Source organism: Barbatula barbatula (assembly GCF_947034865.1).
Source record: "Barbatula barbatula genome assembly, chromosome: 22".
NCBI lineage: Eukaryota > Metazoa > Chordata > Actinopteri > Cypriniformes > Nemacheilidae > Barbatula > Barbatula barbatula.
Window position 1 is genome coordinate 20,462,320 of NC_136785.1, and position 107,874 is coordinate 20,570,193.

The 107,874-nt window shown below is 42.3% G+C and overlaps 1 protein-coding gene across 1 annotated transcript; it reads left to right on the forward strand.

The window, feature by feature from the left end:
* The first annotated feature begins 3,812 nt into the window (after positions 1–3,812).
* On the forward strand, positions 3,813–63,847 carry stk32a (serine/threonine kinase 32A). Its single transcript, XM_079487502.1, has 13 exons — positions 3,813–4,111; positions 5,218–5,348; positions 7,607–7,662; positions 8,729–8,880; positions 15,464–15,637; positions 32,735–32,772; positions 33,871–33,960; positions 38,087–38,190; positions 52,247–52,363; positions 52,466–52,591; positions 52,891–53,019; positions 62,152–62,216; positions 62,802–63,847. The coding sequence occupies exons 2-13, from the start codon at positions 5,297–5,299 to the stop codon at positions 62,917–62,919; spliced, it is 1,221 nt and encodes a 406-aa protein (XP_079343628.1). The 5' UTR covers positions 3,813–4,111; positions 5,218–5,296; the 3' UTR covers positions 62,920–63,847.
* The last annotated feature ends 44,027 nt before the right edge of the window (positions 63,848–107,874 follow it).

The window sequence follows — 107,874 nt, forward strand, 5'->3', positions numbered from 1 at the left end:
AGTTTGATTATGAGTGTGATTATGAGTGTTATTGTGAGTGTGATTATGAGTGTGATTATGAGTGTGATTATGAGTGTGAGTGTTATTGTGAGTGTGATTATGAGGGTGAGTGTTATTGTGAGTGTGATTATGAGTGTGAGTGTTATTGTGAGTGTGATTATGAGTGTGAGTCTGATTATGAGTGTGATTATGAGTGTGATTATGAGTGTGAGTGTTATTGTGAGTGTGATTATGAGTGTGAGTGTGATTGTGAGTGTGATTGTGAGTTTGATTATGAGTGTGAGTGTGATTATGAGTGTGAGTGTGATTATGAGTGTGATTATGAGTGTGATTTTGAGTGTGATTGTGAGTGTGATTGTGAGTGTGATTGTGAGTTTGATTATGAGTGTGATTGTGAGTGTGATTGTGAGTTTGATTATGAGTGTGATTGTGAGTGTGATTATGAGTGTGATTATGAGTGTGAGTGTGATTGTGAGTTTGATTATGAGTGTGATTGTGAGTTTGATTATGAGTGTGATTGTGAGTGTGATTATGAGTGTGATTATGAGTGTGAGTGTGATTGTGAGTTTGATTATGAGTGTGATTGTGAGTTTGATTATGAGTGTGATTGTGAGTTTGATTATGAGTGTGAGTGTGATTATGAGTGTGAGTGTGATTATGAGTGTGATTGTGAGTGTGAGTGTGATTATGAGTGTGATTATGAGTGTGATTGTGAGTGTGATTATGAGTGTGATTGTGAGTGTGAGTGTGATTATGAGTGTGATTATGAGTGTGATTGTGAGTGTGATTATGAGTGTGATTATGAGTGTGAGTGTGATTGTGAGTGTGATTGTGAGTTTGATTATGAGTGTGAGTGTGAGTTTGATTATGAGTGTGAGTGTGATTATGAGTGTGAGTGTGATTATGAGTGTGATTGTGAGTGTGATTGTGAGTGTGATTATGAGTGTGATTATGAGTGTGAGTGTGATTGTGAGTGTGATTATGAGTGTGAGTGTGATTATGAGTGTGATTGTGAGTGTGATTATGACTGTCATTATGAGTGTGAGTGTGATTGTGAGTTTGATTATGAGTGTGATTGTGAGTTTGATTATGAGTGTGAGTGTGATTGTGAGTGTGATTGTGAGTGTGATTGTGAGTTTGATTATGAGTGTGATTGTGAGTTTGATTATGAGTGTGATTGTGAGTTTGATTATGAGTGTGATTGTGAGTTTGATTATGAGTGTGATTGTGAGTTTGATTATGAGTGTGAGTGTGATTGTGAGTGTGATTGTGAGTTTGATTATGAGTGTGATTGTGAGTTTGATTATGAGTGTGATTATGAGTGTTATTGTGAGTGTGATTATGAGTGTGATTATGAGTGTGATTGTGAGTTTGATTATGAGTGTGATTATGAGTGTGAGTTTGATTATGAGTGTGATTATGAGTTTGATTGTGAGTTTGATTATGAGTGTGATTATGAGTGTTATTGTGAGTGTGATTATGAGTGTGATTATGAGTGTGATTATGAGTGTGATTGTGAGTTTGATTATGAGTGTGATTGTGAGTTTGATTATGAGTGTGATTATGAGTGTTATTGTGAGTGTGATTATGAGTGTGATTATGAGTTTGATTATGAGTGTGATTGTGAGTTTGATTATGAGTGTGATTGTGAGTGTGTTTATGAGTGTGATTATGAGTGTGATTATGAGTGTGATTATGAGTGTGAGTGTGATTATGAGTGTGATTGTGAGTGTGATTATGAGTGTGAGTGTGATTATGAGTGTGATTGTGAGTGTGATTGTGAGTTTGATTATGAGTGTGAGTGTGATTGTGAGTGTGATTGTGAGTGTGATTGTGAGTTTGATTATGAGTGTGATTGTGAGTTTGATTATGAGTGTTATTGTGAGTGTGATTATGAGTGTGATTATGAGTGTGATTGTGAGTTTGATTATGAGTGTGATTGTGAGTTTGATTATGAGTGTGATTATGAGTGTGATTATGAGTTTGATTATGAGTGTGATTGTGAGTTTGATTATGAGTGTGATTGTGAGTGTGTTTATGAGTGTGATTATGAGTGTGATTTATGAGTGTGAGTGTGATTATGAGTGTGATTGTGAGTGTGATTATGAGTGTGAGTGTGATTTTGAGTGTGATTGTGAGTGTGATTATGAGTGTGATTATGAGTGTGAGTGTGATTATGAGTGTGAGTGTGAGTGTGTTTATGAGTGTGATTATGAGTGTGATTGTGAGTGTGTTTATGAGTGTGATTGTGAGTGTGTTTATGAGTGTGATTATGAGTGTGATTATGAGTGTGATTATGAGTTTGATTATGAGTGTGATTGTGAGTTTGATTATGAGTGTGATTGTGAGTGTGTTTATGAGTGTGATTATGAGTGTGATTATGAGTGTGAGTGTGATTATGAGTGTGATTGTGAGTGTGATTATGAGTGTGAGTGTGATTATGAGTGTGATTGTGAGTGTGATTGTGAGTTTGATTATGAGTGTGAGTGTGATTGTGAGTGTGATTGTGAGTGTGATTGTGAGTTTGATTATGAGTGTGATTGTGAGTTTGATTATGAGTGTGATTATGAGTGTTATTGTGAGTGTGATTATGAGTGTGATTATGAGTGTGATTGTGAGTTTGATTATGAGTGTGATTGTGAGTTTGATTATGAGTGTGATTATGAGTGTGATTATGAGTTTGATTATGAGTGTGATTGTGAGTTTGATTATGAGTGTGATTATGAGTGTGAGTGTGATTATGAGTGTGATTTATGAGTGTGAGTGTGATTATGAGTGTGATTGTGAGTGTGATTATGAGTGTGATTGTGAGTGTGATTGTGAGTGTGATTATGAGTGTGATTATGAGTGTGAGTGTGATTATGAGTGTGAGTGTGATTATGAGTGTGATTGTGAGTGTGTTTATGAGTGTGATTATGAGTGTGATTTATGAGTGTGAGTGTGATTATGAGTGTGATTGTGAGTGTGATTATGAGTGTGAGTGTGATTATGAGTGTGATTGTGAGTGTGATTATGAGTGTGATTATGAGTGTGAGTGTGATTATGAGTGTGAGTGTGATTATGAGTGTGATTGTGAGTGTGTTTATGAGTGTGATTATGAGTGTGATTATGAGTGTGATTATGAGTGTGATTATGAGTGTGATTATGAGTGTGAGTGTGATTATGAGTGTGATTATGAGTGTGATTGTGAGTGTGTGTTCACGTGACACGAGAAGATTTGTTGTGTTGTTATTGGTGTCTGGTGCGCGTGTAAACGCTAGTTAAGCTATAAAAGAGCTGTGTGTGCATCTAATCTTGTAAAGTACTGCACGTACACTGCCAATAGTGTAATGGGGATTTGGCTTGAATCTGAGAGATCCCGTTGCTCTCTTACTGACTAAACAGACCTACATCAATTTCATTACAGCCAAATGTGTGTCTAGAAAGACACGTGAGAACCCCATGACCTTGATGTCCTCTTGACTTTTATTAAACGACGAGTGTACTGTGCAGACAGATGACTGTCATGTGTTCTGCACTGCATTCAAATACATCAGTCATTTACTGAATGTGTTAGGACACGCATGTGGTTTTCTTTTCTTTTTAAAGTGAATGAACGCATCTGGACAAACGACAGTACGTCATAACAAGACGTGTAGTTCTCCCACACCGGTATATTCAAGTGTTATCTGGTCCTAAAAGCAATGCGGACTCTCCAACAGAATCACAAAAGTTCAGATCAGCACACAACGAAAACCAGCGAGTACACAACATCTGACGAACAACATCATCATCATCATTCTGCTCAAGCTCTCGCGCACGCACACTGAGGTGAGATCAGACAGGTGATCGGATGACGCGCGTTTGTCTTTATTCAGTATATTTGTGTATATATATGTGTGTGTGTGCGCGGCGCGCTCCCGCCCCGCGCGCGTGTCATTGAGTTGATCTCTGCAAGGTGTCTCGCGCAGCATTGCGGTGCAGAAGTTGTGTGGTAACGTCTGTGATCGGACATCACTGTGTGTGTGTGTGTGTGTGTGTGCGTGTGTGTGTGTGAGTGAGTGTGAGTGAGTGAGATCGCTTCATTCATCGTGACAGGACACCAGACCGAATCCCACGGACATGTAATGCGGTAAGTGTTTCTGCTTCATCATCAGCCACAGGTCTACGGTATACCGAACGCTTCTGTTTATAATGTGCGTTCAGACGGTTATTGTGCGGGCTGTTGTCGTGGCGTCGCCTACATATGATTGTGAATCGCTTCGATGATTTGTCGATGACTCATTCAGAATAAGTTTTACAGACATCTGACACTGAATAACCTCAAATGCTCGTCATGTTAACTCTTGATAAAATATCATGATAGGAGTCAAATCTCTGAAAGATTATTGTACTTTACTGAATGAGATAGAAAACATATAAAAGGTATACAGTGACTGTGTATATATATATATATATATATATATATATATATATATAGTTGGTAGACATGCAAACACGACTTCTGGATTACAAATCAAAAACTTTTGACTGAAATATTTGATATCACTTATATCGAAGCAGGATCATTTTTGACAGATTTACAATATATTTCATTCTGTATTACCAACAAGAGCCTTAATATATTTTACAGTGAATAGTGTAGAAATGAAGTGATGTCTATTACGGGTGTGATAAGAACTCACAAGTTTTCTGGTTGAGCTGTCTGGTGATATCAGCACGATGAGGTTTATGGTGAAACGGCCACTTTAACGTCATATTATTATTTATAAAATAACATCCATTAAAGCTATTTTGCATTTTGTGATGTTCAGTTGAATGAAAGACTATTTTGATCATATATTTCATCACTGATCTCATCTCACGGCGGTGTCTATACGTCCAGCCATCAAATGCTCTGTGTGCCTTTTTCCTCTCTGCTGAAAAAACATAAGGAATTATAAACATACTGTATATACAGTAAGCGGTAGGTCGGAGAAACTAACTAAACAACTCACTTCCAGTCTGTGAATAATACAGTAACCGTTGTCTGATTACAATTCTCTTTGACTCTAATTACAAGTACTTGATTTTTGGAATGTCATGACGTCATCCAGATGACATTAAATCCATTGCTAGCCAGCTCTGAATACATGAATGTAACATGTAATGTCATGTAAAATGCAATCAGATAAAGTAGAGGTAAAGCTGCCTTTACAAGATCAGTTCACTTCATCTCTCTCATGTGTTCTGTCACAGGTGGATGTACTGAAGAGGTTTATACCCTCATTGACCAGCACAGGGATGTTTCTTCTTTAAAATCACCTCTTACGACGAGATGGGACTGGGACAATCCAGCAGAACGTCAGTCGATGATGACACGGCAGAGGGTAAGAATTATTGACACACATGCAAACACATTTGATTTGACTTACAGCATCTTAATAACTGTCTCTTCAACAAGGACATAAGAGATGAAATCAGTCAGTCGACAGTGAAAATCATCGAAGGGATAGGCCTGCTCCGCCATAAAATGAAAATCGGGTTGAAAAAAGTGGTACGATAACTCTAGGACCTCCGTTAGTCTTCGAAACACAAATTAGGCTGTGTTCACATTTGACTTCGGATGTTTGTAATGGTGTTTCTTTTGTAAAAAAAGTACACATGGCTGGTAATGACTTCGGAGGCATCGTTTGTGCACGAAGGCAGCTTAGAGAAACAGGTTCAGACCGGCTTCATTTATAAACAGAAAGCGACTTTGCAATTACCAATCACATATGTAAAAACTACAATACTCATTTCATGCTAGAAATGCAATCATAAGTGAATATAACTATGCTCCAACCGGCATTCCGGACGCCGTTTTATTTTTTCCTGAAAAAAGGTGCTTGACATAGGGCCAAAAGTTGAACTTTATTCAACCTCAAAATACCCTCTGAGCTGCAGAAAAAGGCGCTGGCGCTGGCGTTTAATAAAGCGCTCAGGACTTTTTTGTTTACTCCAATAATAATATAAAAACACATGCTAGCAGCTTCAAAAAAGAAGCTGTGTTCATATGTTCATATCTGACCACAGCCTTAAATAGTTTTGATGAGGTCTGGGAGTTTACTGACTCCCCCCATAGACAGCAATGTAATGTCACTTACAGTGGCTGTCTGCAGAATGAAGATAGAGGACTTGTGATGATGAACTGCAAGCGTAACATCTTCAGGCAGCAGTTCTGATGTTGTGGTAGAATACCTTTTAAAGATGGGAGGTTTATTTAGGACACGCCTTTGACTCTTCTGGAGGTGAGCTTAAAAAGAGTGTCAGTCTTTGCCCTAGAGATCACTTCAGACACACGGGCTGCAGGGTTTTTACACTCTGACTTTGGGAAAATGCGCACACTGTATATTTTCCATGTCACAACATAACTATGACATGACAATCACACAAAAAATAAAGACATTGTTTGGGATTTTTACATTTTTTAATTGATCTCATTTTCAGTAAGGTATGGTATTGTTAATATGAATGTTGTATTAATACATACTTGATATGCTGTTCAGATCCATATGAATATTAAAAGTGAAAAGTCATGTAGTGATGCTGAGAATGACAGTTAGTGTGTGACTGTAGGGAATATTCTGTAAGAGCTCAAGTGTTAAACCTATGTCTATATCCAAGTATAATTCCACATTTATTATGCTTAAGATATAAACACCATTTGGATCCAAAGCAAAGATTGAATTTAAGAATGCAAAGTGCCATTACAATATGTACACAATATTTATGCAATTAGTGTTATAACTGAAGGAGACAAACATATTTAACAACATCATTCAACGTCATTGTTCAATGTTATGCCACGACACTGACTTCATTTGACTTATATTGCATATTTGCAACTAAATGATGCCCTACAAAGAGCACAAATGACTAGTTTATTTATAAATAAGTCAATAGGTAAAGCAGATGTGGTGTGGTGTTTTTTAGATTAGAAGCTGTGTTAGATATGCAGTGTTAATATAGACGGAGGGAGGATGAATCAACTGTTTATCTGTAATGCTGAACAAACTGAAGCTGCTGTCAGCAAACAGCACACAGACTGAGAGATGAGACAGGTCACAGCGCTCTACACAATACAACCTCATCATGTGTTAATGTTACAATAGAGGACTGGTTTCAGTCTTATCCTATCAAAATGGACTAGTTTGATGCACTTATGTATTTTGTTGCCTATGTTGTTATAATTGCTTCCAATGTTTCCTCATCTGTAAGTCGCTTTGGATAAAAGCGTCTGCTAAAGGACTAAATGTAAATGTAAATCATCCTTCTCTCTACTAACTCCCTAGTTTCCACCAACAACAGCCAAGCAAATACTCAGATAGCTATAAGAAGCATCTAGCACTGAGTCTCAACACATGATGTTTGAATTCTATAGTCTTATTTAATGAACACTGCATATAGGAATTTATTGTGTGTCTGATATTTGACCTGTGTTTTGACTTCCATAACCTTTTATGTTTTGCTTATAGTCAATGTTTTCTTGTACAGCTGCGTTTATAACAATGAAACTTGTAAAAAAAATTGACTTGACTTGAATGTTAAACATGTTCTCGAATGATGATGATGATGATGATGAAGTGTGTTTTCTCTTCATGCACAGTCAACTTCGACCACTTTCAGATCCTGAGGGCCATTGGAAAAGGCAGTTTTGGGAAGGTAAGTTGTTGCTCGTATATTCACTACAAACACATTCTTTTCATTTAAATCTCAAGGAAATCCGCTGTGACTCTCTTCATCGATCAAGACTTCATTTAGAAGATTCAGTGAACAGACCCAGATTAAATTTGCCACGTCGACCTAAACACAAGTTAAATCACACTATACTGTATTCAGACTAACAGTGTTTACAAGCCCACGATGTTATTAAAGGCGTGTTTCATGCATTCTGACTTCTTTACAATGTTAAACGTGCTGGCTTCTCATGCTTGACGTTCCTGAGCTCGATACACTCCCCCAGTGTTCGTGCAGGTTTCTTTCGAACATGAAATCCGTTTCGTAACAACTTTTCTTAGTGCCATATTGGGCAGTTCACATGGAAAAGCACGAGCACAGCAAGGTGAAAGAAATAAACCAGCCCATACATCAACCGACGAGCGATAGGAAGACCCGCGTCCCGTCAAGATTGGCTGCGCTGTGGGCCTGCAGCTGCAGCTTGTTACTCTTGCGATAGTGAGAGAAGTTGAGCTGTTTGTTTGTGCACTTCATTTCAGTGATGATGTTATATACACGGTGGATATTAACTCTGCATTTAGAGATGGTTTGAAATTGAGAGTGTTTTTTAATAGATTTCCAACTTCATTGTGAGAGTCAAACATTTCTCTCATCAGCGCTTAACTTTTTGCTCCCAAAGGGTACTGAATGTCTTGCTGTCTTCACATGCTCCAATCGGCTGTAGCATAAACCAAAGAAAATGTAACAAAAATAGTCTTCCTGTGGACTATTTCGTACATCCATAAAGTGCCCGGACAGCTATCCCTTTTCAAAAAAGACATGAGAATGTTCAGATATGCATACATGTTGCATATAATGATAAAATGCTCAAATGAGACACGTCGAATGGAAATGACTATGATATTCGACAGTTAGGGTTCGTGAGAGGTTTATTAACAAAGCAGCACAACATGTTTTCGGGTAAACATTACTGTAATGAGATATTTATGTTCTATTTGAATTGATCTGGGAATGTAAATAGTGAGAATGTTTTTGATTTCTTCTTCTATAGGTATGCATTGTTCAGAAGAAGGACACCAAGAAGATGTATGCCATGAAGTACATGAACAAACTCAAGTGTGTCGAGCGCAACGAAGTGCGGAATGTTTTCAAAGAGCTTCAGATTATGCAGAAGCTTGAACATCCTTTCCTGGTGAACATCTGGTGAGTGACTACTGTAAACAATCTTCTGTTCTTCTGTCCCCTCACTGTGCTGGATTTAACACAATGACCTGGGAGTGTTTTAACAAGCCAGAAGCAGAAAGAAACTAAAGCCCTGCACCGATGACTCAAAACTGACACTCACATGCACTTCTCATAACACTTCATGATGCTGTTTTATTGGGAATGACAGGAGGGATGAGGAGCTGAACTCGGGTCACCGACCGTCACAGTCGTTCTGATGTCTAGTGATTATGAGCACATTGAGAGGAAGCAGACAGAATGCTGTTCTTCTTCTCAATGTGTTCTCTTCCTTTATGGTTTTGTGTTGAAAGATGGAAGCTAGCAGATGACGAGAGGAGCAAACATGGTTATTGGCTGATGGCCTTCTAAAAGTGGTCAAATATTAGTCCATCAAACGGTCTGGCTGATATATATATATATATATATATATATATATATATATATATATTGGTTCACCAGTATGTTCTCTCAGAGCGCATGAATGAGTAAATGACACGTGAATAAATCAATATGTAATGATGTCCAAGAGTGGTAAGAGAAACACACACGGCGTCTTATAATAATAGTGTGGCTGTATGGCACGATGAATGTGAGCGAGTCAGGTGAATGTTAATGCTGTTGGCAGGGGTTTGAAGTGAATGTTCACCCGCAGTGCTGCAGATGAGAGGAGGAGGAGGAGGAGGACATTTCTGCTGCTCCGACACACACTCAAGGTCAAACGACATACACACTACTGTTCTCCCTAAAAACACACACACACACACACACCGTAAACAAAGAATGACAAAAAACAATAGAATGAAGTGAAGTGAGTAAATGACTCTTTAAATGTAGAAAACATCAGGTCAGGGCAGATGGAGCTTCACAATCCCATAAAGAACCTTTAACATTTGAAGGACCTTTCTGTTTCACAAGAGGTTCTTTTTGGCTTCACACATTTTAAGCACTTTGTTTTTAAGAGTGTTGCTGATTCTTACTTTATTAAACAGGAACCTTTATCAAATGAAATATTCCTGTCAAGAATGACCCTCTAATCCTTCAAAGGTTCACAATAAGAGCATTAGAAACTATGACTGCCGTTTTCTGTTCTGATGGTTCCGATAGGTGTTTTTGAGGTGTTGTAATGATAATCTGCTGCACCATAAGCACTTTCACGTTGGTTTTGATGATCTGCTGTGAACGGTGGTCTTGTAATTCAGATTCTTGACTCAGCTTCACTGGAGAGATGTACTGAAGGTGAATCAATCTCTCACAGAATTCTGCTTGGATAGGAAAGTGGATTCACACCTTACGCTTTCTCAGCATCATGCTGTAATTTGGTCCTTCAGTGACAGCTTCAGCTGAGCAGACATTACACACACAGACACATCTGTCAATCAATGTCACATAGATCATCTACATCACCTCTCCTACCTTCTCAACACTCATCTACATGATGTGTTCCAGATCAGGAAAACAATCCTAAAAACACTTAACCTTAAAACTGGTGTTACATGCATTTGGTGGCGGCTGAGGAGATTCCCCTTTGCTTTGAGTGCCAAGAAAAGTGCTATATAAACGTAATGATTATTATTATTATTTATATTATGGGAAAGTTAACCCAAGAATGACAATTGAAGTCATTCCACAACTGTAAGACACAAAACCGTAGACAACCAAAAGAAAAGTAATCACAATGAGATAAAGACTTCATTATTTCTCATTATAAGCAGATTGACCAAAGGCCAACATAGCAAACTAAAAGCTCCTTCAACTACAGGTGTCATATTAACCCTGTTTTCCCGATAGGGATGTGCACGCATGTTCGAATATTCGATCCGCAATAACTTTTCCAATGTTAAAAATGGAAGATATGCACGTACAGTATTCCTTGAACACGTTGTGGACATCATGACCCTGAAAGTGTTCTGTCAAGTTGAAACTAAAGAAACTGCATAATGTGCCATTGTTTTTTTTTGCATCGCTTCTTTTGCTTTTAAGTGTATCTAGTTTTGTAAGACTATATATTAAAGCTTATCCAGTAATGGAAATAAGTAGATTGTAAATTTAAAATAAAAACTCAAATAATTTCCATAAGATAAATATAATTTATTTAAATTGAAGGGAAATGTTCCGTTTAGGATCCATGTTGCCTCTCCAAAACGTGTTTTCTGTCACATCCATAACTATGTTTTTCAATGGAAAGCTCGTCCATAGACTGATGTCTGGACTCTATCATCAGGGGTTTAGTCAAATATAAACAGATGATTCAATATATTGATAATATTGACATTCTCTAAGAATTAACGTCAGTAAAATGTCACATCCATACACTGGAATTGCCCACCTGGTGATAGACTTTGCTGTTATACAGTATACTGTATATTACAACAGTCCTTATTTAAATGCTAAAAATAATATTACACTATATATTTCTTGTGATAGTTGTAGAGTGATAATTCCTCGTTTGGAAAGTCATTTCCGTTTTATTTGTGTCAATTGCAAATCGTTGCAGTGTGTCGACTGCAAGTGGCGTCAGTTGCACAGGAAGCGGAGGGATGCACTTCTGCAGCCAGATGCTATTATTTTGTTTTGTTCTGTCTGTTTCTTTTTGTATTATCCCGCTCCGCTCAGGTTGAAATGCAGTTTTTATGTCTTTTTCTATTTTTTCAACATTAAAGTACCTGTAAACAGGATATAATATTAAATGCCATATGAACATTTAATGTTAATTATAAGCTTGATTTGAAATTGTAACTAAATTAATTAATTAACTCAATTTAAATAAACAAGCTCAAATATTTGAATATGAAACCGCCACGATAATGTGTTAATCATTCACATATTGTAATATTGCAAAGATTTCAGAATCTGTTTCAAAGTTTGCCTTAAGAGTCACAATGGTTACAAAAATGTTCTGCCTCTGTGTTTCCCTGATGAAATAAAAGAAAAAATAAACTACATTAAAGATGAAATTACATCATTTATTTCTTAAAACGATATTGCTATAGATATATGTATATATGAATTATTTCGGCCACAATAACCATGTAGGGAAATGTGATATAAGACCTACGCATAATAAAGAATCCAGCCTTTCCCTTATCTAACAATCTGCATAATACTGTATGTTTGAAAAATACCCTTTACTCTTACTGTTCTTACCAAATGTACAGTAATGTACCACGTATTTAAAGAAAGGTCGAATTCATGAATAAATTAAGATGTTAATCATTTTACAGCAGAATAAAGTTACCGTGACATTTACAATGGCAGAATCCACAGAAATCTCATTCATGCGGCTCAAGTTCAAAGTTAACTCGACTCAACAGTGGATCTACCACCCCCATCCATCACTTACTGTATAGCAACCAAAACACCCCTCCTCACATTACAAGATAGAGAGAGAACAAGACAGACACACAGAATGTCAAGCCAACAATTTAAGACATGAAACAGAACTGTATGATTATGAGGACAATGAGGCTTTTGTGGTTTTTGTTTGGTTTCGGTGGATTCGTTTTGTGTTTCTGTGGACTGAAGCAAAGAATAAGAGGAACAGCAGCACATTTTTGACCGTCACGCAAAATGAACTTTGAGACTTGATATCCATCCAAATGAAAGCCTCTTAAACCTCAACACACCGTATATTTTTTATTAAACTAAGGTTGTTTTTTTTTGCCAAGTAGAAGGTTTTCAAAACTCATTTATTTTATTAATAGAAAAATAAATGCTTTTTAGCAATTGGGTAGTTTCCATCACTGTGTTATTTGTCTTACCTCGTGTTTTTCTACAGACTTTTTTAAATTGCTAGTGGTACTAAGCTCTACTGTTCTTCACTGTACAGCACAGCACTATTCTGTACTGTACTAAACTATGCCACACTATACAATAATACACTGTCTTATACTGTACTATGATATGCTATGGAACGCTACACTACGCATCACTGCACTCAAATATAGAAAAGTGAAAGTGACCTATTTGTCAGTTATGGTGAACCATACCTGAAATGTGACCTCTGCATTTAACCCATCCAGAGAGTAGTGAACACAGGCACAGCGAGTTGTGAACACGCGTACACCCGGAGCAGTGGGCAGCTATCACTGCAGCGCCCGGGGAGCGAGTAGGGGTAAGGTGCCTAGCTCAAGGGCACCTCGGTTGTTACCCACCGGCCCTGAGGATCCAACCGGTTACCTTCTGGTCACAACTAAGCTACGCTACACAACACTGCACTATACTATACTGTACTGCACTGTACTATGCTATGAGATGCTATGCTATGCTATGGTTGAAGTTCCCAAGTGAGCATGTAGTACTTTTTTAAACCGTTGTGACACACTTAGCAAGTGCAAATATGTAACGTTAATTCGTGTGATGTTTCTAATTATGTGATAAAAGGGGTTTTAAAAAATACATAATTCTGAAGTTTTCAGCAATAAAATTTGCTACACTACACTACAAAATTATTTGTAAATATCTAATTATATAGTCAAGTAAGATTTATTTTCATACTGCTTTATTTGTCTGGTATCAAAGCAGCTGTACCCAAAAAGGCAAAAACCAAAGAAAAACACATGTTAGCCAAACATTGAATTAATAAAGTTAAAACCTTAAAAAGTAGTTTTATAATTTATACTGGAAAGGTTTCCGCAACATCTTGCGAGACCCGAGCAAAAGCAAAAAGTGTCCTGATTCATATCCAGAGCATGATGCATTTTGGGATACACTGAGCCCTGAATGCAGCTCGGCAGCGCTTTTGCAGATAGTTAAGGGCACTGCGCTTTACGGATTTAAGACATTGGACAGACTTGCGCTCTTACTTCCTGTCGCGTACACGCGCTCTCAAGTGGCCAAGACCGCACGTAGGGCTATTTGGACGCAGCCTTAGTCTCCCTATGTAAAATACCTCATTTTAACCCACTCTGAATGTTGGTTAGTGTGTTAATTAATCTCCCTAGTTAACGCACTAAACAGCTGAGGATTTGAATCAGGTGTTCTACATATATAGGGAGACATCTAAAACCTTCTGGAAGGCGGTGCCCGAGGACTAGGGTTGGGGATCACTGCTACACTATACAGTAATGTGCAACACTGTACTGATTCTGTCATAATTTACTGATTTTCTATATTTTTATTCTGTGAAACAGAAATGTTTATTTTAAATAATATTCATTTATATTCACAATGATAACATGGTCAGAAAAGCACCATAAACTCGATCTGTTCAACTTCCTAAGCCACAATACATAGGCCTATACATGGTTTCATCGGACACATGCACTGGCCCGAAGTTAAGTTCTGGTCTGTGTTTGGTTCGAATGTAACAATTTATTTTGCATTTAATTTGTATAAATATGAATTTATATGAATTGTATTCAATTAAATGAACACAATAGTCAACAGTTATAGATTCTTTGCAGAGGTCTATCAGATGTTTAGTTTAGGCCACATAATGTTTGTTTACGTTTTGGTCTATACAAACAGACTATTTACAATAATACAGCAAGGTTTATTCAGAACACCAAAAAATGTGTAAAACAGAATCTCATGTCATTTTGTCACGTTATGAAATGAAAGAGTCATTTTAATAGATGTCAACAGAGAGTGAGTGTCAGGAACAACTTGACATTGAACCCAATTGCAAGCAGCGGTAGGTGGTGATACAGTATAGTGTAATGACGGAGCATCATAAACAGGGCACAAAGCAAAACCAATCAACGCAGGACAGCAAACATAAGGGCATTAAATAGGGTTGTTAAATCATTAACAATCAATAATGAGGAGACAGGAGGGCGGGGAAAAAGACGAGACCAGTGAGAGCGAGCATGGCATGTCAAATACAAACAAGGCCATGTCTGTCTCACACAAAACACGTGGGTCTGTCATGATTCTGCCACAATACCAGAAGAGGCAGAATCATGACTAAATGTCTTTTTAAAATGTGTGTCTGCTGATGTAGACCTCTTGAGAACATCTTCAGTCATTGATGGACGAGCAACTGCAGACCACTGCATACATACATACACCAGGAAACATCTCCAATACTTTCATTCGGCTCATGTGCTTTTGCAGATTTAAGATTACGTTCACGTTATCATATTTAGTAGGTTAAATAATAATCTGAAAGTCTTTTCAGAATATGCCTCTGTTCATCAAATATTATACAAGTGTAATAATTCACAAAACATATGAAAGCTTAAAGTAGCTCCTAACTTGTGTCAGTGGGTAGGCCTGTTAGTGAGCTTGCTGACGTCATTCATCGCAGCAAAGTCACCTTGGCCTTTTCTCTTAGTTTAAGATTCGCTCTTGTCTTGAGTAAAGTTTGCTCTCAGAGCTGTGAATGGGGTTTAAGAGGAAAACTTTCACTGATCCACATGGTCCGCTGCTCACTGGATGACACGTCATTTCTCTCTCTAAATTACGGCACATGGAAATCAGGCTTATCAACAAAACCACTGTGACGTTAAAGGTCAAAGCTCTTGACTGTGTCTGCGTGTCTTTAGTCAGTGTTATTGTCAGACTGGATATTTGCATTGGAAGAGACACAGAAGTGATGGAATCTTTGGTGTGTTTATGGCAGGTACTCGTTTCAGGATGAAGAAGACATGTTCATGGTGGTTGATCTTCTTTTGGGTGGAGATCTGCGGTATCACCTGCAACAGAATGTGCACTTCACAGAGAACACAGTCAGACACTACGTGTGTGAAATCTCCCTCGCTCTGCACTACTTACGCAACAAACGCATCATCCACAGGTAAATCATTCTCTCATCATCAGAGAATTGAGTTGTATTTCATTCCATCTACACACATTAGTCCTATATGTTGTCTTTTGTAGTGGGGGCTGGTGTGTGTGTTTTTGCCACAGAGAACAGTCAATATCACCCCATTACAACATAGTATTTATGAATATTAGTGTCACAGCTGCCACAACAGACTTCCAACACAAATAACTTTCATTAAAAATACAAGTAAACAGGAGAATGAATAACAACAGAATACTGCACAAGAACAGAGACTAGACCCAGATCAAGGACAAGCAGGAGTGAATATCTACAGTTCTGATGATGAGGGTGATTGCAGGTGAGGGAGTGTGGAGGTTCATGGGACATGTAGTCCTTGGGTCAAGGAGTCAAGTCAAGTCAAGTCAGCTTTATTTATATAGCGCTTTTTACAATTTTCATTGTTACAAAGCAGCTGTACAAGAAAAAATGACTAAGTAAAACATAAAAGGTTATGGAATTCAAAACACAGGTCAAATATCAGACACACAATAAATTCCTATATGCAGTGTTAATTAAATAAGACAACCAAATTCTAGCAGCCCCCCCGGCCAGGCAAAACAGTGCAAAACAGTATGCAAACGGTGGCGAGGAACCCAAAACTCCATTGGAGGAGAAAAAAAACCTCGGAGGAAAACCAGGCCTAACCAGGGGATTCCAGTTCCCCTCTGGCAAAAACTGCTGCCTCTGCACAAGCTCAACAGTGCTTGCACAACAAGGCAAAATAAAAAAAATAGATTTCAAATTATCATTAATAATCTAATAGTGGCTGAAGTTTTGTAGAGTCGCCACGTCCTTCGTCCAGCTTTTGTCAGGTCTAGGAATGGATTGCGCCCTGCCCGCTCCGCTCTTGTAACCTTGGAACAATGAGACAAGACTGGCTGAGAGTAGAGCACTGTTCTGCACTCTTTGATGCAACAAATGCATCAGTTGTTATTGGAAGTGTCCCTGGTTCCGGTTGATCTAGCTAGTGCAGCCTAGATCTTTGAAATACATATATTATGATAATGTAGTGTATGCAAGATTAAAAAGATGCGTCTTTAGTCTAGATTTAAACTGACAGAGTGTGTCCGCCTCCCGGACATTGCAGGGAAGACTGTTCCAAAGTTTAGGCGCTAGATAAGAAAAGGATCTGCCGCCTGCACTTGATTACCAACTGACCTGACGCCTGAGAGCGTAGTGCACGTGATGGACTATAATACGTAAGAAGTTCACTCAAGTAGTGAGGAGCTAAACCATGCAAGGCTTTATAGGTAATAAGCAAGATTTTAAAATGTATGCGATGCTTTATAGGTAACCAGTGCAAGGTTGACAGAACCGGGCTAATATGCTCATACTTTTTTGTACGTGTAAGAACTCGAGCTGCCGCATTTTGGACCAGTTGGAGTTTTTGTAATAGGCCTGCAGGGCAACCACCTAATAGTGCATTACAGTAATCTAGTCTTGATGTCATAAAGGCATGAATAAGCTTCTCTGCATCTGATGGTGACAGCATATGATGTAGGTTAGATATATTTTTAAGATGGAAAAACGCAATCTTACAGGTGTTGGCGACCTGGTTCTCAAATGACAGAGTACTATCGAATATAAAGCCAAGATTCTTAGCTGAAGATGAGGGTTTTATGGAACATCCATCAATAGTTAAGCAGTATTCTCGGTTGTTACGTAGGGCGGTTTTCGGTCCGATAAGTAGCACTTCAGTTTTGTCCGAGTTCAGTAATAAAAAATTGCTACTCATCCACTTTTTTATATCGACTATGCATTCCACTATTCGATGGAATTGCTGTGTTTCGTGAGGCTTCGAGGAAATATAAAGTTGCGTATCATCAGCATAGCAGTGAAAGCTTATTCCGTGTCGCTTTATTATATCTCCTAGGGGTAGCATATATAATGCGAAGAGCATAGGCCCTAATACTGAGCCCTGTGGTACACCGTACTGGACTTGCGATTTGCGTGATACCTCATTGTTTATTTTTACATATTGGAAACGGTCGCATAAATAAGATCTAAGCCATTTCAAAGCTATTTCCTTAATACCGACATCATTTTCAAGTCTATGTAGGAGCGTGCTGTGGTCAATAGTGTCGAATGCAGCACTAAGATCTAGCAGCACCAATAAGGAGATACAACCTCGGTCAGACGCCATAAGCAGATCATTTGTAACTCTAATCAGAGCAGTCTCTGTACTGTGATGTGCTCTAAATCCAGACTGGAAATCTTCATTAATCTCATTCCTTTGGAGGAAGGAACATATTTGAGTTGAGACTACTTTCTCCAGAACTTTAGAAAAGAAAGGTAGATTCGAAATAGGTCTATAGTTAACTAGTTCTCCAGGGTCCAGATGGGGTTTTTTGACAAGGGGCCTTATAACAGCCACCTTATATGCTTTAGGCATATGTCCTAATGTCAGAGATGAGTTAATAATGCTAAGTAGAGGATCTATAATTTCTGGGAGCATCTCTTTCAGAAGATTTGTAGGGATAGGGTCTAGCATGCATGTAGTCGATTTAGATGATCTAATGATTTTCGATAGTTCATCGTGATCTATAGTAGAAAATAAACATAATTTCTCCTTAGGGGTGCTGTAGTTAGTCATATGTTCAGCGGGTTTCGCATCTGGTTGCATAGTTATAATTTTCTCTCGAATATCTTGGATTTTATTTGTGAAATAGTTCATAAAATCATCACTGCTATGCTGGTATACAGCATCAGAAGTCGCTGACGATTTATTTTTGGTTAATTTAGCCACTGTATCAAATAAAAACCTAGGGTTATTTTGGTTTTCTTCTATTAATGATGAAATGTAGGCGGATCGAGACGTTTTTAGGGCTTTCCTGTATTTTCTTGTACTATCCTTCCAGGCAGTACGAAATACCTCTAATTTAGTCTTCTTAAAGTTGCGCTCCATTTTTCGAGCCTGAGTGTGTTCATTTTTCCACGGTGTCGGTCTGTCATTTTTAATCTTCTTTAAGCGCAGGGGAGCAACTATGTCTAGCGTTTCCGAGAAGGTGGCATTAATATTTTCAATGGTAAAGTCAAGATCTTCAACGTTATTACTCATGCTAGAGATTTGAGACAATTCAGGCAAATTATCAAGAAACGCACCTTTTGTAGTCGAAGTTATTGTTCTACAATATTTGTAACTTGGAGTTTGATTTGCCACCATTGGGTATTGAAGCAAGCATGATACCAGATAATGATCTGAGATGTCTTCGCTCTGCTGAAGGATTTTAACATCAACCACGTTTATACCGTAAGACAAAATTAAATCTAAAGTATGATTACGAAGGTGAGTAGGTCCTGACACATGTTGACTAACGCCCATGGAGTTAAGAGTGTCTTTAAAAGCCATTCCTAAAGCATCTGTATTATTATCTACATGAATGTTAAAGTCCCCAGCAACAAGGACTCTGTCTGCAGACAGTACTAGTTCTGATAAGAACCCACCAAATTCTTTAATAAAATCTGTGTGGTGACCTGGAGGCCTATATACAATAGCCAGAGTAAATTTTAAAGATGTTTTGTCCTTATTATTAGGTGTTGATGCATCAAGTACCATGACTTCAAAAGAATTGTATTTAGGATTAGACTTCTGGGAAATGCTAAAAGAGTTACGGTAAAGTGCAGCAACACCTCCCCCTCTGCCTTTTAGGCGAGGCTCGTGTGTATAATAGTAATCTTGGGGGACAGACTCATTTAAAGCAATATAATCATCTGGCTTTAGCCATGTTTCTGTGAGACAGAGCATGTCTATTTTATGATCTGTTATCATATCATTAACAAAAAGTGCTTTTTTAGAGATCTAATATTTAGCAATCCGAGTCGTAACAGTTGATTATCTGTATTATGTTCATGTTTAGCTAGTTTAACGTTAATTAAATTACCTTTGAGAGGTTTACGCTTTATTTTATGTTTGCTAATCCGGGGGACAGACACAGTCTCTATTTTATGATGTTTGGGAGAAAGTATTATCGCATGTTGTGTATTATGTGTGTTCTGCAACGTGAGACGGCAAGCAGACCGTTGGTTAAGCCATTCAGTCTGCTCCCTGACCTGGGCCCCAGTGAGTCAAGTTTTAGCATTAAGACTATGTGCCATATTTCTAGAGAGTAGAGAAGCTCCAGCCCAGGAGGGGTGGAGACCATCTCTTTTCAACAGGTCAGGTCTGCCCTCAAAACTCTTCCAGTTATTTATAAAAACTATATCATTCTGCAGGCACCACTCAAACAACCAGCCATTTAGATATGATAATCTGCTATGTATCTCATCACCACGATAAGCGGGAGGGGGCCAGAGAATATTACAGTGTCTGACATCGTGCTTGCGAGCTCACACACCTCTTTAATATTATCTCTAGTGATCTCCGATTGACGGAGTCGAACATCATTTGTGCCGACGTGAATAACAATCTTACTGAATTTACGATTAGCCTTAGCCAGCACATTTAAATTTGACTTGATGTCAGGCGCTCTGGCTCCCGGTAAACATTTGACTATGGTGGCTGGTGCCTCTATGTTAACGTTCCGAACAATAGAATCACCTATAACTAGGGCACTTTCAGCAGGTTTCTCAGTCGGTGCGTCACTGAGCGGGGCAAACCTGATCAAGACTGTAGTCGGAACGGTTGAGTGGTGTTTTGACCTGCGACTACACCGTCTCACAGTCACAAAGCTTCCCAGCTGCGGGGGTAGTTCAACCGGAACCGAACTGTGCGCGCTAATATTGCTCGCATCCAAAGTGTTTTCTAAGCTCCTTACATTCTTACTATCCTCAGATAAAGATTGGATACGAGACTCTAATACTATGATCTTCTCTGTCAGCCTAGCTATTTCCCTGCATTTATCGCATGTAAAACCCTCGCTGCTGACAGAGAAGGCTAAGCTAAACATATGACATGAGGTGCAAGTGACAATAATAAGAGAAGAAGCCATAACTCACCGGGTTTGAAGAGTTATTCCAACTTACCAAGGTTGCTCGATGAATCTTAGTATATACGCTTTAGAGAGAAACCGTTAGCACACAAGACAGCTAGAAGGCGAGATGATATTTAGCAGTGTAAACAGAAAGCCCGCTAGCACGCTTGTGCTATGCTAACGGCGCTGAGTGTTTTGGTTTAAGATTTTCAAGTAAATAACCAGGAGACGGTTATTGAGATATCAGGATAAGTTAGCAACGACAGTGATAATTAACAATGTATGCTATGAATAAAATACACTAATATGAAAGAAGTGCAAGTTAAGTGATACAACAACCTGATTCCGTGTTGTATTAGAGGGGAGAGGTGAAGCACGTTTTGTGGGAGGGAGAGAAACCTGGAGAAAGTGTGAGTTAAACAAATGATATAAAACACTACAGTGCAATATTAACACACTTGCCAAGAAAATTAAGTTTAAATCAGAATCCAGACAAAGTGTGAATGTTTTGATAGCCTCTGACAGTATGAATGTAATGCATTCAATCAGTTCTTCAAGCACAGTTAAGCCTCTCTGTGTCTCTGTATAAGTTCTTATAGACCTGGGGCCCATTTCAATAAGGAGGATCAACCAACACTGAGTTAAAAGGTGAACTCTGAGGTGATTTACACCGAGATGAGAAACTTTGAGTGTTTGGTTTCAGAACAGCTGGTTTGAGTTAGTTCTATCAACTCTGGGCAGACTTACCTTGAGCTGAGCACTTGTGCCACCACTAAGACCAGCCATGATCAATGGGATGATTCACCATGGCAACAGAACCAAAAAATGCAACATGGCAGCAGAAAGTGCTTGAGAACGAGGCAGACCACCTCTGCCAAAGGGAGATAAAACTTGGAATACCTACACACGTCTCACCGGTGGGGAGAACTCATTGGAGTAGTAGTGCGGGGCCCCAACGAGGGGTGCACGGAAGCGGTGGAGTCCACCGAGGGGAGGTCACAGGTTCACCGACAGGTGAACCAAGAGTGAGAAAGCATCAGACAGGACTACCCAAGGAGGGGAGTCACTACGCCTACCTGCTGTCCCCTAACACAGACAAAGAGCACGGGAGCTCTGTGTTAAGTCCGAGAAGAGGCGCAGGGCTCATACTGGAGATGACAGGGAGAGGGATGGGACTTCCTCCCAGGGGGAGTACCTGAAGGGGGACAGCACGCCACAGACCAGAGCACACTGTGTTGCGGTATGCGCAGCAGGGCGAGAAGAGACACCACTTATAGTGACAGTCGTCTTGTGGTTGGTGCTCTTGCCCAAGTGACCATGCTCACAACATTAGACAGATGAGAGCTGTGGGGAGTGAGACGCTGAGTTGTTAAAAAAATCAATTGTTTTTTGCTGAGGGGGGGCTTTAGGGGCTTGAGCCCAGGCCCTTTTTCTTCCTTGAGAGAAAATCGCCTTTCAAACAATTGGGTGAGTGTGAGGGATTTAAAGTGGTGGTCTTAATATATTTCACATTTTGTTTGGAAGAAATTTAAATAAATAAGAGAAGTGCCCTTGCTGACCCTGTGTCTCGCTGTCTTGTGGTGTTCGTGGTGGATTTAAGCTGTTATTTAATTTTATTCGTTTAAAATAAACGGGAGCAGTTTGAATGTGCTCTTGTTGGATTGGTGTTGGCGGGTGAAGCCGTTGAAGATCTACTGGCTTCTACGGTGCCGAGCCGGATTTATTCAAGAGACTTCTTGCTATTTTTACGATATGATAATCACGCCTTCGATTTAAAGATTCCAATAAGTGGATGCTTGCGCAACCGAAGGAGATCAAGAATGAAGAAGCGAGGGTCAAGAGGAGGAATTTGCAACAGATTGCAGAGGCGAGGAAGCCGTCACCCCCTTCCAGTGATCACACTGTCTAACGTGAGATCTCTCAACAACAAAATGGATGAGGTTGTGCTTCGGGTCAAACAAGAGGAGGAATTTCGGAGCAGTAATCTCATCTGTTTCACGGAAACATGGTTAAAGGAAGACCACAGTGTGGACATCGAGGGATTTACCACTATACACGCCAACAGAGATGGTAAAATCGCGGAAATCTGTTGGTGGGGGACTCTGCATGTATGTTGATAAGAAATGGTCATCACAGTATACTATAATTGAACAGACTTGTACCCCGGACTATGAGACTTGGCTGTATCTTTTCGACCCTCCTATCTGCCGCGGGAATTTGGTCAAATAACCATATTCCTAGTATATGTACCAGGTCCTAATAATAAAGAGGTGGTGGAACATATTGCAGTGTGCTTTAATAGGATCCTGACAAAGTCGGCAGACCAACCAGTCTTCATACTAGGGGATTTTAATACACTTTCATTAATAGAGACTCTTCCGCACTTGCAACAATACATTGATTGTCCATCCGTTTCTCACGCTCACTGGATTTGTGTTATGGCAACATTGATGATGCATACAAGGCAGAATGTCGATCACCGATTGGTAGATCGGTTCACAATGTTATCCATCTCCTGCCAAAATACAGACAACTTGTAAGAAGGGATAAACCAGTGGAAAAGAGAATTCAGGTCTGGAGTAAGGACAAAGAAGACATGTTAAAGGACTGCTTTTGCACTACAAACTGGGATGTCTTTTTGATACATGTAGAGACCCTCACAAACTTAATCACTGTATTACCTCTTATATTAAATTTTGTAAAGAAACAGTTATTGACACTTAAATGAAAGCTAAAATAGATTTTAAACAAGGTAGAGGATCAGTTAGCGAATCAAGATGCAAGGTGTGCTTGGCAAGGTTTGAATAAGATGATGGGGCGTGACTCAAGAAATGTTAATAATTATATTAATATAGGGATGGATATTTTTAAATGGGTCAATGATCTGAATTTGTTTTATGGAAGGTATGATGCAGCCGACAATTGGGAAAGGATTGAAGAAATAAGTGATAAGATCCCAGTGGGGCGACACATTTGGTTGACAGGGGACCAAATTAGAAGGTCCCTTAAATGCATTAAGCCCTATAAAGCGCCGGGTCCAGATGGTCTTAAGGGCAGAGTTTTAAAGATATGCGTAAATTAACTTACTGACCCCCTAACAAAATTATTTCAGGTTTTATTAGACTTACAGATTGTACCAAATACATGGAAGTTATCTTTTATACGACCTATTCCGAAAAAAGGGAGAGCAAAAAATGTAGAGGACTTTCGTCCTGTGGCGTTAACCTCAATACTAGCTAAATGCATGGCAAGAGTAGTTAGTCATCATCTAAAATCATACATATCAGAACAATTAGATGTACTGCAATTTGCATATAAATCACAAAGAGGAACAGAGGACGCAACGCTCACTATGGTCGATACAATTGCTAGTCATTTACAACAAGCACAGGCTTATGTGCGTGTTCTTTTTATTGATTATACCTCTGCCTTTAATACCATGCAGATACATTTACTTTTGGAACGTCTCCTGGTTCTAGGTGTGAATGGGGGAATAGTTAATTGGATAAAGAATTTTCTAACAAATCGACCACAGCGAGTTTGTGCTCAGGGGTTCAAATCAGATATAATTTCTCTAAACACGGGGGCACCCCAAGGATGAGTCCTGTCACCTCTTTTATTTTCTGTTTATACAAATAGTTTAAGAGTGCAGAATGAGAATTACAAACTATATAAATATGCAGATGATATGGCACTTGTAGCACTTCTATGGAAAGGCCGTGTACATTTTGAGTACGAGGAGCAGGTTTTAAAACTAGAAAAATGGTGTAAAGAAAGTTCCTTATTGATAAATGTAAGTAAAACAAAAGAGTTGATTTTAAATCACTCAGAGCCTCTGACAAAAATAATGTTATGTGATCAAATTGTTGAAGTTGTGAAAACTTTTAAGTATTTAGGAATCATGATTGACTGTAAATTGAACTTCTCTGATAATGTGGCTCTTATTTGTAAGAAAGCAAATCAAAGGCTATTTTTGCTAAGGAAATTAAATGAATTTTATGTGAGCAAAGCTGTGCTACAAAGAGTTTATACAGGTCTAATTGAGAGTGTTTTAGGATATAATATAACTGTGTGGTTCGGACGAGTTACTTCCGCGAATAAAGTCAAATTATATCGAGTTATAAGAGTAGCAGGAAAAATTATAGGATAATAGCAAAAGTCAGTCGCTCAGTTATAGCAAATTGCTGTACAGAAAAAAGCTTTGATCATAACAGGAGACACAACACACCCCTTGAATCATGTTTTTGAATTAATACCATCACGTCGTCGTTACGGAACACCAAAAGCAATTAAAGCCATATATAAACAAACGTTCGTACCAAATGCAATTAGTCTCTTGAATAAGAGGTAGGAAATGTGAATATTTAATATTGTTATTATGGATGTTGTGTATTGTCAATTGTTCTGTGTTGTATGGCGAGACCAAAGATCAATTTTCAGCTTGGGCTGAACAATAAAGTACTACAAACAAAATAATATAGTGCATCACACTCTGGAATGCTTGATTCTGATTGGTCAGTCGTGATTTGATTGGAAACAGGGCTTCCTCACCAAATGTCTTTATTTGATACAAATGAGATTTTGAATCAATATTTTGTGTCCAATCATTTACTGATGGCGTTAAAGTAGTTGTGTAATAAAAGAGACAGTGCTGATGGGAATATGCTGGTTGTTAGCTGTATAGTATCCTCTACATAATAGAAGAAGTCCTGCCATACATTTTGTTCAATTCTTTAAGTTCAAATAATGTTCCTGATGGGTCCAGAGGCATCAGTTCCTTCATGTGTTCACTGAAACTGAAAAGAATATCCACACAGACTTCATCTGCTGGAATGGACTGGATCTGATGATCTGATGTTTTTCCTTTATAATCCAGCAGAAGTCTATACCACGAAGAACTCACTGCTTGTGCTTTGTTTTCCTTTATTCCTTTGAAATACGTATATCACATTTTAATTATGTAACATGTTATACCGTATATATATCACATTAAATATTTAATTATATCACACTTCTACTGTGTATGTGTACATACAATCTGCTATTATGTATATTCTACTATATACTACCCTGTACAATGTCTCTTATAGGTTATTATCCCCCATTTTCTGTACAATATACTTTTATTTTATATATGCATATTTAGAATCTTGACTCTAGACTATAAATTGAATTATATTTGTATTGTCATTGTGTTGAATTTTTCCAACACCAAAGAAATTTTCACTTGCCAATAAAGCTCTTCTGATTCTGATGTTCTGTTTGTTGGTTTGAATATGAACCATTAATTAACCCAGTGGTTGGGTTTGTCCATTTTTGACCCAATTCTGCAATGAAGTAAGCCAACATTTTTTGTTGTTGTTAGAGCTTTCTGGAAAAAAGCTTTTGATTTCATTTGGTGCAGCTAGTGGCACATTTCAACTTTAAAGATGTCATGAAACAGCAGGAGGGACACAGCTTTCACCCCCAGAGTTGGATGCTGGTGACATTGTGATGAGGGACACTCTTAATCCAGAGAACATGTCATTTGAAATAGACTCCCATGTAAAGGAAGAGTCATCTACTTGTTCTTCAAGAAAACTAAAACGTTGACGCAAAGTTCCAAGGAAATGTGGGTAAGTGTTGTCAAAATGAAGAGATGTCAAGATCCCTGAGAAAGTTGCAGGATCAGCGGTTGGCTTTATTGTGTGTCAGGCTCCAGATGTCCTTCTGTTTCTCAGCAGAGATCAGATGACCGGGACAGGAGCTCACTTACACCTCTCATCATGATGGCTGATGTAATGAGGTCATTAGATCCTGCTAATAGCTTGTTGGAGTAGTCAAGCGAAAGAAAAGGCCGGTGAGATCGGTTTGCTCTCAGGGAGGTCACTTTTCATACACCTGCATGAACAGGTAATGCTGCTGAATCAGATTCAACATACAGAAGTAATAATTCATAAAGCCGACTGTTGACTTAACTCCTGACACTTTCATATTTGACGATGGAGGTCAGAACCATCGACTGAAGCCTCACAAATCACAATTTGATAGTCTCGTTCTAAACCTCTAAGGGGTCGATTAAAACATCAGTTCATGTTTTGGTCTGTCCTGCACTAAAAGCAGTCATGAATGAGGACGACTGTTGAACTTGTGTAGACACGGTGTAATGGCTTATAATCATTTCAGACACACTGTAGGACACAGTTAACATCAAATACTGAGCCAGACTTTCTTTCACATCTGAATTGTTTTCAGTGTTGGGTCAAATATAAACATTTTCTTTTTGACTCAACCTGTAGTTGAAAGTAACCCAGCTTTCAAAAGATTACATGCTGAGGAGAACAAGAACATGAAACAACATTAACATGATTCACGACAACACTCAGGATTGTATTGTTCCAGCAGCCCTGAGGTTTCTCACACACACATTTAATCAGACATCACATTCAAAGAGAAATGAATACAATACCTTCAGAAGATGATTCATTACTGTAAACTACAGTAAACAAGCATAACAAGAGAATGAATTACAGACAGGAAAGACTGATGTCACAGAATGATGATCACAGGTTTAGATTTAGAAAATGTTCTCAGTCTGCCACATTAAATCAGAATTGTCTGTGATAAATGACAGAATCATTACACTCCTAGTCTATTGGATGAAAGACACTGTTGGAGGCAGGTTGCCGTGACACTTGTTGCTAAGGTAAGTGGTCTGTATCATGTCATTCATGAGCAGAATTAGGCCCCAGTTGCATAAAACAGTTTTAGACTAGACTTACAAGTTATTCAGACATTTCTCTGTTAAGACTGGTGTTTACTTTCTTAATCAGTTGCGTAAAATCTTAGATGGGTCTAGTTTAAGACAAAAATAAAGACTGAGCGACCCCTGGCTAATGTGGTGAACGATGTTGTCATGGAAACTGTCAACTGCTCAAGATTAAAATATGGCCTGACTTTGTATTGTGCTATAGGTACAGTAGCAAATATTTAAATAAATGGATAAAAAGAAAAGGTAGAGCTTTCAAAGACTAATAAAACTGACTGGAAGTCTTTAATGCAAATGCTGGAGATTTTGATGGTCTTTGATGGTCTGTGAAACTGATCGATTTACACTATTAATGTCAGTTACTGTAGTCCAAGCCTTGTTTTTATGATTATTTGCACTGTAATCACAAAAATGTTTAATTTAAGATGATTTGGCAGCGTTGTAGTTCCTCTAATTTGCACACAAATTATTATATTTTGTTTTAAGTTGTTCAGTGTCTTACTTTTTCTTCAGTTTAGACTGTCGTACTAAAGACAACCATGAGCTTATTTTATGCAACAATCTTTCTTTCTCTGTCTTTAGTAAGTCAGACTTATTCTTAGACACAAGAAGCGGAATGTTTTTTTCTATAGACAGAAATGCAAAATAATATACAAAAGGCTTTGACCCGCCAGCCTGACAAGCGGGTCTGTATACGGCGCCACCATGGCGGCAGGATCAGATGGCTGCTTGTCGGAACTGGATTACTTATCCCTCTTGCAAGTCTTGTCTATGGTGTATTGTGTACATGTTTTTCTCCTCACCTTCCCCATGTTATGCTTTATCTTCTTCTAAAAATACATTTCGTTGCACTGTACTTGTATGTGTGTAATGACAATAAATTGAATCAAATCAAATCAAATCAAATTTCTTCAGAGGTGTATAGAGACCTTATGTAATGAACTGTTATGTTTGTATACCCTTAGCATAAGCTTTTAACATCTACATACAGAGCGGGCCTACATACATGTTGCGCCGCCATGTTTTTTTACAGTAGATCTAAACGGACAAACAACTCTACAAAGCGTGTCTTCTCTGGCTACCCTGCGGTACGTAGTCCTGACTTTTCAAAGGGGGTAAAAACGTCTACCAACTTACTCCTAACTGCTATCTTGCTGTCAGATCAGACGCCTTTAACAGCGATGTTTTTAACTGTTAGCAAGCACTACCCTCGAACAGTCTGTGCAATACATATTATCATGGCTCTCACCATGTCTACACCGGACCTGACCAGCGCGATCAAACGACAAAATATTTTTCACAATCAACACTAGAGGAGCACACCCAGTAACCAATTATGTATAAATCCACGTCACTTTCCTCTGTCCTTCGACAGCATTCTAGCATCCCTCCACCACCCCCTCCTCCGCATATCTCACTTCTTACTCTTGAAACCGGAGGGTGCTCTGGGTTCGGGCCAATAACCCTTCCTAGTCATTATACACTCAGGAACCCCTATTGAACTATTATGTTTGACCCCCTTTCGCCTTCAGAACTGCCTTTATTCTACGTGGCATTGATTCAACAAGGTGCTGAAAGCATTCTTTAGAAATGTTTGCCCATATTGATAGGATAGCCTCTTGCAGTTGATGGAGATTTGCACGAAGCTCCCGTTCCACCACATCCCAAAGATGCTCTATTGGGTTGAGATCTGGTGACTGTGGGGGCCATTTTAGTACAGTGAACTCATTGTCATGTTCAAGAAACCAATTTGAAATTATTCGAGCTTTGTGACATGGTGCATTATCCTGCTGGAAGTAACCATCTGAGGATGGGAACATGGTGGTCATAAAGCGATGGACATGGTCAGAAACAATGCTCAGGTAGGCCGTGGCATTTAAACGATGCCCAATTGGCACTAAGGGACCTAAAGTGTGCCAAGAAAACATCCCTCACACCATTACACCACCACCAGCCTGCACAGTGGTAACAAGGCATGATGGATCCATGTTCTCATTCTGTTTACGCCAAATTCTGACTCTACCATCTGAATGTCTCAACAGAAATCGAGACTCATCAGATCAGGCAACATTTTTCCAGTATTCAACTGTCATATTTTGGTGAGCTTGTGCAAATTGTAGCCTCTTTTTCCTATTTGTAGTGGAGATGAGTGGTACCCGGTGGGGTCTTCTGCTGTTGTAGCCCATCCGCCTCAAGGTTGTGCGAAATACTCAGACCGGCCTGTTTGGCACCAACAACCATGCCACGCTCAAAACTGCTTAAACACCTTTCTTTCCCATTCTGACATTCAGTTTGGAGTTCAGGAGATTGTCTTGACCAGGACCACACCCCTAAATGCATTGAAGCAACTGCTATGTGATCGGTTGATTAGATAATTGCATTAATGAGAAATTGAACAGGTGTTCCTAATAATCCTTTAGGTGAGTGTATGTAAGTGTGAACTTGTGAAATTAGAAACACATTAGAACCCATTATAATTTAAAATTTTGTCCTCACTTGTTGCAGCACGATGTGACAAACCCATTAAGAACGAGCTGATTTTCATATCACGTCGTGCCAGTCGCGTCCGCTGTAGACACAGTGTTAGACCAAGTAAATAATAATACAAATGAATAAAATAAGCAAAGACGACACAACTATACACAAGAAGCAATGACGCTCAAAACTGCTCCGTCACACAGCTTTAGTAGAACAACAACATGGAATCTTGGTTCTAACAAAAATAAAAATCAATGTTACTCATACTGATCCGAATCAAGGTAACCTCCTCGGGGGTGATTCTTAAACGATCTTACTCTCCAACGTCTCTCAGCTGGAAAGAATCTCCATAGATATCTATGAGTATCTCCACTTAAAGGCTCAGTACCGCTGGTCCTAAAGTCTCTCTGCTGGAAAGTATCTCCATAGACATCTATGAGTATCTCCACTTAAAGGCTCAGTACCGCGGGTCCTAACGTCTCTCTGCTGGAAAGTATCTCCATAGAAATCTATGAGTATCTCCGCTTAAAGGCTCAGTACCGCGGGTCCTAACGTCTCTCTGCTGGAAAGTATCTCCATAGACATCTATGAGTATCTCCACTTAAAGGCTCAGTACCGCTGGTCCTAACGTCTCTCTGCTGGAAAGTATCTCCATAGACATCTATGAGTATCTCCGCTTAAAGGCTCAGTACCGCGGGTCCTAACGTCTCTCTGCTGGAAAGTATCTCCATAGACATCTATGAGTATCTCCGCTTAAAGGCTCAGTACCGCGGGTCCTAACGTCTCTCTGCTGGAAAGTATCTCCATAGACATCTATGAGTATCTCCGCTTAAAGGCTCAGTACCGCTGGTCCTAACGTCTCTCTGCTGGAAAGTATCTCCATAGACATCTATGAGTATCTCCGCTTAAAGGCTCAGTACCGCGGGTCCTAACGTCTCTCTGCTGGAAAGTATCTCCATAGACATCTATGAGTATCTCCGCTTAAAGGCTCAGTACCGCTGGTCCTAACGTCTCTCTGCTGGAAAGTATCTCCATAGACATCTATGAGTATCTCCGCTTAAAGGCTCAGTACCGCGGGTCCTAACGTCTCTCTGCTGGAAAGTATCTCCATAGACATCTATGAGTATCTCCGCTTAAAGGCTCAGTACCGCTGGTCCTAACGTCTCTCTGCTGGAAAGTATCTCCATAGACATCTATGAGTATCTCCGCTTAAAGGCTCAGTACCGCTGGTCCTAACGTCTCTCTGCTGGAAAGTATCTCCTTAGACATCTATGAGTATCTCCGCTTAAAGGCTCAGTACCGCTGGTCCTAACGTCTCTCTGCTGGAAAGTATCTCCATAGACATCTATGAGTATCTCCGCTTAAAGGCTCAGTACCGCTGGTCCTAACGTCTCTCTGCTGGAAAGAATCTCCATAGACATCTATGAGTATCTCCACTTAAAGGCTCAGTACCGCTGGTCCTAACGTCTCTCTGCTGGAAAGAATCTCCATAGACATCTATGAGTATCTCCGCTTAAAGGCTCAGTACTGCTGGTCCTAACGTCTCTCTGCTGGAAAGAATCTCCATAGACATCTATGAGTATCTCCGCTTAAAGGCTCAGTACTGCTGGTCCTAACGTCTCTCTGCTGGAAAGTATCTCCATAGACATCTATGAGTATCTCCGCTTAAAGGCTCAGTACTGCTGGTCCTAACGTCTCTCTGCTGGAAAGTATCTCCATAGACATCTATGAGTATCTCCGCTTAAAGGCTCAGTACCGCTGGTCCTAACGTCTCTCTGCTGGAAAGAATCTCCATAGACATCTATGAGTATCTCCACTTAAAGGCTCAGTACCGCTGGTCCTAACGTCTCTCTGCTGGAAAGAATCTCCATAGACATCTATGAGTATCTCTGCTTAAAGGCTCAGTACCGCTGGTCCTAACGTCTCTCTGCTGGAAAGAATCTCCATAGACATCTATGAGTATCTCCGCTTAAAGGCTCAGTGCCGCGGGTCCTAACGTCTCTCTGCTGGAAAGTATCTCCATAGACATCTATGAGTATCTCCACTTAAAGGCTCAGTACCGCTGGTCCTAACGTCTCTCTGCTGGAAAGTATCTCCATAGACATCTATGAGTATCTCCGCTTAAAGGCTCAGTACCGCGGGTCCTAACGTCTCTCTGCTGGAAAGTATCTCCATAGACATCTATGAGTATCTCCGCTTAAAGGCTCAGTACCGCGGGTCCTAACGTCTCTCTGCTGGAAAGTATCTCCATAGACATCTATGAGTATCTCCGCTTAAAGGCTCAGTACTGCTGGTCCTAACGTCTCTCTGCTGGAAAGAATCTCCATAGACATCTATGAGTATCTCCGCTTAAAGGCTCAGTACCGCTGGTCCTAACAGCTCTTTATAATACTAACGCAGGTCCTACCCTAGCTCTTGCCTGACTTTTATCCTTCTTTTTATCCTTAAAATCCACAGATCTTTTATTTTATGTAAGAAATAAGACATCACTCTTTCTACAGTCTTTCTAATGCCTGCATGATCTCTTCTTCCCTGCATCAACTGGATGTCTCAGCCGATGACTTTTTTTGTACTGTGGTGGCCACCGTCGTGTTTGGATTGAGATAGAACATCTAATAAACTCCCTGTACACTGCTTGTTTTTCTATTCTGAGCTGTAAAACTATGTCTTTGTATGGCCACTCAGATTAAACCTCTCCTGTCCATCTGTCATGTGACATATTTTACCTGAATCCATCTGGCAGACACTGTTATACCAAGTGACCTTCAATATACACTATTTCATCAGTGCTGTATGTGTTTTCCCTGAGAAATGTATCCATGAGCTACATGAACATCACAGGCTTTTATTACAGACTTGTATGACTGTACTGTATATGCTTGTGTTCACACTCTATAGAGAAAGTCATTGTGTGTGTTTATGTGTTCACAGAGATATTAAACCAGACAACATTTTACTGGATGAACACGGTAAGTCACATTCATCTCTTGCGTTATCAGTCACATATGAGCTGCAGGAATAATGTCTGCTGATCAGAACTAAAATAAAATGCAAGTGTTCGTAATATAGGCTTCATTCAGTTAAATTCTGACAGATTTATACAGTCATCCTAATGTCATGCCATAATTGAGGTGAATTCATCATACTTTTGTGCATCTTAGTTCACCGTACACAAAACAATCATTTCTTGTGAAGAAATGAAATGTTATTTGTGTGAGGAAAAACTCAAACTATGTCAGTATCTGTTTTGCCCTTAATTTCATGGAATGGTTGAGTGTTGTTATAAATAACAGAATCACACAAATTCCTAATGCTTCTAGACACACATCAATTTGACATCAGCAAATTACAAACTGTATTACTAATATTTATTACAGTTTTCTAGTCCGTAGTTTGATTGTAAAATCAGTGTTGCTGTACTAATGTCTGATCAGATTCAGCTTCACATTAAGAGGTCTTACATCAGCATGATTTATATAAACTACAGCAATATTTATTATATTAATACTAAGCACACTTGTGCTCTGTCACTCACATGGATTTTGCTAACAGCTGCTGTGAAGGTGAAATAGCAAACTAACAAACCGCATCGTTTCTCATTAATATGATGATAGGCGAATGAATATGAATGTGCAGATAGTTTTGATCCCAAAGAGTCAAAACACTAACACCTTCGCACGCACGCACATACACACAAACACACATGAATCTCAGATATACACTTTTTTGGGTGAACTATCACTTTAACATCACTGCAATATGTACACTGGTGCTTTATAACTCGATATCACCAGCTAATATTTCCCACAATGCATAGTGCACAATGCAAGAGGAAGACATGTGACAAATATTTGTTTTTGGTGTTTAGTAAATGTCTCTATACACAGCACTCTAATCTTACTAAACACTTTCTCATCAGTATCAGTATTAGTGAACTGTAGTGTGAGATGCTTCATGTCAGGAGAGTGTCCATTAGAGCACAATTTCACATCTCATTCAAACATTTATTTCAGAAAACGTAATTTCACTGAATCTCATAAGCTCTGTTATATTTATTTTTTGTGCAGGTCATGCTCACCTGACAGATTTTAATATAGCTGCTATCGTGAAGGATGACTTAAAAGCCACATCTATTGCAGGGACAAAACCGTACATGGGTGAGAGGCTTTGTTCTTCTGGAAAGAGAAAATTTCACACCTCATAAAACCTTCAGCAGTCGTGATAAACAAATTACTGTACTCTCTTCATAAAACATTTACCACAAAGGTACAGAGTATATCAAATTCAGACTTAAATCAACATCATATTTTTGCAACCTGGTTCTCAGAAATACAGTATGTATTTCAATGCATAGGCCAGCGTTCAAGTACAGTTACATAAGTGATAGACATGTAAGCTCCAGCGCAAATTCTGCCGGGAAGACTCAATCTCACTTCACTTACAACATATAGACCTAACCAATCATCATTGAACCAATCACCAGCTAATACTTGGAGTATATAAGATTGCCACTCGCCCTTTATTTGCGTTCGCTGATATTTCAGAAGCTGCTGATTTTCAACTGCGAGCGAACAGCAGCAAACCAAAATTTCACAGAAGGATTACGCCATCTGCGACTACACAGACTCCAAAGACACTTTCATCCCTCCGTCTCCTCTTACCAAAAGGCGTAGTATTCGGATCCAGTACTGCGTCCCTCCAGGGGCTCAGCGGTCTCCGGAGAACATCGCCACTACTCTCGAGGCCGCTGGAATCCCCTTAAACCCAGAACTCTCCAGAGAAAATCTGGTCCTACTGGCTCACAATACTCTGGGTAGCTCTCCCGGTAATGTGGATGTAACCCAGCGAAGCCAATGGCAAAGACATGCAAGATTCTCTCCCAAGTGATAAACTTCTAATAATCTGATAATTCATGGAATGTTTAATCTTGCTACAAGCACTTCTACTAGACGAAGGATTCCTGTCTGATCTCAGATTCTGGTCATACCTGTTTAACAGGCGGCTATGCCCATCGGCCAACTTGGATCCAACACCCTGCCCCACCATAGCGGAGAAAATGCTAAATTAGACGACCTGCTTAATTCAGCCAGAAAATACATATCAAGAGGAGTGGCGTCCTCCACATTTGTTCACCACGTTGTTTTTTATTTTCAAATTCCCCTATTTCCCATAATGATAACAATCGTCTGTGCATTTCTAGTCTACCAGAGGACTCTGCCACACCCGCTGCCCTCTCCCATAACCCCACTTTCTCACACAGCCCTCGCATCACAGGAAGGGGTGGAGGCACCGGTCTACTCATCCCCAAAGACTGGAAATTCAATCAGCTATCACCCATGTGTGACAACGGCTCCTTCGAGTTTCATGCTGTTACTATCACCCACCCTGTTAAAAGTCATTTTGTAGTTATATATCGTCCCCCAGGTCAGCTTGGACATTTCTTGGAGGAGCTGGATGTGCTTCTTTCATCCTTCCCTGAGGATTGTACTCCCCTGGTGGTACTAGGTGACTTCAACATCCACATTGGAAAGCCACAGGCTGCTGACTTTGTCAACCTTACCGCATCATTCCTCCTCCAAGAAAGGGTTTCCACATCAGCAACCCACAAGTCTGGAAACCATCTAGATCTGATCTTCACAAGGTACTGCTCCACTCATCACTCTCAGGTCACCCCGCTGCACACGTCTGATCACTTCTTCATCAACCTCGATCTCACTGCTCCGGATATTGCAGATGTCTTACCGATGGTCACCTTTCGGCGCAACCTGCGGTCTCCCCCTCCCTCCTGTTTTTCCTCTGCTGTCTTCTCTGCACTCCCCCCCTCTGATGAGCTCTCTCTTTTGAATACAGACAATGCCACAGACACTCTGTGTTCCACGCTTTCATCCTGCTTGGACAACCTATGCCCTCTTGCATCTGGACCAGCCCGTACATCCCCGTCGGCTCCCTGGTTAATGGATTGTGGTGAGGAAGGCGGGACGAGAGCCGTGACGCGGGGCCGGTGGCGTGAGTGATCAGTGCAAGCAGCTGTGCGCGCACCGGTCCCGCATCTTATCACGGAGGAGATTGGGAGCTTAAAAGGACGATCGGCAGGACTGTTGACAAGAGAGGACCGGGCCCGGACATATGTTTAGTTTATGTATGTTTTATGGCCGGCAGTCTACAGTGAGGTGGCTGCCGGTTACTTCAGTGTTTATTGTTTATTTAATTAAAGTTTTATTGTTGTAATGTTCGCCGGTTCCCGCCTCTTTCCTTCCCTTATAACGAACTTTATTACACGGATGTACTGCGTGAGCATCGCGCCAGCCTCCGGTCAGCTGAGAGAAAATGGCGCAAGTCAAAAGACCCTGCCGACCTCTCTACCAATCTCTTCTCTCTTCTTTCTCTGTAGATGTCACCTCCGCAAAAACAGATTACTACCACTCGAGGATCAGCAACTCTCCGGACTCTCGAATGCTCTTCAAAACCTTCTCTGCTCTCCTCTGTCCGCCTGCTCCCGCACCTTCATCGGAGTTAACAGCTGCTGATTTTGCATCGTTCTGGAATGGCGTTGCAATGGTTTGAGTCCTACCTCTCGGGTAGGTCATTTAGAGTACCCTGGAGAGATGAGGTCTCCGCGTCCCAACAGCTCAACACAGGGGTGCCACAGGGCTCAGTGCTTGGACCGCTACTCTTCTCCATTTACATGACATCACTCGTCTCGATCATTCAGAAGCATGGCTTCTCCTATCACTTCTATGCGGACGACACACAACTCTACTTGTCATTTCAACCGGACATTCCGACGGTCTCTGCTCGCATCGCGGCATGCCTGAGTGACATCTCGCTTTGAATGAAGGATCATCACCTGCTGTTAAACCTTGCAAAAACGGAACTGCTTGTGATCCCAGCCAACCCAAAGATTCACCACAACCTTGCCATTCAAGGTCTTCCGTCAACACGTCGCTGATTGATTTTTCCTAATTCTCTTCCCTTTCCTTCTTTATAATAAAAAAAATCTTACTAACCTCACTATTCTTAGCTTTTTATACTGTGCTAGGCTTTAATGGACTATTATGTGGCCTATGTTGTTATAATTGCTTCCAATGTTTCCTCATCTGTAAGTCGCTTTGGATAAAAGCATGTGCTTAATGACTAAATGTAAATGTAAATGTAATTATCAGCATCGCAATTTATAAATCACTTCAATTCGCAGATTTCTGGCAGGCATTAAATTTTACGCCAGGTACTTCAATCCTCATTATTTGTCTTTTCACTGCCCCAACCGTGCACCTGCTACTCAAAGGCCTAGCTAAATCTTCTAGCAAACAACCAGATAAATGCCTGCCAATCACCTTAGCCATATTACACAAATTAATCATATCTGTACGCAATGGCCATCAACACCCTGCTAGAAGCCTTATTCTAAACAGCTTTCTATGGTTTCATGCGCCCAGGGGAATTCACTTAAGAATCAAAACAAATCGATCCTACACAAGGTCTTACTTCTCCAACATTCATTTCTTACCTAATTATTCAGTCTCCATTTCATGGCCTATCAAAGCCTCTGTCTCGATGGCAAGGCCTCTGTCTCAATGTCACAGCCTATCGAGGCCTCTGTCTCAATGTCACAGCCTATCGAGGCCTCTGTCTCAATGTCACGGCCTATCGAGAACTCCGTCTCAACGTTGCGGCCTATCGAGGCCACACAATGAAGGTCCACTAGAGTATGACGATATGACAAGCTTCACTCAAGGCTCGGTGGACTTTATGAGCGATGTTCTTACTAACAATCTTTCTAAAACTTGTTATTCAGGAACTGCAAGAAACTTCAACCGGTGGGTAGAAATGTCTTGAAAATTTTGGTGGTAGGCCCCGATCCAACGGCAAAGCCCTTTCTACTATTTTTGGTGGTCGCCTACGCCCCTGCCTTCATCATCAGGCAGGAAATGCAGGATTTTGCAACACTTCAGATGCGTGTTATGGACTGGGCCTACACCAAAGAACTATATATTACCATAGCTGTACCCTAAGTCAATCCGTGTCTAATAAATGTTTATGTCACGCATTCTAGCTTCTAGAGTCTTTCTGGCAGAAATGTAAATACACAGACAGAGAAGTACTATGGTATATCATAGTTTCATAGAAATGTATCATGGTAGTTTAAATCAACTACATTGTTGTTATGTGAAAAATGCTTTTTGTGTATTATTAGCAGTGCGACAAGTGATAAACCAATAACAACAATACTTCATATGCGCATGCACAATGTGAATAACTATATTTTGTTTACAACCATTTCAGCCCCAGAACTGTTTCAGTCGATTGAGGGAACACATCCAGGTTACTCATTCGCAGTGGACTGGTGGTCCTTAGGAATAACGGCATATGAGCTGCTCCGAGGACAGGTGAGGGGTTCTGTGGGTAGGTTAGATTAGATTCAACTTTATTGTCATTACACATATACAAGTACAGTGTAACGAAATGTAGTTTAGGTCTAACCAGAAGTGCAATTAGCAAGTGCAGGATATACAGTTAGAATAAATACAGGATACAATATTGACAAAATATAATACAGTGAGTATGTACTATGAACAATATATACAGATGGCTATATACTATGAACAATAATGTACATGTGGATATGAACAGATAATAATTTAGACTAAAATAGTGCAAGTGACTTAAGTGTGCATAAATTATTGACATACGGCTATTAAAGTTGCAATGCAATAGGTGAGTTAATGCAGTTGTTGAAGTTACAGTGCAGTATACGAGTTAATGCAGTTATTAGGTTGCAGTCCAGAAGATGAGTTAATGCAGTTATAGAAGTTACAGTGCAATGGATGAGTAGATGCAGTTAATAGAGTTACAGTGCAGTAGATTAGTTAATGCAGTTATTGAAGTTACAGTGCAGTAGATGAGTAGATGCAGTTATGGAAGTGGTCCATTAGTGCAAATGAGCATTCAGTTAAATATTCCTGGTGTGCAAGTGAGCAGTACAGAGTGCAAATGATGCTGTGCGTGTGTAAACAGTCCGGTAGAGCAGATACATGAAGTACTGGTGTGTACAGTTCAGTCATGCATGCAGCCCTGTAGTGCAATGTAAACGATGTTATAGCAGCATTGGAGTTAAAGGTAAGAGAGGTAGTGGAATCAGTGGGGGGCAGAGTTCAATAATGAAACAGCTCTGGGAAAAAAGCTGTTTCTTAGTCTGCTGGTTCTTGTCCGGAGGCACCGGAAGCGCCTACCGGAAGGCAGGAGAGTAAACAGTCTATGAGCGGGGTGAGAGGAGTCCTTGAGAATGCTGCGAGCTCGACGCAGATAGCGTTTCTTCTGGATGTCCTCAATGGCAGAAAGTGTAGTCCCTGTGATGCGCTGGGCTGTTTTCACCACCCGCTGCAATGCCTTGCGCTCAGCAACAGAACAGTTCCCGTACCAGACTGTGATACAGTTGGTCAGGATGCTCTCTATCATACAGTTGGTTTTTCTTCAGTGTCCTCAGAAAGAAGAGATGCTGGTGAGCCGTCTTGACCAGGCATGAGGTGTTGGTGGTCCAAGACAGATCCTCCGAAATATGAGTCCCCAGGAACTTAAAACTGGAAACACGTTCAACAGCCATCCCATTAATGTGGACGGGGTCGTGTGTGCCTCCTTTCGCCTTCCTGAAGTCCACGATGATCACCTTTGTCTTGGAGGTGTTAAGGAGCAGGTTGTTGTCTGAGCACCATGTGGCCAGGTGCCGGACCTCCTCCCTGTATGCAGTCTCATCGTTGTTGCTGATGAGACCAATCACCGTTGTATCGTCTGCAAACTTGATGAAGGAGTTAGATCCGTTCACAGGCCTGCAGTCGAGTGTGAAAAGGGAGTAGAGAAAGGGGCTCAGTACGCAGCCCTGTGGTACACTAGTGTTGAAGGTGGTGGTGGTGGAGCAGATGGGGCCTAACAAGCTGAGGCCTGTTCGTCAGGAAGTCCATAATCCAGTTGCAGGTAGGGTTGTTGATGCCTAGGTTTCCAAGTTTGATGATTAGCTTGGAAGGGATGACGGTATTGAAAGCTGAACTGAAGTCTACGAACAGCATACGGGCATAAGTGTCCTTATTGTCCAGATGTGTGAGCACGGAGTGCAGCGCCATGGACACTGCATCATCTGTGCTCCTATTGTTGCGATAGGCAAATTGGTATGGGTCCAGTGTGGGTGGTAGATTAGATTAGATTAGATTAGATTCAACTTTATTGTCATTACACATATACAAGTACAGTGTAACGAAATGTAGTTTAGGTCTAACCAGAAGTGCAGTTAGCAAGTGCAGGATATACAGTTAGAATAAATACAGAATACAATATTTAGAATATAATACAGTGGGCATGGATTATAAAAATATTTAGCAGTAGGTGTGTTCTATGAAAATATGACAGAAGGTATATACTATGAACAATATATACAGATGACTATGTACTATGAACATTAATGTACAGGTGGATATGAACAGATAGTAATTTAGACTAAAATAGTGCAAGTGACTTAGGTATGCATAGATTATTGACATTGGTTATTAAAGTTATTGCAGTGCAATAGGTGTGTTAATGCAATTGATGAGTAGATGCAGTTAATAGAGTTACCGTACAGTTGGTTAGTTAATGCAGTTATTGAAGTTACAGTGCAATTGATGAGTAGATGCAGTTAATAAGGTTACAGTGCAGTTGATTAGTTAATGCAGTTATTGAAGTTACAGTGCAGTAGATGACTAGATGCAGTTAATAGAATTACAGTGCAGTAGATAGGTTAGTGCAGTTATGGAAGTGGTCCATTAGTGCAAATGAGCATTCAGTTAAATATTCCTGGTGTGCAAGTGAGCAGTATAGAGTGCAAATGATGCTGTGCGTGTGTAAACAGTCCAGTAGAGCAGATAACATGAAGTACTGGTGTGTACAGTTCAGTCATGCATGCAGCCCTGTAGTGCAATGTAAACAATGTTGTAGCAGCATTGGAGTTAAGGGTATGAGAGGTACTGGAATCAGTGAGGGGCAGAGTTCAATAATGAAACAGCTCTGGGAAAAAAGCTGTTTTTTAGTCTGCTGGTTCTTGTCCGGAGGCACCGGAAGCGCCTACCAGAAGGCAGGAGAGTAAACAGTCTATGGAGCGGGGTGAGAGGAGTCCTTGAGAATGCTGCGAGCTCGACGCAGACAGCGTTTCTTCTGGATGTCCTCAATTGCAGAAAGTGTAGTCCCTGTGATGCGCTGGGCTGTTTTCACCACCCGCTGCAGTGCCTTGCGCTCAGCAACAGAACAGTTCCCATACCAGACTGTGACACAGTTGGTCAGGATGCTCTCTATCGTGCAGCGATAGAAGTTCACCAGGATAGTTGAAGACAGTTGGTTCTTCTTCAGTGTCCTCAGAAAGAATAGACGCTGGTGAGCCTTCTTGACCAGGCATGAGGTGTTGGTGGTCCAGGACAGGTCCTCCGAAATGTGAGTCCCCAGGAACTTAAAACTGGAAACACGTTCAACAGCCATTCCATTAATGTGGATGGGGTCGTGTGTGTCTCCTTTCGCCTTCCTGAAGTCCACGATGATCTCCTTTGTCTAGGAGGTGTTAAGGAGCAGGTTGTTGTCTGAGCACCATATGGCCAGGTGCCGGACCTCCTCCCTGTATGCAGTCTCATCGTTGTTGCTGATGAGACCAATCACTGTTGTATCGTCTGCAAACTTGATGAAGGAGTTAGATCCGTTCACAGGCCTGCAGTCGAGTGTGAAAAGGGAGTAGAGAAAGGGGCTCAGTACGCAGCCCTGTGGTACACCAGTGTTGAGGGTGGTGGTGGTGGTGGAGCAGATGGGGCCTAACCTAACAAGCTGGGGCCTGTTCGTCAGGAAGTCCATAATCCAATTGCAGGTAGGGTTGTTGATGCCTGGGTTTCCAAGTTTGACGATTAGCTTGGAAGGGATGACGGTATTGAAAGCTGAACTGAAGTCTACGAACAGCATACGGGCATAAGTGTCCTTATTGTCCAGATGTGTGAGCACGGAGTGCAGCGCCATGGACACTGCATCATCTGTGCTCCTATTGTTTCGATAGGCAAATTGGTATGGGTCCAGTGTGGGTGGTAGAGAGTCCTTTAGGTGTGCCAGGACCAGCCGCTCAAAGCACTTCATAACAATTGGTGTGAGTGCTACCGGGCGGTAGTCGTTCAGGCACGTCGGGTTTGAATTTTTGGGGATGGGCACAATGGAGGTGGATTTAAAACATGCTGGAACCACTGCTTGGGCGAGGGACAGGTTGAAGATGTCCGTGAAGACCCCAGCGAGCTGCTCTGAACATGCCCGGAGTACGCGACCAGGGATGCCATCTGGGCCAGCAGCCTTGCGCGCGTTGATCCGACTTAGTGCATTGTGAACATCAGTGGAGTTAAGTTTGATGATTGGGTGGTCAGCAGAGGGTGTGAGCTTGGTAGCTGTTTCCTTGTTGTCTCTCTCAAAGCGAGCATAAAAGTCATCAAGCTCGTTCAGGAAGACGGCATCTGTGGCTATGGGGGTGGAGTGGTTAGGTTTGTAATCACTGATGGCCTGGATGCCCTGCCACATGCGTCGAGGGTCAGAATTGGAAAAATGCTCCTCTAGCTTCAACTTGTAGCAGTGCTTGGCCTTTTTGATGCCCCTCTTCAGATTTGCCCTCGAAGTACTATAGGCCTGTGCATCTTCCGATCGGAAGGCAGTGTTACGTGCTTTTAACAGGAGGTGCACTTCCTTGTTCATCCATGGCTTCTGATTAGGGTACGTGGTGATCTGCTTCTGGGTTGTGACACTATCAATGGTGGAATTTATGTAGTCCAATACAGAAAAGGTGTAGCTGTTGATGTCCGTGTGAGAGCCACTGGTGGCCTGAGAAGCAAACAGACTCCAGTCTGTGTGTTGAAACCTTTCCTGGAGTGTAAAGTCTGCCCCCGCAGGCCACACCTTGATGATCTTCACTGATGGCTTCACACGATTAATGAGGTTAATGTACTTGGGGGTGAGGAACAAAGAAAGGTGATCAGATTGACCCAGGTGGGGGAGGGGGGTCGCGGTGTAAGCTTTAGCCATGTTTGTGTAGACATGGTCCAAAGTTTTGTTTCCTCTTGTGTGGCAGGAAACATGCTGATGAAATTTAGGGAGCACTGTCTTTAAGTTTGAGTGATTAAAATCTCCCGCAACAATAAATGCAGCCTCCGGGTGAGCAGTCTGTTGTTTACTGATGGCTGCATGAAGTTCTTTCATAGCAAGCTTGGCATCAGCATCCGGTGGAATATAAGCTGCCGTTATAATGGTGGAAGTGAATTCCCGTGGCAGATAAAACGGTCTACATTTAACCATGAGAAACTCAAGGTTAGCCGAGCAGTGTCTCCCGACAATAACAGAGTTCGTGCACCAAGTTTTGTTGATGTAGATGCACAATCCACCTCCTCTTGTCTTACCGGATTCCTCTGCCGTTCTATCCGCCTGGTTTGTGTTGTAGCCCGCTAACTCAATAGCGTTGTCCGGTATACCGCTGTGTAGCCATGTTTCCGTGAAGATTATGACATTGCAGTTCAAAAGTCTTTTACTGTTGATGATGCGGAGTCTAATCTCGTCCATTTTGTTCACTAATGATCGAACATTAGCAAGGAAAATGCTGGGTAAAGAGAGCCGGTGTGGTGTTAGCTTTAGCCTAGCTCTTAGCCCTCCGCGCTTCCCCCGCCTTTGTTTACGATCTCGACGCCGCCGACGAGCACTTCCGCCCGGCCGTGTGAGGTGCGTATTATCGGATGTTCTGACGATCTCAGGGACGAGTTGAATGTTGCTGATGCAACTTCCGGACATGCGTAAACTGATATCCAAAAGCTCCTGCCGGGTGTACGATGTAAATGCACAACTGTTCTGGACGAACAGACCCGAGATGAGCAAGAAATACACTATATAAAAGCTAAAACTGGAGAGACGCTGAGCCTCGCGATGTACACGCGCCGCCATCTTGGTCACAATGGAGGTAGAGAGTCCTTTAGGTGTGCCAGGACCAGCCGCTCAAAGCACTTCATGACAATGGGTGTGAGTGCTACAGGGCGGTAGTCGTTCAGGCACGTCGGGTTAGAATGTTTTGGGATGGGCACAATGGAGGTGGATTTAAAACATGCTGGAACCACTGCTTGGGCGAGGGACAGGTTGAAGATGTCCGTGAAGACTCCAGCGAGCTGCTCTGAACATGCCCGGAGTACGCGACCAGGGATGCCATCTGGGCCAGCAGCCTTGCGCGCGTTGATCCGACTTAGTGCATTGTGAACATCAGTGGAGTTAAGTGTGATGATTGGGTGGTCAGCAGAGGGTGTGAGCTTGGTAGCTGTTTCCTTATTGTCTCTCTCAAAGCGAGCATAAAATTCATTAAGCTCGTTCAGGAAGACGGCATCTGTGGCTATGGGGGTGGAGTCAAGTCAAGTAAAGTCAGCTTTATTTGTATAGCGCTTTTTACAATTTTCATTGTTACAAAGCAGCTGTACAAGAAGACATTGACTATAAGTAAAACATAAAAGGTTATGGAAGTCAAAACACAGGTCAAATATCAGACACACAATAAATTCCTATGTGCAGTGTTAATTAAAAAAGACTAACAAATTCTAGCAGCCCCCCCGGCCAGGCAAACAGTGCAAAACAGTATGCAAACGGTGGCGAGGAACCCAAGATACCCAACGCAATTGGAGGAGAAAAAAACCTCAGAGGGAAACCAGGCCTAACCAGGGGATTCCAGTTCCCCTCTGGCAAAAACTGCTGCCTCTGCACAAGCTCGACAGTGCTTCCACAACAAGGCAAAATAAAAAAAGTTAGATTTAAAATTATCATTAATAATCTAATAGCGACTGAAGTTTTGTAGAGTCGCCACGTCCTTCGTCCAGCTTTTGTCAGGTCTGGGAATGGATTGCGCCCTGCCCGCTCCGGTAACCTTGGACTGCGTCCTGCCCGCTCCGGTAACATTGGACTGCATCCTGCCCGCTCAGGTAACCTTGGACTGCATCCTGCCCGCTCAGGTAACCTTGGACTGCGTCCTGCCCGCTCTGGTAAGCGTGGAACAATGAGACAAGACTGGCTGAGAGTAGAGTACTGTTCTGCACTCTTTGATGCAACAAATGCATCAGTTGTTATTGGAAGTGTCCCTGGTTCCGGTTGATCTAACTAGTGCAGCCTAGATCTTTGAAATATATATATTATGATAGTCTAGTGTATGCAAGATTTAAACAATGCGTCTTTAGTCTAGATTTAAACTGACAGAGTGTGTCTGCCTCCCGGACAGTGCAGGGAAGACTGTTCCAAAGTTCAGGCGCTAGATAGGAAAAGGATCTGCCGCCTGCACTTGATTTTGAAATTCTAGGTATTACCAACTGACCTGACACCTGAGAGCGTAGTGCACGTGATGGACTATAATACGTTAGAAGTTCTCTCAAGTAGTGAGGAGCTAAACCATGCAAGGCTTTATAGGTAATAAGCAAGATTTTTAAGTTTATGCGATGCTTTATAGGTAACCAGTGCAAGGTTGACAGAACCGGGCTAATATGCTCATACTTTTTTGTACGTGTAAGAACTCGAGCTGCCGCATTTGCAACCACCTAATAGTGCATTACAGTAATCTAGTCTTGATGTCATAAAGGCATGTATAAGCTTCTCTGCATCTGATGGTGACAGCACACAATTTTAAAAACACAATTTTACAGGTGTTGGCGACCTGGTTCTCAAATGACAGAGTACTATCGAATATAAAGCCAAGATTCTTAGCTGAAGATGAGAGTTTTATGGAAGATCCATCAATAGTTAAGCAGAATTCGGTTGGAGTGTTTGGGTTTGTAATCACTGATGGCCTGGATGCCCTGCCACATGCGTCGAGGGTCAGAATTGGAAAAATGCTCCTCTAGCTTCAGCTTATAGCAGTGCTTGGCCTTTTTGATGCCCCTCTTCAGATTTGCCCTAGAAGTACTATAGGCCTGTGCATCATCCGATTGGAAGGCAGTGTTACGTGCTTTCAACTGGAGTCGCACTTCCTTGTTCATCCATGGCTTCTGATTAGGGTACGTGGTGATCTGCTTCTGGGTTGTGACACTATCAATGGTAGAATTTATGTAGTCCAATACAGAGGAGGTGTAACTGTTGATGTCCGTGTGTGAGCCACTGGTGGCCTGAGAAGCAAACAGACTCCAGTCTGTGTGTAGAAACCTTTCCTGGAGTGTAAAGTCTGCCCCCGCAGGCCACACCTTGATTGTCTTCACTGATGGCTTCACACGATTAATGAGATTAATGTACTTGGGGGTGAGGAACAAAGAAAGGTGATCAGATTGACCCAGGTGGGGGGGGGGGGGGGGGGGGGGGGGTGGGGGGTCGCGGCGTAGGCTTCAGCCATGTTTGTGTAGACATGATCCAAAGTGTTGTTTCCTCTTGTGTGGCAGGAAACATGCTGATGAAATTTAGGGAGCACTGTCTTTAAGTTTGAGTGATTAAAATCTCCCGTAACAATAAAGGCAGCCTCCGGGTGAGCAGTCTGTTGTTTACTGATGGCTGCATGAAGTTCTTTCATAGCAAGCTTGGCATCAGCATCCGGTGGAATATAAGCTGCCGTTATAATGGTGGAAGTGAATTCCTGTGGCAGATAAAACGGTCTACATTTAACCATGAGAAACTCAAGGTTAGCCGAGCAGTGTCTCCCGACAATAACAGAGTTCGTGCACCAAGTTTTGTTGACGTAAATGCACAATCCACCTCTCAGGGACGAGTTGAATGTTGCTGATGCAACTTCCGGACATGCGTAAACTGATATCCAAAAGCTCCTGTCGGGTGTACAATGTAAATGCACAACTGTTCTGGACGAACAGACCCGAGATGAGCAAGAAGAAAATTCCCACCCAGACTAAAATTGCCAGAGCATTTGCTAATTGTGTATCATATGATAAGCAAAGTAAAAGTAAACGCTGGAACCATTGACGCAGTGGCGTCTTAAGGTGTGAGCCCTGTTCTCTTTATGAATCACACTAGTATTATTTGTGTTATATATATTGCAATACCAGACATGTTCATGTCAGCCTCATTTCTACATTTTGCTAACAAATTAAGAGTATATCAGTGTTTACAGTTGAGGTGTACAGTTGAGGTGTATTGTGGACAGATGAGGGGTTATGTGGGCAGGTGAAGGGTTCTGTGTACAGTTGAGGTGTACTGTGGACAGGTGAGGTGTCCTGTGGACAGATGAAGGGTTATGTGGGCAGGTGAAGGGTTCTGTGTTTAGGTGAAGGGTTCTGTGGACAGGTTAAGTGTTCTGAAGGGTTCTGTGGACAAGTGACGGGTTATGAGGGCAGGTAAGGGTTATGTGGACAGTTTAGGGATTCTATGTGTAGGTAAAGGGTTCTGTGGGCAGGTGAGATGTTCTGAAGGGACAGTTATGTGGACAGGTGAGGTGTTCTGAAGGGTAATGTGGACAGGTGAGATGTTCTGAAGTGTTCTGTGGACAGGTGAGGTGTTCTGAAATGTTCTGTGTACAGTTGAGGTGTACTGTGAACAGATGATGGGTTATGTGGGCAGGTGAAGGGTTCTGTGAAAAGGTGAAGGGTTCTGTGGACAGGTGAGGTGTTTGAACGGTTCTGTGGACAGGTGAGGGGTTATGTGGGCAGGTAAGGGTTCAGTGGACAGTTTAGGGGTTCTGTGAAAAGGTGAAGGGTTCTGTGGACAGGTGAGGTGTTCTGAAGGTTTCTGTGGGCAGGTGGGGTGCCTGATGAAGAGCGGAGTTTCATGCACTCTCTTCGGTTCATTGAAGACCACTCTTGCCGCCGCATTCTGGATCATCTGGAGAGGTTTGATTGTGCAAGCAGGAAGTCCAGCCAGAAGCGCATTACAATAATCCAGTTTGGACAAGACAAGAGCCTGGACTAGGACTTGCGTAGAGTGCTCCGATAGGAAAGGTCTAATTTTCCTAATGTTGTAGAGGATGAAGCTACAGGACCGGGTGGTGCTGGCAACATGACTTGTGAGGCTAAGCCGATCATCTATTACTACCCCCAGGTTTCTGGCTGTGCTGGGCGGTGTAATCGTTGATGAGCCTAGTTGAATGGTAAGGTTGTGGTGAATCTTTGGGTTGGCCGGGATCACAAGCAGTTCCGTTTTTGCAAGGTTTATCTGCAGGTGATGACCCTTCATCCAAAGCGAGATGTCACTCAGGCATGCCGAGATGCGAGCAGAGACCGTCGGATCGTCCGGTTGAAATGACAAGTAGAGTTGTGTGTCGTCAGCATAGCAGTGATAGGAGAAGCCATGCTTCTGAATGACCGAGCCGAGGGATGTCATATAAATGGAGAAGCGGTCCAAGCACTGAGTCCTGTGGCACCCCCGTGTTGAGCTATTGGGACGCGGAGACCTCATCTCTCCAGGATACTCTGAATGACCTACCCGAGAGGTAGGACTCAAACCATTTCAACGCCATTCCAGAGACACCCATAGCACTGAGAGAAGCCAGGAGGATGTGATGATTCACAGTGTCAAAAGCAGCAGACAGATCCAGTAGGATGAGCACAGATGACATGGATGATGCTTTTGCCAGTCTCAGGGCTTCGGTGACTGAGAGCAGTGCAGTCTCTGCGGAATGACCGGTCTTGAAACCAGACTGATTGCTATCCAGGAGGTTGTTTCGCATGAGAAAGGAGGAGAGCTGGTTGAACACAACTCGCTCCAGGGCTTTGGCAATAAAGGGAAGAAGGGAAACAGGGCTGTAGTTTTCTAGCAGTGTAGGGTCGAGGGTGGGTTTCTTCAGAAGCGGAGTGATGCGGGCCTCTTTGAACGCTTTGGGAAATGTCCCAGAGTTGATGATGTGGGTCAGAGCAGGCACAACTGTTGGAGAGATGGCCTGGAGGAAATGGGTGAGGATGGGATCCACTGGGCAGGTGGTAGGGTGGTTGGAACCTATGACCTTGGAAACATCAGCTTCAGACAGAGGAGAAAATGCGAGGAGCACACACGTCTGACACGTGGGCGGGTTCGACAGGTGGTGGCGTAGAAAACTGGCTGCTTACTCTGATGAAGGTGTGGGAGCAGGCGGACAGAAGAGAGCAGAGAAGGTTTTGAAGAGCGTGCGAGAGTCCGGAGAGTTGCAGATCCTTCGAGTGGTAGTAATCTGTTTTTGCGGAGGTGACATCTACAGAGAGAGTAGAGAGAAGAGATTGGGGATGCACGGGCTGGTCCAGATGCAAGAGGGCATAGGTTGTCCAAGCAGGATGAAAGCGTGGAACACAGAGTGTCTGTGGCAGTGTCTGTATTCAAAAGAGAGAGCTCATCAGAGGGGGGGAGTGCAGAGAAGACAGCAGAGGAAAAATAGGAGGGAGGGAGGGAGTGCAGGTTGCGCCAGAAAGTGACCATTGGTAAGACATCTGCGAGGTCCGGAGCAGTGAGGTTGAGGTCGAGGGTGACGAAAAAGTGATCAGACATGTGCAGCGGGGTGACCTGAGAGTGATGAGTGGAGCAGTACCTTGTCAAGATCAACTTGTGGGTTGCTGATGTGGAAACCTGCTCGAGGAGAAATTATGCGGTCAGGTTGATGAAGTCAGCAGCCTGTGGCTTTCCAATGTGGATGTTGAAGTCACCTAGTACCACCAGAGGAGTACCATCCTCAGGGAAGGATGAAAGAAGCACATCCAGCTCCTCCAAGAAATGTCCAAGCTGACCTGGGGGACAATATATAACTACAAAATGACTTTTAACAGGGTGAGTGATAGTAACAGCATGAAACTCGAAGGAGCTGTTGTCACACAAGGGTGTTAGCTGATTGAATTTCCAGTCTTTGGGGATAAGTAGACCGGTGCCTCCACCTCTTCCTGTGATGCGAGGGCTGTGACAAAGCAAACCAATTAAACTAGCCCGAGAACGAATGAAGGAACGATACTACATGCGGTTTCACAACGTGACAGAGCTGAAGTAAATACAAAGCGATCTCTCAGTTTAACACAGTACTAAAAACTCAAGAAGACACGATTTAATTACACTTACACAATTCTGTACGCTTCTGCTGCTAAGTTGCTTCTCCAGGTAAGGGGTTCTGTGGACAGATGAGGGGTTATGTGTGCAGGTAAGGGTTCTGTGGACAGTTGAGGGGTTCTGTGAAAAGGTGAAGGGTTCTGTGGACAAGTGAGTTGTTCTGAAGGATTCTGTGCACAGTTGAGAGGTTCTGTGTGTAGGTGAAGCGTTCTGTGGGCAGGTGAGGTGTACTGAAGGGTTCTGTGGAGAGGTGAGGTGTTCTGACTGTGTGTTCACATAGAGCGCGAATGAGGCGTCAAAAACGCGCTATTCGCGAGTAGTTTGAAGCTTGAACATTTTGTGTTTACTCGCTTCATTCGCGTCATTCGCGCTATTCGCGCGTGAAAAACGCGTCATTCGCGCTATTCGCGTCATTCGCGAGTGAAATTCGCTTCACGAAAATGTTTTTACAATTTACCGGATTCTCCGACCTCCTCACTCACTTTCTTCCAAGCAAGATCCTTGTTATTCCTATTTTTATGAACACGTATCATATAGCTCCGGGTGTCCACACACTGAGATGAGCTTGTCCTCCATTTTGTATTTCTGCCTCTGCTCGCTACGTCGTCTACGTCACTACTCAAGCAGGCGCCTGATTGGTTAACGCGGCGCGAATTTTCGCCAAAGTTCAGATTTTTCAACTCGCGCCATTCGCGTCATTCGCGCCATTCGCGTCATTCGCGCCGCCTCATCCGCGTCTTTGCATTGACTTAACATGTAAATCACTCGCGCTTGACGCCTCATTCGCGCTCGGTGTGAACACACAGTGAAAGGTTCTGTGGACAGGTGAGGTGTTCTGAAGGGTTCTGTAGATAGGTGAGGTGTTCTGTGGACAGATGAGGGGTTATGTGGGCTGGTAACAGTTCTGTGGACAGTTGAGGGGTTCTGTGGATAGGTGAGGTGTTCTGAAGGGTTCTGTGCACAGATGAGGGGTTTTGAGGACAGGTGAGGTGTTCTGTGGACAGTTGAGGGGTTCTGTGTGTAGGTGAAGGGTTCTGTGGGCAGGTGAGGTGTACTGAAGGGTTCTGTGGACAGGTAAGGTGTTCTGAAGGGTTCTGTGGACAGGTGAGGTGTTCTGAAGGGTTCTGTGGACAGGTGAGGTGTTCTGAAGGGTTCTGTGGACAGGTGAGGTGTTCTGAAGGGTTCTGTGGACAGGTGAGGTGTTCTGAAGGGTTCTGTGGACAGGTGAGGTGTTCTGAAGTGTTCTGTGGACAGGTGAGGTGTTCTGAAGTGTTCTGTGGACAGGTGAGGTGTTCTGAAGTGTTCTTTGGACAGGTGAGGTGTTCTGCAAGGTTCTGTCGACAAGTGAGGTGTTCTGAAGGGTTCTGTAGACAGGTGAGGTGTTCTGTGGACAGATGAGGGGTTATGTGGGCCGGTAACAGTTTTGTGGACAGGTGAGGGGTTCTGTGGACAGGTGAGGTGTTCTGAAGGGTTCTGTGCACAGATGAGGGGTTTTGTGGACAGGTGAGGTGTTCTGTGGACAGTTGAGGGGTTCTGTGTGTAGGTGAAGGGTTCTGTGGGCAGGTGAGGTGTACTGAAGGGTTCTGTGGACAGGTGAGGTGTTTTGAAGTGTTCTGTGGACAGGTAAGGTGTTCTGAAGGGGTCTGTGGACAGGTGAGGTGTTCTGAAAGGTTCTGTGGACAAGTGAGGTGTTCTGTGGACAGATGAGGGGTTATGTGGGCCGGTAACAGTTCTGTGGACAGGTGAGGTGTTCTGAAGTGTTCTTTGGACAGATGAGGTGTTCTGAAGGGTTCTGTGGACAGGTGAGGTGTTCTGAAGGGTTCTGTGGACAGATGAGGTGTTCTGAAGGGTTCTGTGGACAGATGAGTGGTTATGTGGGCAGGTAACGGTTCTGTGGACAGTTGAGATGTTCTGAAGTGTTCTTTGGACAGGTGAGGTGTTCTGAAGGGTTTTGTGGCCAGGTGAGGTGTTCTGTGGACAGATGAAGGGTTCTGAAGGGTTCTGTGGACAGGTGATGTGTTCTGTGGACAGTTGAGGTGTTCTGAATGGTTCTGTGGACAGGTGATGTGTTCTGTGGACAGGTGAGGGGTTCTGTGGGAAGGGTGCTGTGGACAGGTGAGGGGTTCTGTGGGAAGGGTGCTGTGGACAGGTAAAGGGTTCCGTGGAAAGGTTAGGTGTCACTGGAAACAGCCACTTCCTGTCACCCACACTTACATTTACATTGAGGTATTTAGCAGACGCTTTTATCCAAAGCCACTTACATTGCATTATCCTATACATTTAGCATAGGTATCTGCAATCCCTTGGTATCAAACCCACAACCTTGCGTTGTTAGCGCAATGCTCTTACAATGCTCATTTACTTTTAAACTGAAACGGTTAGAATTCGAGACATGATATCCCTCTCAGCATATTTCACAACAGCAGTTTGGCTGTTTTCATCCTTGTATTTTCTCTCTAGAGACCGTACATCATGCGTGCTAATACGCCAGCCAATGAAATCCTGCAAACCTTCCAAAAGAGTCAGCCATGTTACCCTGTGGCCTGGTCTCCGGGGATGAAATCTCTCTTAAGAAAGGTAACAATAACCCCACCATTGCACTGTAGTTATATTTCATTCATTGATGCATGAATATGTGTAGTAATGATTTAGAGATGAAAGGGTTTCTGTTGGTGTTAGCTGTTGTGTGTAGATGCTCAGCAGAGGATTTCCAGCCTGTCAGAGCTTCAGGATATGGAAAATTTGTCTGAAGTCAACTGGGACGCTGTGCTTAACAAACAAATCCCACCCGGCTTCCTCCCTGATGTATGTTAATAAAGCACACAAACACACGTGTTCCACATGTGGATTACTTGGATATAGATATTCTATCATAGATAAGTCGAGCAACAAAAGCTTCATAAGTGAATTTGGACACAAAGCAAGTGACCTGTAGAGTGGAGGATAATGCAGCAACATTTGTGTTGTTACACTTTATGGTTGACAAAATAAATGTTTGAAGTTGATGTGTGGATCTCCAATTAAGGACATGGTGTGAACACCACTAAATACTGATATGTGGACATACAGACTGTATATGTAAATGTGTGTTTGTGTGATTTCAGAGACGGAGACTGAACTGTGACCCCACGTTTGAGCTGGAGGAGATGATCCTGGAATCCAAACCATTACATAAGAAAAAGAAGAGATTGGCGAGAAAGACGAGAGAGAACGGCTCTGATGGATCTCCTCAGGTAACATGTCTGATCATCATTGAAACAGTGCTTGGACACTTACTGTAAGTCAAATATCAAAGCAGAACATCAGTCAGTTTCCTTACTTTGACAGATTTACATGTCAGCAAAGCATTTCTGTAAATATATAATGGATGTGATTATGAATCATATATAGATGAAGGAAATAATCCATGTGGGTGTGTAAATGTGCTGTAAAGACATAAATGAATGAATCGTTCTGTGTAAATGTGTGGTGTTGAATGGCTATAAACTCAAAGAGATTTAGTGTTAGTGTTGTACATGCACATTTTCTGACGAAGTGGAGATCAGTCTTATATGCCTGAGGCTCAGCTGCTACAGCCTCTGAACGTGAAGAAAACTTAAGATAACTTAAAGAGTCTTAAATGTGTCCTGAATCCTCCTCAGCATTCCTATCCCTCTGAAGTTTATTTTAGCTGTATCCTATTGGTTAGAGCGTTGGGCTTGTGATCAGAAGGTTGCCGGTTTGAATCTCAGTGCCAGTATGTCATGACTGAAGTGCCCTTGAGCAAGGCACCTTACCCATGATTGCTCTGCAGTAATGTTACACTGTCCTAAGCATATAACAACAATTTACGATTAACTAAGCGTAAATGCTGTTTGAGTTACATGTTCTACATTCTGCCACCAGCTTTACTGCAGTAGAATATACATTTACATTTGGTCATTTTGCAGACGCTTTTATATAAAGCGACTTACAAAGAGTTCGGGGAGCAATAAGCGATATGTCATACTAAGAGCAATAGTACAATAGGTGCTAATACAAAGATACTAGTTTAAAAAAAAGCTAGACCACTTCCTGTTGAGAGAAGAGGGTTAGTGTACGTTTTTTTTCTCATTTGTCTGTCATGTATTCGCCGAAGAGGTGTGTTTTAAGTAGTTTTTTGAAGGTAACAAACATATCAAAGCGGAAATATTTAAACAGGATGTCAGCGGGATACAATAGTAGATGCTAGAGGCCGTGGTCTTTAGCTTGCTTGTTAGACCACCCGACTCCAATGCCGGACCGACCCGGTTCGAGGGCATAGAATTGGCTACATTGGTGCCGTGCCAGATGGGAGTGAGGTTTAGGGGGGTGAGTGTAATGCAGGCCAGCTAGTGAAGAGCTGTGCAGTGTAGAGGCACGCTTGGAGCGGGGCAAGGAGAACCGGTTACATAAGCACTATACTCCCCACACCTGCTGACATCTAAAAAGACTCAAAGTATTGAGCACACACACCTCGTGTATGTGTTATTAAAGGATTTTGACAGCCTGATGTTTGACTGGCAGTGGCTTTTCACTGTTCACAATGCTCTTCAGAATTCACACAACAACAACCTGAAAATCCTCCTTAACTGAGTTGAAGTGATCCACATCCCCTCTGCTGAACCTCTCCCAGATGAACTCCTGTGTCAGAAAGTTTTGAAATGGACTGGAATACCCCGTCCAAGCCTTAAGCGGCCAACTCAAGTGTGCAGAACATAATTTTGGAGAAATGTATAATCTATATAACCTGAAGTGAGAACTTGATGTTGAATGTCTCTAACTGAGTTTAGATAAGTTAGTTGTCTTGGTAACTCTGTACTTCTGGGGCCTGTACCATGAAGCTGTTTTAGGTGGCTAGCCAGCTATGTTTCCGTTAAGTTTGAGCCACCATGAAAGTAGCTCGGCTTTAATCAGTGTTCGTCGCCTGGTATCTAACGCTGCATGGATAACCTGTTTTTTTGCAAGTGGTACATACTTGTATGTGGTCGGTGATGCAGAGAATCTAGGGAAAAACACGGTCTGTCCAACCATTTGTAAGGTGATCCTCGCTCTGCAGGGGTACATAAATAGCTTCATTGTGTTCCCTGGACATTTATCCACCATGTCCATAAAAGAGGGCTTTTATAAAATTGCCGGTAAGATATATTGATAGGGTGACATCACATGAACAAATTTAACCTTTCACGCTCTTTTTTATTTCTCTGACTTTCTTAAAATAAAAAGCATATTTCACACTTTTTTCTGTTTGCTGCAAACAAGTGTTTGTGATTAAATGTTCGCAAAAATAATAAAAGGTTGTGGTAAATACTCACCACTTTGAATTATATTTTTATATTTTGTCTTGATCTGCTGCCAAATCAATGAATATCAATCTTTCTTAGGATGTAATAGCTTAGCCTATACATTCACATTTTACATATATACGTATGTATGTAGACTATGTATTTATGTATGCATCATGCATGTATGTATGCATGTATCGACACGAATACACATATTTTGACTTTAGCATGTAATAAATGTTTAATATGGCCTATATAATTTTACATTAATTGTTTAACTTACGCATTAACGCAATCAGCAATCTTACTCCAAGATTGTTCTCTTGCTTTGGCAGTAGATACAGTTTTACTGTGTGCTTGAAAAACACTTCTATATTCTCTTGCTCCTGCGTGGAAAAATATATCGCTCTCGCTCTATCCATATTGAACGCGATTGTTCATTCAGTGCCGATGTCACTCATTTATGTGCACACGTGCGTGGAGTAATCATAACTTAAGGATCAAAGCCTGAGTTGACAGAGAAAGTTCATGAGCTGCGTTTTGGTACCAATAAAGCCTGATTGCATCGATTTGGTTTTGTCGACTCAAAACCAATCCTGTAACCCAGAGTTTGTTCAACTACCATCATGGTACAGACCCCTGGAGTCACAATGGAATAGGGACCCGCAGAGATGATGTATTATTGAAGGCTAACCCGGAAGTTAGCGCTGCAGTGGTTCCCTCGACCGAAAGTCAGAGTTCCCTTTCTGTCGGTCTCTCGACGTTGTGTCGAAGCCGACAGATGGGGTTCGCCCTTGAGAACCAATCATCTCTGACTATTTTGAAAAGGCCAATGAAATTGGCGAATGAAATTTGCATGCCGGGCTCCGCCCCCGGATATCCGGGTATAAAAGGGGAGCCGGCGTGCTCATTCATTCACCTTTTGTTCTTCGGAGCCTTCGCATCTGATGACATTCTTCGAATTGCTGAATTCTACGACGCGGTGCAGCGGAGATTCCCCTGGGCGTCCTGGCAGTTCCTGAGGTATTTTTCTAAAAGAGCAATTTCCTCAGCGTGGCATTTCCCGCTGATCTCTTGGGTGCAGTACACTCATCGAGGACGGGGACGGACACGGTGGTTGCCGCAAGTGTTCGGGGGTCCGACCACTGTGGCAGCCTCGTGGATTCGTCCTGCCCGCACTGCGCGCGGATGGCTATTCAGACGTTGCGTCACTGCGTGCGGATGGCTAGTCAGACGGTGCGTCACTGCGCGCGGATGGCTATTCAGACGTTGCGTCACTGCGTGCGGATGGCTATTCAGACGTTGCGTCACGGTGGCTATGTTCTGTCAAGAGCAAGCCACCACCTCGTTTGCTTTGGACTCGTTTGCTCAGTCGCGGGTATCCGCAGACGACGGCCACCTGGGGAGCTTGGCCTAGACTCACCGTCCAGGGCATGTAAGGTCTCGACATCTCTGGTGTTGAGGCTGGCAGTGCCGTGGACCAAGCTGCCTCCACTCTTTTGCCATGGCCATCCTGCAGGCCAGGGCGCTAAAGAGAGCCCCACGGGGTAAGACCGACCCAAGTAGTGCCGCCGCCGACTGGCCCGCTGGGGACCGCGGTGGCAGCGCAGGCTGGGTCGGACGATGTCCACATCAGTGGCCCGGAAAGACCCCTCTGACTCAATCTTGCGCAGGTGGGCGATGTCGAGAAAGGCCACTTTCCCGACTCCCCTCTCGCAAGGTCGGCTGATTGGTGGCGCTGTCAAGGACTGCTCCAGCAGCCTTTTGACAGTGTAGAAACAGACCGGCCTGCTGTGACCCGGCCGTCGAGGTCTCGCACGTGGTCTGCCCCCAGCAGCCCTGGCCTTCTCCAGCGTCGACTCCGGTTCTGGTGCCCCCGCAGGTGGCCCCCCGGAGGAAGACGTCGAGAGAAGGACCACCTAGAGAGATTGAACCATCGGGCCCGACCCAGCCTTGGTTGCTGGATGGTCGAACTGGGGCGGTCCCTGCCGCGTCCCAAACACCTTCTGGGCCCCTTCGGGGGCCTAGTGCCCGCCTTCTCACAAGGAGAGGTCTCTCTCTGGGTCCCACTTGCAGCCGCTCTCACCCTCTGAAAGATGGTGTTCGGCAACTCGACGTTGCGTCGTGGCGGCACGCAATGGCTAGTATAAAGCAGCCCTCAGCACTCTCGCTTTGACGGTGCGTCGAGCTGCGCCATCGCCTGGCAGGTGATTTAGCGGAGCCGTTCCCCCCGGGGGGACCAGCACTGCTAGTCATTGAACCAACCCCCGCGGGTTGATGAAGCAGATCGCAGCCCCCCCCTGTGAGGTCCCTGGGTGCTTGGTTAGCATTTCAAACCGTCACGGTGGCTGGGAGTGTGGTCCGTCTCGGCATTCGATCCAGTTCGCCAGACCTCCGCAGGACTTCGGGCATCCTCTTACCTCAGCAGAGGCAGGGATGTTCCCGTGCTCCAGGCCGGGGCTGCCACCCCTCTGGCGAAGGCAATCGAACTGTCCCCTCGGCCGAGATGTCCAGTGGCTTCTACAGCCGCACTTCATCATCCCCAAAACCAGGGGTCGCTGCATACCTTGAGCAGCACCTTGCAAGGATGCCGTTCAGGGGCGCAGAAGCGCGTCCTGGTGTCTGTCAGACGCCAGGAGTGGTTCATGACAACTGACCGCATACTCTCATGTACAGTTTCACGCACAGTCAGTGCTGAGCTGCTTGAACTTTCAGGCAGCAGCCAGCGGTCCCCTGAAATCAGTTTCAGAGGCTCCTGGGCATGGTGTCCTCGGGGGTGGCCTGTCCCCCTCGGGTTGACGCACATGGGACCGCGACAGCACTGACTACAGAGATGAGTTCCCTGGAGAGCGTGGCGCACTGGCAGTAGGCGTATCGTCATTACGCCTGCTGCCGTCGCATCCTAACCCCGTGCAGGTCTTGAGGCCGGTCGTGGTAACGACAGACGCCTCCCTACGGGGTGCAGGAGCGGTGTGCAACGGGCGCGCAGTGTCGGGTCGCTGGACGGGCCCCGCCTGCGTTGGCAGATCACTGCCTTCAAGTTGCTAGCTGTCCTGCTTGCACTGATGAGGCTCCGGCCTCTCGTGCAGAGCCAGCATACTGGCCCTGACAGCACGACCGGCGTAGCGTACTAAACCTCAGGGTGGCATTCTCTCGCTGCAGTCATCGCAACTCGCCCAAACGCCTCCTCCCGAGGAGACAGCAGGTGGCAAAGCCCCTGCAGGTCACATGCCCACCGGGTGTCCTGAACCAGACAGCCAAGCGCTCTCTTGTCAGTTGACGCCTCGTGGGAAGTGACGACTCCGCCCCTCGTGGAGACAGCAGGTGGCAAAGCCCCTGCAGGTCACACGCCCACCGGGTGTCCTGAACCAGACAGCCAAGCGCTCTCTCGTCAGTTGACACCTCATGGGAAGTGACGACTCCACCACTGCGGCCGGCGTGGGTGTGGTTTGGGCGGGCACAGGTGGACCTGTTGCCTCCCTGAACACCACCCAGTGTCGCTGGGCACTCCCTGGTCGAGGCTCCCCCCTCGACACGGAGGCCCTAGCGTGCAGCTGGTCGCGGGACAAGCGGAACTACGCTTCCCCCCAGTGAGCTTCATTGCGCAGGTCCTGTGCAAGGTCTGGGAAGAGAGTATCAAGTGCTGCTAGTTGCGCCTTACGGGCCCAACTACACTTGGTTCTCGGAGCTAATACTCCTGACTACAACTCCCCCTGGCCAAATCCCCTGGCGAAGGGCCTACTCGCAGAGGATGGACACGTTGTGGCATTCGAGCCGGACCTCTGGGTCTGGCTCCTGGATGGGACGAGGAGTTCCTGGATGATCTACCCCCCACAGTGGTGGAGACTGTCACTCAGGCAAGGGCCATGCCCACAAGGCTGGATGCCTTTTAAGTGGCGCCCCTTCTCGTCCTGGTGCTCTTCTCGAGGAGAAGACCCGCGGAATTGCTCGCTCAGGAACGTGCTGTCCTATTGCAGGAGAGGCTGGGGAGTAATCTCCCCTTCCACATTGGAGCGTGGGTACCCGCTGTCGCGGTTATCACGTACCAGTTGCTGGTGAGCCTCTGGGGCGGCATGACCTGATTATTAGGTTCCTCTAGGGCGCGAGGGGCTAAGGCCTCGTCCGCGCCCCGTACCCTCTGGGGACCCCTTTTTTCGGGCCCTGCGGAGAGCCCCCTTCCTCGTTCTGCGAGGGGGGTTGGCTCTCCTGCTGGGGCTCGAGTCCATCCAGAGGGTGAGGCACCTGCAAGCATTCCGTGTCCACTGATTGCCAAAATTCAGGCCCGGTGACTCTCACGTGATCCTGAGACCCCGGCCGACTTACGTGCCCAAAGTTCCGCCGCCCCCTTTGGGAACTAGGTGGTGAACTTGCAGGCGCTCCCACACCGGGAGAAAGACCCAACCTGTACGTGGGGTGTCCGGTAAGCGCATTGCGCCTCTACTTGAACCACACGGAGGGCTTCAAGGCCCTGAGCAGCTCTTGTCTGTTATGGAGGTCAGCAACGGGAGTGCTGTCTCCGAGGAGAGTTGTCGCGCTGGATCGCACACGCCGTCACTACGGCGTGCCGATCCTAGCCCGTGCCCATTTGAGTGACGGTACACTCCGCTCGGGGTGTGGCCTCCTCGTGGGCATCGGCTCAGTGCGCCTCTCTGGCAGACATCTGTAGAGTTGCGGGTTGGGCTACGCAATACCTCGCAGAGGCTTGCAAACCTCCGTGGGGAGTCGGCAGCTCGAGTCTTGCCAACAGGTGAGACCAGCAGTCGTGGGGCGTACGCCTGCGCATAGCGCCATTCCCCTTCTTAGGTGGATCAGTGCGCTATGGGCTGCCTCCCTTCTTTCCCCAAGGGTGAAGAATAGGCAGTCCGTCCATCCATCAATAAGCACTCAGGGCGGCGGGCTCGGCGGAGCAGCCCTGCCGCCTATGGCCGGGTATCAAGCTGAGTTATTACATATAGCTCTAACCGGACCTAGTGCCCCACACGTAGTAACCCCCCACTAGGGTGGTTCCGTCTGAGATGTCGTCATGAGATGGTTCCCCGTGTGGCAACCAATGACCTCCCCCAGGTGGACATCCACCTTGCGGCATTCCGCACATACCTCCCATGAGTTCTCCCCTATTTGGTGAGACCATGTTGGTGTCTCCACTGTATTCCCCCCTAGGGTGGGAAGTGGTCTCCGTAAGCGCACGTCCACATTGAGGGAACAACGCTTACCCAGTAGCCTACAGTACCGGATGGCTTCTCGTTAAGAGAACAAGGCCTCCGTCTGTGGTGGCCGAGGGCAGGGGCTACTCATCTTTGCCAAAAGCTCTGGGAGCCCCTGCCTGCCCACTGAAAGGTTACAATTTTGCGAGAGCGCTTACGTCTGACTCGCCTAGGCCGGTCAACGTCGCTTCGCTGGAGATTGTGACGCGGCTAGTGCCGTGGCGTTTTCAATAGGAACCCCATCTGTCGGCTTCGACACAACGTCGAGAGACCGACAGAAAGGGAACGTCTCGGTTACGTATGTAACCTCTGTTCCCTGATGGAGGGAACAAGACGTTGTGTCCTTCATGCCACGACAATAGCCGTCCGCTGCAGCAGTCACGAGATGCTCTCAGGCTGCTCAGCACAAAAGGTGAATGAATGAGCACGCCGGCTTTTATACCCGGATATCCGGGGGCGGAGCCCGGCATGCAAATTTCATTCGCCAATTTCATTGGCCTTTTCAAAATAGTCAGAGATGATTGGTTCTCAAGGGCGAACCCCATCTGTCGGCTTCGACACAACGTCTTGTTCCCTCCATCAGGGAACAGAGGTTACATACGTAACCGAGACGTTTTCCCATTGACTTTTGGAAGATCACAAACAATAAGCTCGGTTATTTAAAAGGGTTTATGATGTTTACAGGTATTGTCTATCAAGATATTTACAAATTAACAACATTTGTTCGTTTTGAAGCCGAAATACAATCACCAGACTTAAAAAGCTAACATGATGCTATAAACAGACTACACTTAAGGTCGCTCGATATCAATGTCACCACCAAGCCTCCGACAACTCTTTCAAACTTTATTTAAAACGTGTTTCCTGGTAAGTAATTACTCATTGTCTATGTTTTTACAGGTCTGTTCACATGTTGCCTTATTTGTGAGCTTTATATGTGCGATGACGCTTTTAGCAACTTGATAGCAACCACAGTTTTAAAGACACAATAAAGGCTAAAAAAAATCACAAGCTGGTTATAACTGTCACGGTTTAGGACACAACCCCAGCGCAGACAGACGCGAGATAAATGACAAGACTTTATTTAAACAAAAAACCCTCAACTGGGAAAACATGAACAAAAACAAGACAAAGATGTAACTGAAAACTTCCCACAATTGGGACAAAACAAACAAGGTCCTTAGAATAATAACCAACTACAACCCACAAATTTGGCTACAGGACCGGGGTAATCCAACACGGTGAGTAGTAACGAACAATGAACCGACAAGGGACAGAGGGAAACTGGGGCTAGATAAAGGGAAACACTAACGAGGACTGATGACACAGGGAGAGTGGCAGCAGGTGACAGGAATGATATACTAAGGGAAAGATGGACCAGGGACGGTGACAAGACTAAACACTAATGCGCCACTAACAGGGAAATAAGGGGACGGGGCTAAAGGACGCGACACCGGAGAGAGAGCATGGCGTGACAAACCAAAACAATGCCCTTTCACCTCACATAACACATTGGTATGACATGATCCTACCACAAGACAAGGAGAGGCAGAATCATGACAATAACTGGTGTGTTTTACGTCATAGAATACATTTGAAAATATTTAGAGGTTTTGTTAACCACACACCTTATTTCGGGCGATTGACCAAAACGCATTCAATAAACCCATAGACTTTGGAGCGTCCGAACCTGAAGTCCTAAGATGCTATCTCGCTTCAGGGGTTTGCATACAAAAATACGCCATCTCTGAGTTTCCCTATTGAGCATAAACTTAAGAAGGTCTTGCAGTATGTGGTCTACATCTAGGTCCAAAAGACAGTTACTTTACTCTGAAGTATTTGAAATGTGTACAAATCATTGTTTTTAATTTTTTTCCAGAATGGGCACATCCAACAGCGCCTAGAGACTGTCCAGAGAGACTTTATTGTCTTCAATAGAGAAAAGTAAGAACACCCAAATAGTTTCTAAAGGATAAGTTATATAGAGAAGAAAACCTTTACAATATTAAAATAATTATGTAGAATTAGTGTCATATTGTGGTGGCACTATTTTGTGTAAAAAGTATAATTGTATGTGCTTAAGTATCGAAGTATGGAATCACAATGTTTATCTGTATGTTTACAGCAAAATTGTAAATTTCTGTGAGAAAGATTTAATACCTCTCATGCACTAATAGCTTGCAAATCAGTATGTGCAAAGAAACAATTAGAAGTCTTATATTTTGTGTTTACGTTATTAAGATCTCTTGAAATCTGTTGAATTTAGTCAACATTATTCACCCGATTTGATAAATTGGAACCAGCCTGTGAAAATCTAGCTAGATTTACTGTTTTCTACATAAAGAAATGCTACATAATGTAAAGAACGTTCTGTGAAAATATAATTAAGCCTGGTTTTACACAGACTGGGTCACAAATATTCTATAAATGAAGAACTCCACTGCATGAGTCTCCTGGTACTGTTTGCTAATGTCATCTTCTGATAAGTCTAAAATGTTTAAATGTTTTTATTTGTCTCGTCTGTTTAAGGTCGAGGAAAACCAAAGCAGGCACAGAGACGATCAACAATATTGTCAGAGTGTCACACAAAGCCATTGTAGATGGACAGAACAACAATGATACAAAATCACTGTGTTTATCAGGATAACATTTGTCTGCAAGAACACACCATCACAGTTTTATAAAGTTTTCATGAACACTGGAACATGCATGACTAAATCCATTCTGAAGAGAGAATGTTCATGCGAGGAGAAACTCAGGAGCCTGAAGACCAGTGCATGTCTCAGTGTGACAAACAAAGCAAACTGACACTGATACAGATCAAACAAACATCAGAATTTACAGTCACTGACATCAAGAAAACATCCAAAACATCAACAAAATACAACAAATAAGCATCATCAATATTCTCATCATCATCATCATGATCATGCTCACCTTCATCATCATTATCATCATCATCATTCTCATCATGATCATGCTCACCTTCATCATCATTCTCATCATCATCATTCTCATCATCATCATCATCATTCTCATCATCATCATTCTCATCATGATCATGGAGCTGCTGGTTTAAATGTGTGCCTTGATCTGAGTTCTTGAATGCGTTGAAGGCATGCTGTATGTCTGATTCAGTGTGTTATCAGACTCACAGTCTCTCTCTATATGATAAAAACATACAGAAGAAGAGAACGCACATCTCATCATGTCATGTATGTGCATTATAACAAGCCTGGAGTGCTGCAGAATCCTATCGTTTATTTCTCTGAGAGCATCAGTCAGCTCATTCTGGATCTGTGAGGTGTGATTAAAGTTTGTACAGATAATAAATCTTTACACTGTTAAACGTGTTCATCTATAATAGAACTGTTTTGATGTACTTGTTTTTTTGACCATCCACAGTGACGGTGCATTCTGAGTGAGATCCATCGCCGCCGAAGGGCAATATCTCCTCCTAGTGGTCACATTATAATAATACACTAAAACAGTAACATGTACTGTAGGTCTGTGTGTGTGTGTGTAAATAACACGTGTTTAATAAATCATAGTGTACGTATTACGTACAGACAGACAAAAAGCTTTTTACTATAGACACAAGAAGAATCTTCTTCAGACAAACATTTCAACTTCTGTCAAATTTCTTTCACTTCTTATACATGAACGTGTTCTGTTTCAATGAAGAAAAAGGTTGACATCCACATAAACTCAATAATGTGCCTCCGAAATATATGTCATTTAACTCTAATCATTAAGTTATATACTTTGGCTTCTCGGCTAGCTGTCTACACTGCAAATAAATGGTTTACTTTAAAAAGCCCAAAACGGCCATAACATTAGACGTGTCCTAGTATACATTTATATAAATAGTGTATAGTTAGTAGATTTAAGTCGTTTATATATTTTCACTTGACTTACCTCCAATGGGACAGTCGATAGGTTGCATTTACATTTAGTCATTTGGCAGACGCTTTTATCCACAGCGACTTACAGATGAGGAAACATTGGAAGCCATTATAACAACATAGGCAACAAAATACATAAGTGCATCAAAACTAGTCCATTAAAGCCTAGCACAGTATACAAAGCTAAGAATAGTGAGGTTAGTAATGTTTTTTAAAGAAGGAAAGGGAAGACAATTAGGTTAAATCAATCAGCGACGTGTTGACGGAAGAGATGCGTTTTTAGGCGTTTTTTAAAGATGGCAACCGAGTCTGCTGATCTTGTAGCAGCTGGTAGATCATTCCACCAATGTGGAACAGATCCAGAGAAGGTACGGGAGAGTGACTTTTTTCCTTTTTGGGATGATACCACTAGTCGTTGTTCCTTTGCAGACCGCAGTGATCTGGCAGGAACATAGATCTGCATTAGCGAGTGGAGATACGATGGTGCAGATCCGGTCTTGGTCTTGTAGGCCAGGAGCAAAGCTTTGAACTTATTGCAGGCGGCAACAGGGAGCCAATGATGATTCACAGTGTCAAAAGCAGCAGACAGATCCAGTAGGATGAGCCAGTCTTAGGGCTTCGATGACTGAGAGCAGTGCAGTCTCTGTGGAATGACCGGTCTTGAAACCAGACTGATTGCTATCCAGGAGGTTGTTTCGCATGAGAAAGGAGGAGAGCTGGTTGAACACAACTCGCTCCAGGGCTTTGGCAATAAAGGGAAGAAGGGAAACAGGCCTGTAGTTTTCTAGTAGTGTAGGGTCGAGGGTGGGTTTCTTCAGAAGCGGAGTGATGCAGGCGTCTTTGAATGCTGTGGGAAATGTCCCAGTGGTGAGCGAAGAGTTGATGATGTGGGTCAGAGCAGGCACAACCGTTGGAGAGATGGCCTGGAGGAGATGGGTGAGGATGGGATCCACTGGGCAGGTGGTAGGGTGGTTGGAACCTATGACCTTGGAAACATCAGCTTCAGACAGAGGAGAAAAGGCGGGGAGCACACACGTCTGACACGTGGACGGGTTCGACAGGTGGTGGCGTAGAAAACTGGCTGCTGATGGCGGTAGTTTTCTTTACGAAGAACGATGCAAAATCAGCAGCTGTTAACTCCGATGAAGGTGCGGGAGCAGGCGGACAGAGGAGAGCAGAGAAGGTTTTGAAGAGCGTTCGAGAGTCCGGAGAGTTGCAGATCCTCGAGTGGTAGTAATCTGTTTTTGCGGAGGTGACGTCTACAGAGAAAGTAGAGAGAAGAGATTGGTAGAAAGAGAGGTCTGCAGGGTCTTTTGACTTGCGCCATTTTTTCTCAGCTGACCGGAGGTAGGCGTGATGCTCACGCAGTACATCCGATAACCAGGGAGCCGACGGGGATGCACATGCTGGTCCAGATGCAAAAGGGCATAGGTTGTCCAAGCAGGATGAAAGCGTGGAACACAGAGTGTCTGTGGCACTGTCTGTATTCATAAGAGAGAGCTCCTCAGAGGGGTGGAGTGCAGAGAAAAGCAGAGGAAAAACAGGAGGGAGGGAGGGAGCGCAGGTTGCGCCGGAAAGTGACCATCGGTAAGACATCTGCGATGTCCGGAGCAGTGAGGTTGAGGTCGAGGGTGACTAAGAAGTGATCAGACATGTGCAGCGAGGTGACCTGAGAGTGATGAGTGGAGCAGTACCTTGTGAACCTTGTTGCGATCCGTTATTTTGAATTCCCGCCTGTGGCGCGAGCTGACAGATGTTTGATTGCAGACGGATCGGCGGATGACGGTTTGTGAGCGGATTGCTCTGTATTCTTTAGAAATGCTTTTCTGATGCCGTCTGCTTTTTGTCATAAGGTGATTGGTCTGCGCAGAGCTGGAATAAGTTAAACACACAATCACATTTCCAACGAATGCACAAGCTTGACGCTGCAACAATAGGTCAACAGCGCCACGGTACTGTGAAGGGAAAAATGTTTAGTCTGCAATTACTATAATATCAATAGAAAGAAATATAAATTAATTTAAAGCTAGCTGACTTTTTCTAAATAACATTTAGCCTTTTCTAATCCATGTGCATGATTTTAAAATGTGTGTTCTCATAGCAGGGGTCAAAAAGCAAACTTTAGGCTATTCTTATTCTCATAAAACATAACAATTATCAGAAACTAAAAATCCCTATTTCATGCAGAACTTTTCTAGGGTTCCTCTAGATAGTGTCTTGTACAGGGGATGTTCTCCAGGAACCACTTACAACTTCACAGATCTTACAAGAGTTCCTTCAGTAACCCGCAGAGCACTTTGAGGTCCCTGTGTAGTAGTGACTCCAGAACTGAATATGGGGTTATTCAACAATCTTATAAGTTCCTGAAAGACCACAAAGACTACAGAAGGTTCCACCAATAACCTTATTATGAGAAAATGAGCTTTTAAGCACTAAACATACAGTTTAAGGTTCTTTAAGTACAAACCAGGATCTTTGAGGCACCTTTTATTTTTACTGTGTATAATATCAGGATAACTCTTCTGGGGTCAAACATCACATGCAATTTAAATACTAATAGAACAAATAATAGATTCAAGAGGCAGCATTTAATATCCCTCACCTAATGCAGAGTAAATCAAAACATAAATACTCCTTGTGAGGTCAAAAGGAGAAACATCTACGTAAATGAAGTCATAGGGTGCGATCACACAGAACGGGCCTTTCATGTTCGAAAATTCAAGGCACGCCGAATTTTTTATGTTGCTAGGTATCCACCAAAACAGCTGTCCTGTCAGTCAAGGACTGTAGCGTTCCGTTGCCACAATGGAAGCTCCGCCTCTCCACTCATTCGATTGGACAACAGTTTAAAGTGATAAGATGTTATTAATCGGGGAAAGAGCCAAGATGGCGGTGTGAACGGTTTGCATTTTCAAGCTCTCAGCACCAAATTTTAAGTAAAGAAGGATAGACTCGATTTTGGAAAGTTATTTCAAGTTGAGAAAAAGCGAACATCTTTTTTGACAGCTTTTCTTTGCTTTATATTGTTAATGCAAAATGCCCAAATCTGCACAGAAACGTCCAAATGCTGTTAGCAATGCAGCAAACATTGATGGCATGGAGGATATCACCGATCACGATTACGAAGATGGAGGAATAATTCACGATCTGAACAACAAAGAAGAATTACCTCCACTTCCCATAACACCCAGTAAACCTCCATTAGCCAAAAAATTTCGGATAACTTGAAGTCTGACGAGATCGTTGCTTAACTGGCTAATCTCATTAACTCCAGAAGCGATGCTCTAGAAGAGATGGTCAAAGCTACACGCACAGAAATCAAGGATAAAAAAAAAAGATGTGTTGTATCGAAAGACGTGTGGAGAAGAGTGAACAATCTACCCTGACTTACATGAGTTGTGTGACCGATCTGGAGCGTTACGGCAGGAAATGGAACATATAATTACACGGCTTCCCAGAAGTGATTCGCATCTGTCAAGAAGTGTTACCACAAGATAGAGATCAGCTGCCAGCGGTGATAGATATCGCGCATCGCGTGGGTTCCAAGCATCCGAACGAGCCGAGACCGTGAGCCGTCATCATTCGCTTCGTTGTGAGGAGATACAGGGAAGCAGTGTGGAAAGCTGCCAAAAACAACCCATTCCTTCAGAATCATGGTTTGTGCTTCACTGAAGACTTAACGAAGGAGGGTAGGGAATCAAGGCTGAAACTGTGGCCAATGATTAAAAAGGCAAGAGAGGAGGGCAAATCGGCATACTTCGTTGGAGGTCGAGGTTTTGTTGATGGCGTGGAAATAACATAAGCAATAGACAAACGTTCTACTACAATCCATCTAAGACGCAAGGTTTGTTGTTCTGAGATTCAGAAAAGTGGCAAACAAAAAACATTCCTGTGTTGTTGATTAGGTTTTCTGTAATGCTTTCACTTTGAAATTGAATTAAAGGTCAAGTACAGTATCCTATACAGTAAAAAACGATGGGTTATTTTTCTAACCCAACCACAGGGTTGAGCTGAGTGGGTCATTTTATTGGGTTATATTCCAAATGTTGGGTGGTTTTTGAGTAACCCAGTTCGCTGGGTTACAGGTTGGGTCATTTTATTGGGTTATATTTTCCTCAGTACGTTTGCTAACCCAACTCGCTGGGTCACATGTTGTGTCATTTTCACTGTCATCTGATGCCGGAGTTTACAATCGTCTCGGGAAGGAGTGGTTTACATCGACGGCAAATTTGTTGGATTTATAAAAAGCTTTATATTTATAACGTTTTATTACTCCAACCAATGGAGATTTCATTGCTGTGTTATCTTACAATTTTTGAGGGTCATTTTTGTGTAATTAGGATATTCATAAGTATAACCCAGCAGTTGGGTTAAATTCGTTTCCCACTCACAACTGTTCAAATCTTAACGACAACAGCAGCAGCCTGATTACGAAAGGTAAGCACTATCGTTTTATAATGTCTATAACTGTTTTAAAATTCCTGTGTATGTCAAATATGTCCTACACTTTATTTGCCTTATTTATAAAATGAAGCTGTGAGCTTTAGTCAGTCTTCTCTTCCTCCGACTTCCGAGTAATAATAGTTAAGTTCACGTTACTCAAGTTTGCCCCAGTGGTGATGGCTGACATTAATTAAACATTACCAGAAAGACTATGGTAACGGTTTAGATAAGTTTTGCTTAATGTTCATAAAAATGCCTGGTGAAATCTGTACCGATAAAGATTGTACGTCACAAAAATCTCTCAACTAGAAACGTTTACATCGGACACTCGGACCAGTAAACTACATGCTGCAGTAGTCAGACACCATAATCAGTCCCCGAAGGATTTTGCGGAGATTTTTGTGACTTAGGGTTCTTCTTTAAAGCAATTACCTATATGAAAACATTATTTATGCATTTCCTATGATTAAAAGGCATGCTGCAGATCAATGCCAATTCTAGTTTATTTTTTCTTTTAAGGTTGGAACTAATATGGTGCAGTACCTGAACAGTGTGACAAGCCAGGATACATATATCTTGGTGCTTGGAAACAAAGAGAACTACTCTCAAGTTTTCACCATTTTCAACGGAGAGGCAGTTGAACAGGAGACCTTACTTAAAGCAGTGGATTTATGCTTCAAAATGTTCTACATGTATGACATAAACTATCTATAATATTCCTGGAGGAGTTCCTCCAACACATTGCCGCCTCCTTAAAAACTTTGAGCAGTTCCACTAACTAGCAGACATAAAAGATTTGGTGTCTGACACAATGCATTTTGTAAAATGTTTATTATTGTATGCTTTTTTAATTTACTGTATTAGTTAAGTTAAGTCATCTGTGTAGACAGATTTTGCCTTCTGAGTTTGTGTAAGGTATGTGCACATTTTGTAATTTGTGTTCAGTATATGCACATATTCTGAATTCAGAATGTAATGTATGGTTTTTTTTTGAGTAGGTTTTTCTTTTTCTTTGTGTAATTTCAACCTTTTAGACATGTGCACTGTTCATTGCAAATATGAAATACCAACCTCGCCAAAAGTTGACTACATTGTATTGTTAAGCAAATTGTACAAATAAACAATTTGAAAATCTGAATTTGAAATGTATGCTGTATCTATTAAAATGTAAATTTACAGTAAACCCAACTGCTGGGTTACTTTTAACCCAATGACTTTAACCCAATTCATTGGGTTAAAATAACCCATAGTTGGGAAGGTGCTATACCAACCCATAGTTGGGTTACTTGTTATTTTTAACCCAACATTTTTTAGTGTGTAGTTTAATTGCTTTAATGGGTGCTGATCTTGATTTTAATTTCCTTATATTTTTCTAAAGATTACCTTTATTATATTTTGTATGTTCAGCTTGTTCTGTTAAACCTGTTGGATTTATCTCTTGTATCTTTTAACGCTAGGGGGTTGCGTAATAATATTAAAAGAAAAGCATTATTTCTATTTGCTAGAAAATACAGAGCTGATTTCTGTTATATACAAGACGCTCATTTGGTTAATGATGATGTTAGATTTTGGAATAGTCAATTGGGGTTTTTCCCATGGTTCTGAACATTCAGCAGGGTTAATAACATTTAAGAATAGATTTAATGGTGAACATTGCAATCGTTCTGTGATTCAGAAGGTCACTTTTTTGGTTTGCCACTTAATTGTAATGATGTGTATATTATTACAGCTAATATTTATGGATACAACAGGAAGAACATTTTTGAGTCAGAAAATGACAATCCTTTAAGGATCATAGAGAATACATTTAAAAGCTGGTTAGACAAATATCCAAATGCTTATATTATAATGGGAGGGGATTTTATTACTGTGCAGGATGATACTGTGGATAAATGGCCATCAGGACGTCCAAAATCTACAAATACTTATCTCAAAAACTTCATGGATACATTTAATCTCATAGATGTTTGGAGATCTAAATGCCCTAATAATATAGTCTTTACATGGGAGTAACAAATCAGGTTCAAATCGGTCCAGAATAGACTATTGGTTAGTTTCTAAAAGTCTTGACAAAGATGGGATTGATGTAGATATTTTACCTACTCCTTTAACAGATCACAGAGCTATTTATATAAATGTGAAGCTGTTTCATAAAACACATAAAGTCTTCATATTGGAAACTCAATAGTTCTCTTCTGCTGCATAAGGAGGTCCAAAAGAAAGTTAAAGATTTGATTTCTAGTCATTGGATTAAAGCCAAGATGGAAAATGCCTTCAGTACGAACTTTTAAAATGTGAAATGGCCAAAAGTAAAAGATCTGAAGAAACTAAAATAATAACGAGAATAACAAATTTGTCTCAGAAACACCCAGATTCTCTTCTAGAGGACGAAAAATTAGAAATGCTCGACTTAACAAGTAAATTAGATGACATGCATAAGAAAAAAGTAGAGGGTGCCTTTATTCGTTCTAAAAGAAAGTGGCTTGAGGAAGGGGAACAAAAGGGAACTTTAGAAAGGCGGAATTTTGTTAATAACACCATTAATAAATTAAACATTAATGGGGTTACAACGGATGATCCTACAGTAATATCTCAGTACTGTAGTGAATTTTATAAGAATTTGTATACCTCTAATTACTGTCAGGTGACTGCTGATGCTTTTGGAATTAGTTGCAAATTAAACCCATTGATAAATCTAAAAAGCACTCGTGATAAACCTATTTCTGTCGGGAACGGTGGGTGAAAGCACCCAATTGCAGGCAGTGACGATGAAGGGGTTAACAAGACTTTAATAATAATAATAATAAAACACGGCAGGTTATCAGGATTAACAACACAAACACGGTAACTGGGAACACAAACACGGTAACTGGGAACACAAACACGGTAACTGGGAACACAAACACGGTAACTGTCTAAAGCTAGTCAGTCACTAAAAATCCTTAGTACATCTCTCAAAAGTAAATATTAATGCCAATGATCATGTCAGTGTCATCAGAATGACGAGTCATTGAGTCATTGTTCACGAACAAGGTCGTCAAAATGTTTAGGCATGGTGTCAATGTAACTGTGTACTTTGATAGTATCACCTGATGTAAACTTAGTCTACAGTTTGGATGACAGTTACTATATTGAAACTGCACAAGGCTGAACTTCTATGGCATATATCAATTTCAACAGTACTATTTACATATTACTGTATGTGGGTTATTGATTCAAAGAGACTGGACAGAATTTAGTTTTTCACAGCTTTTACTAGTGTTACTTTATGAAAGAAAAATAATAATAATGTACAGTAAGAAAAAGACAAGGGGCACAATGGAAAACAAACAAAATTAGAAAGGAACACAGGAAACACCCCTTTGCCCGCATCACTGTTCTAGTGCTGTCTCTACACATCCAGACGTTCTGTCTGTCAGCCCACATATTCTCATCCACATCACACCGGATATTTTCCCTTCCAATGCAACGTGGAAAGAATCTTTTTGAATGCCTTATCCATCCTCTGCAGGCATCTACTGTGGCATCCTCACATGCTGCATCCATTGCAGCCAGCAGGGTCATCTGTGTGTGTGGCTGACGACCGTACACCTTCCACCTCCATGCTGAAAATAACTTCTCAATTGGGTTAAGGAATGGTGAATAAGGTGGGAGGAATTCTATGAGCATCCTCGGGTGGGTCACAAACCATTGCCTTATGATGTTTGATCGATGGAAACTCACATTATCACAAATGACCACATACTTTAGCAAATCCTCTCTAAACAGACCCCTCTCATCATCAGGGATGAGAGCCCTGTAGAGAGTCTCTAAAAAGTTGAGGAGATGCTGGGTGTTGTATGGCCCTATAAGGGGGATATTAGTTAGGACACCATGGTCCGAAATAGCAGCACACATGGTGATATTTCCTCCCCTTTGGCCTGGCAAATCCACAGTAACTCTGTGACCGATGATATTCCGACCCCGCCTTCTGCATTTGGTCAGGTTGAAGCCCGCCTCATCCACATATACAAAGTTGTGAGAGGGTTCACTTGATTCCAACTCCATTATACGCTATATCCCAGAACACACAGTTGAATTTGTTTTGGTAAAGACATACACTGTACATATATTGCATGTTCCTTTCACAGCAATGGAAATGTGTGCAGTTTATGCTTACTGTACTATGTATCACTATAAAATGTTGCTGTAAAGGAGTTACATAGATGTTTTACCTGTACATACTGGTATCGTAGCTCCTTAACTCTGTCCTCATTCCTTAGGAATGGTACACGGTACTCATCTGGTTTCTATGCAGCACCCTGTCGATGGTTGAAATGCTAACCGTATGGATGTTTTCAAAGACATCGTTGTTGTTATGAACTGTGTAGGAGGACCCAAGTGCAGGCAGCAAAAACGGAGATGAAGGGGTTTACAAGACTTTAATATATAAAACAGAAAACAAAAGCCCACAATGGGGTAAAAGAACAAACAAGAACCGAAGAAGGACTTAACCGAAACAGACTAGAACTTACACTCACAAAGACTAACTAATACAAAACACTAAGACTAGACTTGACTTACTAAACTCTAGCAGGTTAGAGGTACAAGAACGGCATACAAAAACATCCAAGGTAACACGTACGACGAACCAGCACAAGACAATAGACAAGAGGGCATTAAATAGGGAGACTAACAAAGGAGATAACAATGGGCAGGTGTGGGTAATGAGACACAGGAGGAAAGCAATACTAGGAACGAGAGGGGCGGGGCCAATGACGAGACTGGAGAGAACACATATTATGTCCTGATTGACAATAATATGTTTCTCTCCACATAAAACACGTGGGTCTGTCATGATTCTGCCCCTAGACCAGAAAACCAAGACAAGATTAGGCAGAATCATGACAGAACCCCCCCCTTAATGAACGCCCCTGGCGTTCACCAAGGGAGAACACTAACAAGACAAGACCGACTGGGAAACAGACAACAACCAACAAAACATGGTAAACAAAACTAACGGCAGACAAGCAAGAACAATAAATGGGTTGGTATGGGACAATAAAAATAACAAACAAGGGAGGGGGGGTGGGGTAAAACAAGAGTTCATGGGAGGAAGTCAAAAAGGGGGTGGGACATGGGGGAACAGTTTTTGTCCCTGACGCTCGGAAGCGCGGAGTCCCAGGGGACTTAGCGGACACCCTGGGGGGCGGCGCTCGAGAGCGCGAAGTCGCCGGCAGGGCAGGACTTGACGCCGGCTGGAAGGCCGGCAGGGCAGGACTTGACACTGGACTGGGTGCAGGTGGGACCACCGGACTTGGGACCACCGGACTTGGGACCACCGGACTTGGGACCACCGGACTTGGGACCACCGGACTTGGGACCACCGGACTTGGGACCACCGGACTTGGGACCACCGGACTTGGGACCACCGGACTTGGGACCACCGGACTTGGGACCACCGGACTTGGGACCACCGGACTTGGGACCACCGGACTTGGGACCACCGGACTTGGGACCACCGGACTTGGGACCACCGGACTTGGGACCACCGGACTTGGGACCACCGGACTTGACGGACCACCGGACTTGACGGGACCACCGGACTCCGAGCCGCCCTCCGTTGTCTCTTCTTCTTCAGCCGAGCCACCCGCCTGGTGGTCGGCTGCAGGAACGATGTGAATGGGACGGGCGGCTCGGGATTGGAGGCCTCGGACGAGGACCCCCAGGATTCCCGTCTCCCCCGCTTGCCAGTGAGACTGGGCGGTTGTGGAGAGGCTGCAGAGGCTGGAGAGTGGTGCGTGGCAATGCCCACAACACCAATCTGCAGAGGACCACTCTCGGGTATCGCAACCAGCGGAGATGAGTAAACTGGGTTCGATGAGGTCGCGGACTCCGAACGGGCTGCGGCAGTTACCCACACGGCGTCGAAATCCAACGGCCTCATCGCCCTCATCTTCGAGCGAGAGAGTGGCTCTCTGAGACCGGTGTTGAACAGCACCGCCAGCTCCCTCTCCCCGAAGACGCCCTGTTCCGCAATGTCCAGGAACCTCTCCACATACTCATCCACAGTCTCACTTCCCTGGCGAAGACTGCAGAGGCGACGGGCCAAGCTGGACCGGTCAGTGTCCATGCTGCTGCTGGGTTCTGTGATGGCTGGTTCGTTCTGTTATGAACTGTGTAGGAGAACCCAAGTATAGGCAGCTAAAACGGAGATGAAGGGGTTTACAAGACTTTAATATATAAAACAGAAAACAAAAGCCCACAATGGGGTAAAAGAACAAACAAAAACCGAAGAAGGACTTAACCGAAACAGACTAGAACTAACACTCACAAAGACTAACTAATACAAAACACTAAGACTAGACTTGACTTGACTTGACTTGACTTACTAAACTCTAGCAGGTTAGAGGTACAAGAACGGCATACCAAAACATCCAAGGTAACACGTACGACGAACCAGCACAAGACAATAGACAAGAGGGCATTAAATAGGGAGACTAACAAAGGAGATAACAATGGGCAGGTGTGGGTAATGAGACACAGGAGGAAAGCAATACTAGGAACGAGAGGGGCGGGGCCAATGACGAGACTGGAGAGAACACATATTATGTCCTGATTGACAATAAAATGTTTCTCTCCACATAAAACACGTGGGTCTGTCATGATTCTGCCCTAGACCAGAAAACCAAGACAAGATTAGGCAGAATCATGACAGTTGTCTTCTATAATGGTCCTTTGTATTTCCCGGAGTCTCATGGCATCATTTGCTCGGACCATGTTGCAAATAGCCTCCTCCTGTTGAGGTGTGAAAAGGCGTCCTCTGCCACCGGTTTGAGGTAATCTTGCAGTCCTATGTGTGGGGAAAAATGCAATTATGCATCGCACACTTTCACATAGACAAAAACTATGCAAACACACATTTTACTGTAAAACATACAGGTGGGTGCATGTAAGGTGCAATATGTATCTGTATAGAGTATATTTCTGTATGCTGTGACATATAAGTGGACTATAATATGAAGCATTGTAGGAAGTATACAGTATACTGCTTATATACAGTAACAGTGCACTGTACATTGGTGGACATACCTGTTCTCTCTTCGAAACGTTTGAACTATTGAGGACACGGTTGATCTCCCAATATTCGGCTGCACCCTTCATCCCGCCTCAGCCATTGTAAGGCCATGATTGACAACATGGTCTACAATAGTGTCCCTTATGTCATCAGATATGCGCCCTATGTCCTCTTCTGCCTCTTTCTCTGTTTTGCCTTCCACCACGCATCCTTGCTCCTCTTCTTCCTCCTTCTCCTCTTGGCTGTTGACCCTGTTCGTTTCCTGGTCCATCCATTATTGGAAAATTGCAACTCTGTGTTGTGGTCTGTCTATATATGCTTGCCAATTTCTTGTTCATGAGATGCACCTTTGAGCAATTTAGACAACTGGTTGATTGTTGGTTGAACTAACACTTTACATTCCTTCATGAATGAGGGTTAATTTCATCAAATCACGTTTATGTACAAAAGGTCTAATCGAAATTAGTAAAACTATGCTTGACAGTTTATGACAAATAGTTCAACAATTTTGTATGTAATGGCTTATGCAAGGAACTAATGCCTAGATGTTTTGAGGGGTAAGGCTATTCAACAGAGAACCATCTACTATATTTTGATCAACATGACATGAGCAATTGAAAATGTGGAAAAAAGCTGACACTTGTACATTATCAATTGCAATATGTACAAAAGCAATTGCAATTTGTTCAAAGGAATAAGAAATTGCTATAATGATGTGCACAAGTGACTAGATGATTTGGAATTTGTACAAGTAGTATCAAGAATTGCACCTTTGATCTAAGAGATGCACCAAAGCGACTGAGAAAAACTGTTTGGCATGACTGACAATAATTTGTTTCTCTCCACACAAAACACGTGGCCCTGCCACTAGACTAGGAAATCAAGACATGAGAAGGCAGAATCATGACAATTACAATATCTGAATTGTCGGAAAGCAATTAGTCATCTGAAAAATTCCAAATCACCAGATACTGATAGTTTGATATCTGAATTATATAAATTATTTTCCAAAGAATTGGCTCATTTTCTTGTAGAAGTATTTGCTGAAATACTCCTGGTTGTCCTTATTTACATAATGTTACTATGTGGCAGATTTTCTTCTTTAACCATCTTATTTACTTTGCCTTCCTAGTTGTCTGCAAAGGAGCTGTATAAGGTCCATCTATTAAGGCAAATTAAAAAACCGGACATGGACATGGACCTTATACAGCTTCAGCTAGAGGAGAAAAGGCTGGCCATTAAAAAGGCCAACCTTGAAATAGAACTACTGGAGCATCGCCTTAAGGTGAGAATCATATGTGAACATGAATCTGTTATTTTTTTTGTGTGTATAAAGTAATAAATACAAATCTGTCATGTCTCTTTTTTTTCAGGATATGAAGAAATAGAACACATAAAATAAAGTGATTTTGACAAATCATGTCTAAGCATTCTGCCATCTCTGTGGTCTGCTAGATTCAATGGGTGTTGTTCTAGGTCATCTTCATCAGGACAGGGGGGATGCCTCTCTCCTCTTATTGTGGCAATGTTGTGAAGTACCACACAAGCAACTGTGATGTCACATGCCCTATTTGGAGTGACCCTGAGCCCACACAGACACTGAAACCTTGCCTTCAGAATGCCTATTGTCATCTCCACCTTGGCCCGTGTTCTGCTGTGAGACCGGTTGAAGCGTGTCTGTGGTCCGGGCTCAGGATCAGGGTAGGGTGTCATCATATAGGGGAGGCAAGGGTATCCTCTGTCTCCCAGCAAGTAACCATAGAAGTGTCCTGTAATGTTTGAGGTGTTCTGTAAATGTAATAAAGACTACAAGCATCTGTCTAACAAAACGTACCCTGTCGAAATTTGTTGCACAGTGTTGACTCTCTAAATATTCAGGCATCATGTACAGACCCAGGCCATTTTGCCTCAACATTAGTGATGAGGTGGGTTGCATCACATATTACCTGTGAAGAACAATACGTTTATTATTTGTAACACCAATATTAAGGAGCCAAAATATAGCTATTACCTGCACATTGATGCCATGCACAGACTTCCTATTAACATAGTCTCCCTCATTGACTGATGGAGCTTTAATTGGAATGTGGGTGCCATCAATGCACCCAATCACGTTTGGGAACCCTGAAATTAAGATTAATAACAAGTTTAAAAATTCTGTGTAGCCTTTACGTGTATGTGTGTGTGCAGTCAAAATAAACCTATTAAGAAATGTCATTTAATTGAAGTAGATGACAGAATTTCTGAGAGCAAACCTGCCACCCTGTGGAATTCTAATTTAATAAAGCGCACAGGTTTATGGCCAGGGAACTGTACAAAAGTGTGTAGCCGTTTCAGTGCCATGCATACTGTACGAACTGCTCTACACAGTGTTGCCTTTCCCACATGCTCTGCATCGCCCACATTGTAGAGAAAACTCCCCGTAGCAAAAAAGCGCAGAGCAATACAAAGAATTTGTTCGGCGCCAAGCGCTGACCCGCGGTTTGTCACGTTTGAGATGTGTGGTTTTAGTAGGTTTGTTAAATAAATTAACGACTCCCTAGAAAAACGATAGCGCTCCTGCAAATATTCGTTAATATAAGAAAATACATCGATACGTGGTCTTATCACCCTCTCACTGCGAAAAAAACCTGTATAATCTGTGCCTTTACGTCCACATGATCCTCATCGAAAGGGCACGCCATGCTCGGAAACCTCTCTGAAACAAACTAACCCTGCAACATAACCTGCTCCGGAGCAGGTTATCCTCAGAGAGTCAGTTGCTATAGTTACTTACATAACCCGAAAGTTATCCGCTTACTTACTCCTAAACTTACCCGGGTAAATCACATAACATGCTTTCTGGAATACACCCCAGGACTATTTAGAATTGATTAATGACAATGGGTTTATATTATTCTTAGATTTTTATAAAGAATTCTACTCAGTAGAGCATCAGTTTATCTTTGACACGCTTAAGAAATTTGATTTTGGTGTTTTTTTCCTGCAGCAATTAAAACCCTTTGTAAAAAAGGCAACTGTTCTATTAAATTATTAAATAGTACTTCCACGAGATTCGATATTACTAGAGGAATTAGTCAAGAATGTACTGTCTCTCCATACCTCTTTCTATTAGTGAGTCAGCTTCTCTCATCTCAAATTAAATCAAGTCCAATGAAAGGCATCACAATCTTTGATAGAGAGATCAAAATAACCCAATTAGCTGATGACAATACGCTCTTCATTCATAACGAAGATCAGATCTTAGTGGCTACTGAATTAATCTGCAAATTTTCAGGGGCATCTGGTGTATACTTAAATTTGGCTAAATGTGAGCTTATGGCCATCAAGGAATGTTCTGAAGCATTGTATAATGGTATTCTAGAGCAGTGTTTCCCAACTGGGGGTACGTGTACCCCTAGGGGTACGTGAGAAGTCCCCAGGGGGTACGTGGGATGATTCTCAAAATATTATAATCATGTTATAAAACAAATAACAAAAAGTCACCCGGTCCGTTCCGCCCACTGATTCTCAGCTCGCTTGTCTGTGCCTGCGCACATGCGACTGCGCGGTAGTGTCACCATAGCAACAGGCAGAGACTCTAGCTTTTTGAGTAACGTTAGAACACTAGCTAGCTATGGATCAATGGATAAAAAAACGTGCGGTTCCAAGTAGCAGCAATTCTAGCGGCAGCTCAAGTGAACCCATGGAAAAAAGAAAAAAAGAAAGAAAGCTGATAAATCAAAGTACCGGCAATTTCATGAACATGTCATTTTCAGTTTCAGGTCCACACCTACTGAACCGCCTCAGCCGCTGTGTTTCCTCTGCTGGGATGTGCTCTCTAATAATAGCATGAAACCAGCACATTTACAATGACTCCTGAATACCAAGCATCTTTCCTGTGTCGGCAGAGTTTTTTCAAAGAAAACTATCGGAATTTAAGGGTAAGTCAAGAGAAATTAAAACGTGATCTTTGTTTTTGTATAATTGTTCTGGACATGTGAAGATGTGAAAAAGTTATAAATATTAAACAAAGTTATTATAGGAATTAAATATATCATTATTTACAGTTAAATGATATAGACTCACCTAAAGGATTATTAGAAACACATGTTCAATTTCTCATTAATGCAATTATCTAATCGACCAATATTGAGATTATGATGTTTTATGTATTATAAATTCATGTTTACTGTCAAATATATGTCCATGCTGTGCTGGGTTTTTTGTCTTGAAAACTAGTTGGCAGAAGTGTGTAACACAGCCCTGAGGTATGCAGAAGCAGGGTCTCAGATTACAAGTGTGTGTGCGTTTCGGCAGGACCGGCTATTTTCAAAATGTTTTGCAGGGGCCAATAGTTGGGGGAGAATGGAGTCAGATTAACATGTCCCGAGGTGATTGGTTCCGGAGGATTGAACGCCCGTCCAATGAAGGGGAGGAGCCGAAGAGAAATCGACGTCACATATTTTATAAATACTTGTAACCCGAAAGTGTGTATTCAGTTGTTCGTCTCATATGTATGTTGAGAAAACAACCCCAGCTGGAAGAAGCTTTTACATCTGATAATAAATTCTACTTAAACTTATTGGGAAAAACGATCTCTTTGACTTTTCTTCAAATTTTTGAACACGCAGGACTCGAGTTTCAAAAGTCCAATAGTTGGTGACGCCGACGTGATTTGAAGACAAAGGAAAGTTTTCGCGCCACATTTCGGCGGACCCCGTGGGGGAGGGAAAAAAGATCGAGACGATTCAGATTTAACACAAAAGCCGGCTAAAATAGAAAGGTAAGCGCAGAAACCTGTTATTCCGAATTCTGCTATTGGATATACTAAATTTCTGTGTTAAATTTGATGAACATCTCGATGAATAGACGAGTAAAATTGAAATAGTAAAGTAAGGAAAATCAGATTTAAACGATTCTTACGGGTTAGAGTCCCTTGGCAGAGAAAGCCATAAATAAATACAGATTAAAGTTCTGTTTAATAAGGGTTAGAGTCCCTGGAATTAAAACAGTTAAATTCTGTTGGGAAAGAAGTCCAGTGATCGGCGTATCACAAATTCTTTTAGGTTAAAGTCCTTCGGAGAAGAGATCCGTAAATTATTTACTAGTTTGATTTTTTTTTGTATGAATGGTATTGGGGATGAAAGTATTTAGACGTGGTGTTTAGTTGAATGCATAAGTAAACGGAAAATTTGCACGTGGTGTGTGTAGGCTTTGTGTATGTGTATAATTTAAGTTGGGGTAAGGAGACGATCGTAAAGAAACTAGTAGGAAAGTTATATTGAATACATCAAATACAAGTAAATAAATAGAATAGAATGGCAGAGTTTCAAAAGGAGTGTGATGAATACGAATGTCCGACCGTATTAGCGCAATGGCAGAGTATCGCTGATATGATGATAGCACAGGCTGAACCAAGAGAGAAAAAAGGGAGACTAAGAGAAGCTCAGGAATGTTGGGTATAATTGTGTGATAATTATGCATGGACGAAAGAGGCAGAGAAATTTAAAGTGCCCCTGGCAATATGGGAAAGGCATTTAGTCCACCACACAGATAGGGCTGTTGAGAAAACAGGAAAAGAGGAAGAACAGTTTGAAAAGATAAAAATAGAGTTGCTAAAACTACAGTTGGAACAAGCAAAAAATGAGGGAGGGACTATCAGCCACCCCCTTACCAATATAACGGCCCACCCTATGATACAGAAGCCCATGCAGCAGGTGGGAGGGGAAATAAACCAAGGAGCAATTGGAGGGGTAGTAATAGAGGGAGGGGGTCTTATGGAGGGAGGCAGCAGGGCGGGGGAAATTGTTACGTGTGTGGTGAGGCAGGCCACTGGATGAGAGAGTGTCCACAGCTTTCAGGTCAGTTTAACGGACCACCTGCGGAGGGATGGGGTCCTCGAAGAGGTGGTGCCGGTGGTCGCGGCAGGGAACCACAAACCCCATACAACCCAGGGCAATACCCTCCACCACCCTCCAACCTACAGGTGCCGATGTTCCGGCCATCGGGCCCCGAGGGTGGCGCGAGCGTTTATTGAAGGGACCCCCAGAGAACCGAAATGAGGGCTAGGGCCGAACCTCTCATTTCGTTAATGGTAAACAACAAACCATTAAAAGCTCTGGTGGACACCGGAGCCACCTATTCGACTGTCACGGTCGTCGGATTCTCTGGGGGAAGAGAAAGCTGGCAAATGACACAACCCTTTAAAGTTGAAGTGGCAAATCAATGCTTATCACACTCGTTCCTTTTCTCCAGCAATGCTCCCATTCCTCTGTTGGGTAGAGATTTATTAGTAAAATTAGGGGCTAGCATTCTGTGCTCAGCAGAAGGGGTTATAGTTACATTTCCAGATGGTACAACCATTAACTGTTCCCTATCAGGTAATACGACAGACAGCCAGTGGATGCTGACCTCGTGTGGGGAGGAGGAGGCAGCTGATCTATACTGGGTAAAATTAGATGATGACACACAGTGGAGCACAGCAATGGAACTGTATAACAAATACCGTTCATGGATTTCAAATTTAGATATCTACTTACCCCCCATAGACCCATTGCATTGTACATTGTTTTATGACAGAAATGACATAACCATTTATGAAGACATGTTTCAGGAAGTGGAGGGAGACAGATGGGTGTTGGAGGGAGCTGGAATTTTTGTGAGTAAAGAAGGAGTGATGGCTCCAGTGAAGCTGACAGAAGAGCAGTTGAAGTGGTATGAGATGGCAGACACAGCAGCACCTCACATATCGTTAGCCTTACACCCAAGCCATGAAGCCAGGGAGCTAGGTAAGATTACAAAAACACTGTTGGCCGCCCAGGATTGGGAGCCCACGGAGAAGACAGATGTTAAATATTCACCTAAACACAAAGCCTATTGGATAGAAGGTGCCACACGAGACACTGGAGCTTTAGAGCATGTGCAGGTTTCTTGATTCCATGGCAGGGAGCTGTCAGATAGTGTGGGAGCACCAGACATCATAAAAAATTTACCTGAGGATCTTTGGTCTCAGGGCCCAACAGATGTAGGTTTTTGTAACATGTCTCCAGTTTACTTTCAGTTAAGCACACCTGACCCCATCTGGATTCCACAATACCGCAACAAACCTGAGGCGGACGAGGGTGTGGCCGCAACAGTAAAAGGTCTCCTAGAGAGGGGTGTTATTACACCATACAAATCTAGGTGGAACACACCTATTTTTCCGGTGCCGAAACCAGGCACGAATAAGTACAGGTTGGTACATGATTTGAGAGCAATCAATGCTGTTGTGGCTACACCATCGTTAACAGTGCCTAATCCGTATACTGCACTCTCTGTGATAACACCTGAGCACAATTGGTTTACATGTATTGATTTGGCTAACTCATTTTTCTGTATCCCTTTAGCAGAGGAATGCAAGGCGTGTGTGGCTTTTACATACAAAGGTTGTCAATATTCTTACAACAGATTACCCCAGGGGTTTGTTTTATCACCAGGAATTTTTACCATGCATTAAAACAACAATTACAGGACTGTAGTTTGCCTGGAGACTGTGTGTTGATCATGTATGTTGATGACCTCCTTTTGGCAGCCAAAACAGAGCAAGGATGCCTGGAGGGGAGCGAAGCTGTGTTAAGACAATTACACAAAAGTGGCTTCAAGGTAAGCAAGGAAAAGCTGCAATTTTGCAGACCTTGTGTTACATTTCTAGGTCGCGTGATCACCCCAGAGGGCTCCACGCTAACTGTAGCCCATAGACGAGGAATTCTGAGTCATCCAAAACCAACCACGGTTAAAGGGATGTTGTCATTTCTAGGCCTAACAGGGTATAGTAGACATTATATTCCAATGTATGTTTCATTAACAGCCCCTTTGAGAGATCTTGTAAAACAACAGGGTATGAAGAATTTGAGAGCAGACATTAAGTGGACACAGGAAGCTGAACGGACGTTCATTAACCTGAAACAACAGATGGCACATGCAGCTAATCTCAGCAGTGCCGATTACAGATCACCATTTCACTTAGACGTCTCTGAGACAGGGTCAAGTGCACATGGGGTACTTTATCAAAAAGACCAGGGGGGCAGAAAAGTGTTGATGTATGTTAGCATGTTGTTGGACAGTGTAGAACAAAGACAGCCACCATGCAGCAGGTTTGTCGCAGGATTGGCAAAGATAGTGAAGAAAACGTCTCACATCGTTATGGGCCACCACCTAATTGTTTTAACCACGCATTCAATCGCATCTTTTGTTAATTCTGAATCATTCACATTTTCCCCTTTACGACAGCGACGCATTGCAGCAATTTTGCTCGCCGACCATATCATATACACACATGAGGGCATTAACATGGCAGATTTGGTGGAGGAGGGAGAACCACACGACTGTGCACCGATCACAGAGAGGGCATCAGTGGTCAGACCAGGTTTGTTTGCAAAACCATTGACTGGCCCTGAGCCAGTCATGACTTTGTTCACTGACGGGTGCTGTTTCAGGGCGGAGGACGGAAGTTTGAAAGCGGCTTATGCAGTGGTAGAGCAGGTAGGACATGAGATGATTACGAGGGATGCAGCAAGGGTAGATGGGAAGCAGTCAGCACAGAGGGCAGAAATGATAGCAGTGATCAAAGCCTTGCGACATACTGGTGGACACCGTGTAAACATCTATACTGACTCTGCTTATGTTGTTACAGCTGTACACGTAGAAATGCCGTTGTGGAAACGTTGTGGCTTTATCACTTCGTCAGGTCGACCAATAACACATGCATGTGAAGCCAGAGACCTTTTAGAGGCTCTGATGATCCCCTCAGAGGTGGCAGTGATTAAATGCGCTGGTCACTCTAAGGTGGATAGCTCTTTGAGCAGAGGCATTGACGCAGCAGACTTGGCGGCAAAAGCTGCTGCTGGTTATGTGTCCTCGCAGATGATGTGCACATCAGAAAGAACATCTAATGATTTATTGCCGAGATTCACAAGGGAATACCTTTGTAAAGAGCATCAGCGCTGTACCCCTGAAGAAGTCTCTGTGTGGGCACAACATGGAGCTGTTCGTGCCTCTGACGGACTGTGGCAAGCTCCGGATGGACGTCCGGCGCTCCCAGCGAGTCTGTGTCATTCCATCATGGTAGAGGTTCATGGAGTGAGCCATGTCGGGGACAAACAGATGATGAGACCGCTTTAATATTTGTGGCATCCTTTTTTAAAAGCTATGGTCTCAGCACATGTGAGCACGTGTGAAGTTTGTCAGGGATATAACGTTAAACCCACGATTAAACCAACAAGGGGTTCGTTTCCTTTGACCGGTGGTCCGGGGGACGAAATCGTGATTGATTTCACAGACATGATCACGAGGATACAGGGTAAGCGTTATCTTCTGGTAATCGTAGACTATTTCACTGGATGGCCTGAAGCTTATCCTGTCGGCAGAGAAGACAGTACGGCGGTGATAAAATGTTTAATAAACCATTATATTCCTCGCTATGGTTTCGCCCGGCATTTACGATCAGATAATGGCAGCCATTTTAAGAATGAACATTTGCGAGTCGTTGAAAAGGCCCTAGGCCTAAAACATGCATTTGGTGCTGTCTGGCATCCTGCCAGCCAAGGTAAGGTTGAACGAATGAATCTCACACTAAAACTCAAATTGGCTAAAATCTGTGCACAGACAAAATTAAATTGGTTGTCAGCTTTGCCATTGGCCTTAATGTCAGTAAGATCATCTGTTAACCGAATCACAGGATTCACCCCTTTTGAATTGTTTACAGGTCGCCAGTTTCTAGGGCCACGGAATGCACTGTCGGATGCCATTGTGACACCATTATCTCACACTGTCTATTTTGATAAACTGACTGCTCTCATTAAGACTTTTTTTCATGCCAAGTCAATCCATCTCCAGCAGCAGACCCCCCTCCAACGACGGTACAGTGGGTGAGGCTGAGGACGTTCAGGAGAAAGTGGAATGAGCCGAGGTGGTCAAAACCCCATAGGGTGACAGCGAGGACATCACACTGTGTTCGATTGCAGGGCAAGGGTGACACTTGGTTTCATTTAACCTCATGTGTAGCTTGTGACCCCCCCTCAAGGGATCTTGCAGAGACACGGGTGGACCTGCGTAGACAGGTCCAAGAGAGGGAAGGAGAACCAGAGGCTGAAGAAGCCACAGGTGAAATCACAACACCACCAGTACAATAACAATTGCAAATCGTTCACAAGACAGGTGTCCCAGGTGAATGTGCTGTGACCAAAGAGAAGGACGGTAGAATCATTTTCCAAAAGTGCAATAAATTTTGAGTGAATACTCACGGAGGTGGAAATACGTATTACCATATATTCTTTATAACCATATTATATATTGTTCTTATTGTGATTTTCATATTTATTATTTTCGTATCTATTGTTTTTCATATTTTTTAATATTTCATATTTTTTATACCTTTATATTACTATTGTGATTTTTATATTGTCATTCCTTACCATTTTATTTTGTGTGATTTTAACCATATATATTTTTCCTTAATTGCATATTCCCATTAAGTATACTGTGTGTTTAACCATTTTAATTTCCAAGAGTGTGTTTATTATTCCTTTAAAGTCCAAGAGAGGGCAACAAGATGAAGCTGTGGGAAAACTGTAAGCTGTCGGGGATCCTATTAATAATTTCAGGAGTTATAGTAGGAATAATTTTTAGCCTAACTAAGGGTCAGGAAAGCAACAACACCATATCAAAATCGAGACATAAAAAAGCCATAGCCGATACGAGGTTACCGTGTGAACAACTCGTAATTAACTATGTTTGGGGTAAGACTACATCATTTGACTTTCGACCTATGCGCTGTCATAAATTGTGGGGGAAAAAATAGCTCATGGAGGGGGTACGAGGTATATGTATGTACGGACGGGAATATGGACAGTGTTTGTAAGGCGTACCAGTCTAGGCAAACCTATAGGGGTGAATGGTGTCCATCGTGGAATAAAGTAATAGCATATACCGGTGGTTGGACCCCGAAAGAACCAAGCCTTTGGACCCGTACCTCGGCAAAATTTGATTTCAAAATACAAAGAGATTATAGTGCAAGCCAAAATCCACTCACCCTTTCAATATCTACCAGAATGGGATCAGCCAATTATACAGGGGAGTTTTTCCTTATAATGGGGGTGCACAGCCCAGGAACAGATAAAAAAGCAGTAATAAAATTTGTTGTAGACAGTTCACCTGAGGAGGAAAGAAATGAGACAATAGCTGGGCCATTATCGGTAGGACAAAAGAATGGAGTGGTAGAAATAGATTACACCATGTTAAAACCAGAAGATATGATAGAGAGAGCCACAGGATATGGGGAAAATATTTTGTGGCTGGAATGGATAATTACCACAGCCAGAGAACAGAGGTTAGATGATTGTGTAGGATGTGCTAATGCAAGACCCCATTTATATATTGAACCAGCCCCGTTGTACCAAAATGATACGTGGGGTTATGAGTGTATGCTGGCATTGACACGGATGGCCAGTCCAAAAAATTGTACCACATTGGCAGCAATATTCCCACCAATAACCAACCTTTCACGGGCAGGTCCATTTACACCAAAGAAAGCAAATTATACCTGTTTTGATATTAAACATCTGCCGTAGATGGTTTAGCGGAGCAGCTAGCACCAACTTCACTGATGGCTATACAGAACCGTATGGCTCTGGACATGCTGTTGGCAGAGAAGGGAGGAGTATGTGTAATGTTTGGTGATCTTTGTTGTACGTACATTCCCAATAATACTGCCCCAGATGGATCAGTGACGAGGGCATTGGAAGGTTTGAAAACTTTGTCTATAGAAATGAAGGAACATTCAGGAGTAAATAATCCTATTGGAGATTGGCTAGACAAAACATTGGGAAGGAAGGAAAGCAATAGTAATGTCTATTGTGATGTCCATAGGGGTATTTGTAGCAATTTTGATTACGTGTGGTTGTTGTTGCATTCCTTGCCTTAGATCACTGTGTAATCGTTTAATAGTTTCAGCTATTGAGAGACCGGAAAGCCCCAAACCATTTAATATGCCATTGTTATCCAGCTATACTGACGACACGGAGGACCAAGAATTTTGACCTCTGTCGAGGTCAAGAGAGGGATTATTGAGATTATGATGTTTTATGTATTATAAATTCATGTTTACTGTCAAATATATGTCCATGCTGTGCTGGGTTTTTTGTCTTGAAAACTAGTTGGCAGAAGTGTGTAACACAGCCCTGAGGTATGCAGAAGCAGGGTCTCAGATTACAAGTCTGTGTGCGTTTCGGCAGGACCGGCTATTTTCAAAATGTTTTGCAGGGGCCAATAGTTGGGGGAGAATGGAGTCAGATTAACATGTCCCGAGGTGATTGGTTCCGGAGGATCGAACGCCCGTCCAATGAAGGGGAGGAGCCGAAGAGAAATCGACGTCACATATTTTATAAATACTTGTAACCCGAAAGTGTGTATTCAGTTGTTCGTCTCATATGTATGTTGAGAAAACAACCCCAGCTGGAAGAAGCTTTTACATCTGATAATAAATTCTACTTAAACTTATTGGGAAAAACGATCTCTTTGACTTTTCTTCAAATTTTTGAACACGCAGGACTCGAGTTTCAAAAGTCCAATACCAATCACATGGCAGTTGCTTCAATGCATTTAGGTGTGGTCCTGGTCAAGACAATCTCCTGAACTCCAAACTGAATGTCAGAATGGGAAAGAAAGGTGATTTAAGCAATTTTGAGCATGGCATGGTTGTTGGTGCCAGACGGGCCGGTCTGAGTATTTCACAATCTGCTCAGTTACTGGGATTTTCACGCACAACCATTTCTAGGGTTTACAAAGAATGGTGTGAAAAGGGAAAAACATCCAGTATGCAGCAGTCCTGTAGGTGAAAATGCCTTGTTGATGCTAGAGGTCAGAGGAGAATGGGCCGACTGATTCAAGCTGATAGAAGAGCAACTTTGACTGAAATATCCACTCGTAACAAAGTTAGGTATGTTGCAAAGCATTTGTGAAGCCACAACACGCACAACCTTGAGGCGGATGTGCTACAACAGCAGAAGACCCCACCGGGTACCACTCATCTCCACTACAAATAGGAAAAAGAGGCTACAATTTACACGAGCTCACCAAAATATGACAGTTGAATACTGGAAAAATGTTGCCTGATCTGATGAGTCTCGATTTCTGTTGAGACATTCAGATGGTAGAGTCAGAATTTGGCGTAAACAGAATGAGAACATGGATCCATCATGCCTTGTTACCACTGTGCAGGCTGGTGGTGGTGGTGTAATGGTGTGATGGATGTTTTCTTGGCACACTTTAGGTCCCTTAGTGCCAATTGGGCATCGTTTAAATGCCACGGCCTATCTGAGTATTGTTTCTGACCATGCCCAATCCCTTTATGACCACCATGTTCCCATCCTCTGATGGTTACTTCCAGCATGATAATGCACCATGTCACAAAGCTTGAATCATTTTAAATTTGTTTCTTGAACATGACAATGAGTTCACTGTACTAAAATGGCCCCCACAGTCACCAGATCTCAACCCAATAGAGCATCTTTGGGATGTGGTGGAACGGAAGCTTCGTGCCCTGGATGTGCATCCCACAAATCTCCATCAACTGCAAGATGCTATCCTATCAATATGGGCCAACATTTCTAAAGAATGCTTTCAGCACCTTGTCGAATCGATGCCACGTAGAATTAAGACAGTTCTGAAGGCGAACGGGGGTCAAACTCAGTATTAGTATGGTGTTTCTAATAATCCTTTAGGTGAGTGTATGTTACACTGCAAACCTAAAATTTACACCAAATCTAAAAATCACACCGATCACATGCACTTGTGGGGGTACTTCAGACAAGATAAAGTGTTTTAGGGGTATAATACCCTAAAAAGGTTGGGAACCACTGTTCTAGAGGAATAGATCTAGTTAGATCAACCGGAACCAGGAACACTTCCAATAACAACTGATGTATTTGTTGCATCAAAGAGTGCAAACCAGTACTCTACTCTCTAATAAAATATCAGAGATAAAATTAAGTTATTTGTTGTCTGATTCAACCATATACTATATGGTAGAGAATACGCATAGCTGACATAAAAAGTGTTTCTGACACTCATTAATGATATAATTATGTTCAATTACCTGTGATTGTCTAGGATTTACATCTGACGGTTATCCACATAGAAATATATATATATATATATATATATATATTAACTAGATGCTGTTGTGGAAAATTGATCTTGTAGTTTCAAAAAATTGCTCAAACAAAGAAGGTTCAGGTGTCAAAAAGTAAACTTTATTTGCGCATGCCAAACAAAGTGAGATCTTTCCAAAGCATCTAAAAATACAGTGTTCTTCAGCCCATAGTTATAGTAAAACTGGTGCAGGGGGGTTTGTCTGTTACACCAATCAGGTAAATTCCCGTTATCTCTTATTTTTATTGGCCAATAACCCTGTTATTGGTCACCAATAGATGCCACCAATAGATCCCAGGCAACAAGATACGTTTTTAATCGTGGAATCTTGGTTGGCGCATAAACAAATAATTTGTGTGCCCATATTCGGACACTTTTTCTTTCGGCAAAACAACTTAGTGAACTTATAATGCATCCTTGGCCATATGCAATAACTCATGAGGCGTCCTTGGCCATATACAATAAACTGGATTTGTTTGCCAAAATGTGTGTGGGGTACGTGCAGGTGTTCTATGTAAAAAGTGTTTTCTGCATGTCATCCTCTAGACTTTATTTGAACCTTAGGCCTCAGGTCTCACAGACATCACTGGATTTTATATTGCTGTAAAATGTTGAAAAGTATTCTTAAACATGCTATATAAGTATTTTTATGTAAATAATCATTAAACAGGTATACTGATTGTAACATTAAGTCATTAAAACATCTTGGTCATTTGCTCACAATCATCTTGAATTAAATGTGGTTAAATATGGTTTCTGGTTTCTGATTATATCACTAATAACTAATGTTCTATTCTATTGTTCCTATGAATACTTCTTAATGTGAAACAAAATTATATGTAGATTAATATTCAAATGCATGCATAAATGAAGATATAGAAAATACTCAGAAAATACTCAATAATGCCTTACTGTCCGCTGGATCCTATGCCACCGCCATATTGGTGAGGGCAAAAGCACACTACAAAGACAAATGAGTGAATGTGTTTTCTGGATAAAAACACAACATTGAGAAATTTCATTTCTCAACTAATTTCAATACTTTTCTATTTATCTGGAGTACAGAAATGTTTTGGCTCCAGTTAAAGATGGTTAAACTTGAAATTGTATTAATTTTCTTTCAGAACTTTAAGGAAGATTAAATGCAGATTATCAGAACACAGCTCGTTCAATTTAAAATCATGGAAAAAATCTAAACAATTCTCCTACTATAGGACTATATACTGATACTGCTATTTCATACTTATAATGTCATGATCAAGGTGAGACGTGAACAGAGGACCCAGACGCAGACAGCAGATAAGGGGTTAACACAAGACACATTTAATAACATTGACAAATCAAAAACCCACGAGGGGTAAAATGCAACGAACAAGGGTAGAAACATGGCGGATGGACAGGAACACGGAATAAATACACTAGACAAGACTAAAGATAACATTTGACATAAACTACAAATAACTAGACTAGACTACACTAGACCAGACTAGACTAGACTAGACACAGGAACTCACCCACATGAATCAAAATAAACCAGCACAAGACAGAGAACACAGGGGCATTAAGAAGGGATCAAATCAAGAGGGATCAGAAGTAGGGCATGACATCAATAAAAAGTAAATAATTAGGAGACGAGAGGGCGGGAACAGAGACGAGACCGGAGATAGTGTATGTAAGGCCATAGGGGCCATAATTGCCTCTCTCCACATAAAACAGGAGGTTCTGTCATACACTCACCTAAAGGATTATTAGAAACACCATACTAATACTGTGCTTGACCCCCTTTCGCCTTCAGAACTGTCTTAATTCTACGTGGCATTGATTCAACAAGGTGCTGAAAGCATTCTTTAGAAATGTGGGCCCATATTGATAGGATAGCATCTTAAAGTTGATGGAGATTTGGGGATGCACATCCAAGGCACGAAGCTCCCGTTCCACCACATCCCAAAGATACTCTATTGGGTTGAGATCTGGTGACTGTGGGGGCCATTTTAGTACAGTGAACTCATTGTCATGTTCAAGAAACCAATTTGAAATTATTCGAGCTTTGTGACATGGTGCATTATCCTGCTGGAAATAGCCATCAGAGGATGGGTGCATGGTGGTCATAAAGGGATGGATATGTGTAGCAGGTTTATTTTTATACTTATGAATTCCACCAAAAAATATTTCTTTTGTACTACTGGGAGTTTCGTTTTGGGTTCATTCTGCCGTTAGAGCAGTGCAGTGCGTGTGACGTCATCAGACCGGGACTTGCGCCGTGCAAGGCTAACCTCAGTCAGAGCAATGCTGGATTTGACTGAGGTGAGTTCACGTCAGGTTTCTCCGATAATAAAACGGATATACAAGTTGTTATTATCACTTATTTGTTGACTTATCACCGTGTAAGAGTGTCTATGATGATGAGTAAATCTTGCAGTAGTCTTAATGAACTACGAGCCGTGATATTGTGTTTTTTATATGTTAAATGCAGTTTGGTAGCTGCTGCAGCACGTGGTGAGCTAGCTGTTCGGCAGGCCATTAACATTGTATTGACGTGATGCTATTTTTTTAGATGGTTACCTGATGTCACGCAGCACTCATTGCCATATTGTTTTTTGTGTTTGTATATTTGTTTGAGATGACTCAATGAATATATGTGTAGTTTATATAATGGAATTAATGTATGACTAAGGGGAATTTACAATGTGTTTTTCTATTGGGAATATTTGTGATATTTTCTTTGTATTTGTTTTGAACACAAATGTATGTAGTTATAACGTGTCTGTTCTTTGAAGACTATTTCTTCACCCTGGCCTGCAGGGGTCGCTCTCCCTGAACCTCCTGCCAGGCGCCTTCAGAATAGGTGATGGCACCCACATTATGGACTCTGGTTGCTCCAGGCCTTTAGAGGTCAACATTGCCTCATTCAGCACCTCATCACCAAATTGTCTACACCTGTGTTTGACCCTTTATAAGTTTGTTTGTTCTCTGCCTTTGTGTTCAGTCTTGAGATGTTTATGCTTTATTTCTTGCTGGTGAGCAGTTTTTATGTTAAGTGTTCTTATGTTGATGTTTTAGACCCTCGAGTCTACTTTTATGTTACTCTGTTTATTGGAAGCACGGCTTGCCAAGTTTTGTTTTGAACCTTTGTGATAAAGTTTTCATTTATCACTAAAGCCTCCTGATCTTTTGATCTTCTGCAATTGGGTTTAAACCCTTGGGACTAACTCCGTGAGTAATACCTCACACTTTGAATGCCAGGGACCCGGGTTCGGTTTCCCCTTCCTGCAACCCGTCACAGTAGTTTTTCTGTATGAAAAGAGGTTAAATGTGATTAATGTGAATACAGTCAGAGCAATGCTGGATTTGACTGAGATGGTAACCTGATGTCACGCAGCACTCATTGCCATATTGTTTGTGACCGCAGATAATAAACCGCATTGTGACAGCCTGTACCTCTGTGTCTACTTGAGAACAACCCAGAACACAACGCAGAAAGACAAGACGGGTTACATATGGTCAGAAACAATGCGCAGGTAGGCCATGGCATTTAAACGATGCCCAATTGGCACTAAGGGGCCTAAACTGTGCCAAGAAAACATCCCCCACACCATTACACCACCAGCCTGCACAGTGGTAACAAGGCATGATGGATCCATGTTCTCATTCTGTGTACACCAAATTCTGACTCTACCATCTGAATGTCTCAACAGAAATCGAGACTCATCAGACCAGGCAACATTTTTCCAGTCTTCAATTGTCCAATTTTGGTGAGCTTGTGCATATTGTAGCCTCTTTTTCCTATTTGTAGAGGAGATGAGTGGTACCCTGTGGGGTCTTCTGCTGTTGTAGCCCATCCACCTCAAGGTTATGCGTGTTGTGGCTTCACAAATGCTTTGCTGCATACCTCGGTTGTAACGAGTGGATATTTCAGTCAAAGTTGATCTTTTATCAGCTTGAATCAGTCGGCCCATTCTCCTCTGACCTCTAGCATCAACAAGGCATTTTCACCCACAGGACTGCCGCAAACTGGATGTTTTTTCCCTTTTCACACCATTCTTTGTAAACCCTAGAAATGGTTGTGCGTGAAAATCCCAGTAACTGAGCAGATTGTGAAATACTCAGACCGGCCTGTCTGGCACCAACAACCATGCCATGCTCAAAATTGCTTAAATCAACTTTCTTTCCCATTCTGACATTCAGTTTGGAGTTCAGGAGATTGTCTTGACCAGGACCACACCTAAATGCAAGTCAAGTCAGCTTTATTTATATAGCGCTTTTTACAATTTTCATTGTTACAAAGCAGCTGTACAAGAAAAAATGACTATAAGTAAAACATAAAAGGTTATGGAATTCAAAACACAGGTCAAATATCAGACACACAATAAATTCCTATATGCAGTGTTAATTAAATAAGACTACCAAATTCTAGCAGCCCCCCCGGCCAGGCAAAACAGTGCAAAACAGTATGCAAACGGTGGCGAGGAACCCAAAACTCCATTGGAGGAGAAAAAAAACCTCGGAGGGAAACCAGGCCTAACCGGGGGATTCCAGTTCCCCTCTGGCAAAAACTGCAGCCTCTGCACAAGCTCAACAGTGCTTGCACAACAAGGCAAAATAAAAAAAATTAGATTTAAAATTATCATTAATAATCTAATAGTGGCTGAAGTTTTGTAGGGACGTCACTTCCTTCGTCCAGCATTTGTCAGGTCTAGGAATGGATTGCGCCCTGCCCGCTCCGCTCTTGTAACCTTGGAACAATGAGACAAGACTGGCTGAGAGTAGAGTACTGTTCTGCACTCTTTGATGCAACAAATGCATCAGTTGTTATTGGAAGTGTCCCTGGTTCCGGTTGATCTAACTAGTGCAGCCTAGATCTTTGAAATACATATATTATGATAATGTAGTGTATGCAAGATTAAAAAGATGCGTCTTTAGTCTAGATTTAAACTGACAGAGTGTGTCCGCCTCCCGGTATTGCAGGGAAGACTGTTCCAAAGTTTAGGCGCTAGATAAGAAAAGGATCTGCCGCCTGCACTTGATTTTGAAATTCTAGGTATTACTAACTGACCTGACGCCTGAGAGCGTAGTGCACGTGATGGACTATGATACGTAAGAAGTTCTCTCAAGTAGTGAGGAGCTAAACCATGCAAGGCTTTATAGGTAATAAGCAAGATTTTAAAATTTATGCGATGCTTTATAGGTAACCAGTGCAAGGTTGACAGAACCGGGCTAATATGCTCATACTTTTTTGTACGTGTAAGAACTCGAGCTGCCGCATTTTGGACCAGTTGGAGTTTTTGTAATAGGCCTGCAGGGCAACCACCTAATAGTGCATTACAGTAATCTAGTCTTGATGTCATAAAGGCATGTATAAGCTTCTCCGCATCTGATGATGACAGCATATGACGTAATTTAGATATATTTTTAAGATGGAAAAACGCAATCTTACAGGTGTTGGCGACCTGGTTCTCAAATGACAGAGTACTATCGAATATAAAGCCAAGATTCTTAGCTGAAGATGAGGGTTTTATGGAACATCCATCAATAGTTAAGCAGTATTCTCGGTTGTTACGTAGGGCGGTTTTCGGTCCGATAAGTAACACCTCAGTTTTGTCCGAGTTCAGTAATAAAAAATTGCTACTCATCCACTTTTTATATCGACTATGCATTCCACTATTCGATGGAATTGCTGTGTTTCGTGAGGCTTCGAGGAAATATAAAGTTGCGTATCATCAGCATAGCAGTGAAAGCTTATTCCGTGTCGCTTTATTATATCTCCTAGGGGTAGCATATATAATGCGAAGAGCATAGGCCCTAATACTGAGCCCTGTGGTACACCGTACTGGACTTGCGATTTGCGTGATACCTCATTGTTTATTTTTACATATTGGAAACGGTCGCATAAATAAGATCTAAGCCATTTCAAAGCTATTTCCTTAATACCGACATCATTTTCAAGTCTATGTAGGAGCGTGCTGTGGTCAATGGTGTCGAATGCAGCACTAAGATCTAGCAGCACCAATAAGGAGATACAACCTCGGTCAGACGCCATAAGCAGATCATTTGTAACTCTAATCAGAGCAGTCTCTGTACTGTGATGCGCTCTAAATCCAGACTGGAAATCTTCATTAATCTCATTCCTTTGGAGGAAGGAACATATTTGAGTTGAGACTACTTTTTCCAGAACTTTAGATAAGAAAGGTAGATTCGAAATAGGTCTGTAGTTAACTAGTTCTCCAGGGTCCAGATGGGGTTTTTTGACAAGGGGCCTTATAACAGCCACCTTATATGCTTTAGGCATATGTCCTAATGTCAGAGATGAGTTAATAATGCTAAGTAGAGGATCTATAATTTCTGGGAGCATCTCTTTCAGAAGATTTGTAGGGATAGGGTCTAGCATGCATGTAGTCGATTTAGATGATCTAATGATTTTCGATAGTTCATCGTGATCTATAGTAGAAAATAAACATAATTTCTCCTTAGGGGCGCTGTAGTTTAGTCATTTGTTCAGCGGGTTTCGCATCTGGTTGCATAGTTATAATTTTCTCCCGAATATCTTGGATTTTATTTGTGAAATAGTTCATAAAATCATCACTGCTATGCTGGTATACAGCATCAGAAGTCGCTGACGATTTATTTTTGGTTAATTTAGCCACTGTATCAAATAAAAACCTAGGGTTATTTTGGTTTTCTTCTATTAGTGATGAAATGTAGGCGGATCGAGACGTTTTTAGGGCTTTCCTGTATTTTCTTGTACTATCCTTCCAGGCAGTACGAAATACCTCTAATTTAGTCTTCTTAAAGTTGCGCTCCATTTTTCGTGCCGCTTTCTTTAGAGCCTGAGTGTGTTCATTTTTCCACGGTGTCGGTCTGTCATTTTTAATCTTCTTTAAGCGCAAGGGAGCAACTATGTCTAGCGTTTCCGAGAAGGTGGCATTAATATTTTCAATGGTAAAGTCAAGATCTTCAACGTTATTACTCATGCTAGCGATTTGAGACAATTCAGGCAAGTTATCAAGAAACGCACCTTTTGTAGTCGAAGTTATTGTTCTACAATATTTGTAACTTGGAGTTTGATTTGCCACCATTGGGTATTGAAGCAAGCATGATACCAGATAATGATCTGAGATGTCTTCGCTCTGCTGAAGGATTTTAACATCAACCACGTTTATACCGTAAGACAAAATTAAATCTAAAGTATGATTACGAAGGTGAGTAGGTCCTGACACATGTTGACTAACGCCCATGGAGTTAAGAGTGTCTTTAAAAGCCATTCCTAAAGCATCTGTATTATTATCTACATGAATGTTAAAGTCCCCAGCAACAAGGACTCTGTCTGCAGACAGTACTAGTTCTGATAAGAACCCACCAAATTCTTTAATAAAATCTGTGTGGTGCCCTGGAGGCCTATATACAATAGCCAGAATAAATTTTAAAGATGTTTTGTCCTTAGTATTAGGTATTGATGCATCAAGTACCATGACTTCAAAAGAATTGTATTTAGGATTAGACTTCTGGGAAATGCTAAAAGAGTTACGGTAAAGTGCAGCAACACCTCCCCCTCTGCCTTTTAGGCGAGGCTCGTGTGTATAATAGTAATCTTAGGGGACAGACTCATTTAACGCAATATAATCATCTGGCTTTAGCCATGTTTCTGTGAGACAGAGCATGTCTATTTTATGATCTGTTATCATATCATTAACAAAAAGTGCTTTATTAGAGAGAGATCTAATATTTAGCAATCCGAGTCGTAACAGTTGATTATCTGTATTATGTTCATGTTTAGTTAGTTTAACGTTAACTAAATTACCTTTGAGAGGTTTACGCTTTATTTTATGTTTACTAATCCGGGGGACAGACACAGTCTCTATTTTATGATGTTTGGGAGAAAGTATTATCGCATGTTGTGTATTATGTGTGTTCTGCAACGTGAGACGGCAAGCAGACCGTTGGTTAAGCCATTCAGTCTGCTCCCTGACCTGGGCCCCAGTGAGTCAAGTTTTAGCATTAAGACTATGTGCCATATTTCTAGACAGTAGAGAAGCTCCAGCCCAGGAGGGGTGGAGACCATCTCTTTTCAACAGGTCAGGTCTGCCCTCAAAACTCTTCCAGTTATTTTTTAAAAACAATATCATTCTGCAGGCACCACTCAGACAACCAGCCATTTAGTGATGATACTCTGCTATGTATCTCATCACCACGATAAGTGGGGAGGGGGCCAGAGAATATTACAGTGTCTGACATCGTGCTTGCGAGCTCACACACCTCTTTAATATTATCTTTTGTGATCTCCGATTGACGGAGTCGAACATCATTTGTGCCGACGTGAATAACAATCTTACTGAATTTACGATTAGCCTTAGCCAGCACATTTAAATTTGACTTGATGTCAGGCGCTCTGGCTCCCGGTAAACATTTGACTATGGTAGCTGGTGCCTCTATGTTAACGTTCCGAACAATAGAATCACCAATAACTAGGGCACTTTCAGCAGGTTTCTCAGTCGGTGCGTCACTAAGCGGGGCAAACCTGTTTGAGACTGTAGTCGGAACGTTTGAGTGGTGTTTTGACCTGCGACTAGGCCCTACACCGTCTCACAGTCACAAAGCTTCCCAGCTGCGGGGGTTGTTCAACCGGAACCGAACTGTGCGCGCTAATATTGCTCGCATCCAAAGTGTTTTCTAAGCTCCTTACATTCTTACTATCCTCAGATAAAGATTGGATGCGAGACTCTAATACTGTGATCTTCTCTGTCAGCCTAGCTATTTCCCTGCATTTATCGCATGTAAAGCCCTCGCCGCTGACAGAGAAGGCTAAGCTAAACATATTACATGAGGTGCAAGTGACAATAATAAGAGAAGAAGCCATAACTCACCGGATTTGAAGAGTAATTCCAACTTACCAAGGTTGCTCGATGAATCTTAGTATATACGCTTTAGAGAGAAACCGTTAGCACACAAGACAGCTAGAAGGCGAGATGATATTTAGCAGTGTAAACAGAAAGCCCGCTAGCACGCTTGTGCTATGCTAACGGCGCTGAGTGTTTTGGTTTAAGATTTTCAAGTAAATAACCAGGAGACGGTTATTGAGATATCAGGATAAGTTAGCAACGACAGTGATAATTAACAATGTATGCTATGAATAAAATACACTAATATGAAAGAAGTGCAAGTTAAGTGATACAACAACCTGATTCCGTGTTGTATTAGCACGTTTACTCGCACGTCCAGCCCAATCAGTCAGCCAACCCAGTCCAAATGCATTGAAGCAACTGCCATGTGATTGGTTGATTAGATAATTGCATTAATGAGAAATTGTACAGGTGTTCCTAATAATCCTTTAGGTGAGTGTAAAATGCACGGCAGTGTTATTTTTTAACTATATCTCATACATCATGTTTATTGTGTATGGCAAATAGGGTACCTCTCTGTTATAAATCTTTTAATTACTTTATATCTAACATAATTTTCATGTCAAATTCTTAAATATAATCCAATATAATTATTCAGAAAGCAATGAATCCACGAATGGTATATCTCTAAGGTATTATTTAAATTTTATATAAACATTTTGAGATCTCAACGTCAGACATAAATTACATCTAAACACGGTTTACAAAAGTGTTTACAAAAATCTTTAATATTTCCCATACTATTTCACCTTTTTTTATTCAGAGTAGTCTGCAGGACGATTTGTCGTGTCAATTGAATATGCAGACCTTTAACGTCTATTGAATTTTCCCTGGTGAATCGTCCCTACTCCACTTCGGCGTTTGTTTGATTTCGCCTACCAAGGGGCGCCTCAGCCTGTGAGGGCAAATGCATTCCTGTTTCCGTCGGCCCGGGAGTTTCAAAGGAGAAATAACTGAAATACGAGAGTTTCACAGGAGAAATGACAAAACGGAAGGGTGGCGGGAGATGGATGAAAATAGTGAGAAGTGAGGGTGAAGGATTTTTATTGTGGTTTAAACGTGCCTTTACATTTAATATGCTTTATGCTTTCATTATTGATTACTAACTGTGCATAATATGTTGAAAATATAACCAGTGTGAGTTGAGTTAGCCAAGAGTTAGGGGGGTGAAATTGAGTGTATTTTCTACAGGTAATGGTATGTGTGTGTGTAAAGATCAGATTACACAAACAGAGCTCGTTGGAATGTGGTGGGGTGTGGGGTGTTTTCATCTGATGTCTTGCAGAAGGTCATAGAGCAAAGGAGTGTGAGCTGGTTGGCTGAGGCAGAACAAAGGAGAGAAAGCGGATTGGACGAGTCCCAGGCTTCCCCAAACCCCCAACTGGAGAAGAGACACGTCGTGAAATATTATAAAAAGGCTGTGAAATTGTTTTCCTGGGTCGGTCCTTTTTGAGACGTTGGTCCTTTGTGAGACGTTTGCGTCTGAGGACCCACCCAGCAGCTGTATTGTTTGAGACTTCTGATCAATAAACTTCAACATTTTCTTAACTGGCCTCTCTCCAATTTTGAATGCGCCGAACATTGCTGTAATGTTCATCAGATGGTGACCCCGACGTGATTGGAGAAAAAGGCATTTAAAGAGAATTGTAAAACTCGGAGATTGACCGAAAATTGGGACGAGACAACTTTGACTTCAACACACTGTCGACAGCGGGTTTAAACAAACTTCTCCAGATTGAATATTCCACATTTATGTGTTGAGTTTGAAGTATATCCGTACCATTGATTAGAAATTAAAAATCATTGGTATTTGTTGATCAGAACAAATTGTGAAATCCTTATAAAACGCCTGTGGGTAACCAGTCCCAAGGTACGCTAAAAGTCGATTAAATTGTGTATTAATTGTGTATTGTATACTGTAAGATTATTGTGTAAAATGTCTGAATTTGAGAGGAAGTGTGCGGAGAATGGGTGTTCCCCGATAGCTATGCAGTGGGAAAAAATAGTGGATATGTTAATGGCTCAGTCGGAGCCGAAAAATCATAAAATGGAAAGAAAGATTTGGGAAAGTAAATGGAGTCAGATATGTATGGAAAATGTATAGAAGGAATCAGTGAAGGTATTGATTAAGTTAGCACCAAAAATCAGGGAAATGGAGAAAAAAGCGCATGCAAGGTTAAACAAACATGTAGAAGGAGGAAAAGATGTGAAGTGGTTAGAGAATAATAAGCATAAAAAGGAGGAAGAGAACCAACGTACTAACATCACACAGCTTCACACTGCACCTGGGAACTAAACAAGGATGCACACTTTCCCCTGATGAACATTACAGCAATGTTCGGCACATTCAAAATTGGAGAGAGTTAAGAAAATGTTGAAGTTTATTGATCAGAAGTCTCAAACAATACAGCTGCTGGGTGGGTCCTCAGACGCAAACGTCTCACAAAGGACCAACGTCTCACAAAGGACCGACCCAGGAAAACAATTTCACAGCCTTTTTATAATATTTCACGACGTGTCTCTTCTCCAGTTGGGGGTTGTGGAAGCCTGGGACTCGTCCAATCCGCTTTCTCTCCTTTGTTCTGCCTCAGCCAACCAGCTCACACTCCTTTGCTTTCGGACCTTCTGCAACACATCATACGGAAAACACCCCACACCCCACCAAATTCCATGGGGCTCCGCGTGTAATCTGATCTTTACCCACACACATACCATTTCCTGTGGAAAATACACTCAATTTCACCCCCCTAACTCTTGGTTAACTCAACTCACACACTGGTTATATTTTCAACATATTATGCACGGTTAGTAATCAATAATGAAATCATAATGCATATTAAATGTAAAGGCATGTTTAAACCACAATACAAATCCTTCAGTCCCTCTCTTGACCACTGAAAGTGGTCACACATCATCACAATCATCATTGTCATCGTCATCCAGGAATTGGTCGCCAGACAATAGAGGAATGGTATATTTGCTATGGGTTCTTTCGGGGTCCAACCACCGGTATATGCTATTACCTTATTCCATGACGGACACCATTCGCCCCTATGGGTTTGCCTAGACTGGTACGCCTTACAAACACTGTCCATATTCCCATCCATACATACATATATGTCGTACGCCCTCCATGAGCTATTTTTTCCCCCACAATTTATGACAGCGCATAGGTCGAAAGTCAAATGATGTGGTCTTACCCCAAACATAGTTAATTACGAGTTGTTCACTTGGTAACCTCGTATCGGCTATGGCCCTTTTGTGTCTCGGTTTCGATATGGTGTTGTTGCTTTCCTGACCCTCAGTTAGGCTAAAAAGTATTCCTACTACAACTCCTGAAATTATTAATAGGATCCCCAACAGCTTACAGTTTTCCCACCGTTTCATCTCGTTACCCTCTCTTGGACTTTAAAGGAACAATAAACACAATCTTGAAAATTTAAATAGTTAAACACACAGTATACTTAATGGGAATATGCGGTTAAGGAAAAATATATGGTTAAAATCACAAAAAATGTACCTAATTGTAAGGAATAAATGGTTATACGTAAATGAATATGACAATATGAAAATCACAATAGCAATAATAAATATGAAAATGATAAAGAATAAATGGCAATATGTATTTCCACATCCGTGAATATTTCACTCAAAATCCGTTGCACTTTCTCAAAGTCCAGTTTATCCAGACCACACCTCAGCTGGGGTGTTGAAATATCCTTTACGTTATTTTCCACACACCAATCTCTCATGCATCTTATGCTTTTGGTGAAATTGTCATAGGTTGGCCTCTCGTTATAACATTCTTTAGTTATTAAGTGGAAAATGATTCTACTGTCCTTCTCTTTGGTCACAGCACATTCACCTGGTTGCCTGTTCTGTGCAATCACCTTTTCCGTACCATATCTGTGTATGGACTTGTGAACACGTCACCTGTCTTGTTAATGATTTGCAATTGTTGTTGTACTGGTGGTGTTGTGATTTCACCTGTGGCTTCTTCAGCCTCTGGTTCTCCACCCGCACTTTCCCTCTCTTGGACCTGACTCCTCAGGTCCACCCGTGTTTCAGCAAGATTCCTACAAGGGGGTGCACAAGTCACACAAGAGGTTAAGTGAAACCAGATGCCTCCTTTTCCCTTGAGTTGAACACAATGTGAGTTACGTGCTGTCACTCGGTAGGGCTGTGACCAGCGTGGTTCATTCCATTTCCTTCGGAATGTTCTAATCCTCACCCAGTCTGCTTTGACTTTGGTGAACGGTTCAGCTGTAACATGATTGACCTGATGGGAAAAGGTTTTAATCAGATCAGTTAGTTTGTCAAAATATACAGTTTGAGACAATGGGCGTCCAGGTTCCTCCGTCAGCGCTGTCTTGGGTGCTGGAAACTGGCGACCTATAATCAATTCCAAATTAGTTAAACAAGTGATTCTATTAACAGATGAGCTGATAGACATTAGTGCGAAAGTGACAGCTGATAGCCAATTAAGTTTTATCTGTGCACAGATTTTAGCCAATTTTAGTTTTGAATTAAGGTTCATCTGCTTTCGCTGCCAGATCTTCAGCATCGTTACCTTCAGTCAAACGACCTTCCATCTTAGAGTGGCCAGTGCATTTAATTACTGCCACCTCCCTAGGGATCATCAGAGCCTCTATAGGTCTCTGGCTGCATGCGCATGCGTAATTGGTCGACCATAGGATGTGATAAAGCCACATCGTCGCCTTAAGGGCATTTCAACATTTACAGCTGTAACAACATAATCAGAATCAGTATAGATGTTTACACGGTGTCCACCAGCATGTCGCAAGGCCCTCTGTGCTGACTGCTTCCCATCTAACATTGCTGCATCCCTAGTAATCATCGCATGCCCTACCTGCTCTACCACTGCATAAGCTGCTTTCAAACTTCCGTCTTCAGCCCTGAGACAGCACCCGTCAGTGAACAAATTCATGACTGGCCCAGGGCCAGTCAGTGGTTTTGCGAACAAACCTGGTTTGACCACTGACACCCTCTCTGTGATCGGTGCACAGTCGTGTGGTTCTCCCTCCTCCACCAAATCTGCCATGTTAATGCCCTCATTTCTGTATATGATGTGGTCGGCAAGCAAAATTGCTGCAATGCGTCGCTGGCGCAAGCAAACTACAGTCCTGTAATTGTTGCTTTAGTGCAGGGTTAAAAATTCCTGGTGATAAAACAAACCCCTGGGGTAATCTGTTGTAAGAATATTGACAACCTTTGTACGTGAAAGCCACACATGCCTTGCATTCCTCTGCTAAAGGGATACAGAAAAATGCATTAGCCAAATCAATACATGTAAACCAATTGTGCTCAGGTGTTATCACAGAGAGTGCAGTATACGGATTAGGCACTGTTAACGATGGTGTTGCCACAACAGCATTGATTGCTCTCAAATCATGTACCAACCTGTATTTATTCTTGCCTGGTTTCGGCACCGGAAAAATAGGTGTGTAATAACACCCCTCTCTAGGAGTCCTTTTACTGTTGCGGCCACACCCTCGTCCACCTCAGGTTTGTTACGGTATTGTGGAATCCAGATGGGGTCGGGTGTGTTTAACTGAAAGTAAACTGGATACATGTTACAAAAACCTACATCTGTTGGGCCGTGAGACCAAAGATCCTCAGGTAAATGTTTTATGACATCTGGTGCTTCCACACTATCTGACAGCTCCCTGCCATGGAATCTAGACACCTGCACATGCTCTAGAGCTCCAGTGTCTCGTGTGGCACCTTCTATCCAATAGGCTTTGTGTTTAGGTGAATATTTAACATCTCTCTTCTCCGTGGGCTCCCAATCCTGGGTTGCCAACAGTGTTTTTGTAATCTTACTGAGCTCCCTGGCTTCATGGCTTGGGTGTAAGGCTAACGATATGTGAGGTGCTGCTGTGTCTGCCATCTCATACCATTTCAACTGCTCTTCTGTCAGCTTCACTGGAGCCATCACTCCTTCTTTACTTACAAAAATTCCGGCTCCCTCCAACACCCATCTGTCCCCCTCCACTTCCTGAAACATTTCTTCATAAGTGGTTATGTCATTCCCAGTAAAGATCAGCTGCCTCCTCCTCACCACACGAGGTCAGCATCCACTGGCTGTCTGTCATATTACCTGATAGGGAACAGTTAGTGGTTGTACCATCTGGAAATGTTACTATAACCCCTTCTGCTGAGCACAGAATGCTAGCCCCTAATTTTATTAATAAATCTCTCCCCAAAAGAGGAATGGGAGCATTGCTGGAGAAAAGGAACGAGTGTGATAAGCATTGATTTGTCACTTGGGGGGCGCCTATGTCACATGGGGGGCGGCACAGGCACGAGCAGTAAAAAAAACTCAGGTTTTCTATTGTCTATCATTCATTCATTGTCCGGGGAATCGGCAAATTGGCGCCCCTGCATGCTGAGAAGGTGCCGTGTGTGTGAAGGGGAAAGGGGAGGGGCGCACGCAGGGGATAGCTCACCTCTGGGTGTTCAAACCGAACGCGAATGAAGCGTTAAGCGCGAGTGATTTACACATTAAGTAAATGCAAAGACGCGATGACCTACTTGCGGTGCCATTCGAAAAAAGAAAAATGGGGCGATTGAGAGTTCGCATGATTCGCGCAAGTTGAAAAATGTGAACTTTGGCGAAAATTCGCGCTGCCAATCAGGAGCTTTCTCTAGTTGGGCCGTGATTATTTACATTTAGCCATTTAGCAGACCCAAAGCGACTTACAAAGAGTTCGAGGAGCAATAAGCGATATGTCATACACAGTGCAATAGTACAATAGGTGCTAATACAAGGTTAGTTTCAACAAAAGCTAGACCACTACCTGTTGAGAAGGGCACGTTTTTTTTTTGTCAGGTATTCGCCGAAGATTTGCGTTATTTGGAAGAAATTGTTATGACTTAGCGAGCGGCAGAAGCCCCATGACACGAATTCAATTAGTGGGCTAAAGTCAGTCACACACCACCTCGACTTTCTTCCAAATAACACACATTTAATCCATAATACAATGAAAACAGGCCCTTCCTGCACATTTTGGTTTTTCTGAATTGTGTGAAATGGCTAATAAAAAATAAGTAATATAAACGATTATGGCCGTGACTAATTTCCTGAGTGACAGTGTTGGGGGGGGAATCTGTTGATTGTCGAGTGCCAAATAAACAGAGATGGACAGGTAAAGGTGAAAGCCATCAGGTGAACAAAAAGAACCGGATTTGTGCAATTGAGAAATATAATTTTCACTTTCACTTATGTTGTTATAAAAAAATATGACGGTTTGTCATTATTTTGTGTATGTTTTATTTTTATTTATAAATTTTTCGGGGAGGGGGGGCGCTCAAAGGTGGTCTCGCCCGGGGTGCAATTCAATGTAGAACCGCCACTGGTTGCTATCTAATGATTTTATGGCGTGATCGATTCCAAAGACATCCACAGTCTACTTCTCAAGCCAATCTTATAGATCGTGATCGTTTCGAAGGCTACAGAACAAGCGAATATTACCTCACGCAAAGCAAAAACCACTAATGAAGCAGCCTGTCTATAGAAATGTCCACACAATATGGTTGTCGTGTTCGTATTGCATCACGTGTTTTTGTTGATAAAAGCAAGCTTAGCCTACACATTATACTTTAAGAAGCGCTGCGTAGTCAGACGCTTTCACACACAACAATGCAATGAGCGAACAAGTTTGTTTAATTGCAATTTCGACAGCTGATTTGTAAACGCTTTTATTTTGTTTTGTTTTTTAGGTAATTTGGTGTTGGTATTTGGTGAAGGGTTTGTAAGGCAGCAATGGCAGCAGCCAAAAAAGAAAGATTTCTCCAATCTAGGAATATTTTGAGTTTACAGCTTCCAATGTTTGTATGCATAAAAAAAAGATTACAATTTGAAAACAACTATATATATATACACTATGTAAAATGTATGTTTATATTAATTTATTATTTAATATTTAACTTATTTTATTGTTGTATGTAATTTCTTACTTTCATATGACCTTTTTCAGAAGGTGAGATGCCTGGTATGTGACAAGGAGCTTTTATTTGAACATAACAATGAAACTGGAGTGTGTTGTGTTTGCGTCAACTGACAGAGCTTCTTCCACAGGCTTCTGGCTGCTTTATTTGAAATAAGCACCAGATGGCGCTGTTCTCAAAACTCTTGATGCTTCGAATCTTTCCCCGAAACATTCAGGGGAAAGCCTCATTGTTTCATGAGGCTTCATTTGCCCATCCCTACAACCTGGAGTGCAACTGCAGGAGTCGTCTTAAAATCACCACAACTAAGTCTCAAAGCCTGATTGTATCACATCCAACCTCTTCAGTAAAGTTTTTGCTGCTGTCTCATAACCTAGACTTCCATAATCTACGCTGATCTAATTAATGCTATTCCTGTGTGCCTCCTATGTAATGAGAAGCCTTTATAGGCCATCAATTAGGACTAAAGCAGCAGATATCAATTAGTACTGATAGGGGGCAGGGTTTCTCTCTCAATACTGACAGATTTCAGGTGATCTCCTTCCTGAAATCCCATTTTGAAAATACCATTTTGCACCTTGTTATCTTCATGTGTTCAATACTTATTCCCTGTGTCATTTCACTTTATTTATTATGACTCAACTTGTATACTTAAATGTTCTGATTTCTTTGTATGAATTCAATATTTGGCTTGATGGCTACATCTGGTGGAAATTTTGTGTCAATAGCCCACTAAGGAATCCCCTTACTGATAAACATGCTGATGTGTCAAATACTTATTTTCCCCGCTGTATATATATATATCTTCAGTTTAGGATAGACTTGTAGTATAAATCATTTAAACATACTTTTGTGGTTTGGCAACATGATAAAACAATTATGACAACAGTAAATTAATTTGAAGTATTAATGGTGCATTATGTGATAGTTACATATAAATTAAGCAATTTCGCTGATGCTTTTATCCAAAGCGACTTACAAATGAGGTAAACAAAGGTAGCAATTTGAACAACATAAAGAAGACAAAAAGCATAAGTCCAAAAGTTATTGTAAGGCTGATTCCACTATAGTGCTTCAGGTTATTGGGATGCCGAAATGACTAAAGAAACGTTAACGGCAAGATGGTTAAAAACTGTATTTATTGTCAATTTCCACCCTTCTGC

What these genes read in the sequence shown, in the direction of transcription:
- stk32a (XM_079487502.1), top strand. Translation starts at nt 5,297, where the DNA reads ATGGGACTGGGACAATCCAGCAGAACGTCAGTCGATGATGACACGGCA. An exon ending in CCTTTCCTGGTGAACATCTG is followed by an intron (nt 8,881 to 15,463) that starts GTGAGTGACTAC and finishes TGTTTATGGCAG; the next exon opens with GTACTCGTTTCAGGATGAAG. An exon ending in AGGGACAAAACCGTACATGG is followed by an intron (nt 33,961 to 38,086) that starts GTGAGAGGCTTT and finishes CAACCATTTCAG; the next exon opens with CCCCAGAACTGTTTCAGTCG.